This window comes from Aquarana catesbeiana, linkage group LG11 (assembly GCF_042186555.1).
Source record: "Aquarana catesbeiana isolate 2022-GZ linkage group LG11, ASM4218655v1, whole genome shotgun sequence".
Lineage (NCBI taxonomy): Eukaryota > Metazoa > Chordata > Amphibia > Anura > Ranidae > Aquarana > Aquarana catesbeiana.
The window spans coordinates 27436986-27581164 of NC_133334.1; the positions used below are offsets into that span (position 1 = coordinate 27436986).

General features: G+C 44.4%; 2 protein-coding genes across 4 annotated transcripts in view; one reads left to right on the plus strand and one right to left on the minus strand.

The window, feature by feature from the left end:
• Positions 1–3241, plus strand: part of TMEM86A (transmembrane protein 86A) — a 47227-nt gene extending 43986 nt beyond the window's left edge. The window contains exon 3 of the mRNA XM_073604122.1: positions 1359–3241. Coding sequence (XP_073460223.1) covers positions 1359–1786 — 428 coding nt within the window. The 3' untranslated portion in view covers positions 1787–3241. The remainder of the gene's footprint in view (positions 1–1358) is intronic.
• Positions 3242–44646: 41405 nt separating this feature from the next.
• PTPN5 (protein tyrosine phosphatase non-receptor type 5) lies at positions 44647–118726 on the minus strand. Of its 3 annotated transcripts, none has more exons than XM_073604125.1 (13): positions 118621–118726; positions 88034–88223; positions 82967–83062; positions 75897–76123; positions 69502–69688; positions 66811–66895; positions 64472–64554; positions 60780–60917; positions 56893–57003; positions 52629–52789; positions 48432–48545; positions 45384–45476; positions 44647–45347 (listed from the first exon to the last, which is right to left on the minus strand). In XM_073604125.1, coding segments are annotated over exons 2-13 (1455 nt in total). In that variant the 5' UTR covers positions 88193–88223; positions 118621–118726; the 3' UTR covers positions 44647–45346. The 3 variants fall into 3 exon arrangements, with proteins under 3 accessions (XP_073460226.1, XP_073460225.1, XP_073460224.1); XM_073604124.1 differs by adding an exon at positions 113115–113254 and having other exon boundaries at positions 44647–45476; positions 118621–118715; XM_073604123.1 differs by having other exon boundaries at positions 44647–45476.
• Positions 118727–144179: the final 25453 nt, after the last annotated feature.

A 144179-nucleotide genomic window follows, 5' to 3' on the forward strand; every position in this document is an offset into this window, starting at 1 on the left:
GGCCCTTGAGGTCTACTGTGAGAGTTTTATATGGATTCTAAAGGTGAATCCCATGCAATAATCAAGAACAACCGCAAGTCCACCAAAAGATGCATAATAGACTCTTATCTGAGCATACAGCCTGACAGGCCAGGAAAGGTGGTGGTTCCTCCTGAACCTTACCGGGCGACTTGCTCTTGCGAGAGGAAGGGTCTGGTACAGAATTTGGGATGAATCACCATTTCCTTTTTTTATTGGTGGGATCCCCCTTAAAATTCATACCAGTCCTGAAGACCCTGCTATGAAGTATGGGGAAATCACATACAAATATTGTTTTTACATTTTGCTCAGCTCCTTCGTTTACATGGCTAGGGATTTTCTTGATCTATACCGGACCCTTATCCTAGATAATAGTTGTTAATAGAGGACCCCCACACTCCCTGACAAAGCACCTTGTTACCTTGTTGATGAGGACGAGGGTCTTTTCCCGACAACTCTAGCCCGGTGGTTGCGGTGGTCTGTGGGTGGGTGGGCTTATCGGAATCTGTAAGCCTCCTTTGACAAATACCCTGTTTCCCCCGAAAATAAGACCTAGCGTGATTGTTGGTAATGGCTGCAATATAAGCCATACCCCCCAAATAAGCCCTACCCTGTTTCCCCGAAAATAAGCCCTACCCTGAAAATAAGACCTACAAGGACTTTAACTAGGGCTTATTTGGGGAGGTAGGGCTTATATTGCAGCCATCACCGTCATTTGCGCTAGGTCTTATTTTGGGGGAAACAGGGTATAAAGGAAGAGGCGGGGATAGTGGTGACATCATTGCCCAACTATGGCCATGGCAAGAGTTGTAGACACAGAAGGAGCAATGGCAACATCTATAGGTTTTGTGTGTCCCAACTCCTGTTACTGCCTGTCCATAATACTCTTAGGCTGGGTTCACACTATAAAACCCAGCGGCTCACAGCAGGAGTCCGGTGTGTCTCCATTCACCGTTTCAGGTCTGATTTCAGTCCGAATTCTGGGCTGAATTAGAACCTGAAACGGACCAAAAGACGGACAGGGCTCCTGTGCAATTTGCCGGCTCACTAGAGAGCTGGTCACAATCTCCTGCTATGCACATATGCACATTGGATGCGGGAAACCCTCATCCAATTCGCAATAGTGTGAACCCGGCCTTAACATTAAGCAGGCCACCTGAGACTGGGAGAACCTAATGTGGCGGTCTCAACATGGGAGTCCCTAGGAGACATCAGAAACCACTGGATGACTTATTATTCATTGTCTACTAAAAAAATATATGGATAACTGTCATTTGTGTAGGGTTTCTAAGACATTCATGTAGATTTGTACACTTACCCTTGTTTGTTGTTTTCCACAGGCTTGCTGATGTTCGCCATCGCCCACATCCTTTATTCCTCCGCCTTCGGAATGAAGCCTCTGGACCTGCGCGCCGGAGCCGTGGTAGCCCTAATATCCGGCTTCTTATATACCCTGTTGTACATCTATCTCACTGGCCCCTTTGTATACTTGGTGGCGGCCTACACGGCCCTAATAGCCTTCATGGGCTGGCGAGCCATCGCTGGGGTCCAACTTTGCAATGACCTCTGGACATGGACCAAGCTCTCAGCCTGCATCGGCGCAGTTCTTTTCATCGTGTCCGACCTGACCATTGCCGTCAACAAGTTCTGCTTCCCCGTCCCTTGCTCCCGAGCCATCATCATGGCCACGTATTACGCCGCACAGATGCTGATCTCTCTGTCGGCAGTTGAGTGCAGGGACGAAGAGGATTATCAAAAGAAAAAGTAAGAAAAAATAAAAAGTACTGAACTATTTTGGAAACATGGATACCTTTTCCCTCTCGCAAAGGGATCTTGTCGTCTCCAGTGCATCGTGATTTTGCTTCTTTGAAGCTTCGCTGGCACCCTTTAAACTTGGTTGGCAGCGCCATGGCCGCTAAAAGAACAGGGTGGCCTGCTCTTTGCATCGCTTCAGGCTGGGTCAATGTGAAGCTTTTCTGAACTATATTTTGTACATCATGCACAACCTATAAATTGTCATGTCTGTTTCAGAGGGCTTGCTACAGCAACCTAAGCACCCTACGGGCCCCACGTGAAGATCCTGTGATGTCCAGATACCATGAAACCAAGCTTTCACCCATCTATCTTTTTTATACAAGAAGCTCTTGGCTCGCAAGATAATGGCATGCGCTGGCGCTCCCAAAAATATTTTAATGGTAGACCGCTGGTCCCCTTGCATCCCTGGTTTTGTAGAAATGGAGTACAGTGGTAGGACCTCATATAAAACTCAAGAAAGAGTTAAAGGGGACCTGCGAGGAAGAAAATAATAGCGCTGAAACTTCATCCTGGCTTTTCTACCTACTAACCTGGAACAAGCAATCAGTCAGAAAAGTCAAAAAATTCTGAATTCCCATCTGCCATACTGATTCAGGTCAATGACTCACTTGGCAGTGAACTAACAGGGAGGTTGACTGCCTCAGGGCCCCCCCGGCCTACCCTTTAAAATCAAGTGAGCACTGGCAGATTCCATCCTTCTGTCCTTAAAGGTTTCCCCTTTATTTTGAGCATCTGGTAGTTACATAATATCAGGTTTTTTTATGCATAATTCTTTTTTTCTTTGTTGTGAACTGCAGAAACACTGAAGGTTACAAATTGCAAATCAGCTTTATGCACCTGGTAGTGTTGACAGGGGAGGGGATACTGCAGTGTGGAATTGCGCTGACTACAATGATGTCTGGAATCCAAGGTGAAGTTGCCTGACTTCCTTCCACATGCCTAGAACCTTTGTGGATTAATGTATCTTCCAAATGGGCATCCAAAAACTAGGGCAAGTAAAAAGTAATTTACTTTATGGTAGTTTCCATTCTCCCTGAGCACTCAGTTTAAGAGGTCTACACATAAGCGAAGGTGGTCGCTCAAAATAGATGATTTGAATAATTTTGGATGGATGTCCCTGGGTGTGTTTTGAGTAATCCCCAGTGGGCCAAATCACCTCCTGAGTTGTAATATCTCTAAGTAGTGAGATTCCTATATAGTAGTTTGTGTCTCTGCCCCTTCCACGAGGCCAAAGTGAAGGTGTCACTCCTAACCCTACATTTTTAAATTCATTGAGGACCATGAAAACCCTCATTTATAATTGTAATGACCAGGGTAGTTGGCTAGACAGAAGATTCTAGTGAAGGTGTATGTATAATGCCAGCAAGTTATTCAGCCATCAATAAATTCATTGCATAAGTAAAATAAACATTTTGGGTTTTGTTAGCTTTTACCAAGATTGCTGCTTATGGATGTGAATGATATTACTCTTTAACAATGTAAAGGAAGGACCTTTGATCAGACTTTGACGCTACAAATATGACCCCCATTCTTGAGGGACCCTATTGTCTGAGAACCCTTACATAGAATTGAGGATTACTAAAATGTTAATTGGAGGACACTGCGCTAAACATTCTTCTACCTGTGGGTATACTGCCAACTGCAGGAGGTTTTGACACAGTATGCAAAGCAAAAGGGGCCTGCCTCCTACTGGCAATACCCCCCAGGGATGCTTAGGGCACAGCCACACTCCAAGGTCGGCTCTTTCAGGCATTTATTTAGCCATCAACAATATATACTGTAGCTGTATCCATGATGTCTTTATCCAAAGACCACCGCTTCTGAATGCGTTTCACCAAAATTGGCTTGGTCACCGGGTGATCCTGGTGATCAAGCCAATTTTGGTGAAACACCTTTAGATTATGCTGGTGATCAAGCCAATTTTGGTGAAACACATTCAGATTATCCTGGTGATCAAGCCAATGTTGGTCAAACACATTCAGGAGTGGTGGCCTTTAGATTGGGACATCATGGATGCAGCTATATATTGTTGATAGCTAAATAAATGCCTAGAAGAGCAGACACTGGAGTGTGGCTCTTACTCCTTTGTACCTTTCAACAGTGAGTGGAGATGGGCTTTCTGAGCCAGCACCTTGGCTACCCCAAGACAGTCAGAGGCGTAGGTCTGAAGTGGTGCTGTGGATTTAGGATGTTTTATTGTGGTTTTATTGTGCTGAGGAGCAGATTCCTGTCATTTACTGTGGGGATAGCCACTGGGGGGGGGGGGGGGGGGGTCTGGTCTCTTATATTTTGCATAAGGTCCAAAACTTCTGTAGGCAACAGTATACCAACAGAGAAAGGAAAATTCAGTTCTGTGTCCCCCAATTAACTACTGAAGTAAGGGATTTTACAGAATCCTGTGTTTCCATCAAATCTCACCTCTGTTATAATAATTACCAAATATATCTGGTGCTATTTCCGTTCCCAAGATTGGGAAATGCGATTAATACTTCTTTCTCAGGTGCTTGTACCCATATGTTGTAAATCATGGGAGTTGTAAACATCAGACCGAAAAGTGTCATATTTAGCGCCTGTTGTCTAGGCATTTTATAAGCTTTAGTTTAGTAGAAATCAACCCAGGAGTCTCCCCAGAATCTGATAAATGCCCACTGAAGCTTTATAGCTACATAGGAAAAAAAAAAAAATAACATGCCCTTTGGGTTCAACCACTAAACAAAAATAAATAACCTTAAAATCTGCATTCTCAGAACCCCAAACCAACAGCTGATCCAGAGAAAGGCAAAAAGCAAAGGCCTTATAAAGCATGGTCCAATTCGTTTCAACTGGGAAAGAAATCCTTCCTGATATCCAAATCAATTGGATAATGCCAGAATCAACATCCAGCATTAACAGTGTTATTTCCTAGTATTAGCCAGTTTTATTTTGTATATTTAGAAACACATTCAGCCCCTTTTGGGACAATTTACATCAATCTTTCTCAAACATTTTACCCCAGAGGAACCCCTAAAATAATTTTTTGTCCTTGAGGAGCCCTTACTAATCCATGATGTCTCTATGATTGGGTATCAATCACAAAAAAAAGCCTTTTATGTTGGTGGTCAATAGAAAGATGTTTGGAATTTTGCGCTGCTAGCTTTGCCTGATGGTACCATTAAATGGGAGGCCAATCAGACAGAGCTCAAGTAACCCCTAGCAACCTCTAGAAGAATCCTAGGGTTCCACAGAACCCTGGTGGAGAATGGTTGATCTTCACAGTTAGCTAAGCCTAGCTCCTGTGAAAGTCTGTTCCATGTTAAAGTTCTTTGCTCAAAGTGTTAATTACCTTAAAGTGAACAACTTTGTACCAAGCTCACTATTCTCAACTAGGGTTCCACAGGACCCTGGTTGAGAATTCAGCCCCTTTTTGAACAATATAGTGTACATCGGTCTTTCTCAAACATTTTACACCAGGTGAAAACCTAAAATAATTTTCAGGTCTCGGGGGAACCCTTACTTAGACCAATTTATTGGGTATCAGTAGCAAACATGCCTCTTAACCTTGGTGGTCAATGGAAAGATAATGTGGAACCCCTAACAACTTCTGGAAGAACCCTAGGGTGCCACAGAACCCTGGTTGAGAATGGCTGATCTACATAGTTGGCTAAGCCTAGCTCCTGTGAAAGTCTGTTCCATGTTAAAGTTAATTTGCTCAATGTGTTAATTACCCTAATGTGAACAACTTTGTATCAAGCTCACTATTCTTCACCAGGGTTCCACAGAACCCTGGTTGAGAATTCAGTCCCCTTTGGAGCAATATATTGTACATCAGTCTTTCTCAAACATTTAACCCCAGATGAAACCCTAAAATAATTGTCAGGCCTCGGGGGAACCCTTACTAAGACCAATTTATTAGGTATCAGTGGAAAAAATGCCTCTTACATTGGTGGGCAATGGAAAGATAATGTGCTACTGGCTTTGCCAGGTGGCGTTGGTATCATTAAATGAGAGGTCAATCAGACAAAGCTCAAGGAACCCCTAGCAACCTCTGTAAGAACCCCAGGGTTCCACAGAACCCTGGTTGAGAATGACTGATCTTCAGAGTTGGCTATTCCTAGCTCCTGTGAAAGTCTGTTCCACATTAAAGCTCCTTTGCTCAAAGCGCAGACAGCACCCCTTTGACTTTTAAAATTACCTGAGTGAACAACATTGTACCAAGATCACTATTTGGACCATTTATGTATTTATACATGGTGATCATGTCACCCCTTAATCGTCTGTCTTCATCAGGGAATAAATTCAGTTAATTTATTCTTCCCTCATAGCTTATGCCCTTTGTTAATTTAGTTGCCCTTCTCTGCACCATTTCCAGTTCCACAACATCCGTTTCTGTTAACACAAAGGCTTCCATTGCTAACCCTTTCTATTGGAAATGCTTTCTGCCTGACTGTTATGTTGAATTCAGTACTCTCTGGATGATATTAGTAAGCACATTAAGACTTGTTTCTCGATAAGCCTACTTTTTCTGAATCAATATCTCAGAAACTCCTAAAGTCAGAAGGACAAGCACAGCAGACAGGCAACTAGCATTTCCCAAATAGACGTTGTAAATGGCACTTCCTATATCTGTCATGACAGGCAAGCTAAAGTTCAGGGCTGCTTTGAACAACTAGGAAGGACAATGGCGTAGATGCGTAAGTAGGAGCCCTTTAAAAGAGCTCAGGCACAGGGATTGCAGTGGTTGCACTTCAGACTGGGTCCCTGTTTGGGAAAGGTTCTGGGTCTGGGCTAGTTTTAGCCTCCTTTTTAACTGCTGAGGCATAAAACTCCCATATATGCAGAGGACAACAGCTACGTTGGGAGAGATGATTTCTGATGATCATTCATAGAGGTGCTATGATGGGAGTAAAGAGCCAGCACAACAATGCATTCACATGCATCCCTTGTGCTTGACCAAGTGAAGGGGATGGATAAAGAAGCATCTCAGTGTGGTTTTTATGGCCCTTTTCTTCCCAGAAAATTTCCACTATGAATCTTACAGCTCTACCGACACACTTTTTAAGCTTGGGCAGTCAAGGGAGGCTGGAGCACACTTTCTGATACAAATTCTATGCATGCCCCTTGGGGGGAGGTCCTAGGAAGAGTAGTTTGGACTGAGGAGGAGACATGAACCCTGATATAAACCCTGTGCCTGCCGCTTGAGGATGTCTTAGGAATGTTAATAGAGACTGAGTAGATGGGAACCCCCTTCCGGATACAATCCCTTTTCCTGTTCCTTGGGGTAGGTCCTAGGAAAAGTAGTTGAGACTGAAGAAAAGACAGGAACACCTTTCCTGATACAATCCCTTCGTCTGTTCCTTGGGGGAAGCCCTAGGAAAATTAGTGGAAAAGACAGGAACCCCTTTCCTGATACAATCCCTTCGTCTGTTCCTTGGGGGAGGCCCTAGGAAAAATAGTGGAGACTGAAGAGAAGACAAAACCCTTTTCCTGATACAATCCCTTTGCCTGTTCCTCGAGGGAGGTCCTAGAAAAAGTAGTGGAGACTGAGGAGAAGATGGGAAACCTTTTCCTGATACAATCCCTTTGCATGTTCCTTGGGGGTGGTCCTAGGAAAAGTAGCGGAGACTGAGGAGAAGACAGGAACCCTTTTTCAAACCCTGTGCCTGTTGCTTAGGGTAGGTCTTAGGAAGGTGAATAGGGACTGAGGAGGAGATGGGAACCCAACTTCTCCCTGTTTCTGGTCCTTGGGGAAAGTCCTAGGAGGGATAGTAGGGACTGACCCTTTAAGGATATGTTCTTTGGTCAGTATTGATTCCATGTTTTATTATGTTTATGACATATGATGATATAAGTTCACATTACAACCATTAGCAGGTGGATCTAGGAGTACTTAGAGCCAGGCACAGCCTTAAAAATTATATGTACAAGGCCCATGTCTGTTCCACCAACAACCGAAATGACTGCAGTGTTTTTATTAACCCCATTCCTTAACAGAGCAGAAATATTTTCTTTGTAACTTATCTTGAAATGGTGTAGTAATTGAAGCAAATGGTCTTACCTTGATTATTGGTCCAGTGGGCATTAAAGAGTGGAGGACCAGGGACTTGTAGTGTGAAAATGACGGATCCCTCTGCTTTAAGTTTCTGTGAGAACTGCTGCCAGTACCTCCACATGAATTTGAGTAGGTGTCACATTTTCCATAGACTTCTATGAGGGTGACACCTTAAGATGAATAGTGGGAGGAGAAAACTGCAGGTCCAGATAATTTCTCAGAGTGAGGACTTTGAAGCAAAAGGAATGGGTGACTGGAGACGTTGAACGGAATGGAAGTCTCACACAATGCTCCACTTCTTAGGCTCCATACTTCACACATGAGCATTGAGTTGGTCAATTGACTTAAATATAAATAGCCCTGAGTGGATGGTAGAGGCTTGACTCACCCTTTGGATTCGTATACCTGAGGACTCCAGCAAGCCAAGTTGTGCAGAATAGTTTGGGAAGCTCCTGGTAACCCTGACAAGATAACGGGGCCAAAAGAAGTCTGAGCCACTTCCTTTAAAAAGTCTAAAAGGGACACCCAGGGTTTGTTCACACCAGTGACCGTGCATTGTGTTATGGTATTGTGCCCATTACCGCCTGCTTTACTGTGACCGGCAACGGCATGTTAAAAGCATTGGCGCTGTGCCATTTCATCTTAATGGCACCCCAGTTCACATGGACTTGTGTTGCAACAAAGGGAAAGGCAAGGCACCACTATGTATGCTAAAGCGTTGCCGCACAGTGCACTACTGTACATGTTTGATAGCAAGATGCATTGGGGTGCCATTGAAATACCGAATTGCCATAGTGTGAATGGGCCCTTAGGGGGTCTATTTATAATTTGGTTCACACAGCTTGTATGCAATTAGAAAAAAATGTGTGAATCTTGGGTGAAAGTTGTGTGAAAACATAAATAGAACATAGAAGGGTGACACCGGCAGTCAAGCTAAGGGTGCTCAGAGAACAGAAGAATATATATAGCAAAAAACCTTTGGAACCCCCTTTGGTCTCTTTTACCGATAAGCCATTGGGAACCAGAATTGCCAAAAGTAACACTGAAATTCGACACGGGGCATCAGAATTCATGAAATTCAGTCTCAGTTTTATGTCATCCGAGTTTCATGATCAGCTCTAGTGGCAATATCCACACTATGGCATTATGGTAATGTGCACCTTACATTGCACTTTACAGCAAGACTTGGCAACAACACGTTAAATGCATTGGAGTGATACCGTGCTATTCAATTGGTGCCCCAATGCACCTTGCTGATGGATGTGCATTGTAGCACAATGTAACACGAGGCCATTTACTGAACTGCGTTGAGGTGTGCTGCCAAAAAAATGGTGCATGCACCCGTTTTGTGGCAGTGCAGTCACGGCAACACATGGTAGTGTGACGGCAAGGCACATTGGGGCGCCATTCAAATGAATGACACTGCATCCCACCAACATTTAGTACCTCAACACCATGGTGTGAACGGGCCCTATAAATCGCAATAGTCACAATGGGCCCCTAGGAAGTCACTGGGTGGTTCATCCTCCAGGATCCCTCAAAGACTAAAAATCCTATTTAGAATGACCAACAAAACCATTTACCAAGTTTTTATTTTTCCTCCTGATATTTTTGTTGATGTTACTTTTTTTTTATTATGTAACTTTGGTGCAATCATTGATTTGTTTTCTAAACTGTATTGAAATATTTTGATTTTCTTTTTCTTATATTTTATTTTAGATTGGCTTTTCTAGAACCATGTACTGTATAGGAATGTGCGAAAACTTCATATTCAATAGTGTTCAACCTTTAGGGTTTTTAGGACTATTACTATATGTATGGGAATGAGCTGTATTTAAACCTTTTTTTTTATGGTGAGTTTAATCCAGGGCACTCCAAACTTTCTAAACAAAAGGCCAGTTTACTGTCCTTGAGACTTTGGGGAGGACTGGACTTTGGCCATCAGTGGGAGTAAACAAATGCTCCATCTTTGGTGTTAGTGAGAGGAATTGTGCCCCAATCGTTGGTGTCATTGGGTGGGAAGAATCCTGCCCCATCGGTGGAGTCACTGGGAGGAACTGTGCCCCAAGTGTTGGGGTCACTGGGAGGAACTGTGCCCCATTGTTGGAGTCATTGGGAGGAATTGTGTCCCTTCATTGGTGTCAGTGGGGGAATTATACCCCATTGTTGGTGTTGATGAACGTATTGCCCCAAGGGCTGGATAAAAGCAAGCAAAGGGCCTCATTCAGCCCCTGGGACCGCAGTTTGGAAACTGGTTTAATCTCTGCTGAGTGAATCTCCTTACAGGATAAAGTCGGCGAAATTTCTGCCAGGCATGTGTATTGCTTTGCCTGAATGCCAAAATGATGTACATATTTCTTATTTCCCCTTTTTCAGAGATCTGCAATGTTATAAACTTACAACCAATCAATTGTTAATGCCGCGTACACACGAGCGGACTTGTCGACCAGACTGGTCCGACGGACTTTCGGCGGACTTCCGACGGACTTTCGGCGGACTTCCAACGGACTTTCCCAACGGACTTGCCTACACACGATCACACCAAAGTCCGACGGATTCGTACGTGATGACGTACGACCGGACTAAAATAAGGAAGTTGATAGCCAGTAGCCAATAGCTGCCCTAGCGTTGGTTTTCGTCCGTCGGACTAGCATACAGACGAGCGGATTTTTCGATAGGAACTGGATCTGGCAGAGTTCCGACGTAAAGATTTGAAACATGTTCCACATCTAAAGTCCGTCAGATTTTCGACCGAAAAAGTCCGCTGCAGGTCCGATGAAGCCCACACACAGTTGAATTGTCCGCCGGACTCGGTCCGTCGGACCAGTCCGGTCGAATAGTCCTCTCGTGTGTACGAGGCATTACAATGAAACTCAGTGTTGTCAGCAAGTATCATCATTTAGCCTCCGTTCTCACTGGTACGACTTGTCATGCGACTCCACATGTCACAAGTCGCAGACCATGTATTTCAATGGCTACCGTTCTAATTGCAGCGACTCCTAAAAAAGGTTCCAGCACTATTTTGATGCGACTTTTGAGTGCCATAGAGTGTAAAAGTTGCATGAAAGTGTGAACGGAGCCTTAGGGATGATTGAGCAGCCATCGATGTTGTTAATCTGGGTACGAGGTGATTGTACAATCTTCTTTAGGGCTTGTTCACAGCAGGCGCGGTGCAGAAACGTGTGCAAAATACCGCACAAAAACGGGCTGCTTTTTGCAGACACGTCAGGGCTCCATTAATTCTTAATGTCACCCCCAAAAATTAGATTAGAGAAGAAATTGATCACTTATCTAAGCGTTTATGACCAACATAAGGGCTTGTTCACAGCAGGGGGTGCATCTGAGTGCACTCACCTTTTTTTTTTTTTTGCGCACCTTGGCAGATCGTGTTTTAAGACAGTCCATTAATTTCAACGGGCTGCCCTATGCACGTGAAACACGCAGCAGGTGTCAGTGTTAAGTTAACGACACCCCAAACTCAGGGCACAAACACAGTGCGTTTGCCTGCCACCGCATGCGATCCGGTTGCGGTGCATTTTTTAAAGTTGTGCATACGCTTCTTTTGGAGCTGCACTTTCATCTCATTAATAATGAATGGGCTAAAAATGAACTTCACTTCAAATCGCACAGGAACGCAAACCTGCCCTAAAAATGCAGCACGCAGGTCCACGCAAAATGGTGCTTGCTCTCAGACGCACCCCCTAGTGTGAACAAGTCGGTATGGTGGCCAAATATGCTTCGATAAGTGATCATTTTCTTCTTAGATCAAATTCTTCTGATAGAAATAATTGGTTTATAAATGACAACCTATTCAATCAATATGTCACAGGCCGAGAAGTAAATTTCGACTCATGGTTAGGATGCAATTGTAAATTATCGACACTTGGGGATGTCCTAGGCAGGTTAGTAGAGACTAAGGAGGAGATGGGAAGCCCCTTACGGATACAATCCCTTTACCTGTTTCTTGAGGGAGGTCCTAGGAAAAGTAGTTGAGACTGAGAAGACAGGAATCCTTTTCCTGATATAGCCCCTTTGCCTGTTCCTTTGGGGAAGTCCTAGGAAAAGTAGTTGAAAACGAGGAGAAGACGGGAACCCTTTTCCTGATACAGCCCCTTTGCCTGTTCCTTTGGGGAGGTGCTAGGGAAAGCAGTTAAGACTGAGGAGAAGACGGGAACCCTTTTGCTGATACAATCCCTTTGCCTGTTGCTTGGGGGAGGTCCTAGGAAAAGTAGTTAAGACTGAGGAGAAGACGGTAACCCTTGTCCAGATACAACCCCTTTGCCTGTTCCTTTAGGGAGGTCCTAAGAAAAGTAGTTGAGGCTGAGGAGAAGACAGGAACCCTTTTTCCTGATACAGCCCCTTTGCCTGTTCCTTTGGAGAGGTCCTAGGAAAAGTAATTGAGACTGAGGAGATGACGGGGACCCTTTTCCCGATACTACCCCATTGCCTGTTCTTTGGGGAGGTCCTAGGAACAGTAGTTGAGACTGAGGAGAAGACGGGAACCCTTTTCATGATACAATGCCTTTGCCTGTTCCTTTGGAGAGGTCCTAGGAAAAGTAATTGAGACTGAGGAGAAGACGGGAACCCTTTTCCTGATACAACCCCTTTGCCTGTTGCTTGGGGGAGGTCCTAGGAAAAGTAGTTAGGACTGAGGAGAAGATGGTAACCCTTGTCCAGATACAACCCCTTTGCCTGTTCCTTTAGGGAGGTCCTAAGAAAAGTAGTTGAGGCTGAGGAGAAGACAGGAACCCTTTTTCCTGATACAGCCCCTTTGCCTGTTCCTTTGGAGAGGTCCTAGGAAAAGTAATTGAGACTGAGGAGAATACGAGGACCCTTTTTCTGATACTACCCCTTTGCCTGTTCTTTGGGGGGGTCCTAGGAACTGTAGTTGAGACTGCGGAGAAGACGGGAGCCCTTTTCCTGATACAACCCCTTTGCCTGTTCCTTTGGAGCGGTCCTAGGAAAAGTAATTGAGACTGAGGAGAAGACGGGAACCCTTTTCCTGATACAACCCCTTTGGCTATTCCTTGGGGGAGGTCCTAGGAAAAGTAGTTAAGACTGAGGAGAAGACGGTAACCCTTGTCCAGATACAACCCCTTTGCCTGTTCCTTTAGGGAGGTCCTAAGAAAAGTAGTTGAGGCTGAGGAGAAGACAGGAACCCTTTTTCCTGATACAGCCCCTTTGCCTGTTCCTTTGGAGAGGTCCTAAGAAAAGTAATTGAGACTGAGGAGAAGACGGGGACCCTTTTTCTGATACTACCCCTTTGCCTGTTCTTTGGGGGGGTCCTAGGAACAGTAGTTGAGACTGAGGAGAAGACGGGAGCCCTTTTCTTCATACAAACCTAAACAATCCATTACATTTTTTATCCTTTAGAGCAAGCCCTTATCCCCTCAACTGCTACCCCCTTTACCTGCAGAGGCAGCAGTTGGGAGAGTGCACATGCCCTGACCACGATGCTTTGCAAGAATTACACCCCCTGCTGCTTTCAGAGAGCGTAGCAGCCATCAAATGCGACCTATTCAAGTGAATGGGGCCACTCTGAAAGCGCCCCACAACCGCGTGCAATGCATTCAGTTGCGGTGCACTAGTGTAGGGATGAAGGGGTTGACACAGGCGGGGGAAGGGGACAATACAATGCCAAATGCTCTCTGAAGAGCATTCTGAACACAGATAGCTCTTTTAGATAGCACCTCCCGTGTAAACGTGTGGTTGAGCTCCCTCAGCTGCCCCTCCTTAAGCTGCAATGGCAGCAGATGGGAGCGTTTACATGCCATGGTCGCAATGCTTAGCTTCACGCCTGCGGCAAAAACTATCTGACATATTGCGATTCAAGCAAAATCGGGAAGAGCTGCAAACGCAATGCACACGCATTTGTTCGCTTTAAAACAGGTGTGGAAGAGACATCACGGCACCTACTCACCGCCTGTCAATCACCTCTGAAAAGCGATCTGAACTAGGATTGCTCTTGAGAGTAGCGGTGGGTTTAGACACAGGTTTACACCTGGCCTAACACTACATAGCTGTTCATAAATCTCAAGAGGATTGTACAATCAGATTGTATGGTCAACTTAAAGTGGTTGTAAACCCTTCCATATACCCAGTGAAGGGACTGGCCTCAGGTGATACACAGAGATGAAACAAATCATCATATATAAGTTGTACCAGTTTATCTGCAGTCTTCTCTTCTCTACATCCATTCAAAGTGCTGAATTATAAAACTTGTTTGAGAGTTTCTGAAAAAAAGGGGCGAAGATCTGCAGTCACAATCTGCAGAGCTCAGTGGGGAGAGCTCTGAGAGCTGATTGGAGGGAATGGACACACCCACCCCCTCTTCACAGAGCTCACAGGAACAGAGCTGAGGCTGTCAATCACAGGCTGTGTGCTGGAGCTCCCTCCCCTGACACGATTTTTCTCTTGGTGTCAAGAAAACTATTCAGAAGTGACTCATGCTGATAGCGGAGGGACTAAGCAGCAGACAGAAATAACACTTAGTGCTCTGGATTGAGACAGGTACACACTACAGAGGGATATGCTTTGTTCATATTTCATGGCTGAGGTTTACAACCACTTTAAAGTAGATTGTACTGTGTATGGCCAGCTTTAGCATCCTTGAGGAAAGACTGCTAGGAGAACATTAGCTAAAACATGCCGCCTGGTAATTGTGTTCTGATGTAGGCTCTTGGCTTCATGCTGCAGAACTGTCTGTATTGCTACAGGGCAGGCAATCATGTTTAGATATGCAGCAGAAAACTGGACAGACCATAGGTGTGCACCCTAAAATTCGAACACACGTGTGTGCGTGTCTACATATATATGACCTCGGCACATTGAACTCCCTGCTGGCACAGTGAAAGAGAAGTGTGGCACACAGAGCCATAATGTTATTGCTAATGCACATGGGGTGATTAGGGTGTGCCCAGGCACACTCGGCATACCCAGTGCGCACGCCTATGGAACAGACCAAAATCTGATTGAATTGGGGTCTTAGAGATGCTGTGGGTGTGTCTTCTGAGCAGAAGAGGTTTTGTTCAAGGACACGTCCAATTTCACTGGACCTCTATTGGCAGAGCTGTCCATAGGCTTGAATTCAGATTAGAAGAGCCGAGTATAATAAAAGTGCTGTACAAGGGGTGCACTGCCTGCATACATATTAAGTAAATACAATGTACATACATAATTCAATACAACCTGACAACCTTTCAGGTGTCTATTCAAAAATAAAACCACTGAAGTATCTCTTTAGTCGCTAAGACCACCCAAAACCAACCAATCGAGAAAGTCGATGCATCTGCTAGCTTTCAGTAGCTGGCTGGTGCTCTAGGGAGTGGATTTCACTACTGCTGTGTTCTGGCTCCTCCCTCTTTTTTTTAGCCTGCTGTCCTAAAGAGACCCTGTCTCCTTGCCCATTTGGAAGAAGGGATGAGAGCGCCACAAATCTAATACGACTCCAGTAAATCTTTATTGTACATGACAAGAAGTCAGACGAGAAAGCCAACACATTTCAGGGGGTCAATAGTCACCCTTCATCAAGGCTTAGAGTCTGTCAGTAAATGAAGAGAATTCAAAGTTCTGGAGCTGGAAACCACTTCCAAAGGGTAAAATCGACTTTATTGGTCAGCACAAGCACATACACTCCAACCAGGATCCTCCCTGTAACACGTTTTGCCCCCTACTAGGGCCTTATTTATAGATGGTCTATGATTAAGCCCCAGTAGGGGATGAAACGCGTTACAGAGAGGATCCTGGGCCCTGCCCACACTATACCACTGTGTGCAGTAAAAGTTTACAGGACTCAGCAAACCCATCCGTGCTCTATTCTTTAGACTACTCCAGTGAGCCCCAGAGACACCCCAGTTGACAAAAAGTTGCCTAACCATCCTTCTTCTGGATCTAGTGCTCTACCAACATGTCCAATGGGCAAAGTTTGACAATAAAGGCAAAGTGAGAAGTGGAAAGTACCCGACTACCTTATACTCATTTTCCTAATACTTCCTAGTTGCTCCCTACTCAGTGACGTTACCCCCTCCTGACAATTATTGCGGAGCATTGGAGGAGGAGGCCACATGCTCCCCCGTGCCCAAATATCTTGCAGTGGAATTCATGGAGGAGGATTCGGAGGGGAAGAGCTGTGAAATTGAAGGTGGTCAAGGAATGGGCAAGGTGATAGAGTCTCTTTAAAGCTGCCTACCCCACCAACTTATACTCATCTTTCTAATGCTTCCCAGTTATTCCTTCCTCCATTACTCCCTCCAGACAATTACTGCTGACCATCATGGGAGGAGGCCACATGCTCCCCCATGCACAAATATCTTGCAGTGGAATTCGTGGAGGGGGATTCAGATGGGAAGAGCTGTGAAATTTAAGTTGGTCAAGGAATGGGCAAGGTGATAGAGTATTTTTAAAGCTCCTTACCTCACCACCTTATACTCATCTTGTTAATGCTTCCCCGTTGGCTCTTTCCTCTGTTACTTCCTTGCCAATTACTACCAAGCATCATAGGAGGAGGCCACATGCTCCCCCGTGCCCAAATATCTTACAGTGGCAGTCATGAAGGAAGATTCGGAGGGGTAGAGCTTTGAAAGTGAGTTAAGGTGGTCAAGGAATGGGCAAGGTGACTCTTTAAGGCTGCCTACCCCACCACCTTATACTCATCTTTCTAATGCTTCCCAGTTGCTCCTTCCTCCATTACTCCCTCCAGAAAATTACTGCTGAGCATCATGGGAGGAGGCCACATGCTCCCCCGTGCACAAATATCTTGCAGTGGAACTCATAGAGAACGATTCAGAGGGGTAGAGCTGTGAAAGTGAGTTTAAGGCAGCCAAGGAATGGGCAAGGTGACGGGGTCTCTGTAAGACCAAATCCTCCTTCTCTTCCTTGTAGACCTGAAATCCAACTCTAATGCCGCGTACACACGGTCGGACTTTACGGCGGACTTTGCCCGGCGGATTTTTCGACGTACTTTCCGACGGACTTTGTGAATGAACGGACTTGCCTACACACAATCCACCAAAGTCCGTCGAATTCGTACGTGATGACGTACGACCGGACTAAAACAAGGAAGTTCATAGCCAGTAGCCAATAGCTGCCCTAGCGTGCCTTTTTGTCCGTCGAACTAGCATACAGACGAGCGGACTTTTCGACCGGACTCGATTTCAACGGATAAATTTTAAACAAGTTTAAAATCTAAGTCCGTCCAACTTTTGAGAAAACAAAGTCCGCTGGAGCCCACACACATCGAATTGTCCGACGAAATCCAGTCCGCCGGGCAAAGTCCGCCGTAAAGTCCGCTCGTGTGTACGCGGCATAACTTTACTCGGCCTTGAAGCCAGACAAAAATATCACCATTACAGCAGGGGCCCGGAGCCAGGAAACCCAGAGGAGAACCCATCCCCACCAACCTACTGGCCAGTTACAATAATCTTCCGGGTGGTACATTCCCTTTAACTACAGGTCTGAACTGAACTTTTTTTTTAAATACTTCCTTGCTTTTCTTTTCATGTGTTAATTTGTATTATTTTTTATATATGACAATTATTTAGTCATTTATTACGGTTTATGGCATTATCTATTCTGTCATGTGATCCTCTCACCTTTTTATTTTTTAATTGCAAAAAAAAAAAAAAAAAAACTGTATGGTTGTTGCCACTGAAAAAGCTTCTACTGGGTTTTGAGGAGGAACTCCAGTGAAAAGAGTAATAAACTTGTCTTGTGGATACCTATCGATCTGTGTCTGATTTGTGTTTTGTGGTATAAAATCTGTTTATTCTAATCTCTGGCTGGCAACTTTAGAGACCAATTGAATTTCCAGTTTAAATCACCTAAATACATTCCAGGTACAAGGTGTGCAAAGTCTTACCACTGGTTTTCTTTATAAAGCAGCCACAGCTTAAATAGAAAAGCCTGTTCTCGGCCAGCATGCTCTGTGTTCCCTGTGTGGAAGCAGTGGACTCTCTGCAGAGGTCTGACACTCCTCCGTGTTGAGTCAGATCTTTAGCTCTGCGATCAACAATGCTCATGCTCCCTGCTGATTGGAGGACTTTGCCCCCTGCCAGCATGCTCTGTCTTATATGTGTGGAAGCAGTGGTCTCTCCTCCGAGGTCTGACACTCCTCCCTGTTGAGTCAGATCTTTAGCTCTGCAATTAAGAATGCTTGCTCCCTGTTGATTGGAGGACTCTGTAACCAGCCTGCATGCTCTGTGTTCTCTGTGCAGAAGCAGTGGTCTCTCTGCAGAGGTCTGACACTCCTCCCTGCTGAGTCAGCCCTATAGCTCTGTCATCAACAATACTCATGTTCCCTGCTGATTGGAGGACTTTAGCTTTGACTCAGTATAGGGGCATGTTGGGTCCTTCTCAATGGCTGCATCAACTGAGGAACATCTTGAACAAACAGCAGAGGGCAACCTATTCAAATGGAAAAGGAGATTGGGAGTATAATAATCCGTGGCGGCTGGTGCTAAATATTTCGGGGGGGGGGGGGGGGTTGGGTGGGCGTCAATCTAACGCCATCCACCCCCCACCCCCGGCATTAAAAGGATGAGGGGCGCCTCAGCAGTATCCTTAGTATTCCCCACAAACCTTCATGACTACCCCCAGTTTTGTCTGTCATGGTCAGGAGTACCCCCCTCAACTTTCTGCCCCTTTCAGTACCTTCTTTCTGCCTGTCATAGCCCCCATCAGTACCCCAACTCTTTAATGCCATAGCGCCCATCAGTACCCCAACTCTTTAATGCCATAGCGCCCATCAGTACCCCAATTCTTTAATGCCATAGCGCCCATCAGTACCCCAACTCTTTAATGCCATAGCGCCCATCAGTACCCCAACTATTTAATGCCATAGCGCCCATCAGTACCCCAACTTTTTAATGCCATAGCCCCCATCATTACCCCAACTCTTTAATGCCATAGCGCCCATCAGTACCCCAACTCTTTAATGCCATAGCCCCGATCAGTACCCCAACTCTTTAATGCCATAGCGCCCATCAGTACCCCAACTCTTTAATGCCATAGCGCCCATCAGTACCCCAACTCTTTAATGCCATAGCGCCCATCAGTACCCCAACTCTTTAATGCCATAGCGCCCATCAGTACCCCAACTTTTTAATGCCATAGCCCCCATCAGTACCCCAACTCTTTAATGCCATAGCGCCCATCAGTACCCCAACTCTTTAATGCCATAGCCCCCATCAGTACCCCAACTCTTTAATGCCATAGCACCCATCAGTACCCCAACTCTTTGATGCCATAGCGCCCATCAGTATCCCAACTCTTTAATGCCATAGCCCCCATTAGTAGCCCAACTCTTTAATGCCATAGCGCCCATCAGTACCCCAACTCTTTAATGCCACAGCGCCCATCAGTACCCCAACTCTTTAATGCCATAGCGCCCATCAGTACCCCAACTCTTTAATGGCATAGCACCCATCAGTACCCCAACTCTTTAATGCCATAGCGCCCATCAGTACCCCAACTCTTTAATGCCATAGCGCCCATCAGTACCCCAACTCTTTAATGCCATAGCGCCCATCAGTACCCCAACTCTTTAATGCCATAGCCCCCATCAGTACCCCAACTCTTTAATGCCATAGCGCCCATCAGTACCCCAACTCTTTAATGCCATAGCCCCCATCAGTACCCCAACTCTTTAATGCCATAGCGCCCATCAGTACCCCAACTCTTTAATGCCATAGCGCCCATCAGTACCCCAACTTTTTAATGCCATAGCCCCCATCAGTACCCCAACTCTTTAATGCCATAGCGCCCATTAGTAGCCCAACTCTTTAATGCCATAGCGCCCATCAGTACCCCAACTCTTTAATGCCATAGCGCCCATCAGTACCCCAACTCTTCAATCCCTCCATTGGCTGCCACTCAGTCACCGAATTAAATTCAAGATACTAACTATAACTTACAAAGCCATCCACAACTTGGCCCCTAGCTACATCTCTAACCTAGTCACAAAATACCAACCTAATCGTTCTCTTCGCTCCTCCCAAGACCTCCTGCTCTCAAACTCCCTTGTCACCTCATCCCATGCTCGCCTTCAGGACTTCTCCAGAGCCTCCCCCATCCTCTGGAATGCTCTACCCCAATCCGTCCGTTTTTCTCCTACTTTATCCACTTTCAGACGATCCCTGAAAACTCATCTCTTCAGAGAAGCCTATCTGGCCCCCACCTAACAACTGTACATTTATCTTCTCAATCAGCACATCACCCACAGTTATTACCTCTTGTATCTCTTGACCTCCCCTCTTAGATTGTAAGCTCTAAGGAGCAGGGCCCTCTGATTCCTACTGTATCAAATTGTATTGTACTTGTACTGTCTACCCTCAAGTTGTAAAGCGCTACGTAAACTGTTGGCGCTATATAAATACTGTATAATAATAATAATAATAATAATGCCATAGCGCCCATCAGTACCCCAACTCTTTAATGCCATAGCGCCCATCAGTACCCCAACTTTTTAATGCCATAGCCCCCATCAGTACCCCAACTCTTTAATGCCATAGCGCCCATCAGTACCCCAACTCTTTAATGCCATAGCCCCCATCAGTACCCCAACTCTTTAATGCCATAGCCCCCATCAGTACCCCAACTCTTTAATGCCATAGCGCCCATCAGTATCCCAACTCTTTAATGCCATAGTCCCCATTAGTACCCTAACTCTTTAATGCCATAGCGCCCATCAGTACCCCAACTCTTTTAATGCCATAGCCCCCATCAGTACCCCAACTCTTTAATGCCATAGCACCCATCAGTACCCCAACTCTTTAATGCCATAGCACCCATCAGTACCCCAACTCTTTTAATGCCATAGCCCCCATCAGTACCCCAACTCTTTAATGCCATAGCGCCCATCAGTACCCCAACTCTTTAATGCCATAGCGCCCATCAGTACCCCAACTTTTTAATGCCATAGCGCCCATCAGTACCCCAACTCTTTTAATGCCATTGCCCTCATCAGTACCCCAACTCTTTAATGCCATAGCCCCCATCAGTACCCCAACTCTTTAATGCCATAGCGCCCATCAGTACCCCAACTCTTTTAGTGCCATAGCCCCCATCAGTACCCCAACTCTTTTAATTCCATGGCCCTCATCTGTACCCCCTCTACACTTTACTCTGGCATAGCTCTCGCATCAGTTACGCCCCCCCACCCCATAGACTTTATAAACCTCCCACCCATCCATCCCCAGCACTCACCCTGCGCTGATCGGGTCGCACCGCCTTGGACACACTCTGATCTCCGCGGCTACCCCGGGGTTCAGCAGGCTCTTGGTAAATCTCTGGGCAGGTTTAATCACAGATCACCGGGGGGGGGGGGGGTTGGCGGGAAGCGGGGACAACTGACAGTGTGCTGGGGGAAGGCACCGACACAGAGAGGGGGGGGGGAGCGAGGCACATGGGACCAGTGTTAATTTTGTCTACTAAAACGACTAAAACATTTTAGTTGACTAAATGAATACTATTTTAGTCGACTAAAATACGACTAAAACAAAAACAATTGAGATGACTAAAATACGACTAAAACTAAAATGCCATTTTAGTCAAAGAGTTATGCCGCGTACACATGACCGGACTCCGGCAGAAAAGGTCCGACGGAACGAATTGACATTCCGATCGTGTGTGAGCTTCATCGGACCTTTTCTGTCGAAAAATCTGACGGACCTTAGAAATAGAACATGTTTCAAATCCTTCCGACGGACTCGATTCCTATGGAAAAATCAGTTTGTCTGTATGCTAGTCCGATGGACCGAAAACAACGCAAGGGCAGTTATTGGCTACTGGCTATTGAACTTCCTGTTCTAGTCTGGTCGTACGTCATCACGTTCGAAACGATCGGACTTTGGTGGGATCGTGTGTAGGCAAGTCCGTTTTGTCAGAACTCGAAAAGTCCTTTGGAGTTCAGTCCGACGAGAAGTCCGGTCGTGTGTACGGGGCGTAAGACTAAAACTAAATTGAAATTTGACTTCAAAATGAACACTGGTCTGTAGTGCATGTTCATAACTCAGTAACATAAATAATAACGTATTAGATTTTTCACTCCAGCAGTATATAATGAGTTTGGAAATTGTAGAGAAATGTTAAATAATGCCTTACAATTTAATTACACCCATTAGATTTTAGACGACTAAAATGAGTTTTACTTGACTAAAATGTAGTGGAGATTTAGTCGACTAAAACTATAATAATTGCAGAAGACTAAAATGGGACTAAAACATAAAATGCCATTTTAGTCCTAAGACTAAAACTAAATCGACATTTGCTGCCAAAATTAACGCTGCATGTGATTGAGCACTGGATGGATGCTGCTGGGGGACAGGACAGAGATGGGGGGTCAGTGGCGGCTGCCTCTCCTCCTTGGCATCACAGCGGCCGTGGGTCTCCTCCCTCCTCCTCTTAGGCCAATAGAATCACTTCTCCTTTCTGCCAATTGGGAAACGGGTCTGACGGCCCGCTTCCTGAATGGCTGGGAGGAGAATCAGGAAGACAATAGCCAATATTCATTCCCTATCGTCGCACAACTGGGTAGGCTTGGGGCGCACCCAGTGCGCATTTTGTAAAAAGGCTGTTTGATCCTGTCTTCTCTGATCCTCCCCTTCTTCCACTGTCTCTAATTCATTTGCTGATAGAACAGAGCCTTGAGGGCACTCTGCACATGCTCAGTTTGGTGTGTATTGCTAGAGAGGATTTTTTTTTTCTTGGGAGAGTGCATGTGATCAGCACAGAGCCAATCAGCACTGTCTAGACAGAGGGTTGGGGGTCATGCAGCCTCATAGGACAGTCAGAGGAGAATAAAAGAATGAAAACTCCTCCTATAAGCTTTAACTCATAAGACTGCTATATACTGCTGATAAGAAAATGTATTTAGCAGTTAATATTTACTAAAATCCTTTCCTTGTTCTGTGTACTGTGGGAGACCATACAGTGCCTTGAAAAAGTATTCATACCCCTTGAAATTTTCCACATTTTGTCATGGTACAACCAGTGGCGCAGCGTGGGTTGTCAGCACCCAGGACAAGGCAAGTAATTTGCGCCCCCTAACCTGCGGACTTTTAGCACTCCCCGAGTCCTTTCCAACAATACAATAGTACTGACTAACCTGATTCCTTTACTGACCATTACACACTACACAGACCACTATACTATACTGACCACTACACTGAGAACTATACTAACCACTATACTGAGAAATATACTGTACTCTACACTGACCACTATACTGTCCACTACACTGACCACTATACTGTCCACTACACTACACTGACCACTAAACTGACCACTATACTACACTGACCACTGTACTGTCCACTATACTATACTGTCCACTACACTACACTGACCACTAAACTGACCACTATACTACACTGACCACTGTACTGTCCACTATTCTATACTGACCACTCTACTGTACACTACACTGACCACTATACTACACTGACCACTGTACTGTCCACTATACTATACTGTCCACTACACTACACTGACTACTATACTATACTATACTATCCACTACACTGAGAACTACACTGACCACTACACTACACTGACCACTACACTACACTGACCACTAAACTGACCACTATACTACACTGACCACTGTACTGTCCACTATACTATACTGACCACTCTACTGTACACTACACTGACCACTATACTACACTGACCACTATACTATACTGTCCACTACACTACACTGACTACATTACTACTACCACTACTATTACTCTAAGTACCTCCTGTAAGTACCTCCCGTAAGTACCTCCAGTGAGTACCTCCTCTAAGTATCTCCTCTAAGTAGCTCCTGTAAGTACCTCCTGTAAGCACCTCCTGTAAGTACCTCCCGTAAGTACCTCCTGTAAGTACCTCCTCTAAGTACCTCCCGTAAGTGCCTCCTCTAAGTACCTCCTCTAAGTACCTCCTGTAAGTACCTCCTCTAAGTACCTCCTGTAAGTACCTCCAGTAAGTACCTTCTCTAAGTATCTCCTCTAAGTAGCTCCTGTAAGTACCTCATGTAAGTACCTCCTCTAAGTACCTCCCGTAAGTACCTCCAGTAAGTACCTTCTCTAAGTATCTCCTCTAAGTAGCTCCTGTAAGTACCTCCTCTAAGTACCTCCCGTAAGTACCTCCAGTAAGTACCTTCTCTAAGTATCTCCTCTAAGTAGCTCCTGTAAGTACCTCATGTAAGTACCTCCTCTAAGTACCTCCCGTAAGTACCTCCAGTAAGTACCTCCTCTAAGTACCTCCTCTAAGTACCTCCTGTAAGTACCTCCTCTAAGTACCTCCTGTAAGTACCTCCAGTAAGTACCTTCTCTAAGTATCTCCTCTAAGTAGCTCCTGTAAGTACCTCATGTAAGTACCTCCTCTAAGTACCTCCCGTAAGTACCTCCAGTAAGTACCTCCTCTAAGTACCTCCTCTAAGTACCTCCTGTAAGTACCTCCTCTAAGTACCTCCCGTAAGTACCTCCAGTAAGTACCTTCTCTAAGTATCTCCTCTAAGTAGCTCCTGTAAGTACCTCATGTAAGTACCTCCTCTAAGTACCTCCCGTAAGTACCTCCTCTAAGTACCTCCTGTAAGTACCTCCTGTAAGTACCTCCTCTAAGTACCTCCTGTAAGTACCTCCTCTAAGTACCTCCTCTAAGTACCTCCTGTAAGTGCCTCCTCTAAGTACCTCCCGTAAGTACCTCCTCTAAGTACCTCCTGTAAGTACCTCCTGTAAGTACCTCCCGTAAGTACCTCCTCTAAGTACCTCCTCTAAGTACCTCCTCTAAGTACCTCCTGTAAGTACCTCCCGTGAGTACCTCCTCTAAGTACCTCCCGTAAGTACCTCCTCTAAGTACCTCCTGTAAGTACCTCCCGTAAGTACCTCCTCTAAGTACCTCCTCTAAGTACCTCCTGTAAGTACCTCCTCTAAGTACCTCCTCTAAGTACCTCCCGTAAGTACCTCCTCTAAGTACCTCCTGTAAGTACCTCCTGTAAGTACCTCCCGTAAGTACCTCCTCTAAGTACCTCCTGTAAGTACCTCCCGTAAGTACCTCCTCTAAGTACCTCCTGTAAGTACCTCCCGTAAGTACCTCCTCTAAGTACCTCCTCTAAGTACCTCCTGTAAGTACCTCCTCTAAGTACCTCCTCTAAGTACCTCCCGTAAGTACCTCCTCTAAGTACCTCCTGTAAGTACCTCCTGTAAGTACCTCCCGTAAGTACCTCCTCTAAGTACCTCCTGTAAGTACCTCCCGTAAGTACCTCCTCTAAGTACCTCCTGTAAGTACCTCCCGTAAGTACCTCCTCTAAGTACCTCCTCTAAGTACCTCCTGTAAGTACCTCCTCTAAGTACCTCCTCTAAGTACCTCCCGTAAGTACCTCCTCTAAGTACCTCCTGTAAGTACCTCCTGTAAGTACCTCCCGTAAGTACCTCCTCTAAGTACCTCCTGTAAGTACCTCCTCTAAGTACCTCCTGTAAGTAAGGCCAGAATCTGCTACTGATGGCTTGGTGCCAGATACCCTCCGTATACCTCCTGAGGTGTAGTGGCGTGCATGCCTCGATGGGTTAGGGTGAGTGGCCATAAATTTATGGCTGATGGGTGTATATCTAATGTTACGTCCCCTTTTAGATAATGCGCGGAGGGCAGGATTCGGAGTCGAGAGATCATCATCTGCTTCCAAACACGATGCACATTCCAGATTCTACTGCTGTCAGTTTTGCTGGAAAAATGAGTCACAATTCAAACACCATCTGCCCATCTTCTGCATTCGCCGACATGTGACAGCGACACACAACAAGCTCGCTCCCTCTACTCAACAGTTCCTCGCTCACTGAATTTAAGCGCCTTATTAATTATGGATTGGATGTCATTTTTAGAACAGGTGGGGGAATAAAAAAAAAAAAAAAGTGGATTAAAAGGTGCTCGGCAGGAAAATAGGGGAGGGGCATCGCCAAAATGTATTTATCGTGAATGTGGAGAGGCCACAAGTGCGGTACTGCTATTTCTGGACTTAAAGGGGAACTCCATGTTCATGGAAAAAAAAAAAAGTATATATATATATATATATATATATATATACAATCATAATCTATAAGCCATAAATATATATATATATATATATATATATATATATATATATATATATATATATATATATATATATACATATAACAGCCCCCCCCCTTAACCCTATGCACTTACAAAAACATGGTTTAAAAGAAAGCATTTCAACAAAACATAGCACTGTGAACCGTCACTATGCGTCCAGCCCCTTTCAATATGCCAGGCGCCTGAATTAGAGGGTTTTTTTTTTTTTTTTAAGCACCCGATTAGAGCCACAGGCTCTAATAGGCTTCAAAATAGGGTGGGCTCGGAGCGCAGAGCATTGCGCTCGGAGCCCACCCAGGTGTTACAACAGCGAATGAATGTTCGCTGTTGCAACACTGATCCTCCTCCCGGTTTGATACCTGTCACCCCGATTGGCTGAAAGCACAGGCGATCCTATTGGAACGCCTAGGAGGAGGGGAGGAGACGCACGGCGGAAGCGAGGAGGAGGGAGGAAGAGAAGACACAGGAGCTGCTACCTGATGCCCGCCGCAGCCTGATGTCCGCCATTGCCTGATCCCTGCCGCTGGCCGATGCCTGCCGCCTAGATGGGGTAAGTGGACCAACCGGCAGACAGCAAGCGTTGTGGGGGGAGGGGCTTGGGGGGCTTTGAGGTGCCACAAAAAATCATGAGCTGCCACTGCTTTCTGTCATCTCCAACCAGTCTGTCCATTCTCCTCTGACATCAACAAGGCATTTTCCTCCACACAACTGCCGCTCACTGGATATTTTCTCCTTTTTCTGACCGTTCTCTGTAAACCCCGAGAGATGGTTGTGTGTGAAAATCCCAGTAGATCAGCAGTTTTTAAAATACTCCGACCAGCCCTTCTGACACCAACCACCATGCCACGTTCAAAGTCACTTACATACACCCCCTTTCTTCCCCATTCTAATGCTCGGTTTGAACTTCAGCAATTCGTCTTCACCACGTCTAGACGCCTAAATGCATTGAGTTGCTGCCATGTGATTGGCTGATTAGCAATTTGTCTTACCGAGCAAATGAACAGGTGTACCCAATAAAGTGGCCGGTGAGGCCCGGTTCACACCTATGCAGGTTGCAGTTTGCATATTCCGGGTGCATTTTGCGTTTTTTCAATACACAATTTTTCATCCATTGAAGTCTATGGAACCAAAAAAACAGAAAAAAAAAGTCCCCGGCCCTTTCCGTGAAACGCACAGATGTGAACTCCATCCGTAGGAATCCATGTTATATGGACTGCAGTGTGTTTCTGCAAAAAAACTGAAAACGCACAAAAAAAAAATGCATATGTGTGAACCAAGCCTTAGGGCCCCATACACACTATTAGATTTTCTGCAGATTTTTGTCTTCAGATTTACCAAAAACCATGTAGTACAAGGGCCGGCCTGATTACATACAGATTGAAACTCTTAAGGTTTGACCTCATATTATATGGTTGTGGGAAATCTGAAGACAAAAATCTGCAGAGGATTGAATAGTGTGTATGGGGTCTACGTGTAGATACCCGCACGTGATGGACGAGGACGGGGAAGGAAGTCTGCCTAAAAATTCTACTACTATAAAGAGATCTGCAGTCCTCATCTCTAGAAATGGCCACAGAGATAGACTGACAAGGTGCCCTGGAAATAATGGATGTGTGTGATGAGATAGGTCAGTGTGCCAGCGCCATCTAGTGGTCAATAGATTGTCAGTGCAGCAACTAAAGTGTATCCATAAACATTGTTAGGTGAATAGGGAATGGAAAAATTTGGCTTTTTTTTTTTTTCTCTGTCTATATCCCATTGGGGACATTCCCTGATACTTTTTTTAATGTCCCAGAGACAGAAAGAGGGAGAGGAATACTGAAAACACTTGAATCTGACTTTACAGACTGATGACATGGCACAATATACAGCAACTGTTTATTTATTTTCCATAAATCTTCATCTTCTATCCTTAAAGTCCAGGTAGACTGAGATGATGCCGTCGGTCTGCTGCAGGCAGGAGGGAGCATCTCCTCAGTCGTCCCCCCCCCCCCAGTAATCAGACTACAATAGTGTAACAAGTCAGAAGGTGAGAGGCTGCCGCAGGGGCTGATCTGTATCAGACGTTTGTGAACACTGCCAAGAATTGCCCAGGCACCAGGATTTACATGACTGTGCCATCTCAGCCCAGGAAGTAGGTGGTGACCCCCAGATGATGCCTGAACAAAGATGGCGCCGTCCTTCTGGAGGGAAAAGCAGACATTGTCAGGGGGAATACTGTGATCTCTGTGAGAAATAATGAATTCCTGGAGGGGTTACACTGACACTTGTGACACTTAACATGAACAATATATATATATGATGCTAGGTCCCATTTAGGTCTATCAGGGACCCATGAGTGTAGATTAACCACTTGTACCCGCGATATAGTCAAATGACAGCTACAAATGATCGCTACAGCTCAGTCGTCCAGTCCTGGGAGGGTGTCTATTGACATAGATAGTGCTGCCTATCAGTGCCCATCAGTGCCGATGATCAGGGCTGCCTATCAGTGCCGACGATCAGTGCCTCCTTATCAGTGCCCTCCAGTGCCGTCTCATCAGTACCCATCAGTGCAGCCTATTAGTGCCCATCAGTGCAGCCTCATCAGTACTTATCAGTGCCCATTAGTGCTGACTATCAGTGCCCATCAGTGCTGCCTATCAGTGCCCATCAGTGCAGCCCTATCATTGCCCATCAGTGCAGCCTCATCAGTACTTATTAGTGCTGCCTATCAGTGTCCATCAGTGCCGCCTCATCAGTACCCATCAGTGCTACTTTCTAGTGCCCATCAGTGCTGCCTATTAGTGCCCATCAGTGCAGCCCCATCAATGCCCAGCAGTGCTGCCTATCAGTGCCCATCAGTGCAGCCCCATCAGTACTTATCATTGCCCATTAGTGCTGGAAAATGATAAATGGTTTTCAACATTTTTTTACAAATAAATATGTGAAAAGTGTGGTGTACATTTGTATGGCGCCCCCCGGAGTCAATACTTTATAGAACCCCCTTTCTCTGCAATTACAGCTGCAAGTCTTTTTGGGGATGTCTCTACCAGCTTTGCACATCTAGAGAGGGACATTTTACCCATTTTACTTTGCACAATATCTCAAGCTCTGTCAGATTGGATGGAGAGCGTCTGTGAACAGCAATTTTCAAGTCTTGCCACAGATTCTCAATTGGATTTAGGTCTGGACTTTGACTGGGCCATTCTAACACATGAATATGCTTTGATCTAAACCATTCCATTGTAGCTCTGGCTGTATGTTTCGGGTCGTTGTCCTGCTGGAAGGTGAACCTCCGTCCCAGTCTCAAGTCTTTATAGAGAAACTTAACCCCAACAGAGACTTTAAGGACAGATGGTTCTTCATCAGCTCCAGACTAGGCGATTTGACATCTCTCCACAATTTGCCCACCTTCTCTCTGCAGGAGAGGTGACATACTCATATCCTACTTGTTACGGTCTCCGCATGTTGCACAGAGCTGGTCTCTTTGGACACACCTACCTTTGTTATGTTAAGCTGGCCTGGATATACTGCTGGAACACACTACTAACATACATTTGCTATTAATACCCATGATGATTACTTTTGTAGACATATTGCACCCTCATCCTCTCCCCTGAGGAAGGAGAATTAAATAACATTTCCAAAACGCGTTGGGTTTGGGTCAAGCTGTGGACACCTTCGCAATCCTGGTGGCCTCTCACTTCTTATAGGCCGGTTTGGTGCTCCAGCTTACCTCTTGATAGAGGTGCTTTTTTGCATATATGTCAAATTATGTTGTGATCTTTTTTTGTACATACGTCCCCATTTTGGGAAAATTTTATTCATTGTAACCAATAAACTTTTGTCATACTTTTTTCTAATACTACACTTCTTACTCTTCCCCTTCCCCTATCTGTCCCTAAAGTCCCTGTTGGCGTTAAGTTTCTCTATAGTCGCTATTGGGGATGTTGACAGATTTAGTGGGCTCTTAGTGGCCTATCAAGCTCTTCCTTCCGCAATCTCAAGTCTTTTGCAGACACCTTAACAGGTTTTCTTCTAAGATTGCCTTGTATTTGGCTCCCTCCATCTTCCCATCAACTCTGATCAGCTTCCCTGTCCCTGATGAAGAAAAGCATCCCCACAACATGATGCTGCCACCACCATGTTTCACGGTGGGGGTGGTGTGTTCAGGGTGATGTGCAGTGTTAGTTTTCCACCACACATAGCTTTTTGCTTTTAGGCCAAAAGGTTACATTTTGATCTCATCTGACCAGAACACCTTCTTCCACATGTTTGCTGTGTCCCCCACATGGCTTCTCACAAACTGCAAACAGGACTTCTTATGACTTTCTTTCAACAATGACTTTCTTCTTGTCACTCTTCCATAAAGGGCAGATTTGTGGAGAGCACGACTAATAATTGTCCTGTGGACAGATTCTCCCACCTGAGCTGTGGATCTCTGCAGCTCCTCCAGAGTTACCATGGACCTCTTGGCTGCTTCTCTGATGAATGCTCTCCTTGCCCGGCCTGTCAGTTTAGGTGGACGGCCATGTCTTGGTAGGTTTACAGTTGTGCCATACTCTTTCCATTTTCGGATGATGGATTGAACAGAGCTCCGTGAGATGTTCAAAGCTTGGGAGATTTTTTTATAACCTAACCCTGCTCTACACTTCTCTACAACTTTATCCCTGACCTGTCTGATGTGTTCCTTGGCCTTCATGATGCTGTTTGTTCACTAAGGTTCTCCAACAAACCTCTGAGGGCTTCACAGAACAACTGTATTTATACTGAGATTAAATTACACACAGGTGGACTCTATTTACTAATTAGGTGACTTCTGAAGGCAATTGGTTCCCCTAGATTTTTGTTGGGGGTATCAGAGTAGAGGGGGGCTGAATACAAATGCACGCCACACTTTTCACATATTTATTTGTAAAAAAAAATTAAAACCATTTATCATTTTCCTTCCACTTCACAATTATGTGCCACTTTGTGTTGGTCTATCACATAAAATCCCAATAAAATACAATAAAGTTTTTGTTTGTAACATGACAAAATGTGGAAAATTTCAAGGGGTATGAATACTTTTTCAAGGCACTGTATGCTACGTACAGAGTACAGGGTTCAGAAGTACGTACGTTCTGGCTGCAAAACTGGGTGTGAGGGCCACATGACAAGGCCTTTAGGGCGGGATTCGGCCCATGGGCCTTGTGTTTGACATATGTGTCTTAAGGGCAGGGGCTCCTCCTACGGGATGGAACCCATGACCAACTCCCCTCCTGCTCCAGGCTCCAGACTATTTATGGTCTCTTCAACCACCTACTGGGCACACCTCCCCAGGGATTGGCTGGAGTCCCATAAATATTCAGACTGCTCTTCTGCCTTTCCTCCCACAGCGATTGCAGACCCTTCTAGAATACAGGGGGAAATAATCAGACCAGCAGCCTGTGAAACACCAAGCAGGCTAAAGTAATCAAGCACTGCTCCACTGGCTACAGAAGAGGCAAACTAAATTTGCCTGACATCCTATAGCCTAACTAGGAGGGTGCTACATGTGGTATTGCTACTTGCTTAAATTCACGCATTCATGCAGGTGTGCAACACTGGATGCAGTTAGCCTGTCTTTACGCATGGGCAGGTTTATGCAAGTAGCAGGTTGAACCCAACCTAGGCCTACAAAAGATCTGGGGCTAGAGCCCATAGCAGCGTAGTAAAGAAAGTCATACGCTTGGGCGGGCATACACATGTATATACAGTAATATACAAGTGTGTGTGTGTATATATCCCCAGAGAGCCCCCCACTTACATCAGGGTCCCCAGAGAGCCCCCCCCCCCTTACATCAGGGTCCCCAGGGACTCCTGCAGAGACTCTGGGCTATGGGCCCCAGATTCAGGGCTATAGCCCCAAAAGCCACCCCCTAGCAACGCCACTGGTCGGCTGTACATGACATCTATGTACACCCTGGCTTGGAAATATGCTTGCAATTTACATTGTATTATATTGCTACTCCCTTAAATTCCTGCTTGCGTACAGGCATACGACCCTGGGGGCAGGGTCTACCATGTTGGTTTTGACGAAGTACGCTAGCTGTGTGAAACATGTCACTTTTTCTCGTTATTGCTTTTTTGTATATGCTTTTATATTCCTGCAATAAATCTCCTTTTTGTATCGACTTGGGAGTGCGGCTATCCTATTTTCATTCATCCACATGTTTCCTGCAGCAGTGACTGGGAGTCAGGGAGTGCACCCCATCTAATGTTCTTTCATTTGCAGCCTAGCAGTTTTCACCTGGAGTTCTGTTCTGTTTTGTTCAAGCATAATCCTGAACTCTGCACTCTGTACGTAATGCACTCCTAAACCCTGCATTCTGTATGTAGCATAATCCTGAGCCTGCACTCTGTACATAGTGCACTCCTGAGCCCTGCACTCTGTGCATAGTGCACTCCTGAACTGTGCATTCTGTATGCAGTGTAACCCTGAACTCTGCACTCTGTACATAATGCACTTCTGAGCCCTGCACTCTGTACATAGCATAATCCTGAGCTCTGTGCTCTGTACATAGCGCACCCCTGAACCCTGCACTCTGTATGTAGTGTAATCCTGAACTCTGCACTCTATACATAGTGCACTCCTGAGCCTTGCACTCTGTAGGTAGCATAACCCTGAACTCTGCACTCTGTACATAGAGCCCTCCTGAGCCCTGCACTCTGTACGTAGCATAATCCTGAGCTCTGTGCTCTGTACATAGTGCACTCCTGAACTCTGCACTCTATGCGTAGTATTTAGTTAGGGGTATCAGAGTAAAGGGGGCTGAGAACACACCACACTTTTCAGATATTTATTTGTAAAAAAAAAAAAAAATTCCTTTCACTTCACAAGTATGTAACACTTTGTGTTGGTCTATCACATAAAATCCCAATAAAATACATTTAAGTTTTTGGTTGTAACATGACAAAATGTGAGCTCTGCACTCTGTACGTAACGCACTCCTGAACCCTGCACTTTGTAGGTAGTGTACTCCTGAACTCTGCACTCTGTACATAGCATAATCCTGAACCCTGCACTCTGTATGTAGCATGATCCTGAGCTCTGCACAAAACGCACTCCTGAACCCTGCACTTTGTACGTAGCATACTCCTGAACTCTGCACTCCAAACACATAATCCTGAGCTCTGCACTCTGTACATAGCGCACTCCTGAACCCTGTACTCTGTACGTAGCATAATCCTGAGGTCTGCACGTAACGCACTCCTGAACCCTGCACTCTGTATGTAGCGTACTCCTGAACTCTGCACTCTATGCATAGCATAATCCTGAGCTCTGCACTCTGTACGTAACGCATTCCTGAACCCTGCACTCTGTACGTAGCATAATCCTGAGCTCTGCACTCTGTACACAGCACACTCCTAAAGCCTGCACTCTGTACGTAGCATAATCCTGAGCTCTGCACTCTGTACATAACGCACTCCTGAACCCTGTATACGTAGCGCACTCCTGAACTTTGTACTCTTTATGTAGTGTAATTCTGAGCTCTACACTCTGTACGTAGTGTACTCGTGAACTCTGTACTCTTTACGGTGCCTTGAAAAGGTATTCATACCCCTTGAAATTTTCCAAATTTTGTCATGTTACAACCAAAAACGTAAATGTATTTTATTGGGATTTTATGTGATAGACCAACACAAAGTGGCACATAATTGCGAAGTGGAAGGAAAATGATAAATGGTTTTCACATTTTTTTACAAATAAATATGTGAAAAGTTTGGCTTCCATTTGTATTCAGCCCCCTTTACTCTGATACCCCTAACTAAAATCTAGTGGAACCAATTGTCTTCAGAAGTCACCTAATTAGTGAATGGAGTCCACCTGTGTGTAATATAATCACAGTATAAATACAGCTGTTCTGTGAAGCCCTTAGAGATTTGTTAGAGAACCTTAGTGAACAAACAGCATCATGAAGGCCAAGGAACACACCAGACAGGTCAGGGATAAAGTTGTGGAGAAGTATAAAGCAGGGTTAGGTTATAAAAAAAATATCCCAAGCTTTGAACACAGAGCACTGTTCAATCCATCATCCAAAAATGGAAAGAGTATAGCACAACTGCAAATCTACCAAGACATGGCCGTCCACCTCCAGGGTAAACGGGGGTTGAGAACACGCCATACTTTTCAGATATTTATTTGTAAAAAAAAAAAATTTAAATCATTTATAATTTTCCTTTCCCTTCACAATTATGTGCCACTTTGTGTTGGTCTATCACATAAAATCCCAATAAAATACATTTAAGCTTTTTTAAGCTCTGTACTCTGTACATAACACACTCCTGAACCCTGCACTCTGTATATAGCATAATCCTGAGCGCTGCACTCTGTACATAACGCACTCCTGAACCCTGCACTCTGTACGTAGCATAATTCTAAACTCTGCACTCTGTACATAACGCACTCTTGAACCCTGCACTCTGTAGGTAGCATACTCCTGAACTTTGTACTCTTCACGTAACGCACTCCTGAACCCTGCACTCTGTATGTAGTGTAATCCTGAACTCTGCACTCTGTACATAGCATTATCCTGAACTCTGCACTCTGTATATAGCATTATCCTGAACTCTGCACTCTGTATATAGCATAATCCTGAACTCTACATTCTGTATATAACGCACCCCTGAACTCTGCACTCTGAATGTAACGCACTCCTGAATCCTGCACTCTGTACACAGCGCACTCCTGAACTCTGTACTCTGTATGTAGAATAGTCCTGAGCTCTACACCCAGCGTAATCCCGAACTCTGCACTCTGTACATAGCAATATCCTGATCTCTGCACTCTGTACGTAGTACACCCCAGATACAACCGGCCCTTTGAGGGCAACATTACTACTGATGTGGCCTGCTATGAAATTGAGTTTGACACCCCTGCCCTAAGGGCAGTCTTCTGGAACGTTGCTGAAGAATCATCGAGGTCCCAGCTGTAGCATAGCTGGGGAGGCCTATTTTAAAGCCTGGACTGGATTTTTGGTCTGGAGAGCTCTCTGAAAAGGTGGATGTTGGAGGACGGTGTCCAGCTGAAAATTTGCATTTCGTTCCGCTGTTCCCTATCCTTGTCGTATAAAGAACACATCAAACACAAGTTTCTGAAATCTGCCTTTATTTGATGCAAAAACCACATCAATATACAGCAATAAAAATGACAGTGAAAACATCTCGAAGATGGTCAATCTATCATAGTAGTCATAAAAATGCTAAAAATGTCCATGCTATGCCAATTTTTTTTTTATTATTTGTACTTTTTTTTTGTCCTTTAAATAATTTAAAAACATGAGAATATTGCCCTCCACCCCCCCCCCACCCCCCACCCCCTTCCCCACGGGTCGCAGGGATGATGCTATTTACAAACAGATCTTCTCTAAAAGGATGGCGGGAACGTAATTGGTTGGTAAACCAATGCGGGTTTTGTACTTGATGATGGGTAAGCATGGGCAAAGCTGGATGGCGGTAGTAGATGGCGTACAGATATTCAGGTTTCTGCATGAACAAACCAAATTCAAAACCATTTCATCGTTTTTATGATATTCACAATAAATGCAGAGCAATGTAAAACCTCATTTGGAAACCTAATCGGTTGAATGCGGAAATCTGGGTGAGGGCTGGTTCACACCACAAAAACGCACTCCAGATCCGTTCCGGGATGCGTTTCTGCATGCGCGTTATTAACGTGTTTTTGATGCGTTTACGGATGCATTCCTGGTGCTTTTTTTCTTCTTTTTTTTCCCCACTATACTAGGGTCCAGTGCGTTTTTGATGCGTTCCAGTGCATTCCAGTGCATTTCAGTGCGTTTTTAATGCGTTTTACTGCGTTCCAGTACGTACCAGTGCAGGAAAAATGCAGCATGCTCTACTTTTTTTTGTGAAACTGAAAAGCCCTGGAACTGACTGCGCTGGTGTGAACTATGCCATTGGAAACCATATAACCTACTTTCCATGCGTTTTTGATGCAGAACAAAAACGCACTGGACTGCATGTGGTGTTAACTGGCCCTAATGGCGTCAAGCTGCAAATGTGAATACCCGCCAAACACTTTTGAATTATTCTGCCCGTTTAGTGATGCGGGTACACCTACCACCTACCAAACTGAATACCATGCCATCGTTTGGTTTGAATCAGCTAAATACCCTCCAGGTGCATCAAAATAAAAGTAAGATTTCAGTTCAGTCTATCAACCATCGAGGTTCACTATCACATGTGGGCATTACCTTGGGTGGTCTCCTCCAAACACACCCTCCTCTTCAAACTGCTATGCACCCAGCAAGGTATTTTCATACACTATATTACCAAAAGTATTGGGACACCTGCCTTTACACGCACACATGAACTTTAATAGCATCCTAGTCTTAGTCCGTAGGGTTCAATAGTGAGTTGGTCCACCCTTTGCAGCTATAACAGCTTCAACTCTTCTGGGAAGGCCGTCCACAAGGTTTAGGAGTGTGTCTATGGGAATGTTTGACCATTCTTCCAGGACAGCATTTGTGAGGTCAGGCACTGATGTTGGATGAGAAGGCCTGGTTCGCAGTCTCCACTCTAATTCATCCCGAAGATGTTCTATCTGGTTGAGGTCAGGCCAGTCAAGTTCCTCCACCCCAAACTCGCTCATCCATATCTTTAGGCTGTCCACAACGTTTAGGAGTGTGTCTATGGGAATGTTTGACCATTCTTCCAGAGGTCAGGCACTGATGTTGAACAAAAAAGCCTAGCTTGCAGTCTCTGCTCTAATTCATCCCAGAGGTGTTCTATCGGGTTGAGGTGCAGACCAGTCAAGTTCCTCTACCCCAAACTCGCTCATCCATGTCTTTATGGACCTTGCTTTGTGCACTGGTGCGCAGTCATGTTGGAACAGGAAGGGGCCATCCCCAAACTGTTCCCACAAAGTTGGGAGCATGAAATTGTCCAAAATGTCTTGGTATGCTGACGCCTTAAGAGTTCCCTTCACTGGAACTAAGGGGCCAAGCCCAACCCCTGAAAAACAACCCCACACCATAATCCCCCCCTCCACCAAATGATCTGGATCAGTGCACAAAGCAAGGTCCATAAAGACATGGATGAGTGAGTTTGGGGTGGAAGAACTTGACTGATCTGCACCTCAACCCAATAGAACACCTTTGGGATGAATTAGAGCAGAGACTGCGAGCCAGGCCTTCTCATCCAACATCAATGCCTGACCTCACAAATGCTCTTCTGGAAGAATGGTCAAACATTCCCATAGACACACTCCTAAACCTTGTGGACGGCCTTCCTAGAAGAGTTGAAGCTGTTATAGCTGCAAAGAGTGGGCCAACTCAATATAGAACCCTACGGACTAAGACCGGGATGCCATTAAAGTTCATGTGCGTGTAAAGTCAGGCGTTCGAATACTTTTGGTAATATGGTATATTTGCATAACTCCTCCCAAGAACCAGCCCACTGCTTGCATCAGGACTGAGGACTCTCAGGAGGAGTACTGGGGCAGGGGGCTGTGATGTTTTCATGTACAGCCCCCTTGCCAGCCCCTCCCACCAGCCGTAATTTACCTTGCATTGCATAGAGAAGCGCAGCGATCTAGTGATGACATCACTGGGTCTAAAATAAGTACCCAATGAAAAAAGAAAAGTTTTATTATTTATTTTTTTATCACATTGATAAAAGGGGAGAGGGATGAACCAAGGAAGACAAGATATTACACTTCAGCTCTAAACTGAGAGTTCAATTGGGCTTTAAGAACACAGAAAAAATAACTCTTTTGGAATGTATGGAGTTCACCTAAAGAGGAGTTCTAGCAGCGATCTAGTGATGACATCACTGGGTCTAAAATAAGGTACCCAATGAAAAAAAAAAAGTTTTATTATTTATTTTTTTATCACATCGATAAAAGGGGAGAGGGATGAACCAAGCAAGACAAAATATTAAATATTACACTTCAGCTCTAAACTGAGAGTTCATTTGGGCTTTAAGAAAAACAGAAAAAAACTCCTTTGGAATGTATGGAGGTCATCTAAAGAGGAGTTCCACTTTACAGTGATATTAAACCCAAAACTGTATTATATTTCAGCTTACAAATCATTAGATGTGGCGGCTGCATTTGTTTTCCCCCCTCTGTTTTCACCTGGTGATCTGGCCAGTAACACACCTCCTGTATTAGAGCGCCCCCCCCCCCCACTCTGGATGAAGGAGCACATGGGGGCACAGCAGGCATCAGCATTTTCAATTTAGGGGGGGTATTAAATGTACTAGCAGATTTAAATACACTAACAAATTGAAGCCAAACTCCAGCTCACACTTTATAATCCCCTACGGCAAACTGTTTTTTTTTTTTTTTTTTCCTTTTGGGATAACGGTTTTACATAAATAAATAAAAGACGATCATTTGTAAGCACCCCTTGTCAGTGGCAAACGGTTTGTCTCATCCCTCTAACTGCTTACGGCTTATTCTGTTGAAAAACAACAGACTTGCTGGTTGGATCAACAGACGGAAATACCCCTGTTTCCCCGAAAATAAGACCTAGCGTGATTGTCGGTGATGGCTGCAATATAAGCCCTACCCCCCCCCAAATAAGCCCTACCCTGTTTCCCCGAAAATAAGCCCTACCCTGAAAATAAGACCCACAAGGACTTTAACTAGGGCTTATTTGGGGGGGTAGGGCTTATATTGCAGCCATCACCGACAATCACGCTAGGTCTTATTTTCGGGGAAACAGGGTAGAAGAAAGAAAGCCTGAAAAAAAAAAAGAAAACGAATGCAGCTGTCCTATCTTAGAATTGGTAAGCTGCGATATAAGAAACGTTTGCTTTGGGGGTTTAACGCCACTTTGAGGGGATATTTAGACGTGTGTTTAAATCTCCGTTTCCTCGGGTTGCAAAAATGCAGGCTCAGCCGTGCATTTTTTTGCCACCCCCTTCGCCCGCAATTCTAAATGAAGTCAAAAGTTTGTTATCTTAAAAGTTAGCATTTTGGTAACAAGTTTTTTTTTTCTTGGTAGGAATGCGGGATGTAAATAGATAACAATTAATTAAATGTATTATTATATTTATATTCTAATGTATTATGATAGAGGTGAAATCATTCTTTTAATACATCGCATTAAAAAAAAAAAAAGACCCTTTAGGTAGCTGCCACCTGCAATTGTTCTGCAATGACTTTGATGACAAAATATTTAGAGGGAGATGGAAGCTGAGAGCGCATGGAAAGGGAAGCGGATGAGCTGAGCGGATCGTCAAAATTAAAACGTCATCAGTCAATACGTCTCCAGTATTTATCGTAGGAATCGTCACATTTATTTCAAGTAAAATAGATGCTAACAATGAGAGAAGAGGGAGGCACACCATGGCGGTTTATGTATTCGAGATCCTTTTTGAGGCTAAAAAGCTGAATGTAGAACAATGGATTGTTACATACCGTGCCTTGAAAAAGTATTCACACCCCTTTGAAATTTCCCACATTTTGTCATGTTACAACCAAAAACGTAAATGTATTTTATTGGGATTTTATGTGATAGACCAACACAAAGTGGCACATAATTGTGAAGTGGAAGGAAAATGATAAATGGTTTTCACATTTTTTACAAATAAATATGTGAAAAGTGTGGGGGGTACATTTGTATTCAGCCCCCCGGAGTCAATACTTTGTAGAGCCGCCTTTCTCTGCAATTACAGCTGCAAGTCTTTTTGGGGATGTCTCTACCAGCTTTGCACATCTAGAGAGTGACATTTTTGCCCATTCTTCTCTGCAAAATAGCTCAAGCTCTGTCAGATTGGATGGAGAGCGTCTGTGAACAGCAATTTTCAAGTCTTGCCACAGATTCTCAATTGGATTTAGGTCTGGACTGTGACTGGGCCATTCTAACACATGAATATACTTTGATCTAAACCAGGGATATGCAATTAACAGACCTCCAGCTGTTGCAAAACTACAAGTCCCATCATGCCTCTGCCTCTCTGTGTCATGTTTGGCTGTCAGAGTCTTGCTATGGCCTCATGGGACTTGTAGTTCTGCAACAGCTGGAGGTCCGCTAATTGCATATCCCTGATCTAAACCATTCCATTGTAGCTCTGGCTGTATGTTTAGGGTTATTGTCCTGCTGAAAGGAGAACCTCCGCCCCAGTCTCAAGTCTTGCCACAGGTTCTCAATTGGATTTAGGTCTGGACTTTGACTGGGCCATTCCAATGCCGTGTACACAAGAGCGGACTTTCAACGGACTGAACTCCGAAGGACTTTTTGACGGACTTTTGACGGAGTCCCGATGCAACAGACTTGCCTACACATGATCACACCAAGGTCCGACTGATTCAAACGTGATGACGTACGACCGGACTAGAATAAGGAAGTTGATAGCCAGTAGCCAATAGCTGCCCTTGCGTCGTTGTTCGCCTGTTGGACTAGCATACAGATGAACGGATTTCCAAATCCAGTGGAGGAGAGACAGATTGTCTGTTCCTACTAAGTAGGAACAACGATCTGACTCCTCCTCTAGTCAGTCCTATCCCCTCACAGTTAGAAACACTTTCTTAGGGAACACAGTTAACCCCTTGATTGCCCCCCTAGTGTTAACCCCTTCCCTGCCAGTGACATTTACACAGTAATCAGTGCATTTTTATAGCCAATGGTCCCAAAAAAGTGTCAAAAGTGTCTGATCTGTCCACCGCAATGTTGCAGTCCCGATAAAAATCGCTGATCGCCGCCATTACTAGTAAAAATAATAAAAATGCCATAAATCTATTCCCTATTTTATAGGCGCTATAACCAATCAATATACACTTTTTTGTGATTTTTTTTTTTTTACCAAAAATATGTAGAAGAATACATATCGGCATAAACTGATGAAGAAATTAGTTTTTAAAAAAACATTTTTTTTTATATTTATTATAGCAAAAAAGTAAAAAAGATTTTTTTTTTCAAAATTGTCGGTCTTCTTTTGTTTATAGTGCAAAAAATAAAAACCGCAGAGGTGATCAAATACCACCAAAAAAAAGCTCTGTTTGTGAGAAAAAAAGGACAGTAATTTTATTTGGGTTTAGCGCCGCACGACTGCGCGATTGTCATTTAAAGCAACGCAGTGCCGTATCGCAAAAAATGGCCCGGTCAGGAAGTGGGTAAATCCTTCCGGGGCTGAAGTGATTAAGCTTCTCCACAACTTTATCCCTGACCTGTCTGGTGTTTTCTGGTGTCTTGGCCATCATGATGCTGTTTGTTCACTAAGGCTCCCTAACAAACCTCTGAGGGCTTCACAGAACAGCTGTATGTATACTGAGATTGAATTACACACAGATGGACTCTATTTACTAAATTAGGTGACTTCTGAAGACAATTGGTTCCACTAGATTTTAGTTAGGGGGTATCAGAGTAAAGGGGGCTGAATACAAATGCACGCCACACTTTTCAGATATTTGTAAAAAAAAAAATTAAAAACTATTTATCATTTTCCTTCCACTTCACAATTATGTGCCACTTCGTGTTGGTCTATCACATAAAATCCCAATAAAATACGTTTACGTTTTTGGTTGTAACATGACAAAATGTGAAAACATTTCAAAGGGTGTAAATACTTTTTCAAGGCACTATAGTTAAAGTGGAACGCTGGGCAAAATTAAAAACAACTTTTTGCACACAGGGCTTAAAAAAATGCCACTTTTACAGACATTTGACGTTTTTTTTTTTTTCCAGCTTGTAAACACACCTCTGTGTTAGCGTATGTGTCAATGCACACATAGGCATTTACAGGCGTATTAAAAGAGGCGCATTTACAATTGGTTTGCAAAAGGCGTAAAAGAGACCATCTACAATCTACATCAAACTGGAACAACTGTCTCTCAATACCATTTGTCACCCAAATATAATGCTATTTCAACATCTTTATCCCAGGAATATGACAACAGTTCACACCTTCATCCATATAGCAGAAACAATGAACACCTGTCCAGATTTTCATGGTATGGTAATAAAACAGGTGGCTGTGATATTCCCATCATTTTCTTCGACAATCTGCCTTGACAAAAGGTGATTGGATTCAGGTGACTGCCAAACCTGTGTGGATATAAATGCTGGGATATTCTCCTGGCACTCAATAGAACTGAAGAAGTGACATGGATAGGCTACAAAACATCTTCAACATTACAGGTCAAGTCCAGTTGACTGTGACCAACTACTACTAGATATACCATGCCCTGGATAAACGAGAACCTTCAGACCAGCCTCAGAACTTAGGAAGCAACATTACAGCATATGTTTAGTTGAAGGTAACTAACTACGACTACTCTTATCATCCAACTTCCTTTTTTTTTTTCAGGATAGATGGTAGGGCTTAACCAAATTGGTGTGGTTTTCTCTTTAGGGATAACTCAATTTGCATCTAAACCATTGTTCTGATACCCAGTAGGCAATAGCAGAATAGCCTGTGGACAAAGATGCAAAGGTTTCATGATCCTTCAAACACCTTTGAACTTAGAATGTGACTCCATGCTTGACTCGTCTTTAACAGCAGCTGCTTGCAAATGGAGTGTATGGATGGGGCTTAGGTAGTATTGGAGCTACCCTATAAGCCCTACCCCCCAAATAAGCCCTACCCTGTTTCCCCGAAAATAAGCCCTACCCCGAAAATAAGACCTACAAGGACTTTAACTAGGGCTTATTTGGAGGGTAGAGCTTATATTGCAGCCATCACCGACAATCACGCTAGGTCTTATTTTTAGGGAAACAGGGTAGGTCAATTGGAACAGAAGTTGGGGCTTAACATCAACTTTCCAAAATACCCTATAAACCTTCAAAAAATAAAATTAAATAGTTCCTATATATTCTACCCACTTTTTTGCAGCACAGAACCTTCTCCTATACTACAGGTGGTCTTTACAGAGAAGTTCAGCTGATAACTAATGATGAGCTGATACATAGCTGCTTTGAAATGAAGAAAAATGTGGCCAAAACTACCCTTTTGTAATGTATATGTTTGCAAAATAATGTTCTCCCAAGATATAAGAAGGAATGCTTGCCAGGAACAAATTTTTAATTGCCTGACGCCTTGGAGCCGACCATGGTAAGCCCCTATTGACCTCATTAAAGTCAGTACTGGCCAAAACATTGTCTATGCAGGTCTATGTGCAGCCCTCTTTTGTGGACCTTTCTTAATGCAGGAAAAAAGTGCTTGCTAGGAGAGGGGGCACATTGAGGATGAGTGATAACACTTGAGTCTTTGAAGAACTGATACCTTTATCATTTAGAGAGCCTTGGATATACCTGTGAGTCAAGTGATCCCCCCCCCCCCCCTTCCCTATTCGTAAGGCCTTGGGAAATATGGTTCAAAACATTTACATTTAAAATCAGAATAATTTTAAAGTAGAGCTGTGGCCAGGCTACAGACATTTAAATATTTACAGATCCTAACAAGCAGAAATTAACTTTCAAACAAGCCCTCACTGACCTCTGTAGTTGCAGGCACTCTGAAGTAATTCGTCTTTAAAGTTTGCATCTGGAGCATCCCAATTCATTTTCTCAATGTAGTTTAGTTTTTCCCTCCCAGTCTTCTAATCCCTATTGTAAACACAGAGCGGGTTCACAGGAAGAGGGGGGGGGACGCAGAGTGCTGAGCCCTTGTTTAATTTTTTCTTTCTGAAATTTGAGGATAAATTGCTTCACAGTGGCTGGAACTACAGAGGTCGGTGAGGAATTATTTTAAAGCTTATTTACTGCTTGCTAAGAATATGTAAATATTTGTATGTCTATAGCCCAACCAAGTTCTACTGTAGGCTCTTCCCCAAGTCATCCAAACACTGACCAGATTCTCCATAAAGGTCCATCTGATCAAACGATATATAAGAATTTACTTTGAGCCCATCATGGCATGAAGGCCCATGCCAATCTGTTTTCATAAGCCAGAAACTCCTTGCTAAGCTAAATATTTGTGGCAAACATTTGAGATGTTAAAGGTACAACCTCAACTTGCCATTACTGGCACTAAACACGCCCACTTTGAGAAGTCCCAGTTAGTGTTGGCACATTGAGACTACCCCACCAAAGAAGGTATGCTTGATAAGTATTGGAATTTGAATTGCGGATGTTGGCTACTAAAATTTTGTGCGTCTCTTTGCCTTAGTTATAAACCTACACTATACAGCCAAATATGGATACCTGACCATCATTGCCATATGAACTTGATTAGCTTTTTGGAAATCCTATTCCAAAATCATGGGCGTGAATATTGAGTTGTCTCCTCGTTACGGCTATAAGAGCCTCAACCCTTCTGGGAAGGCTTTCCACAAGATTTTGGAGTTTGTCCTTGGGAATTTGTGCTCAATAAACCAAAGGAACATTTGTGAGGTCAGGGACTGATGTTGGACAAGAAGACCTGGCTCACAGTTGGTGTTCAGTAATGTTGAGGTTAGGGCTTAGTGTAGGTCAGTTCCGTTCCTCCACATCAAACTGGTCAACCCATGTCTTTATGGAACATTGTGCACAAGGGCACCTTCTCCAAATCTATTCCCACAAGGTTGGAAGGGAACAATTGTCTAAAATGTCTTTGTATGCTTCACTGGAAACACCTGGACTCAATCATTTGGAGGGAGGACTACAAACCTTTGGCCATATAGTGCAGAAAATCCCAGACGAAGACTAATGCCATTTCGCAGACCACTTTTGTCTGTCATGCCTCACCGGACAGTTTTTTAAAAGCTCATATAATATTTTGTAAACAACATGTAGTATAGAATAATGTTTTTTTTTTGTTTTTTTTTTTTTTTACTTTTTCATTTTTTTTCTTTTTTTTGCTTTATAAAGACAAACCTCCAACGTTTGAGGGGATTAAGGGCGTAACTTCCTAAAAAGACCCTCGCCAAAACATTATCCTTTTTTTTTACAAGATGAGGTAATAAGCGCAACGCCGCATGAGACAACTGAACTCTTGATACGGAGGTTTGAATTGTTGGTGAATCATGTGACACAGTATTCGGTAGTTAAAAATGTAAAAACGGTTCAGAAAAAGGCAAAAAAGTACTTTATCGGCATAAAGACATTACGTGACTGCTCGATGTTGGAAAGTTCAACACTGCAGACAAAAGCAACTTATAATTATTCTTTTTTTTTTCTTACTCCCAGAAAAATAGTAAACTTAAAAGCACAAATGTTATTTTTTTTGTTTGTTTTTTTTTCCTTCTCTATAGAGTCTTGTTACAAACGGTTTTGAATTTCTATTTACAGTAGAAATAGTTTTTTGGTGAGCTAATGTCCCATGTCATGAAATAACGTTGAAACTCAAAGGCGTTTGTCGGGTCCTAAACGTTGACGTTGGAGAGATAAAGATGGTCTTTCGGACCTGCCCTTAAAATAGAACACAAAAAAAAAGTCTCTGATTAGACCGTAGAGTTACCGTTCGTTGTTTAGCTACACTGGACGCATTTGAAGCTTTGTGTTTTTTTGTTTCCCCAAGTCGGGTCACGTGGAAAGTCCAGGCCTATTCCTCTACGGTGCAGCAGTTTTGTTTGACAAACAAGCTCAGGACATGGTGCACAAACTGATACTGTTCGCTGGTTTGAATCATTCCTCCCCTAGAAAGGAAAACATATAGGTAACATGATAAGTAAAACTGCTGCACATGTGCCATACATCCGGCAGTATTCGAGGAATTCTATGTTATATTTTTACATGGTCCGGCTTGGATCACTGTAATGCCCCGTACACACGGTCGGATTTTCCGATGGAAAATGTCCGATCGGAGCGTGTTGTCGGAAATTCCGACCGTGTGTGGGCTCCATCGGACATTTTCCATCGGATTTTCCGACACACAAAGTTGGAGAGCAGGAGATAAAATTTTCCGACAACAAAATCCGTTGTACACAAATCCGACGGACAAAGTGCCACACATGCTCAGAATAAATAAAGAGATGAAAGCTATTGGCCACTGCCCCGTTTATAGTCCCGACGTACGTGTTTTACGTCACCGCGTTTAGAACGATCGGATTTTCCGACAACTTTGTGCGACCGTATGTAGACAAAACAAGTTTGAGCCAACACCCATCGGAAAAAATCCTAGGATTTTGTTGTCGGAATGTCCGAACAAAGTCCGACCGTGTGTACGCCCTATAACTATGTATATACTGTACCTCCCTCTACAACAGTGGTCTCTAAACTGCATTATTTGTTTTTATTCGGCCCTTGGGACAGTATTTTCATCCACTGATACCAACAATGGGACATAATTCCCCCCCACTGACACCAGTGAAGGGGCAGAATTCCTCCCGATGATACCAATGATGGTGCACAATTCCTCCCAATGACACCAAAGATGGGGCACAATTCCTGTAAATGACACCAACAATGGGGCCCAATGACACCAATGATTGGACACAATTCCTCCTAAAGACACAATGGGGCGCTATTCCTCCCACTAACACCAAAGATGGGGCATCGTTTATTTCCACTGCCATTGGGATCTTTCCTACTCGCAAAGGCCACAGTCCGGCCCCCTTTAAGTCTGGACAGTAAACTGGTCCTTTGTTTAAAACGTTTGGAGACCCCTACTCTAGAAGCTGGAAATCACTTTATTAGACACCAATAATCCAGTGATCTCCACTTGCTTCCAGATCCCGCACAGAGTGGCTGCCCTGCTGCATTGTAAATACTGGAGGCTAGCCACTCAGCATTAGTGTCATTCAGAGAATGCTTTGCATTTTATGCAAAGCCTTTTATGATTGGACGAGGTGAAGAGGAGACAGGTGAGAAGTGAGAGGTGACATCATGGTTTCCATCTCATCCAATCAGCTGATGCTGGGTGGCCAACCTCCAGTGTTTAAAAGCCATCAGGGCAGCCGTTTGGCATGGAAACTTGAAGCTAGTGGAGATCGATGAAGTAGCAGCATCTACTTCAGCAATTTCCAGCTTCCATGGGGATCTGACAGGTATGGTATATACATAGCTACAAGATAGCTTCTGAAACTAACCTTTGTTTTTACTTTTCTTTAATTTTAATACACACGTACTATTGAGAATTTAAGTGTTGAAACCCGTGACCACAAAGGATCAGTGCCAAGTTTTGGGACGTGGAATCATAAAAGTGTAAATTAAGATATTCATAATTAATGGAAAGTCTAGAAGTCTCCTAAACTTATCAATCGTCATCAACATCTGACCTTCGTCAACAATATCTCACCAATGACAAAAAGACTACATGACTGCCACATTTTATATTATAAATACTCATGTCAATCATCCAATAAAATGGAGACAGTTCCACTACACATTTGGTGTCTGATCTCCTATACTACAATATATGTCTTTGAATTAGGATTCAGTGACTAACTAGGGAAAGGTAGCTACACCTGTTCCCTAGAAACTAGGAACCTGGGTCCTGGATTTGCTTTTATGAATGGAACTCTCTCTTCATTTCAGGGTTTCAGGGTTCATTATTCATTAACGACTCTGTAAAACTATGATTGACTCCCTGATTTGTTAAGAAAATATGCTAACTATAGTAAACTTTTGGCACTCAGAGCCCAAGGGATCAGTTCTTTAGGCAATGTTCACATGGTTGGTAGACACAAAAGCCTCTGGAGTGAATGACTGTGGTCAACTGAAACATTGAATGCAGAGTTGGATCGGCATGACACTACGTTATGCCGAAAGAACCATTCAAATATCCCAAAGCATACTTTAAACTCATGCAAAATCATTCTATGAGTAGATGGCTTCTCATTGAATGGAAAACAATCACCCTTCCAGGTAAAACAGACAAAGATGGGAGCATAGAAACACTAAGCCACAAGTAGGTGAGTGCTTCCAGGTGACTACAAAGTATACAAAGTACTGATGATTCACATAATTACCATATAGGAAGGAAGAAAGGAAGGAAGGAAGGAAGGAAGGAAGGAAGGAAGGAAGGAAGGAAGGAAGGAAGGAAGGAAGGAAGGAAGGAAGGAAGGAAGGAGTGAAACATTCCATGTGAATAAACAAACCAAAGCACCACCACAGTACAAATATGGTGAACAAGGTAAGACAACTAGGATGTGACACGGGGACAAAAAAAACCATTTTGGAGCAAAGGAGACATTTTTGCCATAGGAAGTTATACTTTGGCAGGTCAAAGCTCTCCACCTTTAGCATGAGTGTAAAATAATGCTGTCCATACACAGCTGAAAATTCGGCGGCTGCTGCTGAATTGGCCAAAATTCAAGCAGTGGGTGGCCTTGTTGGCACCACTCGGCTCTGCAAAAGTCAACTGAAACATTGAAGGAGCCAAGTGGAAAATTGCCTATGGAACGGTGACTGGATCCTATTGGATGCATTCTTCAGGTATTCAGACAGCAATCTATTCTATATGAAAAGCTGATATCACAACTTTCTAGAACAAATTTTATAAAAATGGGCAAAATGTGAAGGCAAGATTGAGTAACTCCGTGGAGAATAAAGAACAATGATTACATCAACCTTTGGAAACAGGTCTCAAAATGTAATTTTTTTTCTAATCAGGCCTAAAGGATCCTTTAAAATGAAGGAGAATATCTTACCTGTCTAACCGTAGCTGGCAGGTGGTCCGCAGAATGTCCACTGCCCCCTCATTCTTCAGCTGCTTACACAGGATTGTGGTAGCGATAAAACAGCCGGTTCTTCCAATCCCTGCACTGCAAGACAGAACATACCTGTTAGCAGATACTGGTAATCTAACTGGACAGTTCTGGCTGTGTTTGGCTAGTTTACCAGATCTAAGAGGCTAGAATGGAGCCTTTGGTGTGTTATTAATGTAAGTATAAACAATATTGTCGGGTTGAGTATTAACACAACCAAGTACACTGTATTCAAAGTCCACTTTATTAGATTTACCTACATGATCTGGTGCCAGATAGGACCCTTATTTTAGTCTAAAGTGTTTTAAACATGGACCTGATAAGGTACTAGAAATGTTGCTTAGGTAAAGAGCTATTATTATCTAAGGAATCTAGTTCCTCTAGATTTGTTGGTCATACATTCAAGGTGCAGCTTCATGTTTCACTTCATCCAAAGGGGTTGTCATGGTCAGGGGTGAGGCTCGGAGACCAGTAGCTGTAGCAGCAGAGAGGCTCCCACTAGCCAGCTGGATAGCTATACAAGTCACCCTGCTTGATGCTGGCTCACCCAGGGTACTGGGTCTAAGCTCTAATCGGTAATCACCAGAGCTCCTGATAGTGGAAATGGGTTTTACTGCGTGTTAGTGCTAGGTTGCGAGCCAGGAGGTGATCAAGCCAGGGCCCAGCTGCAGATATAGGAGGTAGGGATCAAGTAGAAGTGTAGTCAGTAAACAAGCCAAAGGTCAGTAACAAGTGGTTGCAGTTTGGGATCAAGCAGAAAGCGTAGTTGAAGAACAAGCTAAAGATTGGCAATGAGCGGTAGCGAATATTGGACAGCAGCAGGGGCGACAAGAGCAAGATATTGGCTGGAGAGAGCACAATAATCTGGCAAACAATAAGTGTTAAATAGGAAGTTCATTGGAGGAGCGAGGGGTTCAAGGTTCAAAAGAAACAAGACATAAGGCAAGGTTGTCTAAGGAATTAGGCAGGAAGCTGTCCAGCATCTCAGGAAGCTCAGGAAGAACAGACACTTCCAAACATAGAAGAGGTCATAGGTTCATATCCGGGTCCAGACAGTGGTTCATACTGTGCACCCCAACTAATGATCCTTTTATTTACCAGATTTTGACCTTGCCAACTGCCAGATTTTGACCCTCTAATGTACTAAATTCTGACCTTCCACCTGCCAAATTCTGACCCGTTAGTTCATTAAATTTTGATACCCCAGATTCTAACCCCACCATCTGCCAGACTCTGACCCTGTGAGTTGCCAGATTCCTACCCTGGCATCCACCAGGTTCTGAACCTGTATCTGCCAAATTCTAATCTCGCTATCTTCCAGATTCTCACCCCTACCATCTGTATGTTGCAGAAGATCAAGATTCTTTAGACCAGGTTAAGTTTTTCCAGTCTTTAGACAATTCTAATACTAGAGATCCTATGCGAAAGGGATCTTCATCTTCTGGAGCCTTGCATGGTCTTCTACTGATACAGTCCGCCTCTTTGGGGTTGCCCATGATGTGCAATCAGAGATGATTCTCTGAGTAGAACTAGCATTTAGGACAATGCGGCTGTGTCTGTAAAAAGGCTAACCCCTGCGATACTCCACCGCTCTTGTCGGTGAAAGATACCTGGTGCTTTTAGGTATTGGAAAGCATGTGACCTTCTCCAATTGGAAAGTTGGACAAGAGCTCTGTAACATGACAGAAGGGATGATGGCCCTGCCTTCTCTAGGTCCATCACCAGCACATCGGGTATTTTGGTGGTGCTGTCTGTAAAGAAGTAAGGAATAGAGGGGTACCCCTGAAGAGGTAAGTATCAGGTGGGTGGAGGGAGGTAGCTTTACATAGATATTGTTTCTTGACCCTAAATAGGCAAATGATGTTCAGTTGCTACAGACTATAAGGTCCGATCTTAATTCACAAAACTAGGTGTGATGTACTGCAGTGCCATTCATTCTGAACATACCTAGCACACAGCAATGCATGTGCATTTTATTGTACCACAGTGCAAAGATGTGAACCATCTGCATGATGTATTACAATTGGGGGGGGGGGGGGGTGATTTAGTAAAACTGGAGCTTGCAAAATCTGGTTCCAGGTTTTAGTGTCAAAGCTTAATTAAACAAGCTAACCATGCACAGCTTCACCAGATTCGTAGTGCTCCAGTTTTAGTAAATCTCCCCCAATGTGTTAAAAAATTACTTCAGATTCAAACCTGCCTTGGAGTGCATTGCCCATCCATTCAAAATCAATGGGCTGCCTTACCGCTACATATGTTAATGCATGTGTGGAAAAGCGCCAAAGCATTTTAAATTCAGACTAAAAGTGTGTCTGAAGGTGGAATAAACTCCATTGCTTGTTGCAACCTAGAATGGTATCATCTACTTTACGTTTCGGGTGCAGATAACTGATAGGATGATAAGAGACTGTAGAACTTTCAAGGGTTGGCCTGGCCCCTTAGTTCCAGTGAAGGGAACTCCTAAGGCGTCAGCATACCAAGACATTTTGGAAAATATCATGCTCCTAACTTTGTGGGAACAGTTTGGGGATGGCCCCTTCCTGTTCCAACATGACTGCAAACCAGTGCGCAAAGCAAGGTCCATAAAGACACGGATGAGCGAGTTTGGGGTGGAGGAACTTGACTGGCCTGCACCGAGTCCTGACCTCAACCTGATAGAACACCTGGAGGCTGCGAGCAAGGCCTTCTCGTCCAACATCTGTGCCTGACCTCACAAATGCTCTTCTGGAAGAATGGTCAAACATTCCCATAGACACATTCCTAAACCTTGTGGATGGCCTTCCCAGAAGAGTTGAAGCTGTTATAGCTGCAAAGGGTGGGTACAACTCAATATTGAACCCTACGGACTAAGACTGGGATGCCATTAAAGTTTATGTGCGTGTAAAGGCAGGTGTCCCAATACTTTTGGTAATATAGTGTATATTAAAATAATAAAGAGAGCAATGAATAATATCATCTATAATCATCTGCAACACGCAATTAAAGCCCAACTCAAGCCAAATGTTTCTGTTTTAGATAGTTTGGGGATGAGTTAGAATCCCTGCTGGTTATTACCTGACACAGAAAGCAATGTAAGGCTCGAGAAAGACTCTAACCCTTCCCCAAGTCGGTACAGCACTAAAAAAGTGTTTGCCATCATTCTGCTTTAAATTGCACCCCAGCCTTCCATTCAGTCTTGCACAGTTGTACTGGTTCCTCTCCTGTACTGACATTGCTTACTCAATCAGAAAGATTGCTTTCTCTGCAGAAAGTCAGGCTGAGCATGCTTCATTTCCTGGCTAGAGAACCTCCAGTATCATCTAACCTTATCCTCTGCAGCCTGACTGTCCCCAGCCCACCCCTTTCATTCATTGGATTTGGATTTGAAATAGTGACAGGCAGACTTTATGTGTGCATGTGTCCTTTTTTTTTAAGTCTCTTTTAAGTCTCCAAAAAGCCCAGTTGAAGTTTAACGTCTTAATATTCCTTTTTCTTTCAAAGAAAATACAGCTTCCTGTATTGGATTTGAGTTCTTTCAATCATGCAGGCTCAGCTTCACATGTGGGCTTTACCTAGGATGACCTGCATGCAAATGCAACCTGCTTAGGACCTCCTACTCCTCCAGACTGCCGTCCATCCATCCATCAGTAACATACCAAATCAGACACGCCCCCTCTCCTCCTTATCTGAGGGGTGTGGCTGTTACTCTGCTCTGACACTACAGTGTAACAGCCACACCCCTCAGATAAGGAGGAGAGGGGGCGTGTCTGATTTGGTATGTTACTGATGGATGGATGGACGGCAGTCTGGAGGAGTAGGAGGTCCTAAGCAGGTTGCATTTGCATGCAGGTCATCCTAGGTAAAGCCCACATGTGAAGCTGAGCCTGCATGATTGAAAGAACTCAAATCCAATACAGGAAGCTGTATTTTCTTTGAAAGAAAAAGGAATATTAAGACGTTAAACTTCAACTGGGCTTTTTGGAGACTTAAAAAAAAAAGGACACATGCACACATAAAGTCTGCCTGTCACTATTTCCTTCAGGGGAGTTGATCCAAAAAAGGGCAAAATAAGATTTACCTAGTCAAGTCCTGGAAAAAAAAAAAAAAAAGGGCACTTCAGTACCCTGCATCAAAATATCTGCTTCAAAAACCTTTGCCCACCTGCAGTGTACAATGACGGGTCCGACATCCCACTCCGCCTTCTGCCTGGCCTCCTCCACATCCTGCACCAGTTTCAAGAGAGGAGGAGCCTGATCTGGCGTCTTCTGATCTGGCCACGAGGTGTACCAGAATTGCTTCAGGGTCCGTTCTTCCTCGCCACTCTAGGCCAATTGGAAGTAATAAAGCTGTTACTTTTTTGGTTAAAGGCATCTCAAAAACTGCACATGTGGCTTTACATCTCTTGTAACAATATTTCCATTTCTTTATACATGTCCATTTTCTTTTTCAGATTGCTAGAGGTGTTTAGGGGAGCAGGGGCTTATAAACTGCTGGCTACCGCATCCATAAAGTAACATGACATAAGAAAATAATACAAAAAAGGGAACTTTTAAGTTCCCCAAAGGGGAGTTATCTGAAAACAGAACTTTTACTTACATAGTAATTCAAATCTACATACAAATGATAAGATCAGCCAACTGTTGGTATTGCATTGTTATATTCAGAGAAGAAGAAAGACCTCATTCAGGAGAGTACTCACATCCCTAGCAGTATTGTAAATGCTTGTAAGACCGGAACCATATAAAACAAGAAAAACTATTCAAATATGTATATGTATATACAGTGCTCAGCATAAATGAGTACACCTCTTTTGGAAGTAAGATATTAATCAATATCTCAATGAACACAAGAACAATTTCCAAAATTTTGACAAAACTGAGTTTTATAGAACATTTGTTTATTTTATTACATGAAAGTAAAGTTAATAATATAAAGTAGATTACAAAATCTTTAGTTTTACTTAAATTACTTGATGCAAAAATTAATACACCCCACAACAAAACTACTCCATCTAGTATTTTGTATGACCTCCATGATTTATAAGGACAGCACCAAGTCTTCTAGGCATGGAATGTCGGGAACATATTGCAACATCAATCTTTTTCCATTCTTCAAGAACGACCTCTTTTAGAGCCTGGATGCTGGATGGAGAGTGACGCTCAACTTGTCTCTTCAGAATCCCCCATAGGTGTTCTCCGATTGGGTTCAGATCAGGAGACATACTTGGCCGCTGAATCACTTTCACCCGGTTCTTCTTCAGAAATGCAACCGTTGCCTTGGATGTGTGTTTTGGATCATTGTCATATTGGAAAAGTGCAAGACGAACAAGGGCACGGAGTGATGGTAGCATCTTCTCTTTCAATATAGAAGATTACATCTGTGAATTCATGATAAATGAAATGTAGCTCCCCGACACCAGCAGCACTCATGCAGCCCCACAGAAGGACACGGCCACCACCATGTTTCACTGCAGGCATGGCACATTTTCCTTTATACTCCTCACAAGGCAACACCATACAGTTTTGAAGCCATCAGTTCCAAAAACATTCATCTTGGTCTCATCTCATCACTCCAAAGTACACAGTCCCAGTAATCTTCTTCTTTTTCAGCATGGGCCCTGGCGAATTCTAGGTGGGTTTTTTGTGCATGGTCTATAGGAGAAGCTTCCTTGGTGGACGACACCCATGCATACCGTTCCTCTGCAGTGTACGCCGTATTGTGTCTCAGGAAACAATCGCCCCAGTTTGGCTTTCTACTTCTTTAGCTAACTGCAGTAAACTTGCATGGCGATTTTCTTCAACCCTTCTCATCAGAAGATGCTCTTGTTGAGGTGTTAACTTCCGTGGAGGTCCCGGACGTCTCTGTGAGGTGGTTGCAGTTTCATCTTTGTTAAATTTTTGTATTACTTTTGCTCCAGTATTCTGACTGATAAGTAAAGCTTTGCTGATCTTCTTGTAGCCTTCACCTCTTTTGTATAAAGAAATTATTTTCTTTCTCTGGCCTTGTGACATTTCTCTTCCACGTGGTGCCAATGCTGACAGCATGAAATGGGAAGGGGTTTCTTTGTTAAGTAATGCCCTTTTATCATCAACTGTCTGCTGGACACCTGATTAATGAAAAATTATACTCACCTGTAGTTGAATTCTTATAAATTGGGGTTTTATTGTCTAATATTTAGCTTTGCTCCCAAGGCTTTCATTGGGGTGTATTCATTTTTGCAACATGGTCTTGACTTAATTTGTTGGGAAAAAAACTTTTTTTTGTGCAAATTAACACATCTTGGTTGCAATCAATGGCCCAAATTTGTGGGAGCATTTTGTAGTATAGTGTCCCATAGAAAATGTTGATTCAGAAAGGAAAGGAAAGGTTTTCTAGCAAATCTGTTGGGGTGTACTCATTTATGCTGAGCACTGTGTGTGTGTGTGTGTGTGTGTGTATATATATATATATATATATATATATATATATATATATATATATATATATATATATATATTCATATAAATGCTTGAGTCATTTTTCTTATTTACTGTACGTGGTTCAGGTCTTACATGCAATTACAATATGGCTAGGGGTATGAGCACTCTCTTGAATGGGGTCTTTCCTTTTCCTGATGGATGTTAAATGTCATTTGAACCTGCAGTTAACATCTGTGGTTCTTGTTCCTTTAGACTATACTACAAAGGTAGGAGAATTAGACTGCGCCCCCTCTCACTCCCTGTTTACCAGACCAATGAGGAAATCTAATGGATATAAGCTAGCGTTGAAGATTGAGAATTTATCAATCTGTATAGAGAGGTGGTCTTACTTTGAGGAGGTCAAGCTGCAGTATAGGTATTATGTATAGAGACCTATTTTAAGTCTTATGCCCCGTACACACGGTCGGATTTTCCGACGGAAAATGTGTGATAGGACCTTGTTGTCGGAAATTCCGACCATGTGTAGGCTCCATCACACATTTTCCATCGGATTTTCCGACACACAAAGTTTGAGAGCAGGATATAAAATTTTCCGACAACAAAATCCGTTGTCGGAAATTCCGATCGTGTGTACACAAATCCGACGGACAAAGTGCCACGCATGCTCAGAATAAATAAAGAGATGAAAGCTATTGGCCACTGCCCCATTTATAGTCCCGACGTACGTGTTTTACATCACCGCGTTCAGAACGATCGGATTTTCCGACAACTTTGTGTGACCGTGTGTATGCGAGACAAGTTTGAGCCAACATCCGTCGGAAAAAATCCTAGGATTTTGTTGTCGGAATGTCCGAACAAAGTCCGACCGTGTGTACGGGGCATTAGGCTGCTACCTCTCTGGTCACGGTAAGTGCATGATACAACAGATAATCAATTTTTAAGTATAGGGCTAGGAATGGCTAGTAAGAATGTTTAGGTATAAATTATGATTAGAATAAAGTATTAAGAATATCCAATGGGTTTCCGAGAAAAAGGCTTCCCCTTTCTTTAGGGCTTAAAAATTATGGAGTGTTGGTAAAACTGGGTGGTGTTCATTAGACTGTGGGGTCAGTGTACCTCATGGAGAAGGGTATTGCAGCCATATTCAGTCATCCCCTTCTCCACAAGGCTGACCCCTCAGTTTCATTTAGCCCCAGAACAGACTATTAAACACCATACAGTTTTAATTATGCGCCAAACATTTTAAGCTCTAAAGAATCCCTAAAACTAGAAGATGTTTAATAGATAGCCTATTTCGGATGCTGACAGTGAGGTGTCAGCATATCCTTGTGGAGAAGATGAAGATGGTGGCGAGTATGGCTGCCATCCTCTTCTCCATGAGGATATGCTGACACCTCAGTCTACTGAACAGCATAGATTAATTACACTTCATAGATTTTAAGACCCGAAGAAGGGGTAGGCTTTTTTTTCCCCCAAAACGCACTGGTATTCTTAATAACCACATTATACTGATCACTGAGCCATGTGACTATACTTACTAGCTGCTCTTAACCCTATATTTAGAAAAACAGACCAGTGAGGGGGCTGTCAAGTAACCAAATGCCATCAAGAAAAATACCATATACTTTCACTTATATGTGTGGGAAGAAAGTCCTCAGCAACTTGGAGCTTCCATGGGGCTTTCTATCTTTTTTTCTAGTGGCCTAACTGACCAGTAGGGGAGTAAAGGGAAGAGGAGTATGGGTGGCTGGTAAGGACACCATAAAGGTAAACCTGTTTCTTTGGCTTACCAAACTTGGAAAAGTGATATTTCTAACCACTAGTGGAAAGAAAGGAGAAGAAAGAAGAAGAAAGAAGCAGAAGAAAGAAGAAATAAGAAGAAGGAGGAAGAAAAAAGAAAGAAGAAGAAACATTGGTTCATCCAATCATATGTTCTTCTCTTCTTTCACCTAGCTTTGTATACCTTTTCTGTTGTTGTGTTAGTACAACCCATTCATTTTCATCACCTTTAAAGTCATGATTCTTAGCACATAGTCATCATCTGGAATGATGTCGTTCACTGTGACTTCTATTCCTTCATATGTAGCCTGTTTCTCTGGCCAGTATTCTGTACATTTCTAAAGAAGATGGCACAAAATAGAAGACAATAGGTCAGCAGCCATATTTTTTTGAAGCTGGAATATAGAAGTTGGTTAACAAGACTCTAGGAAGCAATTTTAGCTGCTGGGTTAATTTACTTCTTGTTCCTTTCTGGAAGCAAATCTAAGCTAAATCTGAAGACATCGCACTACTGGGTAGAGGATTATATAACTAACTGATAGACCATTCAGGCTAGTTAAAATACTCTAGGCCTGACTAGACAAAATTAAATCGTTGCGTGTATTTTCCCCAGCAAAAATTTGTACCTTTGGGAGAATTACAAGATATGGGAGAAAAGGAGTATGGAGGTCCCGATTCCACTATATAGAGCATTAGACCCCATTGAGAATACTGTGTCCAGTTTCGGAGACATACCTTACAAAGAGATATTGATAAGATATATGGGATCCAGAAACAAGCAACAAAAATAATGCAAGGTCAGAGTGATAAAACATATATGGAGAAACCTTTATTGAAGTTTTCCTATAATGAATTTCCCCACCAACTGAGTGCAGACAGACTTCTTCTGTAATATTGAAGACGTTTTGTAGGTTTTAAAAAGTCACTTCAGTTCTGAAGAAGTGGCTTGAAGAAGCTATGGAATGTCTTCAACATTACAGAACATGCCAAGTTGAATGTCACTAAGAGCATCTGCACGTTTACTTCTTTTTGAGCATACGTGGAGGCCTGTGAGTAAAGGGAGGATCCATAGGAGCTCTACCTTCTCTGGCTAATATTTGAATTTGGCGAAGAGTGTGGGAAAATATGGTTTGCGTTGAGCTATAAATCAAATGCTGTTTATGACTTCTCTATAATAAGAGAGTCATTTGAGTTTGTTAAGCCTGCATTTGTGGCCATCTGGTGGTGGTGAACCTGCTTGGTGTGGGAACACAGTTTAAGACTTTGACGGTGGAACACTTTGAGTACCTTTTCTTGTACAATGTGGACTTTCCTCACCATTATTTGGAACATTCAGTTTTTTTAAAATTACTTATTTATTTGATTTTTACGTTTATGATATGTTTTTACCACAATTGGTACACAGTGTGACTAAGCACTATTAACTATTACATGACCTGAATAAATGAGAACTTTCACAGACGACTGGGATAATACCTTCCTCACTATAAGGTCTCGGTCGACCCCTCTTTATACCACTCAGCCCTATTCATTCTCATGGTTACGTTCTACTCATGGGAGCCTCGAGCAGTTTCTTTATAGTTTGACTTACCTATAAGAATAGGGCTGTTGTCAGTATATATAGGAGCCAGCTGGGACCTTGTTGGAAGAAATGTTGGTGGATCTAGGAGGACGGTAAGTATTATGTCAGGTTCTGCACTCAAGGGGTTGAAGGGATTAATTAAGAGGCAACTTCACTAATAATAAAGCTGTGCATTAATATGTACAGCCTCGAGAAAAGGAGGGAAAGGTGGGCCTGATTAAAACCTTTAAAATAAGGGTGTGTATAAGGTCTGGGAGGGCAGAATTTTCAATGTAAGTATAAGAATACCAGGGAATGCTAACTTTAGAAAGTGTTATCTTTTGAAATGAGTAGTGGATGCTGGTACAGACTCCCAGTAGAGGTAGTTTAGTAAATTAACAGTAAGCAAATTTAAAAATGCTTGGGATAAACATTGATCTATCATCAGACATAAATATTAAAAAAAAAAAAAGAGCAAGCCTGCTGGACCACTTGGTCTTGTTCAACTATCAGTCGTCTATATTTCTATGTTTGTATGCCAATGATGTTGAGCAAAAGATGATATTTGTCAGATTAGCAGCACATGCTTGATTTATTGAGCTTTGACAAGAAAAGAAGTGGTCTAGCCCTCCCAGAACTTCTGGTTTTTATACAGTCACAGTTTTAGTGTACCAGACCTTCCCTTGTTGCTGGAAATCTTTGTAGTCTCTGAACACCTATCTGAACTATTTGTAGAAACTTCCTAGTTAGGTGCTAGACTGTCAGGTAAATTTAGTTATTTTTTGTGCTCCTCTGTAATCAGTGGAGCTGTTGCTGATTGCTCTGGGCTGATCAGGGTCCCACAGGCTGCACACTCGATTGCTTCTTCCTGCTTTCTGGAAAGATCCGGTACATAGGAGTGGAGCAGGCTGAGTAGGCAGTTTGAATATTTATGTGGTCCCAGCCAATCCCTGAGGGGTCATGCTCAGAAGGTGGCTGGAGAGAACATAAACAGGCTGGGGCTGCATCCGTCAAGGTCCTTGTGCAGTAGGAGAAGCACCCGGCCTGGAGGGCTGCTTCCTACACCTTCACCTGGCGCCAGCAAAGCACAAACTACCCGAAGACATGGGCCCTACCTGCAGAGAGAGAGAGTTCAAGCCAAAGAAGGGGGGATTCATCTAAAATTCCGTCTGGCGAGTCCACTAAGCAGCTGATTGACTCTGAGAGAGTCACCCAGGCACCAAAGGACTTGTAAGTACAGACTTAAGAGCAGGATGTGGATGAATGCTGTTTGTTAACCCCCTGTTGCCCTGAGACTGAGGTCCCCCCGGCCTGGGACATTGCTTTGGTGTCTCAGCACTTTCCATTTCCCATGTGCTGTAGCTAAGGGCCTTTTCAAGAAGATGTAGCTGTTAAAAGAGGGTGTCCTCTTACTACTGTTCAGCATTCCGAAGTATCCCACAGCTCCCTATGCCCTAACCAAGTTACACTGCAATAAATTCAGAAAAAAACAACCCCCTAGACTACTTATTGAGCAAGAAGCGTGGATGCTACTGTATGCCTGGCTGCTCTTACCCTTTGTAAAAACGTGGACCTGGGACGTGATAGCAGGACCAGCCAGAAGGTCTGCACTACATATGTGGACTTGCAGGCCAGGATTTCCCAACCCTTCCCATTATAGGCATTCTTGCTGCCCCTTAGATAGTGTAATAATCAATATAAATATTAATATTATATCTGTGTATTAATTTGTCGGAGGCTGCACATCACAAAATCCTGTGACGTCAACTTGGAAGTTTATGGTAGCCTTTCTCAACCTTATTAGGAAAAGCAACCCTTGAAATGATATTCAGGCCTCAAGGAACCCCTGCTAAAAAATGATTACATCTATAGCTCTTGGTACATTAGCATAATTCCTAGTTGTAAATACAGAAGAAAATAAAAGAATAAAGAATGCGGGGTTTACTTTTTTTAAAATGAATAATAATGGCAAAAAAAAAAAAAACTACTGAGACTTTGAAAATTATATTGTCCCTTTACATTGGTGGTCAATGGGAAAAGGGTCCCCCTTATATTGGTGGTCAATGGGAGGAGGACCTGCTTACATTAGTAACAATTGGAAACAATGCCCTGTTACTTTGGTGACTTAAAGTCCATTGGAGGGTGGCCATGGCTGCATATGAGCCACCTAACCAGAGCCAGTGAGCTTTTTAAATGATTGTCCTCTTTTCCTTTACTATCAATAAGTATTGAAGTCCTAGAGTCTCTTGGATATGTCCGCTGTTATATAGGTGGTCAGTGTAGCTGTCCATTATATTGATAACCACTGTTCCCATGTTTTTGGCTGTGCCACGTGTCATTGGTGCCAGAACTATACAAGTACCGTCAGGCAGAAAATAAATCCTCTACTGCTCAAGGAACCCCTAGCAACCTATGGTGGAACCCTAAGGGTCTATGGAACCCTGGTTGAGAAAGGAATACGTAATTTGATACTCATGTCTCACCCCCATGGTTCACAAAGTGAAAAAAGGCTGGAAAAATCTGGATTATGAGAATCAGAAAAAAATGAGGCACCTCATTGACTTCCTCGATGTTGGTAATCATGACGATAATGGGGGAACGTTCCTGCCAGACCATCTTCCAGAAATCTCCGACGGTGTTCACTGTGGGTCCCTGAGTGGCAATATACACTCTCTCCTCCGCGTCGTAACCCTATGGCATAGAACAAAAACATCAGGAAGACTGCTTGCAGCACAAGGACTAAGAGCCTATGGGCTCTAAGCAAAAAGCTGAAAAATGCAGTAACATTTGTCACCAGCAGGTGGAACAAGAGATGCTTTTCAGCTACTCAGCTTTGCCCTGAGCTCAAGGTAGGCTGGTTTACTAAAAGACAATAGGCTGCTGCACTTTGCAAAATAAATTGTACTTTGCAAGATAATTTCCCCCAGAGCATAGTGAATGTGAGGAAATTTCACTTAGCAAAAAAAACCCAATCATGGGCAAGAACAATAAAAAAAAAAAAAAATGCAGGTGATTGGATAATGGAAGTCAGCAGAGCTTCCCATTCATCTTATCGGCCAAAAGCTTTAAAACTCTGTGCAGCCAGTCCTGTGATCCCGGCAACTCTGCAAGATGGCAAAGACAGGTCCTGGACATCCCCACAGGCTACACAGGAGTTTAGTATCCCAAATGCAAAACTTCTGTTGCAAGGCCTCCAGTTGTAGTTTTGTATAAAAAGGACACACATTTGGGGTAGGGAGGTATTTACTAAAACTGGAGAGTGCAAAGCCTGGTGCAGCTCCAGCAGTCTAGGAGACCTGTTTTTTTTTCTGCTGCAGTTAACTAACACTTACAGGTCCTGTCTCACCACCATCCAGGGACTTGACAGTAAAAAGAGAAGCAGCAGATTGATGAGCTCATCTCTCTGTTACTCTGCACTCTCCTGCTATCAGTATGCAACTTGTTAAAACACATGAGCAGTGTGGCCTGTGCTGCTTCCCCCTCCCCCAGTCTGCTGGTCAAAATTGGGATTGGACGAGGTGGTGGGGAAGGACACAGTGATGTCCCAACCTTTACCTTGTCCAATCAGATACTGCTTTTGTAGCACCCCTCTGACACCCCAAAGGCAGGATAGCACCTCCAGGTGCCAGAAGCGGGCTAACATTCACAAAATGTTGAGACTGAGAAAGAATATTCATTATTGGGCCCAGTCATTTTTGTCTTTGTAAGGTTTTATAGCAGAACGGTTAAGAAGGTGAGGGTTAGGGGTCCCAGATACCGTAGAAGAGTACTTACAGACTCTCCAGATCAATGTCCAGCTTCATGGTGTCAGAACCTTTAAACTGACCCGACAACACTGGAAGCAGGTTCCCGAATTTCAGTGTGTCCACCAAGTGAGTCACCAGGCCCTTCTTGGAGACCAGCCTTCTTCCTGGCTCTCTCCAGCAAGGGGCCTCCCCTGGGTCTACTCCTTGGCACAGCTTCCTCCAGATCAGGCAGGACAGCTTTAGAACCACTTCAGCACATGTTAGGCCCCAAAGCAGACTATTGGCCCCAACAGCAGAGCTCCATCCAGCAGCACTTCCCTGGGCCTCAGCCCAGAGGATAAGAAAGAGCACATACCCTATCCCAAATGTTTATATCCTCCCCCAGCATGCACCAGTAGCATAGCCCTCCATATGGATTGGCTGAAGGAAAAAAAAATATTAATAACTTAGTTTTGTTTGTGAAATCTCATATTATGACCAGTGAGTCCAGTAACATCTACTGGCAACAGTTAGAAATCACAAGCCAACTTAAGCTTAGGGAAAAACCAGGTAAAATACTGGACAATCAGTCTGAGCAAACTACAACCCAGCCAAAAAACTAAATTGACATTATAGCCCTTGTTTAGGACAAGGGGGCTACAAATTTGCACTCATTGAGAAAATGAGAAGTGTTCCCTGAATGGCGCCCTGTGCTGAGCTAGCAGGGCATATACTCAGCACAGGACCTGGAAGCTAGGGGCAATCAATCACTGTAGTAATGGTAGCTAATGCTGTGATTTCCAGCTTTCACAGGGATTAAGCAGGACTAATGTAACTATGCAAAAAAAAATAAAAAACGAGACCTGGAATTTATGTTTAACTTGCTCCTGAACATACAGTGCCTTGAAAAAGTATTCATACCCCTTGACATTTTCCACATTTTGTCATGTTACAACCAAAAATTTAAATGTATTTTATTGGGATTTTATGTGATAGACCAACACAAAGTGTCACATAATTGTGAAGTGGAAGGAAAATGATAAATGGTTTTCAAACTTTTTACAAATAAATGTGTGGGGTACATTTGTATGGCGCCCCCCTGAGTCAATACTTTGTAGAACCGCCTTTCTCTGCAATTACAGCTGCAAGTCTTTTTGGGGATGTCTCTACCAGCTTTGCACATCTAGAGAGGGACATTTTTGCCCATTATTCTTTGCAAAATATCTCAAGCTCTGTCAGATCGGATTGAGAGCGTCTGTGAACAGCAATTTTCATGTCTTGCCACAGATTCTCAATTGGATTTAGGTCTGGACTTTGACTGGGCCATTCTAACACATGAATATGCTTTGATCTAAACCATTCCATTGTAGCTCTGGCTGTATGTTTAGGGTCGTTGTCCTGCTGGAAATTGAACCTCCGCCTCAAGTCTTTTGCAGACTCTAACAGGTTTTCTTCTAAGATTGCCCTGTATTTGGCTCCATCCATCTTCCCATCAACTCTGACCAGCTTCCCTGTCCCTGCTGAAGAAAAGCATCCCCACAACATGATGCTTCCACCACCATGTTTCACGGTGGGGATGGTGTTTTCAGGGTGATGTACAGTATTAGTTTTCCACCACACATAGCGTTTTGCTTTTAGGCCACAAAGTTACATTTTGGTCTCATCTGACCAGAGCACCTTCTTCCACATGTTTGCTGTGTCCCCCACATGGCTTCTCGCAAACTGCAAACAGGACTTTTTATGACTTTCTTTCAACAATGTCTTTCTTCTTGCCTCTCTTCCATAAAGGTCAGATTTGTGGAGAGCACGACTAATAGTTGTCCTGTGGACAGATTCTCCCACCTGAGCTGTGGATCTCTGCAGCTCCTCCAGAGTTACCATGGGCCTCTTGGCTGCTTCTCTGATGAATGTTCTCCTTGTCCGGTCTGTCAGTTTAGATGGACGGCCATGTCTTGGTAGATTTGCAGTTGTGCCATACTCTTTCAATTTTTGGATGATGGATTGAACAGAGCTCCGTGAGATGTTCAAAGCTTGGGAGATTTTTTTATAACCTAACCCTGCTTTATACTTCTCCCCAACTTTATCCCTGACCTGTCTGGTGTGTTCCTTGGCCTTCCTGATGCTGTTTGTTCACTAAGGTTCTCTAACAAACCTCTGAGGGCTTCACAGAACAGCTGTATTTATACTAAGATCAAATTATCCACGGGTGGACTCTATTTACTAATTAGGTGACTTCTGAAGGCAATTGGTTCCACTAGATTTTAGTTTTAGCTGAATACAAATGCACGCCACACTTTTCACATATTTATTAATAAAAAAATGTTGAAAACCATTTATCATTTTCCTTCCACTTCACAATTATGTGCCACTTTGTGTTGGTCCATCACATAAAATCCCAATAAAATGCATTTATGTTGGTTGTAACATGACAAAATGTGGAGGGGTATGAATACTTTTTCAAGGCACTATATCAATGAAAACATTTACTGCTCAAAATAAAAAGATCCGGACTGTACTCACTCGAATGTAATTGGCATTTATGTAGGAACTCAGAGGGTCGTCCTCTTGGTCTGGTGATATAAGGCACACTCTGGTTTGTGGATCTGAAAAAGGTACAAAGAACAAAACAAAAACACTTTGATGTATTTTTTTTGCACTGTACTATTGCAATACTGTGGTGCTAGCTTCAAATTCCATTAGGAGAATGGAGTCTGTATGTCCTCTTGTGTTTGCTGGGGAACCCTTTGTGTGCTCTGGTCCCCCACCTCCGATGTCAGCTCCCGTACCTGTACACCCCCTATGGACCGGAGCAATCTGTACATTTCTACTATGGGCCTGTTTATTCGGTAAAAAATTTGCTTTTACGTTACATAACAAAGTAATACATACATTGTATTTTAGAGAGATGAGCTAGATTTTCTTCTGCAATCTTGTCTTGCAAAAATTATTTTATTTTCTATGTATTCTATAGGCATGTTTTCTATGTAATATAAAGATGTAAAAAAGTGGTAAAAAATGCATGTTTAATAAATGTTTTTTTTTATTAGTTTTTCTGTTAAAGAAAAGTATACATTTTATTCTATAATTTTAAATCACACTAAATGATGTTTCTGGTGAAAGAAAAAACAAAACCTTTGTTTCTTGAATTCTGTACATTTTCTTTTTATGTGACACTGAAAAAAATAATAAACAAAATGGAGAAAAGGAAATAAAAAAAATGAAATCTCAAACAGAAAAAAATAGTAATGAACAGAAGTAAAAATAAAAAAATAAGTTGAGAAAAATAGCTAAGAGGAGAAGGGGAGGAAGGAGTTAGTTAGGGCTGATTAGGGTTAAAGTATAACTAAAGGCAAAAAGTTTTTTTCATTTTGGATGGAGTGGAGAGGGATTAGAACGCTTATCGGTTTTATTGCTGTCTGTGCCCCTTGTGAAGGAGATTCACCCTCTCTATTTGTCCTGTTTACCATTGTCATTGAAAGTGAAAGTAAAAGAAAATCCCAAATTTTGGGTTGTCCCCAGAAAATTAATCCACTGGGGACACTAGTTCTGGTGATCTGGGGGGTCCCCAAGGAATTCCCTTAATTTTCAGGGAATTCCTCTCACTTCCTGTTTGGCTATGGGACAGGAAATGAAGGGAAATCTCCATAATGGGACAAAGATGGTGAAAAAAAAAATCTGACAGGGGTTATAGCCCTCCCTTACTCTATCCAAAATGAAAAAAAAAGATTTGCCTATAGTTCTACTTTATGTAAGGGACTATTCAAAGCTGGCCAAAATTCTGCTGGTTCAACAGGAACTGGACAAATTTTAATCAGTGTTTGGCAGACCCTGCTCAACAGAAGCCGATCAAATGAGTTTTAATTTCCCCACAATTGTGCTGAAAATCAGGAGATTTCAGCAAATTATCACTATTTTGGTAAAATGCATTTTAGTGAATGCAGAAAGGTGTAATGGGGCTTTAAAGTGCTTCTGAAGCTTCTTTCAACTATATTAGATCTTTTTTTTGGTGCCAAAATATGACCCTTCGTTAGCTTCCTAATTTTGTTACTTCACAAAAAATAAAAAACCAGAAGGTGAAAAAAAGTTCAATAATTTTGTGACAGTATGCAAAAAATAAACAAAAAAAAAAAGAAAAAACAAAACAAAAGCAAAGAGAAACAAAGTGAAATTAACTAAACAAGTTAAAGTACCTTAAATATAGCCCCCCCCCCATACCCTACAATTAAAAAAAAGAAAAAAAAAAGAAAATTTTTTAACTAAAGAATTTTTTTAAAATGTTTTGTAATTTTTAGCAAAATACATAAAAAAAAATGTAAGTAGTGTTAAACTTTTTCAATTTTGCTAAATTTTAGTGAAGGCAGAAAGGTACAATGGGGCTTTAAAGTGCTTCTGAAGCTTCTTTTAACTATCTTGGATCTGTTCTTGTGATCAAATATGGCCCTTCGTTTGCTTCCAAATTTTGTTATTTCACAGAAAATAAAAAAACAGAAGTTAAAAAAAGTAAAAAAGTAAAATAAATTAAAGTGACAGTATGCAAAAAATGAATAAAAAACAAAACAAAAGCAAAGAACAAAAAAGCAAAATAAACTAAAGAAGTTAAAGTACCTTAAATACCCCCCCTCAAAAAAACAAAACATACCCTCCAATTAAAAAAAAAAAAGTAAATTTTTTAGCTAAAGAATTTTTTTAGCATTTTTTGTAATTCTTAGCAAAGTAACATGTAAAAAAAAAAATTAAGTAGTGCAATGAGAGAAATTTAAAGTTTTCAACTCTACAAAATTGGTTATCTTGCACTAAAATGAATTTCAGTTGCAATAATTGACAATTTTTAATCCATTCTTCGGCTGGTTAGAACTTACTTGGGAGTATGGTTTTGTATCTGTTTTTTCGGACCAAACCGAGAATTTCGTATTCCTTTGGGTCAACAAAGTTCATGGGAATCTCCTGGAAAATGAAGACATGTTAGAGATTAAAATCGAAAAACAGGTTTTTTGATAAGAAATTAATCGCCGATAAATACAATGGTGGAATTGTCTCACACATCTGAAACGGAACACGGCCTAAAAGCTCGTAGATGTACAGCAAGCATCTATTCATCTATTCTTTTCCATCAACTTGTCTGTCATCTGGACACATTTCACAGCAGAAGGTAATTAATATTCACACATAAAGCTCCGAAATCTCAAGATACAAAAATCGTGACACTCGAAGACAGCCCTGATGTCCTGTGATTTTAATGAGTTATGGAAGACATGTGGGGGATCCAGAAGAACGTGAGAGGGTAAGAGAGAAGAGAGGAGGGGAGAGAAATGAGGAAAGGGGGAGGGCTGGGGAAAGAGGAAGAGGAGGGGGGCAGTTGAAGGAGAAAGGAGAGGAATGAGTCGGGAGAAGGTTGGGGAGGAATGAGGAAGAAGAAGGGGGAAGAAATGATAGAAGAAAAGAGTAGAAACGAGAGCAGAGAGGTGGGGATGAATGGTGGTGGAATCAGACAGAAGGGGAGAAGATAGAAAAGTGGAAGGCAGAGGAAAGGATAGAAAAAGAGTATGTGTGTGTGTGTGTTTGGGGGGGGGGGGGGGGTGAATGAGGGGGGAAGGGGGAAAAAGAAGGGGGGGGGATAAATGATGGGGAGAGGAGAGGTGGAAGGAGCGAACAGGATTGGTGATGAATGGAGGGGGAACAGGATGGGAGGTGAGAGAATAAAAGAGGGAAAAGCCGAGGAGGGTGGGAGAGGAGAAGAAGGAATGGGGGGGGGATATAGAAGACAGAAAACAGAGTAACGGAGTAAATGCAGGGAGAGGAGGAGAATGGAAGGTAAGTAGAGAGAAGAGCAGTGAAGAGGGGAGGAGAGGGAAAGAGAGAAGAGAGGGAAGGGGAGGGCCATGGAGAGAAGAAGAAGGAGAGGGTGGATAAAGGGGAAGGGGAAGAATGAGTAAAGGGGAGGGTTGGGGAAAGAGGTAGAAGAGGGGGGCAGTTGAAGGGGAAGGGAGAGGAATGAGTGGGAAGAAAATAGGAATGAGGAAAGAGGTGGAAGAAATGATGAGGGCGGAGAGAAGACAGGTGGAAGGACAGCAGAGGAGTGGGGATGAGAGGAGCAGGAAAAGGATGGGAGACGAGAAGATAGATGAGAGGGTTAAGAAGGCTAGAGGAGGTAAGGTAAAAGAGAATAAGGTAGGATAGGAGGGGAAGGCTGAGGAGGGTGGGGGTAGTTCGGTCCAACTGGACCTTCTTTGGCCGTTATTCTCTGCCCCTTGGAGTATGCCGCTCTGTCCTTGGCATTCATTTGGAGCTCTTGGGAGTTCAGACTAGGTGAGTGGTGGTGAGGTTGACAGTGACGGGTAATTTTTTGGATATTTTGAGTTTTTTAAGAAATGATTTGTATTGATTTGTATATATTATGTTCTGAATGTATTTTGTTCTATATCTAGTGACGTATACTGCGTTATTTAACATATCCCCTGAGGAAGCCCATGGTGGCGAAACATGTCGGGATAACTTCATAACTGCTACCTTTCATACGATAAGATAACCCCACATTATACTTCCATATCTCTGGCATATCTCCATACAAGCTGTACTGATGTTTATGTCTGTTTTAGAATAACAAACTATTTATTTTATCTTGTTTGTCTTGATAAAAATCCTTTTAACGAAATATTTGTTCTCATTATATTAGCAACCCAAAAAATCCTGCAAAAACAAATCTCTCTGTATCTATTATCTATTCAGGGATGTTGGTGCTTGTTTTGAATTTGTCACCAACCCATATCACCACCCACTCTGGGGAAGAGGGGAAAAGAGTGGTGGAAATGGGAGGACAGGTGAAGAGGGCAGAACAGTGAAGAGGGTAGAGGATTACAAAGAAGAGGAAGGTAGAGGAGCAGAAGAAGACTGAAGAGTGGAGGAGGTAGGAAGAAAAGGCAGGAAATGTGAGGCCAATAGAAGAGGGCAGAATCTAGGATAGGGTAGAGGGCAGAGAAGAGCAGGGCAGGGAAGAAGAATGGAAGGTAGGAGAGGAAAGTAGGGCATGAGAAGGAGAGTAAAGGAAAGGGAAGAGTGTAAGAGTAAGAAGAGGAGAAAGGAGAGGAGGGCAGAAATGAAGAGAGGAGGAGAGCAGAGTAGAGGAAGGAAGGGAGAGGTGCAAAGGAAAATTTTGGGGTGGAAAAACACAAAGCGGTAGTAAACGTTGACAAATTCGAAAAAAACACTCCCTGCAAGGTAAGAGCATAATGTGCTAGTATGCACCCCATACTAGCACACTGTGAAAGGCTTATCTTGAAACGAAGCCCTCCAGCCGAGTCGCGATGATGTCACTCCTGAGCATGCATGCAGGAGTCATGGCCATGGCATAGAGCTCTGAAGGAACAGCACGAGTATGCCGTTCCTTCATGTGCTGGTGACCTCACCGGCTGCTGCTCACTAGCTTATCGCCTAAACGGTGCAGGTTTAGGAGATATTTATTTTACGAGTAAGCTTTATTACGAACTTACCTGTAGCTATAATTACCATTACCACTAAAAGCATTGCTGTTGATATTTTGTTAATAGACTTACGAAGAACTCCTTATGAAGGTTAAAAGAGTCCAGGGCTTTCTCGTGCAGCTCGTCAGGGGTGAGGATGGTGCTGGCAGTTTGGAGATATTCCCGGGTAGACTGCTCCCTGGGTGACATGATATGTCCATAGGGCTCTGTGCATCCGGGTGTGCACATGTCTAAGGTCAGGGACACGTTGGAGCCACGCCTGCCGAATACATATAGAGCTCATATAGAATTACAGACCCAATAACCTAAGTCAATTATTATACAGTGCCTTGAAAAGGTATTCATACCCCTTCAAAATGTTCCACATTTTGTCATGGCCCACCTCACCACCTGTCCCCTGGACCCTGTTCCCTCACAATTACTGCAACCACCTTCCCACTCTATCCTAAACTCCCTAACCCACATCTTCATCCTCTCCCTCTCTTCCGACACCTTTCCTTCCCCGCTCAAACATGCACTGGTTATCCCCATACTTAAAAAACCCTCGCTGGACCCCACCTGTTTGAATAACTTAAGACCCATCTCCCTGCTCCCATTTGCCTCCAAGCAGATGAGGGGAGAGAAATGAGGAAAGGGGGAGTGCTGGGGAAAGAGGAAGAGGAGGGTGGCAGTTAAAGGAGAAGGGAGAGGAATGAGTGGGGAGAAGGTTGGGGAGAAAGGAGGAATGGGGAAGAAGAAGGGGGAAGAAATGATAGAAGAAAAGAGTAGAAACGAGAGCAGAGGAGTGGTGGATGAATGGTGGTGGAATCAGACAGAAGGGGAGAAGATAGAAGAGCGGAAGGCAGAGGAAAGGATAGAAAAGAGTATGTGTGTGTGTGTGTGTGTGTGTGTGGGGGGGGGGGTGAATAAGGGAGGAAGGGGACAAAAGAAGGGGGGGGGGGGAGAAATGATGGGAAGGGGAGAAGAGAGGTGGAAGGAGAGAAGAGGAGTGGGGATGAATGGAGGGGGAACAGGATGGGAGGTGAGAGAATAAAAGAGGGAAAAGCCAAGGAGGGTAGGAGGGGAGAAGGAGGAATGGGGGGGGGGGGGGAGGATATAGAAGACAGAGAACAGAATAACAGAGCAAATGCAGGGAGAGGAGGAGAACGGAAGGTAAGTAGAGAGAAGAGCAGTGAAGGGAGGAGAGGGAAAGAGAGAAGAGAGGGAAGGGGGGGCAATGGAGAGAAGAAGAAGGAGAGGGTGGATAAAGGGGAAGGGGAAGAATGAGTAAAGGGGAGGGTTGGGAAAAGAGGTAGAAGAAGGGGGCAAGCTCATCGAACGTCTTGTCCATGACCGAATGAGTCGCTACCTCACCTACAACAACCTTCTCGACCCCCTACAGTCCAGCTTCCGTCCGCAACATTCCACTGAAACTGCCCTACTAAAACTCCCCAATGACCTACTAACTGCTAAAACCAATGGCCATTACTCCATACTCATACTCTTATAGGGCGTACACACGGTCGGACTTTGTTCGGACATTCCGACAACAAAATCCTAGGATTTTTTTCCGACGGATGTTGGCTCAAACTTGTTTTGTCTACACACGGTCGCACAAAGTTGTCGGAAAATCCGATCGTTCTAAACGCGGTGACGTAAAACACGTACGTCGGGACTATAAACGGGGCAGTGGCCAATAGCTTTCATCTCTTTATTTATTCTGAGAATGCGTGGCACTTTGTCCGTCGGATTTGTGTACACACGATCGGAATTTCCGACAACGGATTTTGTTGTCGGAAAATTGTATCTCCTGCTCTCCAACTTTGTGTGTCGGAAAATCCGATGGAAAATGTCCAATGGAGCCCACACACGGTCGGAATTTCCGACAACACGCTCCGATCGGACATTTTCCATCGGAAAATCCGACCGTGTGTATGGGGCATTAGACCTCTCTGCTGCCTTCGACACAGTTGACCACCTGCTCCTCCTCAGCAAACTACACTCCCTTGGCCTCTGTGATTCTGCTTTATCCTGGTTCTCCTCCTACCTATCTCAGCGCACTTTCAGTGTCATTTACAACTCCATCTCCTCCACTCCTCTTCCTCTCTCTGTTGGGGTACCCCAAGGCTCCATCCTTGGGCCCCTCCTATTCTCGCTCTATACCTCTTCCCTGGGCCAGTTGATAACCTCCCATGGCTTCCAATACCGCCTCTATGCCCATGACACCCAGATCTATTTCTCCACTCCTCAACTCACCCCCTCGATCTCCTCACGGATCTGAAACTTACTGAATAACATATCGGTATGGATGTCACCCCACTTTCTCAAACTCAATCTTTCTAAAACTGAGCTTGTTATATTTCCTCCTAACCCGCCCCCCCCCCCCCGCCCCCCCCATGACTTTACTATTAAGATCAACAGCACAACCACAACTATTGGTCCCTCCACACATGCCAGGATGCTGGGTGTAATCCTTGACTCTGACCTCTCCTTCAGCCCCCACATCCAATCACTGGCTCAATCCTGCCGCCTTAACCTCCGCAACATCTGCAGAATTCGACCCTTCCTGACTAACGACAACACAAAGCAACTTATTCACTCCTTGATTATTTTCCACCTTGACTACTGCAACTCTCTCGTTAATGGTCTACCCTTATGCAGGCTATCCCCCCTTCAGTCTATTATGAATGCTGCTGCTAGACTAATACACCTCAATAACCGACCCATGACTGGCTGGCTTCCCCTACCCCACCGTATAAAATTCAAAATGCTAACCACAACATACAAGGTCACCCACAACATCTCTCCCAGCTACATCACCAACCTCATCTGCAGATATCGCCCAAACCGTCCCCTCCGTTCCTCCCAGGACCTCCTGCTCTCTAGCTCCCTTGTTACCTCCTCCCATGCTCACCTTCAGGCCTTCTCCAGAGCCTCTCCCATCCTCTGGAACTCCCTGCCCCGGTATATACGATCAGCCCCTAACCTGTCCACCTTTAGGAGATCCCTGAAAACTCAGTTATTCAGGGAAGCCTATCCCACACCCACCTAACAACTGTCCCCGAGCCGCCCCCATCAAATCATTCCCCGCATCTATTACCTTTTGTAACACCACCCCCTCATTTTAGAATGTAAGCTCTACGAGCCAGGCCCTCCTGTCCCTTCTGAATTGAACTGTACTGTAATTGTGCTGTCCCACCTCTACATTGTAAAGCGCTGCGTAAACTGTTGGCGCTATATAAATCGTGTATAATAATAATAATAATAATAATAATAAGAATGTTACAACCAAAAAAACATAAATGTATTTTATTGGGATTTTATGTGATAGACCAACACAAAGTGGCACATAATTGTGAAATGGAAGGAAAAATGATAAATGGTTTTCAAATTATTTACAAATAAATATCTGAAAAGTGTGGGGTACATTTGTATGGCGCCCCCCCTGAGTCAATACTTTGTAGAACCTCCTGTCTCTGCAATTACAGCTGCAAGTCTTTTTTGGGATGTCTCTACCTGCTTTGCACATCTAGAGAGGGACATTTTTGCCTTCTTCCACATGTTTGCTGTGTAATTCCCACATGGCTTCTCACAAACTGCAAACGGGACTTCTTATGACTTTCTTTCAACAATGGCTTTCTTCTTGCCACTCTTCCATAAAGGTCAGATTTGTGGAGAACACGACTAATAGTTGTCCTGTGGACAGATTCTCCCACCTGAGCTGTGGATCTCTGCAGCTCCTCCAGAGTTACCATGGACCTCTTGGCTCTTCTCTGATGAATGTTCTCCTTGCCCGGCCTGTCAGTTTAGGTGGACGGCCATGTCTTGGTAGGTTTGCAGTTGTGCCATACTCTTTCCATTTTCGGATGATGGATTGAACAGAGCTCCATGAGATGTTCAAAGCTTGGGATATTTTTTTTATAACCTAACCCTGCTTTATACTTCTCCACAACTTTATCCCTGACCTGTCTGGTGTGTTCCTTGGCCTTCATGATGCCCTTTGTTCACTAAGGTTCTCTAACAAACCTCTGAGGGCTTCACAGATCAGCTGTATTTATACTGAGAATAAATTACACACAGGTGGACTCTATTTACTAATTAGTGACTTCTGAAGGCAATTGGTTCCACTAGATTTTAGTTAGGGGTATCAGAGTAAAGGGGGCTGAATACAAATGCACGCCACACTTTTCACAAGTTTGAAAAACATTTTTAATTTTCCTTCCACTTCACAATTATGTGCCACTTTGTGTTGGTCTATCCCATAAAATCCCAATAAAATACATTTACGTTTTTGGTTGTAACATGACAAAATGTGGAGAATTTCAAGGGGTATGAATACTTTTTCAAGGCACTGTATATTATTATAAATACTTTAAACATTACATTTATGTACACGAGTTACTAACACAAACATACACATTTGCTATATGGACTGCTATTATGCAATATCAACAATTTTAGGCTAAAAGAGGCTCAGCTAGTCTCTAATCAAAACCAAATTGTAATTTCTTGGATTGTGTTGACTTTAATACTAACATTTCAGTCATTTCACAGTTTTCTTAAAAAATAAGAAGCTACCACCAAATTTGCATTCATCCATTCAGATCCAAACCTTAGTTTAACCTTCTGGTGTCTACCTGGTGCCCTGGGCAATTTTTTTAGTCTTTCACACACACACACGTGTTAAAATCAGCATTTTTTGCTAGAAAAATTACTTGGAACCCCAAACATTATACATTTTCTGAAAGCAGAGGCTCTGGAGAATAAAATGGAGCCTGTTGCAATTTTTGTATATCATACGATGTTTGCACAGCCATTTATCAAATGCACATTTTTAGGAAAAAAAAAATACACTAAAAATAAATTTTAGTGCAATACAAAATAATACCCAATTTTTAATGTCAAATATAAAAGATGATGTTGCATCGAGTAAATAGATACCAAACATGTAAAGAATTAAAATTTCACAGGCCCGTGAAATGGGCATTATGGTACCTAAAGTTGTCTATAGGTGACACTTTAAAAGCCTTTACTGGTTATCAATGTCTCACCTGAGCTCAAAAGCAGCGAACAAAGCACAGATTGTGCTTGGTTAGCTGTTTCCCTGGCTGTAACAGCCAGGGATTGTGTCAGGGCTGGGCTCAGCCCTTCCTTCTCTGAGCTGGTCGCTCAGCTGTCGGCTAATTGCCAGCTCCTATCTCTCTACACAGATACTCAGCTGTTGATGATATCCTGTTCGTCAGTCCTGCCTACTTCAGCCGTCAGTCCAGAGGATCTCTCCCTTCGCCTTGGTCAACATCACAGAAACTATCTCCTGCGATTCTGTTCAAGACTTGCTTTGCTGATATCCCTTTCTGGCTCCAGATCCTGCTTGCTGTTCCACTACATTGATCCCTGACTTCTGGCTTGGCTGACTATCCGTTCCAGTTACTGAACTTTGGCTAGGTTTTGACATGTTTGTTCTTTTTTGTTCTTTTTACTTTTATGATTAAACAAGTGTGATAACTGTACTTCTGTCTCAGCCTGATTTCATAGTTTCTGACAGATCGACAGCTCTGAAACTGGAAATAATGAAATCCTCAACACTTCCTCTGCCTCCTTCCACTGCCTCCTTATGATATCTTTGGCCAGATTACAGGTACCCCTTATGGAGACACCCCAAGCGTCGCAATTTTGCCGCGATTGTTTCGTGGTAAATTGTGCTGCAATCACAACGCACTACGCTTGTCGCTCAAAAAGAAACATGAGCTTCTTTTTTGCGCATTGCGATAGGCCGCGTTTTACCACGTGACAATCGCGGAAAAATTGAGGCGCAATTGGGGTGCAATGGCATCGCTTTTTGCAGCGATTTGAAATCAGATGTGAATGCAGCCTAATGCCGCGTACACACGAGCGGACTTTTCGACCGGACTGGTCTGAATCCGGCGGACAATCCGACCGTGTGTGGGCTTCATCGGACCTTCAGCGGACTTTTTCTGTCGAAAGTCTGACGGACTTTAGATTTGGAACATGCTTCAAATCTTTACGTAGTAACTCCGCCGGACCCAGTTCCGCTCGTCTGTGTGCTAGTCCGACGGACGAAAACCGACGCTAGGGCAGCTATTGGCTACTGGCTATCAACTTCCTTATTTTAGTCCGGTTGTACTTCATCACGTACGAATCCGTCAGACTTTGGTGTGATCGTGTGTAGGCAAGTCCGTTCGTTGAAAGGTCCGTCGGAAGTCCGTCAAAAGACCGTCGAAAGTCCGGTCGAAAAGTCCGCCCGTGCGTACGCGGCATAAGGGTTAGCTTTTCCCACCAAGGATTCTAACCCTCACCTAACTGGAACATTGTAATTGCAGGATTGACTTTATTTTCAAATATTCTACTGCAAAACTCTAAACTATCAGTTTGAGGTTGATTGTCTCTTGCAAAAATAAATAAATAAATAAATATATATATATATATATATACATCTCATATCCAAAAATTCAAATTAAAGATATCACCTTTCCTGGAGGCCCACAGGTTTGACGCTGAGCGTGCCCAGGTCCAAATCACCCCTAATATCCATCAGACAATCGAAAACGGGGGTGTCCGGGATAGGGTCAAAATCCATGAAGTCCTCGACTTTGTCATCTGTCCATTCGGAATAAGTGAAGGAGGGCTGCCGGCTCACGGATTGACGGCGATCGTCCGAAAGGGCCGGTTCACTGTGCGACTTCAGGTACCATACCTGCGACCATAAAAAAAGAAGACAAAACCGTAAAGGAACCCCCCCATTTTATCTCCCCCCCCTTTTTGATCGCAGGCAAAGCGAGAGATTGTTGATGCGCTTGTGGATGCGGCAGGAAGAATATTTGGCCCAGAACAACCAGTATTTTCCAGTGTCTTCACATTCCTATTGTCTGCCTGTGTTTTAGCCTTGTAGAGGTTCTGACGTGTTTTTCACTTGGTAAAAGCGATTGCGGTGAGCGGTGTGGAAACAGTCAGTGCTCGGTATTATGACATTGTAATGTCAAGTCCCTTTGTTGAGAGAGAGAGAGAGAAAAATGTGCCTGTGATAACAAGGTGTCCTTGAATTGTTTTCCAGCAGCTGTGTACCTCTATCCTACAAGCAACCTTGGTTTATCTTGATGATGGGGAACTAAAAGTCCCAGCCTGGTCTGGACTGATAAAAAAAAAAAAAAAACAGACTAAATCTAAGGCTTATGTTCTCTTTTACAGGGGTCTTAAAATGTTATTTTTTTTTCTTGTTTTGTTTTTCTTCCCCCGTCATTGATGGTAGGCTCCATGCACATTTTTGGTATGTAATGCACTTATAACAGATACACGATTGCACATAACTTAGGAAGGGATTACATTCTCTTTTACAGGGGTCTTAAAGTGGGGGGCCACCCTAAAAAAAAAAAATTGCATCCTAAAAAAAAAAAAAAAAAAAAAAAAAACATTTGAAAAAAAAAAAAAATTTTAAACTTACCTAAACCCTTGTTGCTAGGCAGTCTTCGTAATCTGCCTCTTCCTATTCCGCGGCGTGTCCTGCTCCTCGGGTGAGCGGCCCCCGTTGTCTTCTGGGAACTGTGTGTGTTCCAAGAAAACCACGGGGGCCATTCACAGAGCGGCGCGCCGCTCGCTGCGCGCGCAATGGGAAACTGGCAGTGAAGCCGCAAGGCTCCACTGCCTGTTTCCCTTACTTAGGATGGCGGTGCCGGGACCCGAGAGCCGAGGGATGGATCGGCCTTGGGCGGCCGACATCGCAGGCACCCAGGACAGGTGAGTCTACTTATTTAAAATCAGCAGCTACAGTGTTTGTAGCTGCCGACTTTAAAAAAATTTTTTCGCTGGATGGAATCCCGCTTTAAAATGTTTTTTTTTTTTGGTTTGTTTTTCTTCCCCTGTCATTGTTGGTAGGTTCCATGCACATTTTTTTAATAATTTTTTTTTGGCTTGTGCCCCCCTTTTGCCTCCGCTTCCTCCCCTTCCTTCTCCCCTCTCCTCCTCCCTTTTTTTTTTTTTAATTTTATTTATTTTTTTCTTGGGGAGTTTTAGGTTGGTTGAGTTTTGTTTGTTTGTTTTTTTTGTTTTTTGGATGAGGTGGGGATGCTGGGTTCTAAATATTGTATAGAAGGGTTTATCCGATAAACGATATAATTGAGAAAGGTGATTTAACCGCTTCAGCCCTGGAAGATTTTACCCCCCTTCCTGACCAGAGCACTTTTGCGATTCGGCACTGCGTCGCTTTAACTGACAATTGCGCGGTCATGCGACGTTGCACCCAAACAAAATTGACGTCCTTTTTCCTCCACAAATAGAGCTTTCTTTTGGTGGTATTTGATCACCTCTGCGGTTTTTATTTTTTGCGCTATAAACAAAAAAAAGAGCGACAATTTTGAAAAAAACGCATTATTTTTTTACTTTTTGCTATAATAAATATCCCCCAAAAATATATAAAAGAAACAATTTTTTTCCTCAGTTTAGGCCGATACGTATTCTTCTACATATTTTTGGTAAAAAAAATATATATATATACGCAATAAGCGTATATTGATTGGTTTGAGCAAAACTTATAGCGTTTACAAAATAGGGGATAGATTTATAGCATTTTTATTATTAATTTTTCTTTTACTAGTAATGGCGGTGATCTGCAACTTTTATCGTGACTGCAACATTATAGCGGACACATCAGACAATTTTGACACATTTTTGGGACCATTGGCATTAATACAGCGATCAGTGCGATTAAAAATGCATTGATTACTGTAAAAATGTCACTGGCAGGGAAGGGGTTAAGTGTGTCCTAGTTTGTGTTCTAACTGGAGGGGGGAGGGGACTGTGTAGGGAAGATAACCGATCATCTGTTTATACTCTGTACGAACAGACGATCTGTCAGTTCTCCCCTCAGAGAACCGGAACTGAACAGTTCCCGGTTCTCCATGTCTCAGACGCGAACGCGGGAGCCTGGCGGTGATCGAGACCGATGAGCACTCGCATTGGCTCGGGAGGGGGGGGGGGGGGGGGGTGAGCGCCCCCTAGTGGCCACAGGACGAATCGACGTTACATAACGTCGGTTCGCCCAGCCGTGTCGTTCTGCCGCAGTACAATTGCGGCGGCTGGTCGGCATGTGGTTAAGGTAGAAGAGCAAAGATAAAAGTGTATCTATACAGTCTACTCTTTAATTTTTTTCTTTGTTTTTTTACATATCTTTTTGTACAGTATTGTATGGTTTGTCCTAAATGTAAAAAAATGTGATACAAAAATTGAATTATAAAAAAAAATAAAAAAATCTAAGGCTTAAGGGGGGCCATTTGCACCTTACTCCATTCGTACCTTCCCGACCAGCCGCCGCAGTTTTACTGCGGCAGAATGGCACGGGTGGGCGGAACGACATAGCTGTACGTCGGCTCTATTAAGCGGGACAGCAGGCGTCTGCTGCACTGCAGAGGGTGCCGATTAGAGTTGCCACCTTTTCTTCGGGTCAAACCCGAACACTTTAGCGGCGCACAGCAATCTTTTTTTATAGTATAAACTATATATATATTTTGAAATTGAAATAAAATTTCTAATCAAATGAAGGTAATCGCAAGAGCTCCCCTTTTACATCTGAACTCATGCACTGTAAGGGGGGACTCTGCAGACTCTGACATAAGGGATGCTCTGGGAACCCTGATCTAAGGGGGGAACACTGAGAACTCTGATGTACGGAGAGGACTCTGTTGTAAGCGGGAACACTGCGGCCTCTGGTGTAAAGGGGAACTCTGATGTAAGGGGTGCTCTGAGAACCCTGATTTCCCTTAGTGTACTCACTCAGAGGCAGGAGAGAGAAGAGGAGAGACTTCAGTCACAGACAGGGATGGATGGTGAGCTCACTCACCCCCTGGTAGTCAGCACCTCTCATCCAGATGTAGCCGAGGCTGCTGGACTTCAAATTTCTGGCCCCCACTTTCCTTTTCTGAGGCACAGCGCCCTGGGATTGAAGAGTTGAGCGCAGTCGCAGAGGGGTAGGGGCGGGAGGAAGAGGAGCAGATCAAGCCCTCTCTCCTCTCCCGTTTGTGTGTGTGGGGGGGGATTGTTAGTGATGGCTTTTGGGCAGCGTGATAGAGAGTATAACAGACACTCTCGGCTTAAACAACTGCAGCCAGCAACCCTGCTGGGAAGCCATAGTCCGGTCTGAATAATGTGTCCGGGTTTCAGGCGGTCTGAAACCCGGACGTATGATTCCAAATCTGAACTGTCCAGGTGAATCCCGGACAGGTGGCAACCCTAGTGCCTATGCTTCTGACAGGAGGTCGCGATGACCGCCGGGCGCACGCGATCACGGGCACGAGAGGCAGAACAGGGACGTGCCTGTGTAAACACACAAATCCCTGTTCTGTAAGCTGAGGAGAGGCAGATCGTGACTTCCTAGTAGCGAGGAACCACGATCTGTCATCTCCTATAGCCAGTCCCCTCCCCCCACAGTTAGAACACACAGTCAGGGAACACAGTTAACCCCTTGATCGCCCCCTAGTGTTAACCCCTTCCCTGCCAGTGACATTTACACAGTAATCAGTGCATTTTTATAGCACTGATCGCTGTATAATTGTCAATGGTTTCAAAAATGTGTCAAAAGTGTCCGATGTGTCCGCCATAATGTCGCAGTCCCGATAAAAATCGCAGATCACCACCATTACTAGTAAAAAAAAAAAAAATAATAATAAAAATGCCATAAATCTATCCCCTATTTTGTAAACGCTATAACTTTGTCGCAAACCAATTAATATACGCTTATTTGCGATTTTTATTACCCAAAATATGTAGAAGAATACACTTCGGCCTAAACTGAAGAAAAAATTAGCTTTTTTAAAAAAAAATGGAGATATTTATTATAGCAAAAAGTACAAAATATTGTGTTTTTTTTCAAAATTGTCGCTCTTTTTTTGTTTATAGCGCAAAAAATAAAAAACGCAGAGATGATCAAATACCACCAAAAGAAAGTTCTATTTGTGGGGAAAAAAAGGACCTCAATTTTGTTTGGGTACAACATCGGACGACCGCGCAATTGTCAGTTAAAACAACGCAGTGCCGAATCGCAAAAAAATGGCCTGGTCTTTGAGCAGCCAAATCTTCCAGGGCTGAAGTGGTTAAGTGCGTTAGCGCATTGTGGTGCCATTTTTTTTTTTGCACTGATGGCAATGCAGATCCAATGCTGCATTTTGGTGTGCTGCATTGCCAAAAATGGTGCATGCCCATTTTGTAGGCAGCTGCTTGTCTGTACCAGTGGTGGCTGGTGCATACCTCCCCATACCTCCCAACATTTTGAGATTGGAATGAGGGACACCTACTAGCAAACGTATGTAGGCATAGGACACGCCTCCTGCCACACCCCCTTAAAGGGGAAAAAAAAAAAAAAAAAAGGTTAATTAAACCCACGAGTGCTTTTTTTTTACCACTACTATTCCTTTATATTGGCTTTTAAAATTGAAAAATGCAGCAATTTAGAATTTAGATGAAAGGTTTAGCACCGGGAAACACTTTTTGAAAGATAAAAAGTACATTTTGTATACAACTCTATAAATCAGACCACAATGGGGGACAAATGAGGAGGAATGAGGGACAGAAGGACATTGCTCCAAATCAGGGACAGTCCCTCAAAATCAGGGACAGTTGGGAGCAATGCCATACCTCCCAACATTTTGAGATGGGAATGAGGGACACCTACAAGCAACACATATCTAGGCATAGGACACGCCCCCTGCCACGCCCCTTAAAGGGGACATAAAAAAAAAAAAAAGGTTAAAGCGGAGTTCCACACAAAAATGGAACTTCCGCTTTTCGGAACCCTCCCCCCCTCCGGTGTCACATTTGGCACCTTTCAGGGGGGAGGGGGGTGCAGATACCTGTCTAAGACAGGTATTTGCACCCACTTCCGGCATAGACTCCCATGGGAGTCTATGCCTCTTCCTGTCCCTCCGCGCTGTCTCCTGGGAAACACACAGCTCCCAGGAGATAGCGGGGACCAGTTACGATGCGCAGCGCGACTCGAGCATGCGCAGTAGGGAACCGGGAAGTGAAGCCGCAATGCTTCACTTCCTGATTCCCTCACCTAGGATGGCGGCGGCAGCTGCCGAGAACTGAGCGGGTTCTCGGCGTTGCCTGCCAACATCGCTGGACCCCGGGACAGGTAAGTGGCCATTTATTAAAAGTCAGCAGCTGCAGTATTTGTAGCTGCTGGCTTTTAATATTTTTTTTTTTTGGCGGTTTAGGTGGACCCCCGCTTTAATAAAATCCACAAGTCCTTTTTTTACCACTAATATTCCTTTATATTGGCTTTTAAAATTAACAATTGCAGCAATTTTTGGATTTTTGGATACTTGGATGAAAGGTTTAGCACTGGGAAATACTTTTTGAAAGATAAAAAGTGCATTTTATATACAACTATATAAATCAGACCAAAATGAGGGACAAATGAGGAGGAATGAGGGACAGAGGGACATCGCTCCAAATCCGGGACAGTTGGGAGCTATGACAAACCTACGGACCCGATCTTGTTTGTAACCTGGGGACTGCCTATTCTCATTTCCACACAGGATTTCTATTATTTCTAGCCTACTCCTATTACTCTGAGTGATCTTGAAGTTTGTAAACTTCCTTTGTGAAGATCCCCCCACAATGACTTCATTGAATTCTGGGACACGTAGTCACTATGACCTGTAGTTAGGCACTTCTGTGTTTCACATTTCATAGGACCTGCCTTCTGAACTACAAAGGAGCTGAGAGGAAGAGTGTCAGGAGGCGGAGTCAGTACAGGAATTATAGCTTGCAGGCAGCAAGGTACCATGGGATATGTAGTCCTTAGAAATTGAGGAGAAGCTGCAAAGCTTGAAGGGAATGCAGGAAGTCGTGGAAAGAGATGGCCAGCAGACAGTGGACACCCGTAGTTAGATCTCCCTACTATAGGTCCTGGCTCAGTTCCTGCCTATCTCCAGTACACAGCCCACTTTGGGGTGTGCTAACGCTTCCTGTTGCTTTTCCCATATTAAAAACAAATGGACAAAAAAAATAAAAATAGATCTTAGACAGGTATAGAGTGCAGGCATTCACAAGTGCCTACATGTACTTGCAACAGCTTTTGGTTCCCCCATTCTGCCTAAACATAATATTGAATATTCACTCTACGCTCATTAGAACCAAAATGAATGGTTGGATTCAATTCGGATCCTTTGTTATGCTGTTACATTATTTCAGATCCTTTAAACATTAACAAAAGACCCAAACTATCGCATAATGTCATCTGGATGAATACGAATACATTTTTTGTTGTCGTCATAATTTCATTCGGATTAGTTGAAATTTGTTACTATTGTGATTTGGAGATTCAGGTACATCTGAATCTCCAAATTTCATTCGAATTTCGATTCAAAACCCAAACAAACCACACATTTCGAGGAATAGGTTTCTGCAAGTGTTTGGAAAGTTTAGGTTGGCAGGTCAAGTTTTCAAGGTCTGATTCTTTCTATCCATAGTGATGACATAATGACTGGGGGCGTGACAAAAGATGTATCTTGTGCAGAATGTCTTCTAGAATACACGTTTGACTCACCATGGTACCGATGAGCGCCGCAACAAAGAAGATGATCACCAACACAAAGCCAGACATCTCGATTTTCCAGAATCCATTTTGCAAGGTTGTTAGATCCTAAGAAAATGAATCAGATAGAAAAAAATAATTGCTTTAAAGCATCGCTAACCCCAAAAATAAAAATTGTATATTGTAGCATATCAATCAGTGGATGTGGTGGCTGCATTCGTATTCTTTTTTTTTCAAGCTTTTATTCCTTTATTTTTATGTGGTGATCGGCCAGTAACACACCTCCTGTCTTAGGGTGGCTACATTCTCTCCTCTACTGTATCTATGGAGGGGCAAAGTAGCCAGCCTTGGACAGCAGCATTTTCATTCACCCTAGGTTCACACCTATGCAGTTTTTAGTGCGTTTTGCAGAAACACACTACGGTCCATTTAACATGGTTTCCTATGGTACACATTCACATCTATGCGTTTTGCAGCTGGTGCGTTTTTGGAAAGGGTCAGGGACTTTTTTTCCCCCGTGTTTTGCGTGTAGTAGACTTCAGCCTAGGTTCACACTGAATGCGGGTTTGAAATTGTACGAGTTCAGCTGAAACTAGCAATTCAGTCCGATTTCGGGGGGCGATTTGAGAGACATCTGTGCGGGTTCATGCACAGATGTCTATTAAAATAGTCCCTGAAGTTGCCAAAAGTAGTACAGGAACTATACGGATAGTGCCGTTGCCGGCAATAGGTTTGGATTTGGCATGCGATTTGACTTGTCAAATCGCATGTCAAAGTGGCCTATGTGAATGAAAGCTCAATGAAATCACACCAGAAACGCATGTGTTGTGTTTGTGATGCGATTTTTGATATGTTTTGCGCTGTTTATTTTTCTGTTTAATACTGTATATAGCTGGTTGCTAAGGAGGGGGGCCGGGAAGCCAACCGCTTCGTCCTTAACAACCGATGAGTCATCAGCTGTCAGCGGGGTTCCCCGCTGACAACTGAATGTAAAATAAAAAATTGTGAAAAAAATGGCATGGGGTCCCCCACAAGAATCCATACCAGACCCTTATCCGAGCATGCAGCCTGGCAGGTCAGGAAAGGGAGGGGAAAAGTGAGCACCCCCCTAAACCATGCCAGGCCGCATATCCTCAACATGGGGGGATGGGTGCTTTGCCCCCCCCAAAGCACCTTGCCCCCATTATGATGGGGACAAGGGCCTCTTCCCGACAACCCTGGGCTGTGGTTGTCGGAGTGAGCAGGCAGGGGGCTTATCGCAATCTGGAAGCCCCCTTTAACAAGGGTTCACCCCAAAAAGCAGTGAAATGTAAAAAAAAACAAGAGCTAGTTTTTGACAAGTCCTTTATTAAAAAAGAAGCCCCGAGCTGTATTCAACCCGAGCTGACTTTTCCCGGAGCTGTCTTCTCCCGGGACTGTCTTCTCCCGGGACTGTCTTCACCCGGGACTGTCTTCTCCCCGAGCTGACTTCTCCTGGAGCTGTCTTCTCCCGGTGCTGTGTCTTCTCCCAGAGCTGTCTTCTCCCGGTACTGTCTTCTCCTGGTGCTGCCTTCTCCCAGAGCTTTCTTCTCCCGGAGCTGTCTTCTCCCGGTACTGCCTTCTCTCAGTGCTGTCTTCTCCCAGGGCTGTCTTCTCCCGGGGCTGTCTTCTCCCGGGATTGTCTTCTCCTGGAGCTGTCTTCTCCCGCTACTGTCTTCTCCCTGTGCTGTCTTCTCCTGGAGCTGTCTTCTCCCGGGGCTGTCTTCTCCCAGGGCTGTCTTCTCCTGGTACTGTCTTCTCCCGGGGCTGTCTTCTCCCAGGGCTGTCTTCTCCTGGTACTGTCTTCTCCTGGGGCTGTCTTCTCCCGGTGCTGTCTTCTCCCGGTACTGTCTTCTCCCGGGGCTGTCTTCTCCTGGAGCTGTCTTCTCCCGGGGCTGTCTTCTCCCAGGGCTGTCTTCTCCTGGTACTGTCTTCTCCTGGGGCTGTCTTCTCCCGGGGCTGTCTTCTCCCAGTGCTGTCTTCTCCCGGGGCTGTCTTCTCCTGGTGCTGTCTTCTCCTGGGGCTGTCTTCTCCTGGGGCTGTCTTCTCCTGGTGCTGTCTTCTCCTGGGGCTGTCTTCTCCTGGTGCTGTCTTCTCCCCGAGCTCTCTTTTTGTGCTGTCTTCTTCCTCACCACTAGTTACCTGCTAAAAACAAGCGAAAGGACGCTCTTCTTCTTATATAGCCATGGGGCGTGGCCATAAGATGACGTCACCTGTAGAGACAGCCCCTTGTGACGTCACGTGTTGTCCAGGAGACCACGGCACCAGGAGAAGACGGCGCTGGGAGAAGACAGCACCGGGAGAAGACAGCTTGGGGTTTCTTTTTTTATAAAGGACTTTTCAAAAACCGGCTCTTGTTTTTTTTTAACATTTTGGGGTTTGGGGTGGAGGAACTTGGCTGGCCTGCACAGAGTCCTGACCTCAACCTGACAGCTTTGGGGTGAATGAGAGCGGAGACTGCGAGCCAGGCCTTCTCGCCCAACATCTGTGCCTGACCTCACAAATGCTCTTCTGGAAGAATGGTCAAACATTTCCATAGGCACACGCCTAAACCTTGTGGACGGCCTTCCCAGAAGAGTTGAAGCTGTTATAGCTGCAAAGGGTGGGCCAACTCAATATTGAACCCTACGGACTAAGACTGGGATGCCATTAAAGTTCATGTGCGTGCAAAGGCAGGCGTCCCAATACTTTTGGTAATATAGTGTAGGTCGCTAGTTGGCCAAACGGGGGAATTGATTCCTATTCTGCCTGAATAAATGCACACCATTAGCCTCTCCGTTGATTATTTTCCCCCTAATGTACATTGGAGAGCGGAATAACATAATACATTTAGGATAATTGAAGCTGACCTGGAAAAATGTATTACCTAGGGCGAGAGGTGGAGGACTCCGCACAAATGACATTAATCAGCCCTCGCCGGTCGGGATCTGATCTTATTTGAATCATAGGTTGCCTTAGAGGCGCCAGATGGTCTATTTTGTAAATCTCATTTAGAATCTTCTGGAAAATGATAAGGCTTTTCTGTACCCCCCCTCCCCATCTCACCACGGAATCTCTCCACCGCTGCTAATGGCGGCGTAGTCTTACATTCCCGTAAGTGAATTACATTGTAGCAGAGCTGTTTGGTGTAATGCGCTGCGCTCGGCTATGTTCACGTGCAGCACAGCTGTTAGGCTAATTTCCCAGAAGTCTGGACTAAATGACATTGTTTCATTACAGACGCACAGTCATAGTAGAAGGAGATCGCAGCGTGACGCAGATTCAAGGGACCGCTCGCACCAGTGGGTGCGTTCTATGGCTCTTATAACAGGTGCGTGCGCGTTGGAGTGCGTTGTGTGAGGGCGACGTGATGTTTTGTTACAGCGAATCGCAGTGTTTTTACTTCTTTTTCTCCTTCTTTTGACTTTGTTCACACTTGCTCAAAATACTGACGCTGAGCAAATGCTCCTATAGCGTTAATGTGAGTTGTTCGATGCGTTTGATACACATTTAAAGGCACGTTAAGAATGCTCCCGAAACGTCCCATGCGCGTTCGAGGTGCATTAACGGAGCGTTAAAAACGCACCCCGGGCGCCTGTTTTTGAACAAGGTCTAACATATCGCAAAAGCATGCTGGCGCATTTATGGCGCGTTAACTTAGACTTGAATGGAAGGCGTTGAGATGCTTCAACTCCTTCCAGACTCTACATGTAGCTTCACTTTTGAAGTGTGGTGACGCGACACGACGCAACACAAACTTTTCATGTTTTGATAATGTGAACAGCTCTGTGCTCTGTCCATATCATCAATTGCAGACTGCTATACGAGGTGTTAGAGGGGCGTTAAAAAATGCACCACAAACGCCAGCTTTTTGGTTTCACACGGGCTTCAGCTTGTATAAAAGCCGTGTGAACAGCGAGCCTTTTGCAAGATTTGTTTAAGCTTTAAAATTACCATTCAGCTCCAGTTTGTAATTTGCTGAACACAGATTCTAACGGAAGTGCTGATTGTCACTTTAAACAAACTGCTAGCGGGCTTAGGCAGACTTTCAACAAGCTTCGAGGAGTTCTGAAGCCTGCTAGCAGCTTGTTTAAAGTGGCAATCAGCGCTCTATTATCATTTGTGCTCAGCATTTACAAACTGGAGCTGAGTGGTACTGTAAAAGCTTCAACAAAGCTCACTGAAAGCTTTGCCCCTGGTTTGCCAAAGCTTGCTGGTCACACTGCTCTTATATAGTGATGGGCTCGGGCGTGTTTGGATCGAACCTGCCAGAAAGCCGTCTCTGCACACCGCCAGTCATAGGCAGTGAGGCATTTCTGGACGGGCAGCTGCACATACACATGCTGCCTATGATTGGTGGTGTGCACTGCCGGCTTCCTGGCAGGGGTTTGATCCAAACACGCCAGAGCCCATCGCTAAAGCCCGTCGTGTGAAACAGGCATAAATACCAGTGTGTGCCAAATGTGTAAAATTAAATTACCAAAAACCAAATTAAAGTAAGCATCACAGCATATGTAAACGTGCATGCTTAACTGCCTGTTTTTACCCCCCCGGACACCTGTGTGAACAAGCCCTAGCAGAAAAAAATAAAACAGTAGATTTAGCTGCAGTTGCAGTGATTCACTTCTGCCACTAGATGTCCTCAGTCTTTTAGACTCAATGACAGCCAGCATCATAAAACCCATCTCCTCTGACACAAGGCTGTCATGGAACAATAGTTTTGGGAATTTTATAACAAATGAGATGGGTTGAAACTCTCTAGCTAGAAGCACAGACGAGACTCTAACTCTTTTCACTTCATAAAAACCAGAAAAAAAAAATTGCTCAGGCTGTATTGTTTATATTATACTGTAAGTCAGTGGTTCTCAATATCGGTCCTCAAGTACCCCCAACGGGCCATGTTTTGGGAACTTCCCTTAGATAAAATAGCTCTTATCAATACCATGTCGTTGATATACATTTAAAGCAGCTGTGCAAAGTAAAGAAAAACCTGAAAACATGGCCCGTTGGGGGTAGTTGAAGACGGAGGTTGAGAACCACTGCTGTAAGTGACTTGCGAGTTGGATTGCATTGCTGACTTACCAGTATCTGTGAGAGTACAAGGAGGCAGATACTGCCCCCAATGGTCAATATATTCCAGAGCGCGGCCCAGCTATACTGCCCATCGCCCGCCACATCCTGGGAATGCTCCATCCCGGCCTGCAGGTGCTGCTGGTCATCTGCCTCATCCACGGAACCCATGTCTGCTGGGAAGGACCTGTCATGGATGGACCTAAAGGGGGAAAGCATCAATTAGCATCACACAGAAAGACCATTAAAAGTGAAGGCCCACGTTTGAGCCCCAGGTCATACATTTCATAAAGTCATAGCTGCTCCCATTGTTTTGACTTACAAAGAACTCAAAGTCCCATCATTTCAGATCTTTATATAATTGCGAATCCATGGTGTAGATATCATTGTGTTCGCAGAACGTGATGGAGAAACCAAGATTTTACAGCGGTCAACAGAACAGAAGGTGTGGGAAAATCTCCCAGCTGGGGATACCTCAATTAAGAGGAATCTCCCTTCAATTTTTTTGAGATTTCCTTTTATTTCCTGTTGTGTTTCCACAATTCCACAATAAAAACAAAAAAAATAAAACTCTTCTCTAGTCTATCCAAAATTAAAAACTACTCTTTACAAATTTAGAGTAGGCCTTCAATTCCTGGCCTGGAGATTCAGCAGGTAGTTAGAGGAGATCCCTCTAAAGTGAATGCACTTAGAAAGGTGTCACAGGAAATGGTCTTCCCGCTACATTTCCTTCCATGAATATGTAGTCAGGTTGGCCCCCTGGCTTTTTTTAGGGGTTTGTGTGCTGCTACATGGCTGTGGAAGGGGCCTTGTCCCCCCGAAAAGCATCCCCTCTTCAACTGCAGTCATTTGGGCATCACCTTAGCTGGAGTTGAGTTTGGATATGCTTGTACCTTCTCATGTGTGTAAGTATGTTTTTGCCATTTTTTATTAAATAAAATTTGGTGCTTGTAACGTATTAGGAGTTTGCGCCCTCCTGTGTCTCTTTACAATGGCTAAGGAAAGACTGCAAAGCCCAGTTTTCTGTCTCCTGCTGGTGGAAAGGACAAAGGGCTGGAAGATACAAAAGAGCGATGTTAGGAAGCCCTACAGATGTTCCCTGCACTTCTAATTTCCTAGGGCTTGTTTACCCTTGAGGTTGTGAGGCAGTAAAAATATGCAGTCGAGCCAAGCTGTTACCATTACACCCCCCCCCCGTGTGGTTGTGGCAGGAATTAAAACCCCTGTCATGTACAGCGGGTACTACCACCCGCCGATCAAAACCCATTCAAGATCCGTGGTGGGGGGTTTAGGGGGTTAAAACTGGCGATGAGCAGGTGACATATCAACTCTTCACCACTTGTGGAATACCTATGATAGTGATCAGAATGTGGATGGCTTTTCAGAGACGCATCAGTCCTTGCCACATGTGTAAACAAGCCCTTACTGATAGGAACAATCGAACATGGTTCCCTCATCACCCGCAATGGAAAAACAAAAATGAAAGGATAGTGGGAAAATAAGTAAGGACAATTAGATGATGCTATCAACTATTTATTAATTGTATGGCGGGTATTGCATTGTTCTTTTATGTTTTTCATTGATTTTGGACTACTGGGTTTAATTTCGCTTATATAATAAACTTGGTGAAGATTTATTCACTTTCTGGTTATTAGAGGTCTAGGGGGCACTCTTTACGTTAACATAGATTTAACCTGAACATATGGAAAAGCTTCTTCCCAGTAAGAGCTGTGAAAATGTGGAACAGACTCCCTCAAGAACTAGTTCTGGCCAGCTAGGTAGATTGTTTTAAAAATGAGCTGGATGTATTCCTACATGCATGAAATATGACTGGATATTATTATTTATGGGTAATAACACCAGAGATTGTTGAAACATCCCAGGAAGGAATTTTTTCCCCTTGGGAACAAATTGGATCATGCTTTATAGGGTTTTTCCTCTGCATAAACAGTAGGTATAGGGTTATATATATTGACATTTTCTACATATGTATTTTTTTTGTATTGGTTGAAATACCGTATTTATCAACGTATAACACGCACTTTTTTCTCCTTAAAATCAGGGAAAAATCGTGGGTGCGTGGTATATGCCGAACCGCTGCCTCGGAGGGGAAGGAGGGAATGAGCGCTGCCGAAATAAACAGAACTCAGTGTACCGTGTACTCGGCTAGGCTCGGCTCCACTCAGCTCCGCTCGCAGTCACGCCCAGTCCCCCCTCCTAGCATTTACGTCCCACCATTGGACTGGTGTTGTGTCCATCACAGGAGCCGGACCAAGGGGCGGGACTGGGCGGGACTGCGAGATGAGCCAAGAGGAGCCGAGAGGAGCCGAGTACACAGGACATCCGGCTCTGTCTATCTCGGCAGCGGTAACATTTAAAAATGATCATGCTGCAATTTTGGGCAACGCTGCAGATGGACACTGTGTTGCAAGGCTGCAGATGGACACTGTTGGGCAAGGCTGCAGATGGACACTGTTGGGCAAGGCTGCAGATGGACACTGATCATTCTGCAATGATGGGCAAGGCTGCAAATGGACACTGGACACTGAGGCGATTCAGTTCGCAATTGCAGCGCTATACAAGTCATATACAAGTCATACAAGACAATTCATTCTGCAATGATAGGCAAGGCTGCAGATGGACACTGATCATTCTGCAATGATGGGCAACAGGGCCGGGACAAGGGGTGGGCAGGAGGGGCGGCTGCCCTGGGCACTGTGGTATCATCTGAGGTGGGGGGGCACCACAAGGAGATTGGGGGAAGGGGATTTGTGTTGGAAGGGGGAATTTGGCAGAGTGGCAGGGAGTTTTATTCTAGTTGGGGGAATTTGTGTGTGGGGGGGGGACTGTTAAGAGTGATTTAGGAGGGTTTGTGTTGGGAGGGGTGATGGGGGGGGAGAAGATTTGTGCTGAGGGGGGGATTTTGGGGTAGAAGAGTTGTGCTAAGAGAGGGGGTTTCAGCAGGGGGCAGATTTGTACTGGGAGGAGGGGGAAATTATGCTTAAACTTAATGCTCATACATCTTGGGGGGCGCAGTTTGATATGTTCGCCCTGGGCACTAGATGACCTTGTCCCGTCACTGATGGGCAAGGCTGCAGATGGACACTGATAAGACTGCATTGATGGGCATTTAAAATGCAAGTTTTTTTTCCTTAAATTTCCCTCCTAAAAGTTTTTTTCCTTCTAAACTTGGGGTGCGTGTTATATGCCAGCGCGGGTTATACGCCGATAAATACGGTAGATGAATTTGTGTCTTTTTCAACCTGACTAGCTATGTAACTATGTGAGATTGGGGTGGGGGGTTCTAGAGGATGGGAAAAGTCCTGGAGGCAAGCATGGAAAGAAGTGACGAGGAAGCTAGAGAGCGAGAGGTCTTTGGAGGAGTGAAGTGGAAGGTGGAAGGTGGAATAGAAAGGCTCTAGACAAGTCCTGGAGATGAGCATGCGACAAGGAGGCTAGTGAGCAGGAGGTCTTGAGAGGAGCAAAGTGAAGGTTGTATGTGGAGGCTCTGGAAAAGTCCTGAAGGCAAGCATGGGATGAGGTGATGAGGAAGCTAGAGAGCAGGAGGTCTTGGGAGGAGCGAAGCAGAAGGTGGAATAGAAGTCTCTAGAGAAGTCCTGAAGGTGAGCATGTAACAAGGGGGCTAGAGAAAAGGAGGTCTTGGGAGGAGCAAAATGGATGGGAAAGGCTATGGAGAAGTCCTGGAGGCATGTGTGTGACAAGGAGGCTAGAGGGGAGGAGGTCTTGAGAGGAGCAAAGTGGAGGCTCTGGAGAAGTCCTGGAGGCAAGCATTCGGAGGAGCTGACAAAATAGTTAGTGAGCAGGAGTTCTTGGGAGGAGAAAAGCAGAAGGTGGAATAAAAAGGTTCTAGAAAAGTTATGGAGGTAGGTAAGCATGTAACAAGGGGGCTAGAGAGAAGTAAGGTCTTGAGAGGAGCAAAGTGAATGGTGGGTGGAAGAGACTCTGGAGAAATCCTGGAGGTGAGCATAGGTGGAGGTGATGGAGTAGGACTCGAAAGCAGATTGACTTGGGAGGAGGGAAGTGGAAGGTGGATGGGAAAGGCTTTGGTGAAGTCCTGGAAGCAAGTGTGTGACAAGGGAGCTAAAGGGCAGGTGGTCTTGAGAGGAGCAAACTGGACAGTGGAGGCTCTGGAGAAGTCCTGGAGGCAAGCGTGGGAGAAGCTGATGAAAGAGCTAGAGAGCAGAAGGTCTTGGGAAGAACAAAGCAGTAGGTGTAATAGAAAGGTTCTAGATAAGTCTTGGAGGTGAGCATGTAACAAGGGGGCTAGAGAGAAGAAGGTCTTTAGATAGGCAAAGTGGAGGGTGGATGGAGGGGGCTCTGGAGAAATCTTGGAGGCAAGCATGAAAGGAGATGACAAGGGAGCTCAAGAGCAGGAGGTCTTGGGAGGAGAAAAGTGGAAGGTGGATGGGAAAGGCTCTGGAGAAATCCTGGAGGCAAGCGTGTGACAAGGAGGCTAAAAGGCAGGGGGTCTTGAGAGGAGCAAAGTTAATGGTGGATGGAAGAGACTCTGGAGAATCCCTGGAGACAAGCATAGGTGGAGGTGATGGAGGGGGTTCGAAAGCAGATTGTCTTGGAAGGAGGGAAGTGGAAGTTGGATGGGAAAGGCTTTGGAGAACTCCTGAAGGCAAGCGTGTGACAAGGCAGCTAGCGGGCAGGAGGTCTTGAGAGGAGCAAAGTGGACTGTGGAGGCTCTGAAGAAGGCCTGGAGGCAAGCATGGGAGGAGCTGACAAAAGAGCTAAAGAGCAGGAGGTCTTGGGAGGAACGAAGCAGAAGGTGTAATAGAAAGGTTCTAGAAAAGTCCTGGAGGCGAGCATGTAACTAGGGGGCTAGAGAGAAGGAGGTCTTGAGAGAAGCAAGGTGTATGGTGTATGGAAGAGGCTCTGGAAAAAATCTTGGAGGTGAGCATAGGTGGAAGTGATGAGGGAGCTCGAAAGCAGAATGTCTTGGGAGGAGAGAAGTGGAAGAAGGATGGGAAAGGCTTTGGAGATGTCCTGAAGGCAAGCGTAGGACAAGGAGGCTAGAGAGCAGGCGGTCTTGAGAGGTGCAAAGCGGAGGGTGGATGGCAGAGGCTCTGGAGAAGTCCTGGAGGCAAGCATGGGAGAAGATGACAACGGAGCTAGAGAGCAGGAGGTTTTGGGAGGAGTGAAGTGGAAGGTGGATTAAAAAGGCTTCAGAAAAGTCCTGGAAGTGAGCGTGTGACAAGGTGAGCATGTAACTAGAGGGCTAGAGAGGAGGAAGTCTTGACAGGAGCGAAGTGGACGCTTTGGGTGATCTTTTGATGTGAGGTTGGTGATGTAGATTAGGGCAGAGTTGTGGATGGCTTTGTATGTTATTGTTGACATTTAGAATTTTAATTGACATTGTAAGAGTGCCATCCCCACTGTTGGCTGGTGGTGGAGTTTCTGTGGGGGACAGCTCTGAAGAAGAGGTGATGTCACAGTGGCGGCCCGTCAATAGGGGGCACTCGGGCGCCGCCCCCCCAAAGATGGACACTAGAAGCTTGACTGAAAGGCTTCATTGGGAGGTGTTTCTATTGTAAACAGGGCATGGGCCATGCATCCTGTTTACACTCCCAGTTCCACTCTACATCAAATCATTCATGATTCCATTCCACCCTGTTGCACCTGATTGGTGGGTCCGGAGGACGGTAGGCGGGGTTTTTACACGGAGCCGTCACTTCCGGTTTCCCCACCACTCAGAGAGCATGGCCTGATGGATTGGACAGTAAGCTAAGCTACTTAGCTAAGCAGCACCAACCGTCCTTCTCAGTGCCGCCTGCAGGCCTCAACTGGACATGGAGGATTGATAATGTTGATGATTTTCCCAGCACTGACAGCCGCCGCTCCGCATAGGCATACATTACCCAGCTTCCCCACTTCTCTCCCCACCAGAGCAGCCAATGCAGACTTGGCCGGGCATAATCACGTGGCTGGAGGAGCAGGGAGACTGAGAGAGATAGTATGAGGATGATCCTTGCTTCTGCCCTGTAGTCAAACTGTACAGCTACAGTCAGGTTCATAAATATTGGGACACCAACACAATTCTAATCTTTTTAGCTCTATACACCACCACAGTGGATTTGAAATTAAACGAACAAGATGTGCTTTAACTGCACACTTTCAGCTTTAACTTGAGGGTATTTATATCCAAATCAGGTGAACAATGTAGGAATTACAACAGTTTGTATATGTGCCTCCCACTTTTTAAGGGACCAAAAGTAATGGGACAATTGGCTGCTCAGCTGTTCCATGGCCAGGTGTGTGTTATTCCCTCATTATCCCATTTAAAAGGAGCAGATAAAAGGTCCAGAGTTCAATTCAAGTGTGCTATTTGCATTTGGAATCTGTTGCTGTCAACTTTCAATATGAGATCCAAAGAGCTGTCACTATCAGTGAAGCAAGCGTTCATTAGGCTGAAAAAACAAAACAAACCCATAAGAGAGATAGCAAAAAAACATTAAGTGTGGCCAAATCAACTGTTTGGAACATCCTTAAAAAGAAAGAACGCACTGGTGAGCTCAGCAACACCAAAAGACCAAGGAGACCACGGAAAACAACTGTGGTGGATGACCGAAGTATTCTTTCCCTGGTGAATAAAACACCCTCCACAACAGTTGGCCAGATCAAGAACACTTTCCAGGAGGTAGATGTATGTGTGTCAAAGTCAACAATCAAGAGAAGACTTCACCACAGTGAATACAGAGGGTTCACCACAAGATGTAAACCATTGGTGAGCCTCATAAACAGGAAGGCCAGATTAGAGTTTAAAAAAAAAAATCACAAAGAGTACCGCGCTGTCAAAAAAAAAACATGAAAAAGCAGCCAACACGACAATGTAAATAAAATGGTCAAAAAAAGGAGGGGGAGTGCAGCACTATAAACAAGTAAAAACCAAGAATGTCATTGTCGGCAATGATGTCACAATAAAAGAAGTGAAATAATATGTGAACAGTGACATAAATATACAGTAAATAAAGTGACATATGACCAGTATAAAGATCAATAAAAATAAATGTCCATATGTGATGAAAAGGGACCACATATAATGGTGAATCCCTGTGGTGAGTGATCCAAAACAAGCATGTGACGATCATTAAAATCTTGAGCAGACATCAAAGTCAATGATGAATAACCATGAAAAGACCACCACCGAAAGTACTAGTCACTTACCAGAAAGATTGGACTTGTACAGGTGTACACCTGACAAGCCAATCAAGCTTGGAAGGTAACCAATGAGGCACCAATTCAATGTATGGAATACAGTGTCTGGATGGACGTTCTGTTGAATTCAGCAGAGTAGACACAGCTTACATGCAGATGCAAATTAGCCAAACCATAGATAAAGGAAAGAGATAGGGCACATAGGGTAATACTGTATAGGATATTTATTCCAGATAAAATCATAAGTATTACACTTACATTTGCCAATAGGAATACAAGCGCTTGAAAAAGAGACAATAACTGTGGACCAGCAAGAAATTCCGACGCGTTTCGCCTAAACAGGCATCATCTGGGGTCTGACCCAGAGGAACTGCTCATGATCCAAAGCATACCACCTCATCAGTGAAGCATGGTGGTGGTAGTGTCATGGCGTGGGCATGTATGTCTGCAGTTAAAGCACATCTTGTTCATTTCATTTCAAATCCATTGATTAGAATTGTGTCGATGTCCCAATATTTATGGACCTGACTGTATATATACACCCACATCTTCCTTCCTGACTGTATATGGAGACCTTCCTCCATCATCACTGTGACTGCAGAAGTGCAGATATACATCATCTGTCCTGTTACTATGTATATAGCAGTATATCTGCAGTCAGTGATGATGGAGGAAGGTCTCCATATACAGGAAGCTTCCCACCAGCTTTCTTCCTCTATATGGAGACCTTCCTCCATCATTACTGACTGCGGATATACATCATCCGTCCTGTATACAGCTATATACATAGTAATAGGATAGATGATGTATATCTGCACTTCTGCAGTCACAGTGATGATGGAGGAAGGTCTCCATATACAGTCAGGAAGGAAGATGTGGGTGTATATAGCTGTATAGTTTGACTACAAGACAGGAGGAAGGATCATCATCATACTATCTCTCTCAGTCTCTCTGCTCCTCCAGCCGTGTGTATACCCTTTCTGTGATGCTAGGCTGTATACCCTATCTGTAATGATGAGCTGTATAGCCTATCTGTGATGCTGGGCTATTTACCCTATCTGTGATGCTGGACTGTATACCCTATCTGTGATGCTGGGCTGTATACCCTGTCCGGTGATGCTGGGCTGTATACCCTGTCCTGTGATGCTGGGCTGTTTACCCTATCTGTGATGCTGGACTGTATACCCTGTCCTGTGATGCTGGGCTGTATACTCCTGACACTATGGGTGGAATACAGGGAAGGGAGTGGGTGGATTCGATAAAGGGTGGGGCTTATGGGAAGTGGGAGGGGTCAAAAAGGAAGGATGGGGTCTGGCACCCCCCTTCCTAAAACTTCACCAGCCGCTGTATGCCCTGTCCTGTGATGCTAGGCTGTATACCCTATCTGTAATGCTGACCTGTATACCCTATCTGTAATGCTGGGCTGTATGCCCTATCTGTAATCCTGAGCTGTATACCCTATCTGTGATGCTGGGCTGTTTAACCTATCTGTGATGCTGGACTGTATACCCTATCTGTGATGCTGGGCTGTTTACCCTATCTGTGATGCTGGACTGTATACCCTATCTGTAATGCTGGGCTGTATACCCTGTCCTGTGATGCTGGGCTGTTTACCCTATCTGTGATGCTGGGCTGTATACTCCTGACACTATGGGTGGAATACAGGGAACGGAGTGGGTGGATTCTATAAGGGGTGGGGCTTATGGGAAGTGGGAGGGGTCAAAAAGGAAGGACGGGTCTGGCACCCCCCCATCCTAAAACTTCACCAGCCACCACTGGGTGACGATTGCTGCTATCTATGTATAGCTGAGCGAAAAATGAAAAAATATATATATAACAGGAGATCTTCAGTTAAAACTTTTAATAAAACATGTTTTAAAAGGAAAAAAAAGAAAAAAACCCAACAGATTGATGTGCTCAGGTGGTATTCAGTACAGTCCAGCCTCAGTGGTCTTAAAAGCCAACGTTATATGCAGAAGGTGACAGTCCCTAACAATAGCAAGCTGGAGGCATGAATGGGAGGATTAAAATAAATGTTCTTTTCCTCCGTTCAGGACGATGCTCACATAGCGGTTGACTATTCACAGTGTACACACAGGAAGGCAGGAGATGCTTCTCTCTCTGTCTCTCCCTTCTCCTCTGCACGGTGACTCATAGGAATATATTTGAATTCTGGACATGTGCGCAGTCTGCGTGGGGAAGATGGAGTGTGGGCTGGAGAATTGTGTGTAACTGCATCCAACCACGGAAAGATACGCCGCTCCTAATAATGTATGCATCCTTTTTTTTTTTCTCCCCGTACAGCAGGACCGGATCTGCATCACTGGAGTCTGGAGGTTCGGAAATGTTGGCACCATATGCCCCCACACACACACACACCACCCATCCTCCATCTAAAAGCTGCTTACGCAGAAGCCATTCCTCCTAACTTTCCGAGATGGAAAAGAGAAACACTTCTGATTAATGCTGTCATTATAGTACAAGCATGGTTCCAAATCTCTTATTACCATGTCCTTGTACATTATGAACCCTCCTTAAGGTTCCTTCACACGTGTGGCTAGGGGGGCAGTAAAACCAGGCGGTTGATCTGCGGTTTACCGTCTTTCAACCACCCGCCTGAACCAGGGTATGCATCCACTCAGGGCTGTACATGTGCTGCGGCTGCAGCAAAAATTAAACAGCATGTTACCACCAGTGCCGGGGCAAGCTCATCTATAGCCCAGGATGAACATGCCAAACTGCAAACCCCCCCACCTCAAGATGTATGAGCATTATATGTTAGCAACCCCCCCCCAAAGAAAATTGAGAACTAATCTGTATGCTTACCCCATAAGCATAAATTCCCCCTCCTCCCACGACAAATCCACCCCCCTGCTGAAATCCTCCCCCCCAGTACAAATCTTTGTCCCTCCCATCATTTCTCTCAGCGCAAATCCTCTCTCTCTGCAAATCCCCCTGCGCAAATCGACCCCCCAATAAATCACTCCTTCTAGCACAAATTTCCCCTCCTAGTACACAACCCCCCCCCCCAATCCAAATTTACGGTTCTGCATGCTAAATGTGACCTATTTAAGTGAATAAAGCCAGGCCGCAACCCGTCTGCAGCTGCGTGCAATGCAAGTGAATGCAGTGCGGTGGTGCAGACCACTCGCTCGGCACTGCCGCCATTCCTCATAGGAATGGCGGCAGTGCCGAGCGAGTGGTCTCCTGAGGTCAGTGTGCAGAGCGGAAGCTGCTCACAGAATCTGAGCAGGAGCCAGAAGGTCCCAAATATCACTGTAGTAGTGATTTTCAGGTTCCCCAGTGGCATTCCAGGTATGTAATATGTAATAAGAATACTTACATTGTGCCAAGCTGGACCAATACAAGTATGCAATAAAGATTATATCTGGAGTTCAAAGATGTATGAAGGATATGTTACCTCCTTACTGCCTGATTCAACCATGTAAATGCTGCACCACCGAAGAAGTGGGCGGGGGGGGGGGGGATTTAATAAAACTTGGGCACACAGAATCTGGTGCAGGTGTGCATAGTAACCAATCCGCTTTTAACTTCAGCTTGTTCAATTAAGCTTTCACAATAAAACCTAGAAGCTGATTGGTTGCTATGCAGAGCTGCACCAAATTCTGTGTGCACCAGTTTTAGAAAATCTCCCCCCTGGGGTTCAGAAGAATGGTACTCCAAAGCATGGTTTCCATCAACAATGGTACACTAACACATCGGGTCCCAGAACAATTTTACACAAACACCTGGGGTCCCAGAACAACAGTATGCCAATGCAAGAACTCCCAGAAAAATGGGACGCTAACACTTGGACTCCCAGAACAATAGTACACCAACACTGAGGTTCCCAGAACAGGGATACATCAACACTTGGGCTCCCAGAACAATGATACACCAACACTTGGGCTCCCAGAACAACGATATGCCAACACTTGGGCTCCCAGAACAAAGATACACCAACACTTGGGCTCCCAGAACAACGATACGCCAACACTTGGGCTCCCAGAACAATGGTACACCGGTACTTGGGCTCCCAGAACAATGGTGCACCAACACTTGGCCTCCCACAAGAATAGTACACCAACACTGAGGTTCCCAGAACAGGGATACATCAACACTTGGGCTCCCAAAACAATGATACACCAACACTTGGGCTCCCAGAACAACGATACGCCAACACTTGGGCTCCCAGAACAAAGATACATCAACACTTGGGCTCCCAGAACAATGATACGCCAACACTTGGGCTCCCAGAACAAAGATACATCAACACTTGGGCTCCCAGAACAATGATACGCCAACACTTGGGCTCCCAGAACAAAGATACACCAACACTTGGGCTCCCAGAACAACGATACACTAAGACTTGGGCTCCCAGGACAATGGTACACCAGCACTTGGGCTCCCAGAACAATGATAAACCAACAATTGGGCTCTGAGAACAATGGTACACCAACACTTAGGCCCCCAAAACAATTATACACAAACACTTGGGCTCCCAGGACAATGGTACACCAACACTTGGGCTTCGAAAACAATGATACACCAATACTTGGGTTCCCAGAACGATGATACACCAACACTTGGGCTCCCAGGACAATGGTACACCGGTACTTGGTCTCCCAGAACAATGGTACACCAACACTTTGAGTCCTAGAACAATGCTACACAAACATTTTTGGTCTCAGAACAATTATATGCCAATATTATGGTTCCCAGAATAATGGGACACCAACGACCTGGAGGATGGGATAAACAGTTCAATCTCTGTATTTGCAGACGATACTAAGCTAAGCAGGGCAATAACTTCTCCGCAGGATGTGGAAACCTTGCAAAAAGATCTGAACAAATTAATGAGGTGGGCAACTACATGGCAGATGAGGTTCAATGTAGAAAAATGTAAAATAATGCATTTGGGTGGCAAAAATATGAATGCAATCTATACACTGGGGGGAGAACCTCTGGGGGAATCTAGGATGGAAAAGGACCAGGGGGTCCTAGTAGATGATAGGCTCAGCAATGGCATGCAATGCCAAGCTGCTGCTAACAAAGCAAACAGAATATTGGCATTAAAAAGGGGATCAACTCCAGAGATAAAACGATAATTCTCCCACTCTACAAGACTCTGGTCCGGCCGCACCTAGAGTATGCTGTCCAGTTCTGGGCACCAGTCCTCAGGAAGGATGTACTGGAAATGGAGCGAGTACAAAGAAGGGCAACAAAGCTAATAAAGGGTCTGGAGGATCTTAGTTATGAGGAAAGGTTGCGAGCACTAAACTTATTCTCTCTGGAGAAGAGATGCTTGAGAGGGGATATGATTTCAATATACAAATACCGTACTGGTGACCCTACAATAGAAATAAAACTTTTTCACAGAAGAGAGTTTAACAAGACTTGTGGCCACTCATTAAAATGAGAAGAAAAGAGGTTTAACCTTAAACTACGTAGAGGGTTCTTTACTGTAAGAGCGGCAAGGATGTGGAATTCCCTTCCACAGGCAGTGGTCTCAGCGGGGAGCATCGATAGTTTCAAGAAACTATTAGATAAGCACCTAAATGAACGCAACATACAGGGATATACAATGTAATACTGACACATAATCACACATAGGTTGGACTTGATGGACTTGTGTCTTTTTTCAACCTCGCCTACTATGTAACTATGTGACTATGTAACACTTGGGCTCCCAGAGCAATAGTACACTGACACTTGGATTCCCAGAACAATGATACACCAACACTTGAGCAATGATATAACAATTGGGCTCCCAGAACAATGATACACCAACACTTCGGCCCCCAGAACAATGATACACCAACACTTGGGCTCCCAGAACAATGATAAGCCAACACTTGAGCTCCCAGAACAATTATACACTAGCAATTGGGTTCCCAGAACAATAGTACACCAACACTTGGGATTCCAGAACAATGATATACCAACACTTGGGCTCTGAGAACAATGATACACCAATAATTGGGTTTCCAGAAAAATGGTACGCTAATAATTGGGTTCCCAGAATAATGGTACACCAACACTTGGGCTCCCAGAACAATGATACACCAACGCTTGGGATGCCAGAACAATGGTACACCAACGCTTTGAGTCCTAGAACAATGGTACACAGATATTTGGAGTTTCAGAACAATCATACGCCAATATTAGGGTTCCCAGAACAACGGTACACCAATACTTGGGGTCCCAGAACAATGGTACACTAAAGTCACTGTTTTATTTATCTTACATGACATCCAATCTACAATTTTTCAGACGGCACATGGGAGACTTTGAGGTCAACTGAGCTGATAAGATCAAAATGTACCTTTTTGGTCATAAGACCAATTGCATAAGCCAAAAACTGCACATCATCAAGAACACATCTCCACCATGAAGCAGGGTGGTGATGGTGGTGGCATTATTTTTATGGGATATTTCTCTGCAGCCCCTGGAAAGCTTGTGAGATAAAAGGTAGATTGAGTACAGCAAAATACAGGGAAATTGTGGCAGAAAACCTGATACAGCCTTCAAGAAACCCAAGCCTACGGAGAACATTTGGCTCCCAGCAAGACAATAACTCAAAGCTACACAAGAATTACTTGCAATATTAATGTCCAGGGTTGGGCAATATCAAAGTACATATCTGAATCCAATAGAGAATCTGTGACTTGAAAAAGGATCTTCACTCTCGATCCCCATGGAATCTGAGCATAAGAAGTTTTGCAACAAATAGTGGTTGCCAACCTCAGTCCTCAAGTACCATCAACAGGCCATGTTTCGGGATTTTCCCTCAGATAAAATTGCTGTCCTAAATACCAAGCCATTGACATTGTTTTATAGCACCTACGCAAGTTGAAGGAAATTCTGAATTCTGATCTGTTTGGGGAACTTGAAGACTAAGGTTAAAAACCAGCGGCATAGAGGAAAGTGGAAAAATTGCAGGATCAAGGTGTGATAAGCAGATACAGACCTATTCACATAGACCTGAGGCTGTAATTTCTACTAAAGGAGCATCTACTTAATACTAGCATGAAAGGAGCATGTTCTCAATGTGGACCTTCACTCATATCTGCATGAGCACTGTTTTCTCTGTGCATGTGCAAAGATGGGCTGTTATGGAACTTCCAAAACTGCCATGTTTGCGCACACGTGCAAAATTTCCCTTGCGTGTGTAGATGTGTCAAACTCCTCTGCCAGATTCCAAGGGCCGGGAGGAGCCCTTCAGCACATTTGCGCATATACCAGATGTAGCAAGGTCCCAGGCCTCCTTTGATCTAGTGAGAACCTCCAGGGCCAGGGATGGCTGACATCCTTCTGTATATAGGAGGGTTGTGAGGCATTGTGGGTGCAGAGTAGTTAAAGTTATTGGGCGCCAGACACTTCTTGAATGCAAAAGAAAGTTTATTTCGCTTAACAAACTTTTTGGGGGAGAGAGGGTTAGGGCCAGGACACCCTTAGGTAGTTGTAAGATTAATTGGCAGACTCAGAGACTTCAATAAGAGGACAGCCATGCAGAGAAAGGCATCCAGCAAGACGCCACATCTGCATGTGCAGGAATGCTGTCTATGGCAACAGTCTTTAACAGTTCCTAACAGAAATGTAACAGTTCTTTCACTATCACTAAAATCACTCCTTGTGGTTCTTCAGCCCACTGAGCTCCCGGTCACTCACTAGACCCACTGATTCACTGCCACTGAATCCCTTGAGCTTCTCCAATCTTCACAGTGGTATCTTCCTCAAGCATCACCCCCACTTCTCTGCTCGGTCCCTGGCTTAACACACAAGGCTGCTCTGCAAGCGTCACCTCCGCTGGCTGGGTCCCTGGCTTGATACCCACTGAAGTTTCTTGATTCTTCAACGTCCCCGGTTGGTAAGAATGCTGCTCCGGTACTTGCTTCAATTACTGACTGTGGTCCCTTGTAAAGGTGGTTGGTCCCTTACTAGCGACAGCTTCCCCTCTACCTCCGACCACGACAGGTTCTCCGGCCGACAGAACCGTCACCTTTGGTTGGATTGCAAGCCGCAGTCCCAACCCTGCACTTCTCTCTTGCTTCTGGATAGGCCCTAAGCCATCCTAGCAGCCAGATGTGCCCGTAATTGGCCCAATCTCTGGCCTAGCAGCCTGGGCAGTACAACACACGTCCACCCAGACAGGCGTCCAGGTGGCACAGAACACAGATCACCTGACTCCACCCAAATATATAGGTTCTCCCAGCAGGCCAATGGATTCCAGAAAACCCCCTGCCCATTGGCTGAGATGCCCCACATAGCCATAACCTGACCTTGCGTTGCCCTTCTCCTATCTAGTACAACCAAGTACCCGGCCACCTAGTGGTAGAAGAGAAAAGTTCAACAAGGCCAAACTTAAGGAGAAATCAATATATCTCTAGCAATCAACCAGGATAACTATTCCTGGCAAGTAAATTTGTGAGGAGCAACCCTGCCTAAACTCCAGGGTACTACACAGAAAAGATGAAAATGGCAGTGCCAGTGGGGGAGGCAGAGCCATACAAAAAAGACTGAAGTTCCTCTTTGGCAGTTGTGTGTTGTTTTTTATTGTAATTACTTGTTATTCCTTTGCAAAGCTCTGTTATTCCTTTGATATTGAAGAGTTTATTTCTGTTGATTAGTGGAAAATGGGATATATATAAAAAATATATACAACAGGTAAAATAAGTATTTAACACATCACCATTTTTCTAGGTAAATATATTTCTAAAGGTGATATAGACATGAAATTTTCATCACATGTCGGTAACAACCCATGCCATCCATACATACAAAGACACCAAAGCAAAAAGTTCAGAAAGGAAGTTATGTGTAATAAAATGGAATGATACAGGGAAAAAGCATTGAATACGCTAACAGAAATGAATTTAATACTTGGTACAAAATCCTTTGTTGGTAATGACGGCTTCAAGACGCCTCCTGTATGGAGAAACTAGTCGCATCTGTTGCTCAGGTGTAATTTTGGCCCATTCTTCCAGACAGTCTTCAAATCTTGAAGGTTCCGTGGTCCTCTTCTATGAACTCTCATCTTTAGTTCTTTCCATAGATTTTCTATTGGATTCAAGTCAGGTGATTGGCTGGGCCATTCTAGCAGCTTTATTTTCTTTCTTTGAAACAAATTGAGAGTTTCCTTGGCTTTGTGTTTGGGATCATTGAAATGTCCCCCTCGTTTCATCTTCATCATCCTGGTAGATGGCAGCAGATTTTTATCAAGAATGTCTTGGTACATTTTTCCATTCATCCTTCCTTCAATGATATGAAGTTTGCCAGCACCGTATGCTGAAAAACAGCCCCGCCCACACCATGATGTTCCCACCTCCAAACCTCACTGTTGGTATGGGGGATGTTTTTGGGGTGATGTGCCATTTGACCTCCAAACATGGTGTGTATTATGGCATCCAAAGAGTTCCAATTTTGGTCTCATCTGACCAGACTATATTCTCCCAGTATTTCACAGGCTTTTCTTAATGTTGTGCAGCAAACTTTAAACAAGCTTCAACATGCTTTTTCTCCAGCAATGGAGTCTTGTGTGGTGAGCGCGCATACAGGCCATAGCGGCTGAGTGCATTACTTATTGTGTTCTTTGAAACAATTGTACCTGCTAATTCCAGGTCTTTCTGAAGCTCTCCACAAGTGGTCCTTGGCTCTTGGACAACTCTTATAATTCATTTCACTCCTCTGTCAGAAATCTTGTGAGGAGCAGGTGGTTATGGCCAGGTTATGGTGAAATGATGTTCTTTCCACTAATGGATTATGGCCCCAACAGTACTCACTGGAACATTCAGAAGTTTAAAGATCCTTTTGTAACTAATGCCATCAATATGTTTTGCAAAAATAAGGTTGCAAAGGTCTTGAGAGAGCTTTTTGCTTTTACCCATCATGAGATGTTTCTTGTGTGACACCTTGGTAATGAGAAACCTTTTTATAGGCCATCCGTTGGGACTGAACCAGCTGATATTAATTTGCACTGACAAGGGGCAGGATTGCTTTCTAATAACTGATTTCAGCTGGTGTCTTGGCTTTCCATGCCTTTCTGCACCTCCCTTTCTTCCTGTGTTCAGTACTTTTCTCAGTGTCATTCCATTTTATTACACATAACTTAATTTCTGAACTTATTTGTTTTAGCGTCTTTGTATCTATGGATTGCATGGATTGTTACCGAAATGTGGTGAAAATTTCATGCCAATAGCACCTTTACAAAAATATTTACCTAGAAAAATGGTGACGTGTTCAAGACGTATTTTACCCGCTGTATAGATACGATATGTAATGTATATATTTAGTACTTGTATATTTCTCTGTCTTGATTATGTCATAAACTGGTGAAAAATTCTGAACGCCCCCAATAGCCTTCCTTCCACAAGTAACTAGTTCTGTAGTTACAAAAAGAACTATAAGCAGCGCTCTATGGGTAAGCTCCAAAGTGTAGTAGTCATAAAAACAGGAACTTGTAACCATGGAATGATGATCCAACAATGTTTATTCCATCATAGATATGATGAGCTGATGCAAAGTCTAAAATGAAAGTCTAAAAATCAGCTGGGAAACAGGTATAAAAACAATGAAGTCATGGACAGATAAAAGTTATTCAACGTTACCACAGGTGACCTCAGATGGGGAAGAGGGGTGAACAGACATCCGGAGGGCTCGCTGGTATCACATGGGGGCGCCAATGCCCATGTTGAAAAGGATGGAAATCCGGTCCTAAGGAGCCCAGGGGCTGTAGAAGATGGTGATATAGCCGGGTCCAAGATGGATGAAGCCGCTAGGAGCGGGGGGGATAGAGGGCCATGTATGTCCGGACTGGGAAAGTGTGAGGATGCCTGGATGTGGCGAGTCACAGGGCTCAACGGGTCAGACCACTCAGTGGTGACACCACCACTGAGGGGAACCGGTGACTTTGACAAAGTGCATGCGCGCGAAACATGTAAGACACGGCAACAGCACATCTTTTCCTCTGTCTCCGGCGCAGCTCTGACGTCACTCCAGGCGCATTGGTTTCTCTTGGCTCTGCTCGGCTCCTCCAGTTCCCCTCAGTTGTGGTGTCACCACCGAGTGGTCTGACCCGCTGAGCCCTGTGATTTGGCCACATCCAGGCAACCTCACACCTTCCCAGTCCGGACATACACGGCCCTCTATGCTCCCGCTGCTAGGAGCTTTATCCATCTTGGACCCGGCTAAATCACCATCTTCTACAGCCATCTGAGTTTCAGGGCTTGGCTCAGCCCTTCCTTCTCTGAGTTGGCCACTCAGCTGTCAGCTAATTGCCAGCTCCTATTTCTCCACAGTTACTCAGCTGTTGATGATATCCTGCTTGTCAGTCCTGCCTACTTAAGCCGTCCAGTCCAGAGGATCTCTGCCTTCGCCTTGGTCAACATCACAGAGACATTCTCCTGCGTTCCTGTTTAAAGATTTGCTTTGCTGACATCCCTTCTGGCTCCACATCCTGCTTGCTGTTCCACTACATTGATCCCTGACTTCTGGCTTGGCTGACTATCTGATCCGGTTCCTGAACTTTGGCTATGTTTTGACTACGTTTGTTCTTTTTACTTTTATTATTAAACAAGTGTGATTTGACTGTACTTCTGTCTCGGTCTGATTTCATGGTTTCTGACACTGGGCTCCTTGGGACCGGATTTCCATCCTTTTCAACATGGGCATTGGCGTCCCTCCACCATGTGATACCAGTGAGCCCCCCCGGAAGTCTGTTCGCCCCTCTTCCCCATCTGAGGTCACCTTTGGTAACGTTGAATAACTTTTATCTGTCCATTACTTAATGTTTTTTTACCTGTTTCCCAGCTGATTTTTAGACTTTAATTTTAGACTTCGCTTCAGCTCATCATTTCTACATTGTTGGATCATCATTCCATGGTTACAAGTGCCTGTTTTTATGACTACTACACTTTTGGATCTTACTCATAGAGCTCTGCTTATAGTTCTTTTTGTTTGTCCCACATTATTCCAGTGTTGTGCCAGCTGCGCTGAGTTTTTATCATTATCAACCACGGATCGTTTACGTCACAGCTACATCCAATCATACATGACCCTACAGTCCTTTGTAGCGCTTCAGGATATTTTTCGTTTATCTCTAGTTCTGTAGTTACGTAATTTGTGTGGGGATCAGGTAAGTGTTCGGCACACAGCTCCCCGCATGTATCCGATGTGTAATGCTGCAGTCACCTGCTTAATTAGGCACAATTAGTCATGCCGGTGGTGAAACTATGAATCACTCCATCGCTGCTACACATTCCCATCGCATTCCGTATTCAATGTTCTCAGAACCATCATTTGAACTGCAACCTCACCGTTGGACCCCGGGAAGTATTTAAAACATGGTAGACACCGCCCATATACTCAGACACTTCATTTACATAAACTGTATACTATATTTCTAATTTATTAGTACAATTGTATAATAGTCCGCTAATGAAAAAAGTAGCAATTCCAGCAACATTGATCTAACGATTTTTGCTAATTTTCCTGCAGAGCTTTGCACCCATTGTGTATGTTTCACCAGCTAAAGGTCAGCTTTCTGATAAAAGCAATTGAGTGGATGTACACAGGGGCGGACTGACAACTCATGGGGCCCCCAGGCTATCGGAGATTATGGGGCCCCCCGGGCAATAGGAGATTATGGGGCCCCCGGGCAATAGGAGATTATGGGACCACACAGTATACACACACATACAGTATACACACAGACACACAATATATACACACAGTATACACACACAGAAAAGGTACTGGAGAGGCGGGCAGCTATAAGCTTGGGATTTTTTAAAAAAACACAGATTTTTACATACTGTCCCTGGTTTTATTGAGGCTGGCAACCCTGATGGGGCCCCTTAGTGGCATGGGGCCCTCGGACAGTGCCCGAGGGCCCGAATGGTCAGTCCGCCCCTGGATGTACAGCTTCCCGAACGCTTTTATCAACCCCAGAATTGTGCTGCCCCACCATGCTTCCAGGGCTCCACTGTCCCACCTGCAGGCCTGGGACCTACATGGTAGGTGTCACAGATGGAGAGGGAGGAGACCAGTGAACATCTATTCTCTGATCTCCCTTAGCTGCAAAAGAAGCAACATGTATAACAGGTGTGAGTGGCCAGGGAAGAAGCTAATGGAGAAAGGTCTGTGCTGCATTAGCTTCAATGAAGAACAGAGAAGACATAAGGGGTCCAAAACAGGGGTCTCCAAACTTTCTGAATAAAGGGCCAGTTTACTTTCTTTCACACTTTGAGGGGGCCGGACTGTAGCCAGTGAGAGCAGAGAATGCCCCGGCATCAATGGAAGTACAGAATGCCCCATCACTGGTATTAGTTGGAGGAATAGTGCCCCATTGTTGGTGTCAGTGGGAAGAATAGGGCCCTGCAGTTGGTGTCAGTGCGGGGGGGGGGGGGGGGATAGTGCCCTATTGTTGGTATTAGTGGCAGGAATTATGGCCCATTGCTAGTATAGAAGGAATAGTGCTTTGTATCTATGTTAGGACAGGGGCATGGTAAAGGCATGCAAAGGGCCACATCCGGACCCCCGGCTGCAATTTGGAGACCACTAATCTAAAAGACCCCTGATTTCTTAATAAAGAGAACTGTCACAAAGACATCATATCACACAGGGGGCATTTTGTCTAATATCTAATATCTGTCTATAATATATTTATTTTTAACTCACTCTATAGGAATTTTCATTTATGGTCGTCATGAAATATACATTTAGTTCACCCACTTGCCTACCGAGCATTTTCACCCCCTTCCTGCCCAGGCCAATTTTCAGCGCGGTCACACTTTGAATGACAACTGTGCGGTCATGCAATGCTGTACCCAAACAAAATTATTATCATTTTTTTGAAACAGATAGAGCTTTTTTTTGGTGCTATTCAATCGCCACTGTGTTTTTTATTTTTTGGTAAAAAAACGAATATGGTCGAAAATGTTAAAAAAAAAAAAAAAAAAAGTTTTTCTTAGTTTTTGTCATGCAGCAGCAGCACTAATGAGCACTGAGATGTGGCAGTGATGGGCACTTAAAGGTGGCACTGATGGCTACAGATAGGTGGCACTTATGGGCACTAATAGGTGGCATTATTATTATTACTATTAAAATTATTATTATTTTAGCAGGGGTTCCCTGAACCGTAAACTTATTTCAAGGGTCCTCTGTGTTGAATAGTTTGAGAAAGGCTACCCTAACCACTCCTCCTGCTACACGCAGATCTACATAAATCCACCCATACTAGACCCTTCTTTAAAAGATATAACCCAACTGATGTCTACATTTCATAACATCGAAAGGTGTACCTCTGCCAGCCTAACACATAATACAAATAAATCTCTAACTGCATCCACAAAGAGGACGTGCCGCACCAAACCATATGTTTATCCCTATATTTACTGGGGGTCTCTTATTGTGATATGACATGACATGACATATCATCCATCCATCCGTATTAATGACAACGCTAACTTTACTTTGAGCAATTGCCAAATGTGTTTCTATAGCTACATATCATACCCTAATATATACCTTTAAATTCATAAAGAGTGTTGTAGAGTGTCGTTGACTCCTCAATATCTAAATCTCACGTTACTACTTCATTACTCTTTCTTTGTTATAGATGGTTTACAGCCTTGTATACCATATTCATTTGTACTTAACGATTTCTGGATTGTTCTGTTCCCTTATTATGTTGCATAGAATTTTAAAAAAGAGGGTTCACCTTAGAGAATTTGGGCAAAATCTGGGAAACTGCGCATAAAACTTCACTTTACAAGATCACCGGAACCATACCTTTCCCTGCCTTTCTACATTCCCTTTGCTCTTAACATTTCAGACCATTGTTGGAGGTGCCTTCAACCTCGAGGGACCCTGTTACACATTTTTTTGCACTTCCCCCCAGGATTTGCTCTATATGGCATGGAGTGAAAGATCTTCTTTACACCCTCCTACAAATTCCATTCACATGACCCATTATAAGAAATCCCAAAACCTCACCACCTGAAGGCCAGCCCAATCGTTTCTCCATTGTGTAGCCAGGCAGGTGCTAAGCCCAAATAAGCCAGTTTGTGCTGCTTGAAAGACACACCTCTATAAAGGAAGGGGCCACACTCCAATTACGTCACAAAAGCCTGACTTGTTTAACCGTAGAGAAGCCTAGATAGGTGAAACGCGTTACATGAACGAACCGGGGGTGGAAGGACGTGGTGTGTGCTGTCCATCAATAAACTTGTCATTGTTGACCCAGCCACATACCTGTGGGCCTTCCACAACCCAATGAGATCAAAGAAGCCAGGTAGTTACTTTTGCACATATTAGTTGCCTCACAATGGTGGCAAACAAATGGATCAACCACACTTGACCTTACAGCTAGAATGAATAATACCCTTTTTACTTGTGAGTGTGGGACCCCTAGGTCTGCTTTGATACCCACATTTAGATGTACCCTGCAAGACCACTGCTACAAGGGTATCCAGTCTTTCTTTCTTTCCTTCCTTCCTTCCTTCCTTCCTTCCTTGCTTCCTTCCTTCCTTCCTTCCTTCCTTCCTTCCTTCCTTCCTTCCTTCCCTTCTTCCCTCTTTCTCTCGTTTTCTCCCCCCACCATCTTACTCAGGGGTCAACCCCTTCCTTACCTCACCCTGCGTACCCTCACATTTTTACTGTTCTTGAGGACTATAACACCTCAATTAGCGTATTTCTTTGACTTGACTGTGGAACTTTAGCACACTATTCCCAGGTCGCCTATCAGCTGACCATGAGATCTACTTATAAAACGTTCATTATGCAAAAGTCTCAAGCATACATGCAACCATCAAGAATAATTCCTGTAATTTGTGTAAGTTTATTTCCTATGATCGTCAGCTCCATCTAGTGGTCATAATGTGGTATTTTCCTGATTGAGGGGGTTTTCAGGAAAATACCACATTATGGCCAATAGATGGAGCTGAGTCAGCTTAAGACATTCTCACGGTGATTTTATTTTTGTAAATAGCACATGTTGTACCCTTGAACATTTTAAAATAAAAAAAAAACAATTTATACTAAAATGTTCTTAAAGTTGCAATTGTAAGACTTTAAGGTTTCTGTCTGTTTACCTGGTTTAATTTATTCTGTCATATTTTGTTTGTAATATCACAGTGTAAGCTGTACTTCAAAGCATTTATCCTGGCACAACCCCTGTCATTGCCATCACTTCTCAGCACACAAAATGCTTTTGAGGCTTTGTGTGTCGTGTTGACACAGCGCTCTTTTTCCACCTTCCTGGGACAAGGACACTCTGTGACAATACAGTGTAGTTGATTGGATGGGGTTGGGAACAGGACATGTTGATAACTGGAAATTAAATCTAAATGCACTTCCTAAAACTAAAAGCCAATCTACTGTAGCGTTGCCCCGCAGGGACTTCAGATATTAACTGGTTCTTCCCCAAAAGTGTGGAGGCTGCCTGTCTACACTAGCCTTTCTTAACCTTTTTAACATGGTGGAACCTTCCAGGCTCAGGGAACCCCTATTAATAATTAATTTATCAAAAGTTCACAGCGCATTAGTGTGATGGTCACTTAGAAGAAAGCTTTGCACATTTGTGGCCATTGAGAAGACTCTCCCCCTTACAGATAGCCAAAAAGATCATTGTTCATATTGGTAGGTACTCATCTGAGAGACAGAAGTTGCTCACTGCTCAAGGAACCCCTAGCAACCCTGAAGGAACCCTGGTTGAGAAAGGCTGGTCTAGGGGTTGCCATTTTGTGATTTATTGCCGATAAGACTTGTAACAGGAGAGGGGTAGGGGCATGGGATACTCCAAAACGGTTAGTACTTAGCAATTTAAAGGACATTCTTTTCCTTAGTATTTGAGGGTGTTGGACAGTCTAAGGCAGTGGTTGTCAACTTATGAACTAAAACGGGCCTCAAATGCGGCCCCTGACATCACCAAAAGAGCTGCACACAATGAGAGGACTGTCAGAAACTGCAAACCTAACAGAGGAAATGGGGGTCAGAGAGTGTGGACAGGATACAGTGTTGGCTGGGGATATACTGCAGAAGACAATACGAAACTGGTAACATGGTACACGAGGCTAGTAGAGATCAGTGCTATTACCCTAATCAATGTTCCCACTATAGACTGCTGAGATCTGAGGGCAACACATCATGTACCAAAGGGCCACATGTGGCCCTTGCGCCTCAGGTTGGGCACCAGAGGTCTAAGACCTCACAGCTGGGTACCATAAGGCAAGTCTCTTTGGCATTTGGTTACCCTGAATCACTGCACAGCTAATTGGTACAATGCTCAGTCTCAGAAACACTACACAATACAGAAGGACACTCTTCTCTAAGCCCACAGCCCAAAACCATTGTTGGACGTGCTTTCAACCTCCAGGGACCCTGCTACACATTTTTTGGACTTTGCCCAGGTATTTGCTCTTTTTGGTATGGAGTAGAAGATCTCCTTTGCACCCTCCATTGTGTGGACAGGCAGGTGCTAAGCCTGAAGAAGCCAGTTCCCGATCCTTGAAGGACATTCCACTATAAAAGAAGGGGACCGCACTCCAAGGATGTAATAAAAGCCTGAAAAGTTTAATCGTAGAGAAACCCAGTTGGGTGAAACGTGTTAAAGAGACAAACCCAGGGTGGAAGCACAGGATGTGTGCTGTCCATCAATAAACTTGTCACTCCTGACCCAGCCAGATATCTGCTGTGCCTTCCACCACCAAGCTGGTTCAAGGAAGCCAGGAAGTTACTCTTGCACATATTAATTGGCTCTCAATGGTGGCAGACACATGGTCTGGGCACTGCTGAGTACAGGGAATGGCCAGGATCTGAGACCATATGAGAGCTGTCTCAGTCCAAGCTACATCTGACACTTATATCCCAAAAGCACAAAGTCAACAGGAATAAATTCAGGGTCATTACTTACAAGTCGCCAGGACAGCTGCCACCTTCCAGCCTCCTCTGGACACAACCCAGTGAGTAAGACAGTCCTTCTTTAGACCAGATCCCTTTGGTGAAGTCCTGCAGTCAGTTCCAGATCACTTCCAGGTCCCAGGTCTGTCACCGCTGAGAGATTACAGAACAGTAACACAGTAACACAGTCCACAGGGACTTGGAACTCTCCTTGCTGGAGAAGGACAACCTCTCCAGGGCTCCATACTATTTATCAACTTCCCAGCCACCATCTGGGCACACCTCCCCAGGGATTGGCTAGGCCCTAATCAATATTAAGGCCGGTTATTTGAATTCCCCCTCCCTAAGCTTTAGAAACTTCTTCTAGAGGTGTGTGTGTGTGTGGGGGGGGGGGGGGGGGGACCCTGAACAGAAAATCCCAAACAATCACTGCTCCTCCTCCTAAATTTACCTGGCATCCTAACTAGGAGGATGTTTAAAAAAACATTTTAGTTCTGAAGATTAGTTAAAACCCCCAAACATTATATGTTTTCTGAAAGCAGACACCCTTCGAGAATAACAAAGCGGTAGTTCCAATTTTCTATGTCTAACGATATTAGCCAATACTATTTAAAATTTCAGTAAAAAAATACGCTGAAGTTAAGTTTAGGACACATGAACACAATATATTGCCCACATTTTGGTAAAATATAAAAGAAGAGGTTGCTCTGAGTAAATTGACACCCAGCATGTCAAGAATTGCATGCGTCTGTGAAACGGTGATAAACTTCTGCACCCTGTATTTTCCATAGGCAACACTTTAAAAGTCATCATTTTAGGCCCTAAACGTTTTAGGCCCATAACGTTAGAGTTAACGTTATGGGCCTAAAATGATTGCTCTCACTCTGGCGTGCGCAGTGATATGTAATATGTGTTGCACAATTGATGTTTACCTGCATAGTTACCCCACTTATGTACACGTTATCTGTATATGTATGTACATGTATGTGGGGGGGGGGGGGCGCTCCAGCCCACCATCCCACACTAACCCTCCTCCCCCCACTGTCACTGTACTAATGACAATGGCTGGGGAGGGGGGTAACATCAGGGGCGATCAAAGGGTTAACTGTGTGCCTAACATTTGTTTTATTAAACTGTGGGAGGTGCTTTTACTAGGGGAAGACATGGATTCTAGTCCCTGTTTTGCAAAGACAAAGTGGCGCCTGCGGGGGGATCCCAGAAGAGGAGGATCCGGGCTGCTCTGTGCGAAACCGTTACACAGAGCAGGTAAGTATAACATGTTTGTTCCTTTACAATCACTTTAACAGAGGAATCCGGTACAACTACAACTGTACACCCCCAAATGTCATACTGCAAAGTACTACAGAAAGAATAATAAATATTGGATAAATATCGCCCTCGTTTTTTCTTCTGTTGAAGTCTCACATTATTCTCACTTGGGAGTAATAAAAGCTTTAAACGTGATGTTGGTAATGTGTGATTTCATGACATTAAATTAACAGTCTATAGAGAAAGGTATAATTATAACACCTCATTTTTTGTAACATGACTTACGGCTCATTTTCACCCTGTCTGCTAATTGTAATTAAAATCCACCGAAAACGAGGAGCTCACAATCATATGAGAAAAGATTGCTGGCAAATACAGCATGGGCTTCTAGAGTTGTTAAAGAACCCCCCCCCCCCCTACACACACACACACAGTACCCTGCCCTCTTTAACTACTTGCCTATGTGGGCACTTTCACCCCCTTCCTGCCCCAGGCCAATTTTCAGCTTTCAGTGCTGTCGCATTTTGAATGACAATTGCGCGGTCATGCAGCACTGTACTCATATGAACTTTTTATAATTTATCCTGAGACAGATAGAGCTTTCTTTTGGTAGTATTTAATCACCACTGGATTTTTAAAGTTTTGCTAAACAAACGAAATAAGACTGAAAATTTTGAGAAAAAAAAAGTTTTTCTTAGTTTCTGTTACAAAATCTTCTAAATAGGCTGCACTGATGAGGAGGCACTGATATGTATCACTGACAGGCGTCACTGATAGGCATCACTAATGGGCACTGACAGAAATCACTGATGGGAACTGACAGGCATCACTAATGGACACTGATAGACATCACTAATAGGCACTGACAGGCATCACTAATGGGCACTGATAGGCATCATTGATGGGCACTGATAGGCATCACTAATGGGCACTGATACACATCACTGATGGGCACTGACAGGCATCACTGATGGGCATCACTGATGGCCCTGACAGACATCACTGATGGGCACTGACATGCATCCCTAATGGGCACTGATAGGCATCACTAATGGGCACTGATAGGCATCACTGAAGGGCACTGACAGGCATCACTAATGGGCACTGATAGGCATCACTAATGGGCACTGATAGGCATCACTGATGGGCACTGACAGGCATCACTAATGGGCACTGACAGGCATCACTAATGGGTACTGATAGGCATCACTAATGGGAACTGATTAGGCATCACTGATGGGCACTGACAGGCATCCCTAATGGGCACTGATAGGCATCACTAATGGGCACGGATAGGCATCACTGAAGGGCACTGACAGGCATCACTAATGGGCACTGATAGGCATCACTAATGGGCACTGATAGGCATCACTGATGGGCACTGATAGGCATCACTGATGGGCACTGACAGGCATCACTAATGGGCACTGACAGGCATCACTAATAGGCACTGATAGGCATCACTAATGGGCACTGATAGGCATCACTGATGGGCACTGACAGGCATCACTAATAGGCACTGATAGGCATCACTAATGGGCACTGACAGGCATCACTGATGGGCACATCAAGTCCTATTCAAGTCCAAGATCCACCCAAGCATGCGATTGGACAATAAAAGAGCACCAGCAGCATGGTCACCCCTCCCTGTTTACAGTGTAATGCCCCGTACACACGGTCGGACTTTGTTCGGACATTCCGACAACAAAATCCATGGATTTTTTGCGACGGATGTTGGCTCAAACTTGTCTTGCATACACACTGTCACACAAAGTTGTCGGAAAATCCGATCATTCTGAACGCGGTGACGTAAAACACGTACGTTGGGACTATAAATGGGGCAGTGGCCAATAGCTTTCATCTCTTTATTTATTCTGAGCATGCGTGGCACTTTGTCCGTCGGATTTGTGTACACACGATCGGAAATTCCGACAACGGATTTTGTTGTCGGAAAATTTTATAGCAAGCTCCCAAACTTTGTGTGTCGGAAAATCCGATGGAAAATGTGTGATGGAGCCCACACACGGTCGGAATTTCCGACAACAAGGTCCTATCACACATTTTCCGTCGGAAAATCCGACCGTGTGTACGGGCATTAGACTGATAGAACTGTAAAAAGAGGAAAAGCCTGATTGGCCCACACAATTGGCCACACCTTACCCAGCCTTGTTGAATAGAGAGTTACAAGTTAAAAGACCAATTAAAGACACATTTAAAAGCAGTAATAAGTCTTAAAATATAACTAGGGGAAGTTTTTTTTTTTGTTTCGTTTTTAGAACGGGAAAAGAAGGGAAATCTTCCAATGGGGACACCAATTCTGATGACAACCAGGGATTCCCTCACTTTGGAGGGATTTCCTCTCACTTTCTGCGTTGGTTGCATAGGGAAATCTCCCCTTTGAGACACAGATGGCAAAAAAAAAAAACTTGACTTGGGTTATAACCAGGGGCATTGCTAGGGCTACAAAAGATCTGGGGCTAGAGCCCATAGTAGTGAAGTAAAGAAAATCATACACATGTATATAATATACGTGTGGGTGTACAGTATATATATCTCTGAGTGTGGATTCCCGCTTACATCAGGGTCCCCAGAGAGCCCCCCGCTTACATCAGGGTCCCCAGAGAGCCCCCCGCTTACATCAGGGTTCTCAGAGAGCCCACCCCCCTTACATCAGTGTCCCCAGAGCCCCCCTTACATCAGGGTCTCTAGAGAGCCTCCCTACTTACATGAGGGTCCCCAGAGCCCCCCTCATTACATCAGGGTCCCCAGAGAGCCCACCCCCTCTTACATCGGGGTCCCCAGAACTCCCTTTACATCAGGGTCCCTAGAGAGCCTCCCTACTTACATCAGGGCCTCCAGAGCCCTCCTCATTACATCAGGGTCCCCAGAGCCCCCCCCTCATTACATCAGGGTCCACAGAGATCCCACCCCCTTACATCGGGGTCCTCAGAGAGCCCACCCCCCTTACATCAGGGTCCCTAGAGAGCCTTCCTACTTACATCAGGGTCCCCAGAGATCCCACCCCCCTTACATCAGGGTAACCAGAGCCCCCCTTACATCAGGGTCCCTAGAGAGCCCCAGGGCTCAGGAGTTGGCTACATAAACAATGCAGGGCTCAGCTGTGCCCATCTATGCAGCCTCCAGTGCTAAGCAATGCAGCCTCACCAGTGCCGAGCAGTGCACCCCCACACTGCAGTGCCCTCTGTCCCCTGCACCCCACCACACACACTGTGTAAGTAGAACTCTTACCTTACACAGGTGTACAGCAAGCAGAGCATCTGAGATCGGCATCACAGAGCTGGATGGGGGCGGGAACTACAGAAGTTAACTTTTCACATTAACAGGCTGGTGATTGGTTGCTAGGATTGTCCAGCAACCAATCACCTGCTGTTTAATGAAAAAGTCAAATCCTGCGGTTCCCGCCCCCATCCAGCCCTGTGATACTGGGTGCTCGCCACTGTCCAATGAAGGGGACAGCAGCGAAAATTTCCACGCGCCAGGTGCCCGCATTCAGCGGTGGCGGGCCGGGTGCCAACCCCTGCCCTAGAGACTCGGGGCTATGGGCCCCAGATTCGGGGCTATAGCCTCAATAGCCACCCCCTAGCAACGCCTCTGGTTATAACCCTCCCTTACTCTATCCAACATTAAAGCTGAATTACAGGAATTCAGCTCCTTTGTAAAACGTGAAGGCACACTATGAGTTAAGGCCAAGGAGGTGCCTGACATCTCCTGGGCCTATTTTTATTATTTACATCTGACAGTTTTATTGCACTACCGGGAAGACTCCCTGTATCTCTGGGAGCCCAACACTGATGCTTCAGGTCTAAGCCTTTTCAGCATTAGAGTCGGCGCAGGCACTATGCCTGCCCCTTCCCTCCCCCTGCCCAATCACAGAAGCCCTTGTATTATGTGAACTCAATCGCAAAATACAAAGGCCTCTCTGAATGGGCAGCAGAGTGGAAGGGCAGGCATAGCTGCTCTGTGTGCCTCTCTCTCTTCTCTCACAGCCCCGAGTGTAAGTGTATGCTCGGGAAGAGCCATAAACCTGTCAGATATTAATAAAATCGATCAATTCAGGAGATGTCATGCACCTCCTTGGACCTAACTCATAGTGTGCTTTCACTTTTTTTACAAAGTGGCTGAATTCCTGGATTCAGCTTTAATTTTAGGAAAATCATTTCTACACCATCCCCTTTGGTCTGCTATCTAAACTTATTAAGTTTAATTTGAAATAAAACACATTTACTTACCATGAAGAAGAAAAGAGAATCTTTATGACAACCCCATAGCCAAAATGATTCTTCTTCCACGACAGTCACAGCTTCCACACCGTCCTCCCGAACCTGGAAAGAGAGGCGATGCAAACAGAGTTATGGGGGTCCAAGCAGAAACGTAACAATGTCATCAATCTTTCACAGCCATCCTACGTGACTACAGTTTAACCGCTTCAGCCCCGGAAGATTTTACCCCCTTCCTGACCAGAGCACTTTTTGCGATTCGGCACTGCGTCACTTTAACTGACAATTGCGCAGTCGTGCGATCTTGCACCCAAACAAAATTGACGCCCTTTTTTTCGCCACAAATAAAGCTTTATTTTGGTGGTATTTGATCACCTCTGCGTTTTTTTATTTTCTGCGCTATAAACAAAAAAAAGCGTCAATTTTGAAAAAAACACAATATTTTTTACTTTTTGCTATAATAAATATCCCCCAAAAATATATATATAAAAAAAATGATTTTTTTCCTTCAGTTTAGGCCGATCTTCTACATATTTTTGGTAAAAAAAAAAATCACAATAAGCGTATATTGATTGGTTTGCGCAAAAGTTATAGCGTCTACAAAATAGGGGATAGTTTTGTGGGATTTTTATTCTTTTATTATTAATTTTTTTTTTACTAGTAATGTGGCGATCTGTGATTTTTATCGTGACTGCGACATTATGGCGGACACATTGGACAATTTTGACACGTTTTTGGGGCGATTGGCATTTATACAGCGATCAGTGCTATAAAAATGCATTGATTACTGTAAAAATGTCACTGGCAGGGAACGGGTTAACACTAGGGGGCGATCAAGGGGTTAATTGTGTTCCCTAGTGTGTGTTCTAACTGAAGGGGGGAGGGGACTGTGTAGGGGAGATAACAGATCGCTGTTCATACTCTGCATGAACAGGTGATCTGTCTCTTCTCCCCTCAGAGAGCCTGAAACTGTGTTTACACACACAGATCCCGGTTCTCGGTGTGCCCCGAGCGATCGCACCGGCTCCGTGGGCGAGCAGGGGGAGCGCACGCCCCTAGTGGCGGTTAAAAACAAAACAACTATACCGCGCTGTCTCTTTAAGTTGTTAGATAGCAGCCGGCACAGCAAAGGATCAATTGCAAAGTGAAAAAGTTATAAATAAGTGCAGCGCTAATAAACTGTCTTAGAATAAACCAAGACTGAATATTTGTGCAAGGTATGTATGTGAACCCCTTAGATGGTGAAAAAACCCGTGATGGGGTAAATGTGATTACATACAAATTAAATGTATACAATATACAAGGGTAATTGGTGAAAACAAATCTTAAAGGGACATGGCACTCAATGTAATACTTATGCCCCGTACACACGGTCGGATTTTCCTACGGAAAATGTTCGATGGGAGCTCGTTGTCAGAAATTCCGACCGTGTGTGGGCTCCACCACACATTTTTCATCGGAATTTTCGTCACACAAAACTTGAGATCAAATTTTCCGACAACAAAATCTGTTGTCGGAAATTCCGATCGCGCATACACAATTCCGACGCACAAAGTTCCATGCATGCTCGGAATCAAGCAGAAGAGCCGCACTGGCTATTGAACTTCATTTTTCTCGGCTCGCCGTACGTCTTGTACGTCACCGCGTTCTTGACGTTCGGAATTTCCGACAAGCTTTGTGTGACCCGTGTGTATGCAAGACAAGTTTGAGCCAACATCCGTCGGAAAAAAATCCATGGGATTTTGTTGTCGGAATGTCCGATCAATGTCCGATCGTGTGTACGCGGCATTAGAGTGACATATCTCTAATATATACACAGTCAAGTGGATAAAATGAAACAAATGAACGTAATGACAATGAAGCAAAAATCCAAAAGTAATTCAGAGTCCATAAATGGATGGGCAAAACATCATGGTGACTTCAAACATAGGATTGTGCAGAAAAGTTGCCGATAGACGATCCGCCACCAATAAGTAAAAAGTCTTACCGGAAAGATTGAACTCAAACAGGCATGTGCCTAATGAGAAGACATGTGCGATTAGATTCGTACGAATCGAAAATTCGAACGAATATCCGTACATTCGGGAGGATCCGAAATACGAATTGCTATGCTTCCGATTTTTGTACGAAATACGAAATTTCTTTTACGAATTTCGGATCCAAATTCCGTTACAACGGAAACGTGACTGGTGTTTTGTTGACCAATCAGAGGTTTTCTTCTGCTGCTGAGGGTTGAGAAAATGACCTGTTTTAATATGGGAGTGGGAGACTGGTACTGGTAGTCGATGGGAGATTCAGAATCGGACAAAATAAGAATGTTCATTAATTACAATTATTCGTTATAATGAAGTTAAAAACCCAGGAAGTCAGCACAGGGATGGGGGAGCCCCTCATAATGAGCACAGCACAGGGATGGGGGAGCCCCTCATAATGAGCACAGCACAGGGATGGGGGAGCCCCTCATAATGAGCACAGTACAGGGATGGGGGAGCCCCTCATAATGAGCACAGCACAGGGATGGGGGAGCCCCTCATAATGAGCACAGCACAGGGATGGGGGGAGCCCCTTATAATGAGCACAGCACAGGGATGGTGGGAGCCCCTCATAATGAGCACAGCACAGGGATGGTGGGAGCCCCTCATAATGAGCACAGTACAGGGATGATGGGAGCCCCTCATAATGATAAATTAATCATAACAAACATTCGTAATTGTTACGAAAAGTTAACGAACCTAGCGAAAATTCGTATTTCGTACAAATCCAAATTGAATTTCAGACACAAATTACGAAATACGAATTAACGGGTAATACGGGACGGAATGGAACGAAACAAATTTATTGACGACGCACATGTCTACTAATGAGTCAATCAGACTTGTGGTGTAACGGCCTCAACACGCACGACCTCCGATTAGGGGTATAAACTCCAGTGGTCCCTCACAATGACACACCAAAAGGATAGCCCTCCAAAAGGATTGAGACGGAGAGAAAGATGGATGATCTCTCCCGTGTGATATAGTTATAAGGAAGGAAGGAAAAGGGCCACATAGTGTAATTCCATTAGGGAAAAAAGGGTATTTAATGTATAAAAGGAACACTCCCATTTGTGAAGATAAAAAAGAGCTTGGTATAAAATATGAAGAAATGGCATCAGCAGAGCCCGTGCCGGCGCGTTTCGTCTAATAAGACATCATCTGGGGTGCTTATTTAATAAATATATATATATATATATATATATATATATATATATATATATATATATATATATATATATATAAAATATATATATATATATATGTGTATATATATATATATATATATATATATATATATATATATATATGTAAATATATATATATATATATATATATATATATATATATATTTATTTATTTATTTATATATATTTATTTAATTTTTTTCTCTCTGATTTTGTAGATTTTGTTTTCTTCCTAAAGTAGATAAGTCAAGGTATATGTATTATAGGTTAACAATTTCACATATTAGATATACTTTGGAGGTTACTTTTTGATTGGATAATGAATTTTATAATCCGTATTAACCTCCTATCTTTAGTTTAAAAATTTTAATATGTGTCAATGTTGGTTTATTTGTTATACATGCTTAGCGAAGTTGGTCTTGACTTTTTCTTTGATTCTAAAATAGGTTTATCCCTTTTTTTTGTTATTACGTATGTGTTTGGTTATAATTGAAAAAATCTTTAAATAAATAATTATACTAAAATATATATATATATATATATATATATATATATATATATATATATATATATATATATATATATATATATATATATATATATATATATATTTATTTATATATATATATTGCTTGGGGGTTCTGAGTAATTTGCTAGCAAAAAAATTATGATTTTTACATGTAGGAACCAAGTGTCAGAATTGGCCTGGTAGGCAAGTAGTTAATGTCTGTTTGCGGGGGATTATTTTCATTAAGATGCAGACTTCCCCTTTAAGCATTTTATTCTGAGTGTAAAAGTTGGCTCTCTGTCCCCGGCAACAGCTATGGTCATCTATACCGCTCTCTAGTATCACCCTGCTGGATCTCACAGCTGTCCGGGAACTTTGCAGAGTGCAATGGGCGCCGTGCCCGGCCTTGCTCACATACCACCTTGCCCTTGTGCAAAGAGCATCCCAGAACCTCTTGACATAACGGCGGAGCCGTGCATGACATAACCCCGGTATTTTTATCAGCAAGTAGGTAAATATAAGATGGGATGTGTTCTGAGCGGTAGCGGCATCGAATGATGAGAGCATTCACTGCCTACACGTCATGTGTGGGAGCTGAGTTAGTCATCTAATGGGCATGTGTGATTGACAGAGCGAATTTAGTCGTTCTTGTCAGCGGAGGAGACAGTCCCCAATTTAGTGTGTTTTACATACACAGCGTATAATCAGCAGCTTGCGCTGCCTCCTTCCCGGGGCTCATGATGTCTTTTGCAGCCTTCTGTCACAAGGGCCTGTGCTTGGCAGGCATGTACGACGTTTTTTGGCTACAAGACAGAAGATGGCTAAACTACACATATTTTCAGCGTGGAAACATCTGTACTATGGGGTGACGGAAAACAAGCACAGGCCCAAGGCAATACATAAAGAAAAACCCTCACTTCAATTTTTTAGGGGGGCGCAAAATACAGTACATGTATTAATTGATCCCATGTTCTTACATGCTTTGTAAGCCTAGCTTTGAGGTCGGACAGGGCCCCCCCATGTGGTAATTAGCCAATGTAGCTAGCCTGCAGACGGCTGCTTGATAATCAGAACTCTCTAGCTGTAAGCACTTGCCCAAGACAAGCAACAGGAAGAGGAAGGCAGAGGGATTGGAAGAATGCTAGCTACGAGGCCGGACATGGTGCTCCCTCTAACCCATGGTCATCCGACAACGTAGCTGGCAAGGAGACAGTGTCTTGATAACCATCACTTTTCTCTGCAGGGCTGGTGCAAGGGTTTTTGACACCCTAGGCGAAACCTTATTTTACCCCCCATTGACCCCACTCCTGACTCCACCCCCTTTGCCCTGCCCATGTATACCTTACCTTTTTAATGAAGTGCCAATTAATGCAGTCTACCAGTGCCCATCAATGCAGCCTCGCCAGCGCCCATCAATGCAGCCTCACCAGCACCCATCAATGCAGCCTCACCAGCACCCATCAATGCAGCCTCACCAGCGCCCATCAATGCAGCCTCACCAGCGCCCATCAGTGCAGCCCCACTAGCGCCCATCAAATGCAGCCTCACCGGCGCCCATCAGCGCCCATCAATGCAGCCTCACCAGCGCCCATCAATGCAGCCTCACCAGCAGCCATCAATGCAGCTCCACCAGCACCCATCAAATGCAGCCTCACCAGCACCCATCAATGCAGCCTCACCAGCGTCCATCAATGTAGCCCCACCAGCGCCCATCAAATGCAGCCTCACCAGCACCCATCAATGCAGCCCCACCAGCGCCCATCAAATTCAGCCTCACCAGCGCCCTTCAATGCAGCTTCACTAGCGCCCATCAATGCAGCCCCACCAGCACCCATCAAATGCAGCCTCACCAGCACCCATCAATGCAGCCCCACCAGCGCCCATCAAATTCAGCCTCACCAGCGCCCTTCAATGCAGCTTCACTAGCGCCCATCAATGCAGCCCCACCAGCGCCCATCAAATGCAGCCTCACCAGCACCCATCAATGCAGCCCCACCAGCGCCCATCAAATTCAGCCTCACCAGCGCCCATCAATGCAGCCTCACCAGCGCCTATCAAATGCAGCCTCACCAGCGCCCATCAATGCAGCCCTACCAGCGCCCATCAAATGCAGCCTCACCAGCGCCTATCAAATGCTTAGTTGCTTGCTGCAGAGAAAAGAGAGAAGAGAGTAGGAACACCAGTTGCCGGGTGCTCTAGGCAGCATTGTGCCCTAGGCGGCTGCCTAGTTTGCCTATTGGTAGCACCGGCCCTGTTTCTCTGGCTGTAAGCATTGGCCTACGACAAGCAAGAGGAAGAGAAATACAGAGGGATGGGACAAATGTTAGCTATGAGGTTGGACAGGGCACTTGCCCAAGAAAAGCAACAGCAAGAGGAATGTGTGTGTGTGTGTGTGAAATGGTCCCTCGCACTTCAATTTATTGAGTGTTCTGTCCCCCAGAGGATGAAGTACAGTATTAATTTGTTCCATGTTCCTCCATGCATTGTAAGCCTAGCCACAAGATCAGAAAGGGTAACCCCCCCCCCGGCCATCTGACAACCTAGCTAGCAAGGAGACGCTGCTTGATAAATGGAACTTGTCCCTGGCTCCAAGCACTTTTCTGAAACAAGTGACGGGAAGAGGAATACAGAGGGATGGGAGTTGGGTTGTCACCTTTTCTTCAAGTGAAACCCGAACACTTTAGCGGCGCACAGCAATTTTTTTTCTTATTGTATAAACTATACATATATTTTGATATTAAATAACATTTCTAATCATATGAAGTTAATAACAAGAGTCCCCCTTTTACATCTGAATACACAGAGTTCCTCTTTTACATCTGAACTCGCAGAGTTCCCTTTTACTGTAAGGGGGGACTCTGCAGACTCTGATGTAAGGAAGATCTCTGGGGACTCTAACATAAGGGATGCTCTGGGAACCCTGATCTAAGGGGGGACACTGAGAACTCTGATGTACGGAGAGGACTCTGATGTAAGGGAGAACACTGTGGCCTCTGGAGTAAAGGAGAACTCTGATGTAAGGGGTGCTCTGAGAACCCTGATTTGCCTTAGTGTACTCACTCAGAGGAAGGTGAGAGAAGGGGGTAGACTTCAGTCACAGACAGGGATGGATGGTGAGCTCACTCACCCCTTGGCAGTCAGCACCTCTCATCCAGATGTATCTGAGGCTGCTGGACTTCAAATTTCTGGCCCCAACTTTCTTTTTCTGAGGCACAGCGCCGGGGAATGGAGTGTGGGCAGACACAGAGGGGTAGGGGTGGGAGGAAGAGGAGCAGATCAAGCCCTCTCTTCTCCCCCGTCTGTGTGTGTGTTTGTGGGGTGGGGGGATTGTTATGCCGCGTACACACGAGCGGACTGGTCCGACGGACTATCCAATGGACTTTCCCAATGAACGGACTTGCCTACACACGATCACACCAAAGTCCAACGGATTCGTACGTGATGGCGTACGACCAGACTAAAGTAAGGAAGTTGATAGCCAGTAGCCAATAGCTGCCCTAGCGTCGGTTTTAGTCCGTCGGCGAGCGGATTTTTTGACCGGACTCGAGTCCGTCGGAAAGATTTGAAACATGTTTTATTTCTAGGTCAGTCAGACTTTTGGGGAAAAAAAGTCAGCTGGAGCCCACACACGATCTAATTGTCCGACGGAGTCCGGTCCGCCGGACCAAGTCTGCCGGAAAGTCCGCTCGTGTGTACGCGGCATTAGTGTTGCTGGCTACGAGGTCAGACAGGGTGCCCCCTTTCCCATGTGGTTGTCCAGCAACATAGCTAGCAATCAGATGGCTGCTTGATAACCAGTGTTTGTGCCTAGCTCCAAATACTTGCCCGAGACAAACAATGGCAAGAGAAATTCACCCAGGGGAGGGAGGGGGGTCACTCCCACTTCAATTTCTTTCAGTGTTCTGTCCCTGAGGGGATGAAGTACATGTATTGAGATCCCTATTCTACATATTGAAGCTGTTATAGCTGCAAAGGGTGGGCCAACTCATTGAACCCTACGGAATAAGACTGGGATACTATTACAGTTCACGTGCGTGTAAAGGCAGGCGTCCCAATACTTTTGGCAGTATAGTGTATCTTGGCTACAAGACAGGAAGGTTCTCTCACCTTTTACCTTGCAACAAAATTACAATGTTGCAGTGTGATTATTAAGGCCTCTTTGACACCAGGAAGTGTGTCTGAGCACACATGCTTTTTTGCATGTTCCTGCTAACAAAGTAAACAGAATATTGGCAATAAAAAGGGGATTAATTCCAGAGCTAAAACGATAATTCTCCCGCTCTACAAGACTCTGGTCCGGCCGCACCTGGAGTAAGCTGTCCAGTTCCAGGCCCCAGTCCTCAGGAAGGATGTACTGGAAATGGAGCGAGTACAAAGAAGGGCAACAAAGCTAATAAAGGGTCTGGAGGATCTTAGTTATAAGGAAAGGTTGCGAGCACTGAACTTATTCTCTCTGGAGAAGAGACGCTTGAGAAGATATGATTTCAATTTATAAATACTGTACTGGTGACCCCACAATAGGGATAAAACTTTTTCGCGGAAGGGAGTTTAACAAGACTCGTGGCCACTCATTACAATTAGAAGAAAAGAGGTTTAACTTTAAACTACGTAGAGGGTTCTTTACTGTAAGAGTGGCAAGGATGTGGAATTCCCTTCCACAGGCGGTGGTCTCAGCGGGGAGCATCGATAGTTTCAAGAAACTATTAGATAAGCACCTGAATGACCGCAACATACAGGGATATATAATGTAATACTGACATATAATCACACACATAGGTTGGACTTGATGGACTTGTGTCTTTTTTCGACCTCACCTACTATGTAACTATATAAAGCCGCGTACACACGGGCGGACTTTTCGACCAGACTGGTCCGACGGACTTTCCGACGGTCTTTCGACGGACTTCCGACTGACTTTTTAACGAACGGACTTGCCTACACACGATCATACCAAAGTCTGACAGATTTGTACGTGATGATGTACACCGGACTAAAATAAGGAAGTTGATAGCCAGTAGCCAATAGCTGCCCTAGCGTCGTTTTTTGTCCGTCGGACTAGCATACAGACGAGCGGATTTTTGGGTCCGGCGGAGTTACACCGTAAAGATTTGAAGCATGTTTCAAATCTAAGGTCCATCAGATTTTCAACTGGAAAAGTCCGCTGAAGGCCCGATGAAGCCCACACACGATCGGATTGTCCACCGGACTCGGTCCGTCGGACCAGTCCAGTCGAAAAGTCCAACCGTGTGTATGCTGCATGTTTTAGGGCAGCCCAGTAACTTCACTGTGTTGCCATATGCCTGAGAAACATGCAAAAAAAAAGGTTCTAAAGTTGTGCCTCAGTAAAATACAAGGTCCCTGACACCGACTTTTCACTGAGTGTTACTGTATGTGTGGCCCTTTGGTGATGTCAGGGGCCCCCCTTGAGCCCCCGTATATCAAGAAAGCTGACTTCCACTGGTTTAGGGAGAAACCTGCATGTCATATTTAAAAAAATTACATTAAAAATTTTAACAAATTATAAAAAAAAAAAAAAAAAAAAAGCCGGAGGTAATTATACCAGCAAGGTGGGCCATGGCAGGGACTGGACAAGTTGCTGGTGGATTTTTAAAATTTGGCACATCTCTACTGTATCCGTATGGCAGGGCCTGCGCCTTTTGTGAGCTTACAGTCTCCTTTATCACAGCTAATCTTTTTTTTTTTTTTTTTTTTCCTTTACAGTTTTCTATTTCAAAGCAATTAACAGCTGTAATGCAGTGAGGAGTAACACTTCACACCAAGTCATTAGATTCCTTAATTGTTCCTTGTTGTGAGACACTGCCAATGCACTTGTATGCAACTGACACCCATGAGTACTGGCAAGGAGAGTGTTCCGGTATTGTTCTGAAATAAGTTTGGTAATGAGAACATAAACTCTTGGAGCACTACAGATGCCATGCAATTTGTGTTCGGTACAACCGCTAGCTCAGGATCTATAACAGCTTTACCGCTTGTAGGTGGGGTGCAGCGACAATAATTCACCCAGTCAGGTACGGTGACAAAACTCGTACAACAATCCCGGTGGGAAAACTGAACAGCCGGGTGCACTGATGGTTACAGCAATGTGAACAGAGGGGGTTCCAGACAGAAGGACAGCGTCTGTAGACAGGGGCGGAATGTGGCCTGACCATTTTGTCCCCAATCAGGAGGATGTCCAAAAGAAAGTGACCCTGTACTTTCCCTCCCTAAAGTAAAAATAAAGTTTGTTATAGGCAGGATAGGCCTCTCTGAAGAGATGGGTTTTCAGGAATCTTGTAAAGATGGACAGAGTAGGAGTTAGGTGGACAGATTGGGATAAGGGGGTCTAGAGGATAGGAAACACACTAGAGAAGTCCTAAGGGCGAGCATGGGAGGAGATGAGAGAGCATGAGAACTTGGGAGAAGTGAAGAGAACAGTTTGGTTGATATTTTTTAGACGAGGTTAGTGATGTAGCTGGGGCAGAGGTGTGGATGGTTTTTGTATGTTGTTAGTATTTTGAATTGTATTCGTTGGGTGAGCGGAAGCCAATGGAAGGATTGACAGAGAGGAATAGCGGATACTGAGCGGTTGGTAAGGTGGATAAGTCTGGCAGGAGTTTCCTTGATAGACTGAAGTGGGGATAGCCTATGTAAAGGCAGGCCAACAAGCAGGGCCGTCTTAATACCTTCATGGGCCCCTGGGCAAAGTAATGCAGTCAGGCCCTTACCAGCCTTCCCCAATTTACGCGCCCACTTTCAAGAAAAAGTATTAATTGTTGATAGAATTAAACATATATTTATTAGTACGTTCAATAAAATCGATTTTAGACAATTAAACATGCCATAAGTGAAAGACTAATCAACACAAAGGGCACAGTACAGGGGGAAGGCAGAAGGGCACAATACTGGGATCAGGAGGGCACAGTACAATTTCCAGGAAGCTGCACAGAACACTGCCATCCCGGGACAGCTTAATAAAACTGTCCCATCAAATCCAGGACAGTTTACAAATATGATGTAATACAAGATTTTCATGGGGCCCCCCCCATGCACCTTGGGCACTGCCCAGGGGTGCCCATGCATTAAGACAGCCCTGCCCACAAGGAGGGAGTTGCAATAGTCGAGGATAAGAGATAACTGGGGAGTGAGTTAGAAGCTTTGTGGTATCACTGGTTAAGAAGGGGCATATTTTGGAAAGGTTATGGAGGTTAAGGTGGGTTATAGAGTCTGTGCAGAGTGGTCATAGCTCACAGGAGTTAGCTGTGGGTAGTGGATGGGCCATCATTCCAGAGACTGGATAGAATAGTTATGTTATGAGTGAGAAAGCAGTCAGTAAACTAGCAGTTGTCAGAACCAACTAGAGTAGATGGTTCCAAAGGAGTTGACAGTATAACCAAGCCAACTGAAGACAAGGTCATGACAGATGGAATACAAGCAACATCACAGCAATCTGTCAAACAGCTATGAGCAACAGGCACCACAATAGACTACTTGAGAGTGGAACAGGTTTTATTCCCACTGAGGTGTATCTTCTGTATGGATGAACTAATATTTTGAAACCGGATACATTGTATCAGTGAGGATAGATCTGCCTGTGTATGGGAGCGCAGTGGCTGGGGAAATCTCCCAGGAAAACGCCCAGATCTGCCTGTGAATTGGAGCACAGTGGCTGAGGAAATCTCCCAGGAAAACGCCCAGGTGATAATCTAAGGCCAGCAGGCTAATGCAACATGCTCATCTGATCTCACGAACCTGAGATCCATCTGATCCGGTAAGCGGCCTTTTTTTACCATATTTGTGAAAAGGAGGAATATCGGTGTGTCTCTTTCTATAAAGAAGATTGGTGCTAATATCAACCTAGCATATTTCCATCAAGGACTGATCATTGTTTCTACATCTAAGATGTTCAAGGGGAATAAGTGTCCCACTGATAAACATTTTTAGCACTAATTTGTATATGTAAGGTGTTCACCACATTGTTGCGAATGGATAGTCACAAGTAACATTGTTACTAGCAACATATGTTTCAGGGTGCTCACTACATTGTTGCGGATTGATTTTCATAAGTAACATTGTAATTAATAACACATGTTTTGTTTCACTGTTGAACACGTGGTGCGAGTATAGGATTTAAATGTTCCTAATATAAAAAAATAAGTCAATTTCACGATTTTTTAAATATATGTCTATAGTAATAACGTTTTTCATGAGTTTTGGCCGAATTGAAATGGCTTTAAGTGTGGTATACCAATAGTAGTCATAACTATCGGGATCACTTATATTTAATACACACTAAGATATGATGCGCGCTGGTCACACTATTTACTAATCCAGGTGCAGATCCAATGGTAGCTGGGTCAGCAAGGAAGGCCAGTCACAATAGCTCTCAGGTAGGCAGTCCTTCAAACAGCTTTCTTTTCTAAACCATCAGCCTTGTGTTTGGCTGGAGAGAGTTGGTAAACGCCCCACACATATAGCAAACCTTCCCAGAGAGGCCATCAGGAAGTTTCTAGAACATGTTTGCTAATTCCTTTACTTCACGTGGCTATCAACAATAAAACTACTTGTAAGGGGGCCCTTTGAACTATTGTTTTTATTGTAAGATTTTGGATAAAAATACATGTTCCTATGGGCTGAGTTTATGTGCTGTGCAGCTGTAATAGAGACAGTGAATGTATCGGCACAGGAGGCTGATTGCAAAAAAATTGAGGTCTTTGTTTGCTGAACTTATCGTGCAGTAAAGATAAAGGTAGATATAGAAGCTTGCAGATTTAAAAAAAAAAGGCTTACAGCTTATATAACAGTCAACAATGGAATAATAAAATTAGGATACTAGCAACCATACATATTACATTGCTTATGGGCAAGTCATTTCCGGGTACTAATTCCACTAGTAGAAGTCCTAGATTGAGTTTCAGTGGGATTGCTCAGGCCCATCCAGCCCAGCTTTGGTTATAACCATCTGTAGGTATCAAGAAATGCCAATTTCTGCAATATTATAACAATTCAAGGAAAGCCAGTCACTTTTCCCATTTAGTGTAATGAAACAGGTTCTTTTAGAGAAACACACACTCAACTCCCTCCCACCATACCTGTTGATATTTCGCCTTTTCCATGCTCCTCCTTTTTCACACCATTGCTCCCGCCATTCCTTCCAGCCAGGATGGCAAGGCTTGAGCCTCAGCAGCCATTTGAATGAGGGAGGAGAGCATGTCATTAACCCAGTGTAAGCTCCAACTTCCTTCAACATTGAGCTTACACAGGGTTTGGACTCATGGGTCTATAAGGGATTGAACAGCATATACCTGAATTTTGGGAGAGATGCCGCCATATGGTGTCACATATACTTCAGGCCTGAGTCCCACTCTCTTCACAGCACTCACAAAGGCCTGTTTTCCAGGATAAAGAATATGCACTCAAGATGCTTTTACTGCACACCAACTCGGCACCACAGATTTATATCTCCACATCCACAGTACAGTGGTGTCTCTCCAATCCCTGACCCGTAATGCCGGCTATATTTCAGGCTACATACCTGCTAGGAGTAGGTCAGTGGCAGCTAATGTCCTTCCACCTTTTCCTTGGTGAGTCAACCCAACATGGGCCCTCATCTCCAGCCTTCTGGCAGACCAGCCCTGCAAAGGGCTCTCTCTCTTGTATACATGACATGGATCTACATGGTGCTGTCAGGGGTGTCCTGTTCCCATCCCATACATGATCTGCCAGGACCCATCCACAGTTGATAATAAAAAAAGTCACAGACGCCACCCACTACATCCCCAGAGGAGTGGCATCACATAAAGGCACTACACCTTCCAACAGGTCTGATGGAGCAAAGGAGTGGTGGGGGGAGTGCAGGGAAGGCTCTGTCACTTTTTATAAACATTGGAAAATTATCAGAGTCTCTTTATTCAGGTAAAATGCCCGTTCCAGATGAGTTTTCCTTAAAGTGTGAGTGTGCAATGCTTGGGCATTAGCAATCAACTGCATGAAGGAGGAAGTCATTAGTCCTATGTAAGCTCTGACTTCATTCTCCAACACACCATTGTTCCATCCACTCCTTCCAACCAGAAAGCAGAGATTGGATCTGAGCAGCAAATTTTATGAGGGTGGAGAAGAAGTAATTAACCCCATGTAAGCTCCAATTCCATCCAACATTGAGCTTACATGGGTTTGAAATCTTGGCTCTGAAGGAGGAACGTAGTGGTAGGGAAGTGGAGGGAAGGCTCTGATACATTGATCAGCATTGGGAAGTATCATAGTCTCATTAAGTGTGAAAATTTAGGTCCTTTAAAATGTCCATTCTTGGTGGGTTTTCTTTAAAGTGTAATACCCCGTACACACAGTCGGATTTTCCGATGGAAAATGTTCGATGGGAGCTTTTTGTCGGAAATTCTGACCGTGTGTAGGCTCCATCGGGCATTTTCCATCGGAATTTCCGTCACATAAAATTTGAGATCTGAATCTTAAATTTTCCAAAAACAAAATCCGTTGTTGGAAATTCCTATCGTGGGGGGCGTGGCCTGGAGAGTGATGGGGTAGGACGTTTTTAGAAGGAGCTCCGCTTCCATAACATAATCCTACTGCAATCCGGGCGATCTTAACCCATCGGCGGCGATCAGCAAGCCTATCCTGTTTCCTGACTGGCCATCGAGGTGATCTGGCCTTTTGGAGGGCCATCCGCGGCCGCGATCGCCGGATATCCCCGGCCGGGGACTGCTTGTAGGACAGGCCGCGGCTTCGGCCTAGTCCGTGGAGCGGCGGCCATCTTGCTGCACCCGGCGGCGGCCCTGACACAGTTTCTGGCCACATCCTGCTCCACAGAGACCTCTGTTTAACTGCCCTGGCCACCGGACCATCTGTAGTCACTGACCAGGTAACTTTAAACCCTGTAGCGGCCTGCTGGAGGGACTGAGGCCCCGGCCTGCTGCCCGGAGCGGCGGCCATCTTGCTACACCCGGCGGCAGCTTCTATCCATCTCCCTGCCGCGGCTTGCTCCCTGGGGGCCCCTGGTTGCCTGCCCTGGCCACCGGACTACCTGTGGGCACTGCCGCAGCATTTTTGCACTTTGGGGCTGCTGGTTGGAGGATCTGAGGCCCTGTCCTGGTCTCTGGGGCAGCGGCCATTTTGCTGCACCCGGGGCCACATCCACTCCTGGCACTCACTTGTGGAGGATTCCTTGAGCAATATCAGCAGCAGATCTCTAAGCTGACGGATTCTTCACATGCACCGCCGGTCATCACGGCCGGCCAGAGGAAGGGGTAAGCAGTTGAAATTTCCCCCCGTTCTGGTGGAGACAGAGGCGGCCTGTGTGGGTCGCGTGGGGTCCGGGAGGCGCACCAGTAGCGACATGGCGTCCCAGACGGAACAGCCGGAGCGGTCCCCTTCTGCGCAGCCGGGCCTGGCTGATGTCCTGGCTGCTATAGGAAACTGCCAGGCCTCCCTTACTACCCTTACCTCCAAGGTAGATGCTGTGCAATTAGATGTTGGACTAATAAGGCTGGACATGGATAAAATTAGGGGCAGACTTTCTGTTGCGGAACAACGCCTGGGGCAAGTGGAGGACACTGTGGAGTCTCATGGAACAGACTTAAGGGCCCTGCAAACCAAAATTAGAGCACTGGAATATAAATCCGAAGATGCGGAAAACCGTAATAGGAGGAACAACCTCCGTATTGTAGGTCTGGCGGAGGGAGCTGAGGGGAAATGCCCGACGGAGTTTATTGAAGGCCTGCTGCGTTCCCTCCTACCAGGGGCTCAATTTTCACCTTTCTATGCGGTGGAACGGGCTCACCGGATCCCTCCCAAGCCGGGCCCTCCTGGAGCACCGCCACGCACATTTATCCTAAAGTTTCTGAACTTCCGTGACAGGGATGAGGTGCTACGAGCTGCTAGAGTGCAGGGAGAAATACGCCATCAAAATAACAAGTTACTTATCTTCCCTGACTACTCTGTTGAAACTCAAAGGCTCAGACGCTCCTTTGACCAGGTGAAGGCAGCCATGCGTCTTAAGGGCATACGATACAGCGTTCTGTTCCCAGCACGATTGAGGGTCCAAGACGGAGAGACCACCAGATTTTTTACCTCCCCCAGAGATGCTAACACATGGCTGGAATCATTGCCCCCTAACCGTTAAACGCTGCAAAATGCTTTTCTGCACTTCTGCTCTGAATATTGGCCGCTGATTGTTTAAATATCAACAGGGGACTTAACTTTGCACCCGTTGTGCCTTTTGTAATCCCTGTCGGTGGACAATATAAGTGTTGCGCCCCTGGCTATGCCAGGTGATACCTACTCTCAAGTTTGCCACTGTTTGAATCTACTCAATGTTCTTTTGGGCTTTCTTGGAGGCTCAGATGTCAGTGATGACCCTAATCCCTGAAGGAGGGCCACTGGCGGACTCTAGTGTCCACTATACGTATTGCAGGTTCACTTCTTCCTCTTTCCTCACTTGCAAGAGATATGCACCCTTTATTTTGAATGTCAAGGCTGGAATTCCATCTGGGAGACAATCAACTGCTATCCGCAGGAGACAGCACCTTGCCAGATTGACTGCCTGGAGTTTGACATACCCTGTCTTCATGGGCTACGGAATGGTCTTCCCCATTTATCCTAAACAGGGAACATATTCTATTTTATTTTTGTGGGAAGGGGGAGGAAGGAAGAAAAATCTACTCACCCACGATGGTCCGAAATGGAAAGGTTCGAAATAACCTTTGTTGGTTGGAACGCTAATTTTCTCCTTACTCTGAATGGCAGCGGAGTCTCTCGTCACCTTACGTGGACAATCCTCTCCACTAAGGGTCTACACCCACTGGTTCACGCTCCCTGAACTTGGGGGTTTAATTTTTCTTTGTTGATGTTTGGGGAACAAGGCATTCCTAGGTTGGGGTGGGGGATGCGGGGTGGGGGGCGGGGTTTAATGCTAGGTTTGTTTTTGTTAACACTATTTTGTTGTTTCAGGTGCTTTAGATTTTCTTTTTGGTTTTTTTTTGTTTTCTTTTCCATGTGCTTTGGAGTGTCGACACGGGGAAGGTTTCTAGACATTGGAGTGTACATGACAATTTATGTAATTGAGTGTGCGGGCGCTGATCCCTCGGGCTGGGTGATCCGTGTACCCCTATCAATTCTACCACCTAATGGCTGAACTTAAGGTAATCTCATGGAACGTGCGAGGCCTTAATACTGCAGTGAAAAGATCCCTAGTGTTTAAGTTCCTACAAAAGCACCAACCGCAGATCTGTATCCTCCAGGAGACACATCTGCAGGGCACCAAAACTATTTGTCTTAATAAGACTTGGGTCGGCCTACATTACCACTCCACATTTTCCACATATGCCCGTGGGGTCAGCGTCCTAGTACACAAGACAGTGCCGTTTAGGCTTCTGGAAGTCAAGACGGACAAGGAGGGTAGATACGTAATTTTATATGCTAACATATATGACAAAACTGTGGTATTAGTCGGATTGTATATTCCCCCTCCAGCTAACGGTAATGTTCTTCATGAAATCATGCAAACTGTGGTACAATATGATACAACTCTTGTTTATTTACTGGGAGATTTTAACATGGCCCCCTCGGTGGAACAAGACAGGTTACACCGGTCGGCTCGTGATACTCCGGACCTCAGACAGTGGGCTGATCTTTATGCCCTCACTGATGTCTGGAGACACATATACCCGACCTCAAAGGTATTTACTTGCCACTCTGCTTCTCATAAAACTCTATCTCGAATCGATCTGATATATGCCTCATGCCCTGCCTTGCAATTTATTAAAGACATTTCTGTGCTTCCCAGGGGAATCTCTGACCACACGCCCCTCTGCCTGACGTTGACTTTGACTGCTCCCCCGGGCCCCCGACTTTGGAGACTGTCCAAGTTCTGGGCTGATGACGAGCGACTACAAGAACCCCTAACAGCAGCCATTTGCAATTTTTGGACGGATAATGTGGATTCTGCCCCACCAATCGTGCTGTGGGACACCTTTAAGGCTTGGGCTAGAGGGGAGTTTATGACCAGTATTGCTCGCCTTAAACGTGACTCCGCTCATGAATTGGAGGAACTTGAGAGACGGGCGACTATTCTGGAGGCTGACTTTGTCGCTGACCCGGGAGACGACAGATATAGGGAGTGGAAACGGGCTTTATGCAGACTCTCCACAGCTAGGATGGCACAAACGAATAAAGCGCTACTCTTTTCGGCCCAAAGAGTGTTTGAACATGGGGGGAAAAATGGGAAACTCCTTGCATGGTTGGCCAAGGGTAATATCCCAGCTACCCCTATTGGTTCCATCAGGGACAGTTCCGGCCAGTTACTCACATCCCCTCAGGATATTAACACTCGTTTTCGGGAATATTTCCGAGAGGTCTACTCCTCCAGGTCTGAGGCGTCTGACTCAGACCTGGCCAGGTTTTTAGATTCATTGTCCATCCCTAATTTAACAGCTGAAGCCAGGGAAGAATTGGAGAAGGATATCTCGCTAGAGGAGATTCAGGTCGCTATGGGACATCTCAAGAGGGGGAAGGCTCCTGGGGCAGATGGTCTACCATCTGAAGTCTATTCCAACTTCAGCGAGATTTTAGCTCCTAAATTAACCTCGCTATTATCTAATTTTATGGCCCTAGAATCTTTACCAGAGTCCATGAACGAGGCAGTAATTGTGTTGATTCCCAAGCCGGGTAAGGATCCGCTAGAGTGTGCCTCGTACAGGCCAATATCGCTACTCAATGTAGATGCCAAGATCTTTGCGAAAGTTCTGGCTATCCGCTTATCTCACGTCATAGAAGACCTGATCGGTATAGATCAGACCGGATTTATGCCTGGCAAGGGAACCGATATCAATCTGAGGCGTCTCTTCCTTAATCTTACTATTCCACATGACAATGCAGGGACCAGAGTTGTAGCCTCACTCGACGCCGAAAAGGCGTTTGACTCTGTGGAGTGGAATTATTTGTGGCTGGTATTACAGAGATTTGGGTTTGGCCCTAAGTTTATACATGGCATTCGACTGTTGTATCAGGCCCCCAGAGCTAGGGTCCGTACAAATAATTGGGTCTCGGAGCCCTTTGATCTATTCCGCGGCACGAGGCAGGGCTGCCCGCTCTCCCCCAGCCTGTTCGCTCTGGCGTTGGAGCCACTGGCAATTTCAGTCAGGAGTGCTCCGGATGTCCTGGGCTTGCGGGTGGGTCTGCTGGAAGAGCGGCTGTCTCTGTATGCGGACGACGCGCTTCTATACCTAAATGATGCGGGCCCGTCTCTTCTTGCGGCATTGAAAATCTTTGACAACTTTGGGGGGTTATCTGGTATAAAGATTAACTGGACCAAATCAGTACTGTTCCCCCTGGACGACGCAGCTGCCTCTGGACCATCATCCTCCCCACTACAGTGGGTGACGGAATTTAAATATTTAGGGATAGTGATCACAAAAAACCCATCAGACTTTATAAGTAAAAATTTGAGCCCCATCGTGAATATGTTGCGTGCGAAGTGTTTGGCCTGGGCTGACTTGCCCTTAAATTTATTGGGACGCATCGGCCTCATTAAGATGATGATGCTTCCTAAATTCAATTATATTTTTAGAAACTCCCCGGTGTGGGTCCCTGCTTCATTTTTTGGGGAGGTTGGTGGTCTGGTGGGAACCTTTATTTGGAGGGGTGGGAACCCCAGATTGGCGCGCTCCACTTTGTGGCTACCTACCTGTTTTGGAGGATTAGCCCTCCCCAATTTTCAGGTCTACTACTGGGCGGCTATGTTGGTGTCGGTTTACTGGTGGTTTCAAGGTTCTAAAATGAATGCAGCAGTCTGCCTTGAGGCAAACTATTTGGGCTCCCTTACTGATCTACGTAACTTTCCCTATCGAGGTCCGGGTGCGTATACGCGAGTTCCTGAACCCACTCGGGCAACTTGGAGGGTGTGGGTGGCTGCAAGACGTAGATTCCTCTCTCCGGGTCAGTTATCACCGGCGAACCCGTTATGGGGAAATCCAGCTCTTAACCACTTCCGGACTGTGCCTGACCCACAGCTTTGGGCCAGGTTCGGCATCACAACCATAGAACAAATTATGCCCAGAGGGGAATTGCTCTCTATCACGGAAATAATGAATAAATTCCAGCTGCCCGGAGGGATGAGGTTTAGATGTTTTCAGCTAAGACATGCGGCACGGGCTCAGTTTCCTCAGACGCCTTTACTTCAGGCAGATCCCATTGAGGAGCTATTGGCGTCTGGAGATGTCTCCAAGCCCCTTTCCACCTTGTATGCTGTACTCCTGGGTAAGGACTCTCCTAAAATAGCAAAATTATGGGACAGTTGGCACACCGACATTCCATCATTAGACAGAGAGGATTGGGAGGAATGTCTAGATAATGGCCCTAAACTGGTGATTGCATCCAGGGATAAGTTAATCCAGGTCAAATTTATACATAGGACTTATTACACCCCACAGAGACTCCATCGCATATTCCCTGATAGAGATCCTATGTGTAACAAATGTAAGTGCCAAATTGGAACTTTTTTCCACATGTTCTGGGAATGCCCATTGATAGCAACATATTGGTGTGCAATATTTGCAGAGATAAACTCCAGGTTGCAAATATCCATACCAATCACTCCGGAGTTGGCCCTTCTCGGGATTCATGACAATGAACAGAGAGCCTATCACCTAAAACTGCTTATTTCCCTTCTACTTTTTTATGCCAAGAAGGAGATACTGATGAAGTGGACAGACCCCTCACCCCCGACAGTGTCGGCCTGGGAGGCACAGATTGAGGCAGTTATACCTATGTACAGAATCACATATATTAATCGAGGTTGTCCATGGAAATTTGAGAAGGTGTGGACACCTTGGCTCTCATCTTAGGGGGCCACGGTGGATTCATGTATTATGTGGGGGGGAGGGAGGGGTAATCCCCGGATACATGAGGTACTTTTCTCTGTGATCATTTTGTCTAGAACGTTGACATGTACTGATGTTTCACCTCCTGCACATGTATGACACTGCTATGCGTTTGCTCATGCTTATCTGTCATGTAGTGTTCTGTATTATGTCAAGAGGTATTATGTAACCTTCTTCCTTGCGATACAATAAAGCACACCTGTTTGTTAAAAAAAAAAAAAAAGGAAATTCCTATCGTGTGTACACAATTCCGACGCACAAAGTTCCACGCATGCTCGGAATCAAGCAGAAGAGCCGCACTGGCTATTGAACTTCATTTTTCACGGCTCGTCGTACGTGTTGTACGTCACCAAGTTCTTGACGTTCGGAATTTCCGACAAGCTTTGTGTGACCGTGTATATGCAAGACAAATTTGAGCCAACATCCGTCGGAACAAATCCTTCGATTTTGTTGTCGGAATGTCCGATCAATGTGCGATCATGTGTACGCGGCATAACTGTGCGGTGTTTGGATGTGAGGAGCCAATTGCGTGAAGGAGGAGAGGAAGTCATTAACCCTGCGTAAGCTCCGATACCACCAGACATGGAGCTTACACAAGATTTCGACTTACGGGTGGAATGTAATATACATCCAAAACAGTGCAGCGCATTTGTAATTAATTGTTCCTTTAAGAAATATGCAAATTTCGAAAATATTTAAAAGTGAATAAATTAAATTAATCGTGACAAAACAGTAGTGCAAAATAGTAACAAATCCACATTCAATAGTGTCCATAATAAATAGTCCAAACTGAAAAATTGTGGAAAAAGCTGTCGTAGACCGCCAGACAGAACAGTAAAAATGAAATATAAGAAAGTCTCACACTCTGTGATGAAGATGGAAAAGGTTACTAGAATAACAGAGGTGACACCAAAACACACTCACCAAAGGCTTACCGAAATGCCAATGACCCCCAATAAGAGGTCAGTATGCGCTCAGTTAAACAGTAAGAATGAACTCCATGGCAGAGGATGGAATGGCGACATGGTACATATTGACCACTCTTGTTAGGGGGTCACTGGCATTCCGGTAAGCTTTTGGTGAGGGTGTTTTGATGTCACCTCGGCTATCCTAGGAGCCTTTTCCATCTCCATCACGGAGTGTGGGACTTTCTTATATTTCTTTTTTACTGTTCTGTCTGGCAGTCTACAACAGTTTTTTTCAACATTTTTTCAGTGATTCTGTGGGAGTGTACTCACCTTATGATGGCTGTACCCATGTTCTTCCTCAAATTAATACAAATGTCCTAATGGAGCCCTTTGTAATTTACACCCTTTCTTGGCACCAAACTTGTCTACCTGCCATTCAACAGTATTGCCAGAACCTCAGTTATCAAAAGAGGCTCTGCTACTCTACTTCTGAATGGTGGGGAAGAGGTGGCTTAGTGCTGACTTGAACAAATGTCAAAGTCCCAAAAACAGCCTGGACCTGGGTTTGAAGGGATTCTGAGAAAACAGAGAAACTAGAGTTAAGGATAACAAAGGTTTTTGCAGGCAACACAAGCAGTTAGCACTTAAGCAGTTTGGTTAGCTTTCACAATGTATAGGATCTGGTTGGTTCACTTTAGTAATTTTACTGGGGCAAATAAAGAAACAGTAATATGAAGGCTGAAGAACATTGGGATCTAATGGCCTGATCCCATGAGCAGAAGTAGGTATTCTCAGTCTTGGGCTTTTGGGAAGTGATCATGATTGGTCAGCTCTACTTATGTGTTGTTCCCCTAGCCCCTTATGATTTGGTCATTTGACTCATCACTGCAGGAGCCAATTACATCTTGCCTATCCTCAAGGTGCTTCTTGAGGATAGGCAAGAAATAATTGCCCCATGTGAACAAGGCCTAAGTCATCTAAGCCGGGACCAATGAAGAAAACCAAAAATGCCAAACCCAGAAGAAGACCGTTGTGAGATGATGATGGTGCCCACGGGGTAGATTGCGGACATTACATCGGCTGGAAAAGGTACCAAGCGACATGACGTCACTGCCCCACTGCCTGAGAAAGGATGAGCTCAGCTGATTATTGATGATCATCCTGTCCTGTCCATGGACAATTAGTGACCACAGTTTGGTGTCTTTGGTGTTATCTTTGTGAAACAAAATAAAAGGCAATTGGAAGTTCTGGATGTGCAGCCATTTATTTCTTCTTTCCATGGACAATTACAGACAGGAGAAAAACGCCCTTTTTTTTTTTACAAACTGTCCATAATTTTACAGACAGTTGGCAACACTGCATATTGCTAGAGCAAAGGTAACTTTGCTTTTAATATACCATTGAACGGGTATTTTTTAAATATCTGTTCAATATAATATATAGGAGTTCTGATCCTCTCAGAACCCTTTAGAGCTGAAAACTTCATTTGCTCTGCTTACTGTTATCAGTTACCTTGTTCCCAGCTCTCTCTTTGGATTACAAAACAAGTCCCACCAGGTTCTAGACATATGGAGAGATGAGGGTGTCCTCTAGCCCTGTCATAGGGTGACAACACTGCTCCCCCATAAGTAGAGTCAGGTGGGCAGGGCGCTGGAACGGAGTGGCTGGGGGCGGGGTTAGAGGGTGGTTGGGGGGCGGGGAGTTGGCCAAGCAGGGTGTCCCTGCACCTATTCTCTGAGAAAAAAAAGCCATGATGGTGAGTGAGGGTCGTCACCCTAGAACACAAAGTCTGTTACTAGCAGGATGACCGGGTGCTAATAAAGAAGAAAAAAAGAAACAAAAACGAAAACTAATGAAGCCACCACATCTAAGGACTTGTAAGCTGCAATATATGGCATTTTTTGTTCTTGTGCTTAGACACAATTAAACTTTACATTATTACATGGAGGAGGAGAGGGTCTACATAATAAGGGGGCCATGCATTTTGAGGAAAGATCTTCTTTAAGACAGGCCTCAACATTTATTATTACACTCGCTCTGTCACAATCCCTTTTGCTCATCAGAAATACATTGACAATGGTTAGTCTACCCATAACGATGACATGCTAGAGGTTTCAAGAAGACTTCGGCAGGGCTGCCCTGGGGAGGCCTGCAAATTGGTTTGTCAGGGAGGCAGCTAAACCAGGCCTGACAGAATATAAACTGAGCATTTTGGATTTAACTAGATACTCCTGCCAGGGAAATATTAAAGATGAAAAGGTAAATGGGGCAAGACAGGAAAGAAATACCAATTAAAATATAATCTTCATTTTTAATTTAGGATGTACAGTAGGTCCATCCAAAACTGATTAATTAAAGATGAACAATGAGAAGTCCACATGCGTGTTCCCAGCTCCGCCCACTTACCACGTGTCACAATCTTGCTGATAGATTTTTTCCCTTAGGGTCCATTAACACTATAGTGTTGCACTAATGTATGCTAGGTGCCCCGCATTACCATTCAAAGTATGTGGCACCCAACACACCTGCCTAGGGTTGTGCATGCACCACTTTTTTTTTTTCAGCGTTTGGGATGGAGGAACTTGACTGGCCTCAACCCGATAGAACACCTTTCGGATGAATTGGAGCGGAGACTGCGAGCCAGGCCTTCTCGTCCAACATCAGTGTCTGACCTCACAAATGCGCTTCTGGAAGAATGGTCAAACATTCCCATAGACACACTCCTAAACCTTGTGGACAGCCTTCCCAGAAGAGTTGAAGCTGTTATAGCTGAAAGGGAGGGCCAACTCAATATTGAACCCTACGGACTAAGACTGGGATACCATTAAAGTTCATGTGCATGTAAAGGCAGGCATCCCAATTACTGTGTAATAAATAAATAGTTCATCAATGGGCAAAATATTCCATATAAGCAAAAAAAAAAAAAAAGTTAAAAAAAAAAAGTAAATAAACAAAAAATGAAAAGTCAACCAAAAATGGATAAACATGTACCAGAGTGTCTGTTGCACAAAAAAACTCCGAATGCAGTGGCTGAATCCACAAATAAAGTGCTCGCAGTGCTATTGTGCAAAATTCAGTGGCGGACGGTGCTCAATATTTTGGGGAGGCGGCAAACCAATCACTGGAATCACCCCCCCCGCGGGTGTCAGATGGGAATACGACAGTCGCCCCCCTGTCCCCCTTGCGAGGGGAGACGGATGGGAAGGCGGCGATCAGAGGCCTTACCTTAGGAGGCAGGGGGAAGGAAGAGATAGGGCTGTTGCTTCTCCTCTCACCCCCAAACAGGAAGTGTGTCCTGAGACCCGATTGGCCAGGGAGTCCTAAGACTCCTTCCTGATTGGCCGGGAGGCGAATCAGGAAGACAATGGCGAATATTAATTTGCTATTGACACACAACTGGGTAAGCTCAAGGCGCAGTGCTCTGCGCCCCGAGCCCACCCTTTTTTGAAGCCAATTAGAGACTTAGGCTGTAATCACATGCGTTCAAAAACAAAAAAACATAAAAATCCATGCGTCTGGCACCCTGCATGTAGATTAGGGGCCGGGCGCATGGATTAGGGAGTCGGCGCCCCTGCGCCCTTAATGAACTGTGCGCCACTTACAAAATGTCATCTTCTTGATGTTTCCTCCACACCATGTGTCCCTCACCTTAAACCCACTGGGTACTCACCCAGAAATAAATATTGCAATATAACTCATAAATAGCCCACAATTTGCAGTTTCATATGGAACAGTCTGCACCCAATTTTTCTTAATCCTTGTTACTCCAACAGAGCCTATGAATAAATGTAACTCCAAACCCTTTCTGGCTCACACAGGCTTAATCCTTTTCGTCTCTCAAGGGGTTAACCGAGCATGATTTCATCTCCCATCTCAGACCATGTATAGGACACAGAAAGTTTTCCAGCCGCTAAAACAGGCTGTGAGCTGATGGCGCTCCTGATGACGACATCACGTCGAAACGCGTAGGAAGGTGCTTTCCCGGACTGACGTCGTTGCCTGTCCTCTCGCAGCCTGGCTTAGCGGTTGGAGATGACAGTGCTTTA

Excerpts from the sequence above, each read along its gene's own strand:
- PTPN5 (XM_073604125.1), bottom strand. The coding sequence starts at position 88,192 with ATGGGTTCCGTGGATGAGGCAGATGACCAGCAGCACCTGCAGGCCGGG. Across the intron at positions 60,918-64,471 it reads TAAATGCCAATTACATTCGA|GGTTACGACGCGGAGGAGAG; the intron begins GTGAGTACAGTC and ends TCTATGCCATAG. Across the intron at positions 52,790-56,892 it reads TAAGAATCATGACTTTAAAG|AGTGGCGAGGAAGAACGGAC; the intron begins GTGATGAAAATG and ends CAATTGGCCTAG.